Source organism: Artibeus jamaicensis, unplaced genomic scaffold (genome assembly GCF_021234435.1).
Source record: "Artibeus jamaicensis isolate MK-2021 breed Jamaican fruit bat unplaced genomic scaffold, CSHL_Jam_final contig_402, whole genome shotgun sequence".
In the NCBI taxonomy this organism is placed as follows: Eukaryota; Metazoa; Chordata; class Mammalia; order Chiroptera; family Phyllostomidae; genus Artibeus; species Artibeus jamaicensis.
The window spans coordinates 15,255,584-15,399,762 of NW_026521818.1; the positions used below are offsets into that span (position 1 = coordinate 15,255,584).

General features: G+C 42.7%; 1 protein-coding gene across 2 annotated transcripts; it reads left to right on the plus strand.

Moving 5' to 3' along the window:
- Positions 1-10,729: 10,729 nt before the first annotated feature.
- On the plus strand, positions 10,730-115,487 carry PRDM6 (PR/SET domain 6). 2 transcript variants are annotated; one of them, XM_037165540.2, is made up of 8 exons: positions 10,730-10,990; positions 11,469-12,066; positions 20,990-21,297; positions 82,733-82,860; positions 86,346-86,470; positions 97,743-98,085; positions 106,851-107,027; positions 113,802-115,487. In XM_037165540.2, exons 2-8 carry the CDS (start codon positions 11,484-11,486, stop codon positions 113,914-113,916), a joined length of 1,779 nt encoding a protein of 592 aa, XP_037021435.2. In that variant the 5' UTR covers positions 10,730-10,990; positions 11,469-11,483; the 3' UTR covers positions 113,917-115,487. The 2 variants fall into 2 exon arrangements, with proteins under 2 accessions (XP_037021435.2, XP_053521246.1); XM_053665271.1 differs by lacking the exon at positions 10,730-10,990 and having other exon boundaries at positions 11,262-12,066.
- Positions 115,488-144,179: the final 28,692 nt, after the last annotated feature.

The window sequence follows — 144,179 nt, forward strand, 5'->3', positions numbered from 1 at the left end:
GGACGACTCATCGCATTTGCTTTCTACCTCTTAGGGACCACTGTCTTTCACTGCCTGGTGTTCAGTGGTTTGACAACCATTTTCTTATATGTTTTGTTCACTTCCTCAGCTGTTTTGAACAGAAGGGTAAATCCAGTCTCTGTTATTCCTTCTTGGCTGAAAATGGAAGTCCAAAAAAAATTTTAAGAAAAAAGATAGGTGGCAGAGTTTGTTCATTTCCTCAGGTTATAGGAAGATTTCTTACTGAAGCACTGAATATTGATCATACAGAATTGATTAACATTTTATATTGAAATTAAGACTCCATGAAGAGTAAAAATGTAGTCAGAGAAGGAGAGAAGATAGCTGCATTGCATATAATTAACTAGAGGAGATTTTTTAAGAAACCCACAGATAAAGTTCTAAAAAACAGACAACCCAAGATAAAATCCTGCCAAAGTCATTGACACCACACAGAAGAGAAACTCTAAATAGCCAATGTGTGTATGAAGTGCTGCTCAACTTACTAGTATTCATGGAAATGCAGATGACTGTAAAGTCAAAATTTGCCACCAGATAGAAAAAAATGTAAAAACTAATAACTTCAAGTGTCAACAAACTAAGGTATAGCAAGAACTCTTCCATTGCTTGTAGGGAGTATGAATTGGTGTAACTATTTTGGAAAGCAGTTTGGCACTTTCTGGTGAAGTTAAGACATGCACACCTCATGGTCCAGCAGCCGCACTCCAAGGTCTGTACCATACACGACGTGTACATGAGTCTGTACCACACAGAACCTCACGTGTGCATGTACCAGGATACAGGTTTAGGAATGCTCACAGCAGAATTTCTCATAACAGCCACATAATGAGAGCAATTCAAATGTCCATCAGCAGTGAAGTAGATGCATTTTGCTGTATTCTTACAAAATAGGTAACATTAAAAATGAATGAGTTCAGTCACACATAACAGTGTGGGTAAACTTTAAAGATATAATTTTGAAAAATAAGTCAAGATTCTAAATAAAAAAGCATTCAGTGTGATTCTATTTATAAAGTTCAAAAACAGATGGAATTAAGTATGTTATTTAGAGATACACTCTTAAGTAGTAAGACTATAAAGAAAAACCCTAAATATTACCCTTATAAGGTTACACATATCAAAGTGCATAATACATGAAAATGGCACGTGCCATGACATGGCACATAGTCTGTGCTCAGTAAACTTTATCTCAAAGTACTCATCTGTGTTCCGAAATTCAGTCCCTTCCTGGCAAACAGCATGCACTTGGGTTGGGGGTGAGGGCTTGTTAATCTAACCAGTTAACTCCAAGATGAGTGTCCTGATGATCGAGACCATGACCTGCTGCTTAGCCTACTTGTTATGGACTCTAAATGGTGTATATTTCTCTGAGGCATTTCTTTTTTGTGTGAATTATATATGTTCTCCATCATAATTATTGATTTCATATCCAGCTTCTTCTTGCAGTCAAGGAGAAACTATATTCAGCCAAAGCAAGGAAATGTGCACTTAAGAGGTCGGCCCCAGCATCAGAATAAATATCTTGAAAGTGACTGCAATCAACTTGCAAAAGAAAGAAAGGAGGAATATGATCGGGGGAACTTGGAGACTGCACCTTGTCTGTCTTGACGACACAGTCTATGTATAGACAGTGTTGTGGTTCATAAACATTGAGAGGTAAAAATGTAATCAAGCTTGGTTTTCAGCTTGAGTTAAATAAAGAAATTGGTGGCATAATCTTGGAAGTACCAACCCTTCTTGGAGCCAACTGTCACCACCCAATGGAAGTAGGAGGGGAAATCAAGGAGACAAGGAATTGGAACAATGAACCATCTGCGTCTATATGCTGTGTGTTCATTGCTGAGCCATATGTGTTAACTGAAATTACCTCCAGGATACCAAAATATAAAAGACATAAATCTTACACAATTTTTAAAGTCAGCATATATAATGATATGTCATACAAAGAATGCTTGCTATGAATACTTTCCAGGGCTGAACACATTGAATGTTCGTAACAACACTAGGGACTTATAGATGAAGTCTGCAGAGTGCAGAAATGTTAAGTACCTTCCCTGAGGTCACGCAGCTACTAATTTAAGTGTTGGAATTACGTCTGAATCTAAATACTCTGATTTACAGTTATGTCCACTCACTAACTATACCATCTAAGTATACTGCCAATGTTGACAGTATACAACTTCCTAAGGCATAGAAACGATGAGCTTAGTGCCTAGTTAGCAAAAATAAATAATAAAAAAATAGGGACCCTCCAGTTGGGGCACCTAATTCATAAAACCCTTCTGTAAATCACATGCTGAATTATATAGATGACTTAGAGGTTTGTGTTTTGGTTAAGGCTGAATTAGGCTGTGAGCAAAGGGTTTCTTTGTCTTGGTCAGCAAGTCCAGGGGTAGACAATCCAGGCTCAGTGATTCCACATGGGACTGGGCTACTTCTACACTTGGCTCTTTCCTCTTTAGCCCGTAGCTTTCTTCCTCAGCATCGCCAAATGATTTCTGTACCTCCACTTACTGTGTTTGTGTCCCAGGAGGAAGAGTTGGGAAGAGGCCACGGACAAAAGTCTTAAGTCTAAAGGGCCATGACAGCTGACATTCTCTCTTTAAAAACCTTTCTTAGAACTTTCATCCAAGAGCTTACTTACATTTTCATTGGCTACTTTAATTCATTCCTAGCAACTGAGTAAGGAAATATCATAGTTGCAGATGGGAGCTGGGTCAGTTAACTCTTGGTGTTGCCACAGGATGATTTGCTCTCAAAGCCAAAATTGTTAAGGCTCTGCTCCTAGGAGATGCTTATGGTAGCTTCAGGAAGGAAGTCCAAGTACAGCTTGCTGCTCCTTATCCAAGAAGTGGACAGAAATTTGCTTTGACCAGCCTGGGGCTTGTCAGTGGCGATATTCCCCACAAAAAGGGACCTTTGGCTGCTGGCAGGCAAACTCTTTGTAGGGAGGAGACATCTGCTACTCACTTGTCAGCATCCATTCCCACTTTTCTGGGAATAGCAACCTAGTTTTCTTTGGGAAAATGAGTCCTGCCCAACCTCACTCTGTGTGGTTTGGTGAGAGCTGACATCCAGGCCTGCTCTGTCAATACCCTCCATTTCTTTGGTTGCAGTAATGAGTTCGGGGCCAGGTGGGTGACAAAGTAGCCTGTTAAGACTCAGTCCAGAACTTCTGCTGGAGCAATTGTGAAATACGTAATATTTTCCCTGGGATTACTGTCTAGAAAAATAGTTAAATTGGCATTTCTGTGGCAACCACCTGCTAGATGCTGACTGAGATTAAAGGCAGAACAGGAAGGCAGAATTAAGAGATAAGGAGAAAGGTTGAGACTTTTATGAAGTTGTCTGAACCTCTGAATCCATCTATATCTGAGACCCCATAACCTGTTTTTTTTAATATGTAAGCCATTAAATCCATTTTTTAAAAAAGGTGTTACCAGTTTTTTAAATTTTTATCACCTACAGTTGAAAGAATCCTCAGTAATATAGCCAGACTGCATCATCCTGAGTCATCTTCTTTTAAAATAAATATTTTATTTATTTTTAGAGAGAGAGGAAGGGAGAGAGAAAGATCAAGTGTGGTTGCCTCTTGCGTGCCCTCCTCCACTGGGGACCTGGCCTACCACCCAGTCTTGTGCCCTGACCAGGAATTGGACCAGCAACCCTTTGGTTCACAGGCTGGTGCTCAATCCACTGAACCACATCAGCCAGGGCCATCCTAAGTCTTCTTAATACTCTTCTCAGACGTGAGGGACAAGTCCCAGTGGTTCTCTATCTTCACACACACACCTAGTTGCACAGATTCACACCAACTTGATCTTCTCTCTTTGTCAGAGAGAAGGGGCTCCTACCACCACTTCACCGCTCTGTGACTACAAATGAGAAGACAAATAGTGCCTGTGGTCATATCATAAGTAAAATGACATCTACAAAAATGAAGTGAAACATTGCTAAACATGCACATACTTCTCATCCACTTTTAGCAAAAATATCATCTTGAATGTTTGCACTCACCTTGCAAAGCATTTTGGAGGACTAGCCTTATAAAGCAACCCATGGAACCGTAACAGAAAGTGATCAATAGAAAGTCTTGAAGGCACCCTCGCCGATGTGGCTCAGTGGGTTGGAGCATCACCCATTCACCAAGAGATGCAGGTTGGATCCCAGTCGGGGCATGTGTGGGAGACGACAATTGATATTTCTCTCTCACATCAATGTTTCTCTCTTTCTCCCTTCCTATCTCTCTAAAACTAATTTAAAATTTTTTTGTGAATTAAAAAAGTATCCTGAAGGTGACAGAATAGTAGCGATGGACTTAAAGAAGTTTTACTGGAATGTTTGGCCTTCTCCACTGGCTCCAAGATGAACATTTATTTTGAGGAAACAACTGTGAGAAATGCTTCTTACCGAAAACATTTGATGATGGAGCAAACACTTGATTTTGAAATTTGTACTTAAACTATTAGGTTGCTGCCCAAGTAAAATACATGTCCACCCGAACATATGCTTCAACTGAAAAAACGCTTGCCAGTGTAGACATACAAGAAGAAAATGATGGAAACACAGTCAAGCTTAATATCTTATAACGCCAACCTTTGCAAAGTGTTAATTTTCCAAGCAATGTTCCAGTGTCACTTGTCAGTTACAGTCATCCTCTGACCCCCTAACTCAGAGGAGGGTGAGGCCAGGCACCAATCCAGCTAGGACAGTGCAGGATGAGGGGTCCCACGGGCGTGTGGAAGAGCCCCTGTCGGAACATATGGGTCTTGCTTCCTCAGGCAGACCTTGGGGGGAAGAGCCCCTTCATTTAGGGGGCTAACTGGAGGCCGTCCTGGCTCCTAGGGCAGGAGCTGCTGCCAGGCAGGCAGGGAACCCACCATGCACTGGGAAACACCAACCCTCAGAAGGCAAACCAAGCAGAGCATATGTTCCTGATTTCAAACAGATGCAGTGCAATATGCTTGCCTCATCCTGACTATAACTTAAGGCCCACAGGCTCCAGCTAATTTGGGCAACAATCTGGTAACCAAAAGAAGCCTGTTAGAACCAGTTAACATTTGCTAGAAGAGCTTCAAAGGAGATCATCCTACAGATCCTTACCAATAATCTGCCGCACACAGTAGGTGCACCTTAGATGTTACATATAACTGTTCACTTGTAGGTAACTTCAACTGGGCTTACCTGTTCTTACATATTCTGGGGGAAATGGAAGAGTAAGTTCCTGGGGGAAGAATAAATGGGCAGGAGACAGCGAAGGGAGCACATGTTTCTGAAGGGACAGTTTTCCTTGTCTGATTATTTCTCTCTCGCTTTACTTGTGAAGACTTAAAGGGGGGAAAAAGCAGCTGTTTTTCACTCAATAGCTATGCATTAAATCTTTATGGGACCAAACTGCCTTGATATATGATAAACTCATAAGGCTTTTGCAAATAATAATAGTTGATTTCCCTAGAAACGGAAACCATATATCTAGAGGCTTTCTTGGGAGAATGACTGACCCTGGGGATCGGTAATGCACTGCAGAGCCTTTCACCTCGAGGTCAGTAGGTCAAATCCAAATCAGGCCTGGGGTGGCTGAGAGGCATTGTTTGCCTGGCAGCTGTTGTGTGACCAGGGAGAAAGGAACTGGAGGGTTCGGCTGCATTTCAAGTAAAATGAACAGGTGCTGTCTGCAGTGATCCTGGTGGAGGATAAAAGGGAGTGGTCAGAAAAAAGGCTGAGCTTGGTCTCTCAGCCCCAGAGGCTGTCTTTGACCTCGCCAAGTGAGGAGCTTGCCTTCCCAACCCTGCTGCAAAGGGAGAAAAGCTAAAGAGACCACGTGTGCAAACTGCCAAGACTTCAGAAGGAAGGCACGGCTTATGTTGCATCCTGGGAGCAAAGAACAGTGTGCTAAGCTTCCTAGTGCCTTCCGCCTCATGCTTCCTATCTCCGCACAGTTTCTTTACCGCTGTGGCTGGCACTGTGGTTTTCTGTCACTAACGGGGAATGAGTGAAGATGCAAAAGGGTCAGAGGGAAGAGGGCAGTGATTAATGGTGTGAGTTTTCCTGTTTTCAGTTTCTCAGCACGTTTTACCTCAGAGTCACGGCATCCCAAAGGTTGGGTATAATGTGGGTGGTAGAGAGGGAGGTTGGAGTTTAGTAGCTGCTTCGTTAAAAGCTTAAGATAGGAAACAACATTAGTCCCATCCTTTCATTAACTGCTGAAGACACGTGAGGCCCAGTGTGGGGTAGGTCACTGTGTAAGGCTTTAAGTCACCAGCAATAAAGGTGACTTCAGATGATATAAACAGTGAACACATGTATTTTACAGGGTACTGAGTAGTGGGGTTTTTTTTATAGCGTCTCCTGGGAATCAGATGGGAAGAGGTAGGAGCAAAGGGGGCCAAGTTTGGCCTGGTGCTGAGCTGGTGAGGCAGAATCCTTACTCAGGGCCTTTGGGGATCTTTAGGAGAGGCCCCTTCTACTGTGTTCACCCCAGGGCCACAGACTAAGGCAGAGCATGCCTCTATCTAGGCACAAAAATAGAATTCTCTTTCTTTAAGTCTCTGTGTAAGTGCCCCCTTATATGAGAAGCCCTCCTTGAGGGCAATATTTGTAATAGCAACACCCTCCTCCTACAGTACTCTTTCTCTCTAACCTTTCTCTCTATTGCTCTCCATAGCACTTAGCACCCTCCGACAATTACTTGTTTATTATTGTTTACTTTTTGTTTCCATCCCTCTTCTAGTGTGCACTTCATGAGAATGTGTACTTTTCAGTTTTATTTTGTTTTGACACTCCCATCATCCTTTTCTGAGGGAATAGTGCCCACCAGACTCTGCCCGTGCCCTCGGGAATGGAGCTTCCTTTAGTCCCCAGGTCTGGCAAGTTTCAAAGCCCCTCCTTTGGGAATTGGGAGGGAGGGTGGTTAGTCTCTTTCCAGGGATTTCCCCCTCTGCCTGCATTCCAAGGTCCTCAGTTAGGTGGCCCCTCCCAGACCCTTAGGCCTGCAGGGCCAGAGCTTCCTGAATACATTTGAATGAGGAGAGGCAGAAATAGGGAAAAGGATGATCAGAGGCCAGGGTCCCTGTGCAGTTTGGATGCTACATTTTCAACCAGGTTTTTTCAACCAGGCTTTGATAGTGGGCTAGAGGGACCTGCTCACTAATCTGGATAAGCAGAGAGTCCTCCTAGCTGCATCCAGACTCTCTCTTCATTTTCTTTTTATTCCTTCCCTCCTTTCACCTGTAGTCCTCCCCCCACCCCCACTTCCAATCCATTTCCCAGGAAAATAAATCTCTGGGAGGAGGCTGGGAAGGTGGATCTCAGAGAACCCTTTTGAATAAATGTCTATATTAATGAATTATTAACTCAGCCACCCATGACCTTAAACCTAGAAGCAGAGTGCTGAGGGCAAGAGGAGAGCTGTTGAATTCTTTATTGGAGTCCTGTCAAAGGCAATGGACCATTCGTTCCCCTCCCCCATCAGGAAAAAATAATTAATACGAAAGGCAAACGGGAAAATTGTACGTCAAACGAAATCAGTTAGAGGGGCTCCTGGACGGGATTATCTTCTTGCTTTCCTGCCCCTTCCTGTCACTCCCCCCCTGCTCTGGCTTCCCACTCGCTTCTTCCCTCCTAGCTAAGGGTACAATAGGCTTCCTAAGGATAATTTTCGGGGGGAAGAATTGCTCTAGAAAGAGATGAATTTGGGCAGTTAATTTATCGATCTTGAAGACGCTTCCCACTTGTTTTATTTTAGAGGTCATTAATCAATGAAGAAAAACACCATCGTGTTCCCCCGTTTGCATTTAATACACCCACGCTCCTTATTTATTTCTCTGGAACAAATTCTCAGCAAATATTCACCCATCGATTGGGGAGCAATGGATTTTTATAAAGGTCTGATCGCTTCCTAAGTGGCCGAAGTGATTTGTTTCCAAGGTCTCCTCCTAAGGAATGAAGAGGAGGAGAGCAGGTTTAAGGGGTGCATATTCTGATGGTCCCTGGGCTCTTTCTATAAACCTGAGAGGTGCCAGGCAGCTGGCGGAGGTGACCAAGCGGGCCCAGGATCAGCTGGCAGATCGCAGGCGTGCTGGGTCAGAGAACACCAAGCCGACGTCTGTTCCAGCCGAGCCCTGCACTGGGAGGACACAGGCAGAGCAGGGGCCCCGCCCCTAGCCGTGGACCGACTGGTGAGATGCTGGGGCCCCTGCTACCCTACCTCTGAGACCTTATCCGTGCGCTTCTGGACTCCCAGCCCTTAGGAATGCCCCACAGAACTTCGGGCCACCTTCTACACGCGAGTTCCCTAAGGCTTTCGGTCCCTAGGGTCTGGTCGTCTGAGACCCGCTTATCACAGGGACTGCTGGGGAGTCCTCGAATCTGAGGGTCCGGGACTCCACCACGCGCTCGCATATTGGGGGAAGGGAGGCTCCGCTGCAGGGTCTGTTTCTCTCCCTGGCCCAGGCAGCAGGGGCAGCCCACCCTCCTCCCCAGGTGGCCCCACACCCCTCTGGCGTCTGTCCAGGCGGTGAGGGTAGAGGTTCGGCTAGGGCGAGCAGGAAAACACACTCGGCACCTCACTGTCTCCATCACTCATTGGTGGTGTGGCTTCAGGTAAACTGCCCTTTCTGAGCTCCAGGGTCCCAGCTGCAGTATTGGTGTTAATAATAATAACGCCTTCCCCGCACGGTTGCTGGGCAGACTCAGTGTACTTGAAGCGCCTACCCGCGCCGGGCGTGTGGAAAGCGCTCACAGGCCGGTCTGCGAATCTTATTAAGAAAGACCCCAGGGTTTCCCAGGGTGTGTGTATGAGAGGAGGGCGAGGGCAAAGGGGCGTGAAGCTGTGGAAGCAGTTGCTGACACTAGTGTGTCCAACTCCTGAGATTTTCAAGTGTTTGGGGGATGGCTAGTCTTGGGGACCGAGCGCGTGTAAGCAGCCGGCGTGGTCAGAAAGAAGAAAGCGGGGAGGTGCTGCGGCGCCCGGGCTCGCATCCCCCGGCGCGGAGCGTCTTTCCCAGAGAACAGGAGTGTGTCTTCGTTTCTCAGCGTTGAACTGGAGGTGAGAGAGACTTGCCCCTTCCCTCCCCGCCCCGCAGCCACCGCCAGGCAGTTCTGCGAACGGGGCAGGTTCACTGCAACGGGCCGGAACTTCACTCTCTCCTTCCAACGAAGTTGCTCAAAGCCCGCAGAGCCTGCCTGGCCTGCCTCTGTGTTCACAGAGCCGTGGATTTTCCCTCGTGGCGTCTGCCTTAAACTCCGGTGCTATCAATCCAGCAGGGGATGACTGATGATGACCTTGTCACAACGATGCCAGTCAAAACATTTTCGCTCCAACGCTGTTCCAAACAGCACCGGGGCATTTTGCATGAGACCAGGAGACACAAAGTCGAAACAGCGTGTTTTCCAGGCTCAGAAGAAATGAATGGTGGGAAGACAAAAAGGAACAAGCAGAAACCAGGAACGTGTGGCTAATAATGCTCCGAAAAGCGGGCACTAAGTTAGTTGGTTTGTTTGGGAAGAGACAAATGCCATTTCTTCTCTTTGAAATGCGGAGAGAACTCCAGCGAGGGGAAGGCGTGCCTGAGAGGCTCCGTTGCACACACTAGGTCCGGGCCTCCACCCCCCACCCAGTACCACCATTGCCTGGAAGAGCTGGGGGGGGGGGGCGCCTAATTCGTGGAAGTGAGACAGAGCAGGGAAGGGCGGGCGTGACCCAAGGCGCTGTAGTGGGCCCGGTGGCCGGTGGGGCGGCACTCCCACCTTCTCCTTGGATGCTAGATTCTGGGGCAAAAGACCTACCCAGGACCCCACCCAACCCCCTACCCGGGGCAGCCAAAGGCAGACAAGCCCCGCCCGTGTCCGAGAACAGCTGTACTGTTAGATGGTACACTAGATACTTGCCTTGGATGCCGACAAGAAGCAGCCAGCACCCCAGGAAGACAACTGGAGAGTGAGTGGGCTAAGTGCTGGGCGGCGTGAGACTTCCCCGCAGCCGCCTTCCAGCCCAGGGCCCAGCTCCAGCCCTGCCGGGACCTGCCGCCCTTTACAGACGCTTGGTCTCCGGTCTCGCAGCTCTCAAAGCCTGCCTCTTCTGCGGAAGACTGAGAAGACGGAGTTTAATTCCCGGGGCGACCCCCTCCGCCCCCAACTCCCCCCTCCTGCCCACCTCCCCCCACTCCCGGATTTGGGCTAGAAGTTGCGTGGCGAGGTACTGGACTCTGGCACCCTGCGGTAGTCCTGGGGGTCAGGTAACAAAATTGAGCCGGGCAAAAGCTCAAACCCGGCCTCGGACTTAGTCCCCTTGCAGTCCGCACACGCCCGACCGGTTCGATCGCCTGGGCTTGTGCGGAGATGCGCTCCGGTTTCTGCGTTCCCATTGCTTTCTGGGTCAGGGCAGTGAGACGGTACCTAGAAAAGACTCGTAATGGGCAGAAAGAGACAACAGGCGCGCGGAGACGTCACGCCAAAATAAAAGTAGGGGGTGGGACAGCGGAGGAGGTATTAGTGCGGGAGAGGCGCACCAGCGGTTTGTGGATCCCGCCGAGTTAGAGCTTCTTTCTCCCCTCTCCCCCTCCCCGTGGTTCTTCTGGCCTCCCCCACCCCCTCCCCCATCCTTCTCTCTCTCTCTCTCTCACACACACACACACACACACACACACACACACGCTCTTGTATTTTGCGCTGTCGTAAAACCCACGTGTCCAGCCAGGAGGCTGCCAGAGAGTGGAGCCGAGGAGCCGGGACTCCGGGGCGCAGCAACCGACCGCCACTCTGTCCCGCGCAGGGCTCCGCCGGGTGCTCCCGCCGCACTGGTTTCCCCGCCCTCCGCAGCCTCCGTAGCCCTTCCCGGATCACTCGGTCTCCCTCCCGCGCGGCCGGAGGCATGTAGCGCACCCGGGGTGCCCACGCTCCCTCACGCTCCCTCACGCTCCCGGAGACACGCGCGCGCACGCACCCGCCGGCGGCGGTTCCCGGTCTTCAGGTAAGGCGAGGCTCCTCTGGGGCCGAGCGTCTGGGGCCCACTGGATAGGAGGCTGCAGGTCCCGGGCTGGGGGCGGGGGGCGAGACTGACCCGCCTCCTAGCGCCGGAGGCCAACGCAACTCCCGCGCTGCGCCACTCCGGCTGGGGTCGGCTCCGGGCGCTGGTTCGGGGCTGGGGCTGCGACGTGTGGCCGAGTTCTGCGGGGAAGTGCCTGTGCCCCGGCCTCAACGGTGCAGGGTGGGGAGCTGGGCGCCCCGGGCTGCGAGGCCACGCGTACACAGCTTCTACCGCGGCCTCAGAGTAAACTTTGAGCCCCAGAGGAGTTGAAGGAAGGAGCCGCTGACCCGGGCTGCCGCTGGCGAAGCCAAAGTCTGTGGCTCCCGCTCCGGGGCTTCGGCGGCCGCCCTGCTCGCCCCCCCTCTTGCGCCAGGCCCGGGCCCGGCTCACGCGCACCCTCCTCTCTGCCCTCTGCCCCCAGCGCGAGGCGTCGGACATGCTGAAGCCCGGAGACCCCGGCGGCTCGGCCTTCCTCAAAGTGGACCCAGCCTATCTCCAGCACTGGCAACAACTCTTCCCGCACGGCAGTGGCGGCCCGCTCAAAGGCGGCGGTGCCGCGGGTGCCCTGGGCGCGCCACAGCCTCTCCAACCGCCGCCGCCGCTGCCGCCGCCGCCGCCCCCTGAGCGCTCGGAGCCGCCGCCGCCGGACAGCCTGCGCCCTCGGCCCGCCTCGCTCTCCTCCGCCTCCTCCACCCCGGCTTCCTCCTCCACCTCGGCCTCCTCCGCCTCCTCCTGTGCCGCCGCTGCCGCCGCTCTGGCGGGTCTTTCGGCCTTGCCCGTGGCACAGCTCCCGGTGTTCGCGCCTCTGGCCGCCGCCGTCGCCGCGGAGCCGCTGCCCCCCAAGGACCTGTGCCTCGGCGGCGCCGCCGGCTCGGGGCCCTCCAAGTGCGGCGGCGGTGCGGACGGCCGCGGTGCCCTGCGCTTCCGCTGCAGCGCGGAGGAGCTGGATTATTACCTGTACGGCCAGCAGCGCATGGAGATCATCCCCCTCAACCAGCACACCAGCGACCCCAACAACCGTACGTAGCCGCAGCCCGCGCGCTCTCTCCTGCGGCGCTGGCGCCCGTCTGGGAGGCGGGTGGGAGGAGAGGGACCCCGGGGGGCGGACTGGCGCAGGCAGTGGGCCCCGCGCTGCCCAGAACACCGTGGCGAAAGTTTCCTGGCGTTTAGAGAAGAAAGGAGAGCGGATGGGGGGATCCGGTGGCACTTCGGGGGTACCTCTCAGCCTCCCCTCACCTTCTGGTTCGCAGCCCCAAGTGTGTAGGACTTGAACCGCCCGTGGGCCCGGCCTTTCACAGTCCGCCCTTCCACGGGACAGCGCCCCGGGAAGGTCCGCTAGTTAGCCGCGCGATGGGGAGTCCGGAGAACCGGCCGGCCTGGCCATAGTGGGGACGAGATAGGGGCTCAGAATTCATGAGGAGCGTGGATTCCAGGGCTGTGTCTTCTCTCTACCTTCTGGAGTTAACTGCGTCAGTTCGTTTTCGGGCCGCGGGGTTGTCTAGGGGAAGGGCCGGGAGCTGCTGGCTAGCCCGGCCCCGCGGGAGGAAGAGTTTTGGTGGTTGACACAGGGTCAGTTTCTCTCTGCAGGCAGGCGTTATTCTTAGGTCTACCATTTATTTAGAAGAGGAAGGAAAAAAAGCCAGCTGCTTAGTGAGAAATTTTTCATGTTCGGGATAGGGTCGTTCTCTGCGGACCCCACATTCTCCTTGCACCCTCGACTCTGCAGGCATTCCCATCTCGTAGCCATGCTTGAGGGCTTAGTTATTCGTAAAATCTGGGCGACAGCAATTTAGTTTAAGAAGTCGAATTCTCCTTGTCCCCCAAGTAAATCGCAGATGGCTAATTAAACATCGGGTCTCATGCAGCTTTGGGTCCTATATGCATAGTTTCACGTGCTCAATCACAAGGTTTTGAAGTAAGACTCTCGATGAAGACCAATAATGTGTACGCTTCATATCTGATTCTTTTTTGGTAATTTCAAAAGTTATGATGTGTTTACACTTAATGTGTTGGGCCAAGCGCTGACTGTACTTCCAGAGAGCAGAGACCTCTGGAAGAACGTGAAGTCAGGTCGGAGGAGCCTGGGCGGGAGCCATGTGGAACCTGAAAGATCACTCCTCATTTTCTTCCTCTCCTTCCTCTATCTAGTGTCCGTGTGAGGATCATAGACATTTATTATTTTATTTTGAGTAAGTCCCCTCTTGCAGAATGTCTATCACTCTGTGGACTTTTTAATTCGTTGTAAAAGCAAAATACCTCCAGGTTAGAGTTATGTGAAGGACCCCAAAACCGTTACTTTGATGAAAAAACACGGGGTATGAGCCTAGTGCTTACGTTGTATTAATCTTTTCATAATGATGGGGAATAATTGTTCTAATGAAGATGACTACGACTAACAAAAAGAGCGGTTTACTTTTTTCCCTTTCTAGAATCTGAAAGTAAAGTACTGGTTTAAAATGAGGGTTTCCACTCACATTTGCTCTACCGTTGAGAAGTCACTTGTATTCCGGAGTTTCAGAAAAGTTTAAAAAATTGTCTTCATGGATTAAAAAAATACTTATCTCCTGCTGAATTTCTTGAATGTGTTGCTTTCAAAGCAGTTCATTAAAACGTGGAATAAAAATACAAGTGTTTTGAGACAAGGCATTTCTTACAGTTAAGTGTAGGTATAGTCACTGTGGGCTGAGAGTACTTTATCAAGCTTGCAGTTTCTCTTCTGCATGAAATCCACTCGGGGAAAAGACACCAGCAGCGCACCCCAAACTCCTGGCTGGGTGTTGAGCTTCCCATGCTGTTTACAGTGCAGTCTTGAGATGCGATATATTCTCATCAGAGAAAAACCTAGACTAATGAGAAAAAGAATCGGGATAGATTTCTAATTAATATATAGCTCTTTGAACCAGTTTGTCGCCTAGGTAACTTTTTCCCCTCTGGCTAGAGGAAATGAAGTATAATTTATTTAAATTATTTCCATAATGTTAGTCTTTTGGTGTATCTTTTTGAGTCCAATCGATTGCTTCAATATGCAAAGTGCAGGAGAAAAGACATGGGGGGGTGGGGAAGGAAGTCAGATTGTCCCATTAGAGTTACACTTTACTTGCTCCCTAATTAAAGGGCAATTGGGAAAGAGAATAGAAAGCAGGGGTAGTTCTGTGTGATGCTGAGAGACCCGGTCTCCCATTCTTTCAGGAACTTCTCTGAGCAAGCACAGGCATGCATTTTAAACTCTGGGGTGTGTTTTACAAACATTAAGTGAGGAGTGATTGAGTTTAATCCAACCAGGGGCTCAGAAGAAATCAGAAACGCAAAGGATGAGAAATTATTTCCCTAGGCAGAGCTCTTCCCCTTCCCATGTTGTATTGGGGCTTGGGGGGGTGTGGTGAGAGACAGGCAGAAGGGGAGCATCTATTAATTTCTGACATGTAGATTTTCCTGTTTTTTTCCTTTTAGTCTTTTGCTGTCTTCTAAAAGAACTCTGTGAAGAGACCACTTAGCATTGTTTCATTTTGTTACTTTGTATTGAGTCATTTTCTCTCTTTGCTACAAGGCAAAGCATGGGGCCTCCTCACTTCTCTATTCCCTAACAAGAGTAACTTTTTGCCTGGAAGCAGCAAACCCAGTAACACTTGTGAATCAGTAACAGTATCCTCACCTTGAAACTTCATCGGCAGCCATGGGAAATGCCATAGCGAAAGGCCTTTTAGCCTTCTTTCCCACAAAAAGATTTAAAAGCACTAGAAACCATACAAGCTAGCTGAGCGAGCTGTTTCCGTTATAGTATTTGTTATCTAACTCCATGGATTCAATTCATTCTGTGATTAAAGTACAATTTCCACTGAAGCTCTAAATGTTTAGCTGCCTCTTCTTTCATCTTTTTAAAATCGGGTGGGGCAGTGTGTAATATAATTGGGGGATGGGGTTCTTTCTTTCTCTTCTTGTATTACTGCCCTCATTGCTGCTGGGTTGCCTGAAGTGACTGATTCCTCGGGGTCTGTGGCAGTGGCCCCTTCTGGGTTTTGGTGTGTTGTCTGTGACCCTGTCACTACTTTTGGAAGGTAGTAAGTGGGGGCCATCTGCATGCCTCATGTTTGCGATTGTACCCAAAGGACTGAGCCAATTAGCTTTTCATACCTTTTGCTGAAGTTCTTCCTCTCCTGTACCTGGCAGGCAAATGAGAGCTAAACCCTCACCCAGACTCTCTGCTGAGTGTCCGGACATCCTGCCACTTTCCCAGCTGAAGGTGTCTCTGTCCTCCCAGATTAGGGGAGCCCTGCACACAGCAGTAGGGACAGCAAGGGTCCCAGGGCTTTCCCACTGGTGGCACCACCCTTTCCAAGAGTTTGAGGAGAGTGGCCAGGGGAGAGAGAACAATCTGGGTCCAACACCGTTTTTGAAGAAGATAAAGGAGAGTGAGTGTTTTCTGACATTCTCTGCTCTCCTCCCACACAACTGGAGAACAAAGGTCCTGTCTGGTAGCGTCCTGAGCCCAGGCACCCGCCAGCAGGCTTTCCTGCCGTGGAGGCACACCGGCTGCACGCCCAGTGTCAGGGCTCGCAGTGGCCAGCCAGTGACTTGGGCTTCAGGTCTGGTCCCCGGTGGGAGGGAGGCTGGGCGTCAGTGTGTGGGCTTTTCTGTTGTTTTATTTTTCTTTTCTCTTTCCTCTCTTTGTGTGTGCAGGCCCAGCCCCATCCCATAACACGCATGATTTAGTTATGTTACATCATTCGTTATCTAGCGCCCTGAAACTGAACATAGAGCCATATATTAGATGGAGGTTAGAAGAGGTGGCGACTGTTTATTTAAGGTGATAAAATGGTCCATCAGCAGTAATCTCCATCGATATGTGCCACCAGGGGATGAAGGATGAGGGGACAAGCCACAATTAATTGCCCTATAGTTTTGTAGGAGCGAGTGGAGCCAGCCCAGACCCGCTTCGATCTCTCGCGCGCCTCCTATTCATCATCTGCGCATTGTATTGTATATGGCGGCTTCGCCGGGGCAGGGCCGGCAAGGTTTATCTCCAGGATAGTCTCTCTCCCGCACACGCGGGCACTCCCCTTTAAGTTATTAACACAGTCATCGAGAGGCAAATAAAATCCACATTTCCTTCTTTTCTCCTTCTTTTCCTTTCCCCTGTTGTCTCTCTTGGCCCCGGGGCCCAGCCAACAGCCACAGCAGCCACGAAGAGCAAGGACAACCCACGCTTCCGAGACTGACCAGGAGCGTTAAACTCGCCGAGAAAAAGCCCTCTAGACTGGTTTGCGCCAGCTGGGCCTCCCCTGGGTCCCGACCACAATCGGCTCCCTTTCGCGGTGACTCGGCTAACTCATCCAAGTCTGGATCTGCTTCTAGACCCTATCCGAGGAGCCTAGAAGACCCCTGCCGGGCGGAAGGAGAAGGCCTGGTGGGTGGTGGGCATAGTGGGAGTCTTCGGATTTCTGTGGCAGGGGCCTCGTCTGGCCTTGCAAGAAAACCCTATGCTGGCAGGAAGTGGCTGAGGCCTTCAGAATGCAGAGTAGGTTGGGGACCTCCAGCCGGCAGCCTGCCTGGTTGGTCACTGACTCGCCACCCCAAACAGCCAGTTGCACGGGGAGGGCGAGGGGAGAGTGCTGGCTGAAGCTAGAGAGGGAGGAGGGGGCGGGGGCGAGGGCGTGGGGGCGTGAACCCTGGTGCCAGAGGTTCCCAGCTACCCAGCTCTGCCCGCGCTCTGCCCGCGCTCTGCCCCAACGGCCAGCCCCCTTCCCAGAAACAGCCCGTATTTCTGTTGCCCACGCCCAGAGCACAAGAGGCGCTGCCAGTAGGCGGCACTGCTGGGGCAGCATCACTGGGCAGCGATCGATAGGCCTTAGCCTTGTCGGCTCGGCCTGCGAGACTGAGGGCTGCGACCTCAGGGGTGGCTGGGGGGGATTTATAGCCCCGCAATTACCTCTGCCTAGGAAGGGAGGGAGTCTTTTTCGGCTGCTCCTTGGTTCTCTTTCCAAAGGACAGTGAGGGCTGTGGGTGGCTGGGAGAGTCACTGGGGAACCAAGGCCTGGCGTGCTGGAGCCTGCGGCTTTCCGTGCGCCCTAGCTCCGCCTGCGCTCACACGTATCTGTTGGTCTCTTCAGACACCAAAAACACCCTGAAACATGTTATATTTCATCTTTCTTAGACGGACAAATGAAAATACCAGGAAGAGAAAAAAAACCCACCCCATGGCCTGTTTTGCCCCCTTTATCTTAAAATAGATCTATTTTCAATCACAAAATTATTACATGCACTTGTACAAACATTCAAACAATAAAGAGGCTGTGACAAGAAGAGTGAAGGTCTGCTCTTCACTCTGCGTGGCCTGGCCTGCCAAAGTCTGTAGGCGACTGAGTCTGTGAGACAGTGAGTCCTCCTTCCCTTCCTCGGGGGGCCCATGAACAGCAGCACCGACAGATTTGTTCAAGACAGAAGAGGGACCAAATTTCTTACATTTGAAATGCTAAAATGGCATTTCCAAGTATCTTGCTTGGATAATATACTATTTCTCACAGACATAGAAAACCCTTTTTGAATAATAATTATGAACTTGTATAAAAACTTACCCTGATTTTAAGGGGAAGTAGGAACATTTATTTGCCTCTCTCTATGAGTACAAATAGACTTGTATTATGTATTGCTGGCATGGAATGTGGTGTGTAATATGTATTATATATGTGTGTGTGTAGTTTGGGCATCTAGCCCACCTCTCCCTCAAACCTTTTCATGTAGGTGTTTTTGACTTGCTGTCTGGAAAACACTCAGCTAGAATGTTTGTCTGCTTGTGGCACCTTTGTCAACCCCAAGTAATCACTTACTTGTTTTAAATATCCTCAAGCTTCTCTGGGACTCCAAGACATATGTCAGAAGCCAAATGGTTTCAGTGGCAGAGCTTTGTGTGTGAAAAACAGAAATGTTAGGACACACCATGTATTTTGATGTAATTGGCAGACTTTTCCGACAGAATATTTTGATATAGCACAGAGTGGTTTATAAATTAGGAAGACTCGTGTGGGGTGAACTAATGCATGTAGGCTTCTAAATATTGGGAGAGCTTCAACTTTTCACTCTGCAAAATGCTAAGTTTTTTTTTTTTTCAACACCTCATGGAGACAAACGAAACTTAAGTTGAAGAGAACTTTAGAGAACTTCTTAGAGAAAGGCCTAACCAGAGTGTTATCATTAATAACAAATACCCAAACATGCTTCCTGGCCATGGGGGTGGTGGCTGAGGTTGGTACTTTTGTTCCTTACTTTGTTACTGATATTGCGGGGGTGACTTCCATGGTATGGAGATGCTGAACTTTGGCAGAATCTCTGGCATTGTGTGGTTAGGGGAGTGAATACTAAACTGCTTTTGCTTCTCACCCTTTGTTTCATTGAGCCAACCAGAAAGGCACAGTCAGTTAATCAAAAACTTGGGGTGATTTATTTTTAGGGGCATATGGCCTTTGATTGTTGTCATTTGTTCTAAGCCGTTTTTTGCTAAGGTGCTGAAAGGCACTGTAATTCAAAATTATGGATGTTATCTAATTATTTCCCAATTTATTCCTTTACTTTAACCCCCAATCAAGAGTGTGGGAAGGAACAAGAGAAGTCTTTGCGATTCAGCAATGCGGCAGCAATTGTTGTGGCCTCCACATAGTGACTTCAGTATCTGAAGTGAAATATTTCAATTCTGTTGACTGAGTTACGATGGATATAAAATTCTCCCAGCTCTTACAAGTCTTCCAGGATCTCTAGATTTGGAGGCTTTGAAGTCAGGCAGACCTGACTGCAAGTCTTTCACTACTAGTTTCTGGTGTGTGGTTCATGGTCAAGTTAACATTGTTCATGAAGCCTCAGTCACCTCATCTGCAAAATGGGCATCATGACCCTTAGGTGATACGGTGATTGGGTCAAGGTAGATGCCTGGCATATAGTTGGCACTTGCTAATTATGAGTTTTTGTCTTTCCTTCCTTTACCCCCTGATATGGAAGTTTTTTCCCCAGTCAGCAGCTTGAGAGGCTGTGTGAAGCAGATGTGTTCTGGAAGGCTTGACAGGTGGAAATGGATGAAAATACCTTCTACCTATGTCCTAAGGTCAAAAGCAGAATCTGGCACAGCTTTTACATTAGTCTGTGTTTCTGGAAGAGGGCTCTTTGTGTGATGGAGGCCCAGAAACACAGACACTTCACTACCTGCAGAAACAGATTGCTGCTTTTCACTTGAGAGGCCTGGGGACACCTCCAAGAAGCTGCAGCCAGAAGGTCCCCTGATTCCCCGAGCTCTCTCGGGAGGAGTGGAGGAGTAGAGGAGTAGCTGGCCCCGGAGAGGCGCTGCTGACCTGAGCCCCTTCCTGAGACGGGATGCTCAAAGAGGCAACTCCAGCTCCCTGGGAAGCAAATGGCAAAGTGAGGGTTTGCTCATCATGCTGGGTTTTGATTCGGTGTCCCTTCGTTGAAGATTCTTCAATGACTCACTTTGTCACAAGTTCCTTGGGCATTTTGTCTGTTTCAGCACGAAGAGGGTACACCCTGTGAGGTCCACGTGGTCTGGCTTGACCAGGGCCGGGCCCAGGAAGGCAACCCCCACCCAGCACTGGAGCCGCGTACCCGCTCCTGCCCAGCTCTGGCCATCTCCCCCGGCTGGGACTTGCTCACAAGCAGACCCAGTGCCACAGAGCTCCGTGGCTCCGGGGCGCCACTGCTCCCCGGGAGGCTGGGCCAGAGAGGCCAGGCTGCGCTGGCGGGCGCCGAGCCTGTCTACCCCAGGCAGGTTTGCCGGGCCGGGGCGCAGACGCGGCGGCTCCGCCAGGCCCATTAATAACCCGGAGGGCGCTGCGATCCGACAGCGCGGTCGCCCAGGCTCTGCTTCCCGCGGCCGCTTGGCCTCTTACCTCGGGTTCGACTCGAGGGACCGTCGGTGACTACAGCCGGCCGGCCGGCAGGGCGGGGGTCCCTTCGAGCTCTGGATGCTCTGGGGAACATTGGAGAGAGGCAGCTCCACAGCCCTCTCTTTGTAACGCAGGGTGATAGCATTTAGCTTGGAGAATCAACGGCCTGGGCGGGAGCTGGGGCCCTCTCCATTGCACCATTATTCTGATCGTTAAAGAACCATTACCCCATTGTTAAATTTGCTCTTCATTTCTTTTTGTCTTCTGGGAAGAGCTGACAGGAAACCACAGGCACCCCCAAACCGCCAGAACAGCCCCCCTTTCCCCATCAATCCCCACCTGGCTGACCTGCCTAGAGCAGGCACTGTTAGGACCCTCGAGTGACTCCCGGGCGCCCTGGGTGGCGTGTCCGGGGCTCGGCTCTGCCTTGCGGTTGGGGCGCTCAGGCGCGTGGGTCAGAGGAGTGTGAATGACGCCCCCCAACAGACAGATCGCCCACCGCCCCTGGTAATTTTTGAAGTAACTCCTATAATTATAAAAAGAGGCAACCCAAATATATCCAGGCTACCAATGTAGAGTCTCTCCAAAATATTCGATTGACAAGAGTCGGGCTTTGTTGTCGGGCTTTCTTCGTGGTACAAGGACAAACACCCTTTGAAACGCCCGCTAGAGAGAGAACCCGGGGAACAGGGGTGGAGATCGGAGGGAACTAGAGGCAGAGGGAAGGGGGAGAGAGCGAGAAACTGGGAAAGGGAAGCCTCAGGCCGTCGGTTCGGCGGAGTCTACAGCGCCACTTCTTCCCAGCCCGGTGGGCTTTGGGGTTCCCGGTCCCGACCTTATTATACCGGGCGGATTTGGGTGCGGCGATTTCCAGGGCGGTGTGGTTCGGGTTCACCTCTCCCCCTACTCCCAGGAGCCTCAGCGCCCTCACGGCATCACCTCCTTCGCAGGTGCTTACCCGGGGCGGGGACGCTGCCGTCTTGGGGGTTTACCCGAGGATGGGCCACCGGAGTTGCGGAGTTAACCTTTTCGTCCCCTCCCTCCCGCGTGTCTCTGGCAGGTTGCGATATGTGTGCGGACAACCGCCACGGAGAGTGCCCAATGCACGGGCCGCTGCACTCGCTGCGCCGGCTGGTGAGCACTGGCAGCGCCGCGGCCGCCGCGCCCCCGCCGGAGCTGCCGGAGTGGCTGCGAGACCTGCCACGGGAGGTGTGCCTGTGCACGAGCACCGTGCCCGGCCTGGCCTACGGCATCTGCGCAGCGCAGAGGATCCAGCAGGGCACCTGGATTGGGCCCTTCCAGGGCGTCCTCCTGCCCCCAGAGAAGGTGCAGGCCGGAGCCGTGAGAAACACGCAGCATCTCTGGGAGGTAAGTCGCCCGCCGCCCAGCACCTTGCACCAGAGGCAGAGCTTTGGCCGGCAAAGAGCCTGGCCCTTGGAGGGTGGCTGCCTCGGGGACAGCCTCCAGCGTTTCCTAGAGAGTAGTAGTGGGGGAATAGGTTTCTCTGGTCATGCAAACACCGGTGTTCGCACCACCTGCATCAAAGCGGTGCAGAGCCCCACCTCACACTACAGCAGCCCAGCCAGGAAGATGGGGCCTGCAGGTTTCTGAAAGTGGAATCACCTCACCTTAGGGAAGGTGATTCCAGCTGGGATGGATTTGATCTTTTATCGCCGGAATCTTGAGAAAAAGAGAAACCAGCTGAGGAGATGGAACAGAAGAGCTGGGGCTTTGGGGGTGTGAGCCAGGTGAGCTTTGGGTCCCATTCTAAGCTCTTCCAATATGTTTTTGTGCCCTGGGCAAGAAGGAACATCAGCATGAATAGGAGGAAAAAAAAGGGAGTCGGCTCATTTCGTCAGATGAAAACAATTTTGTAAACTCTCAATCTGAGTCACTGCAACATGTTTCATTCATAACTTTCAAAGTTCCCGAAGTAAGCTAATTACAGTGTTGTGACCATAAATCATAAATTCTGGTTCTTCTCTGTTGTACTTTGTAGTACAGCAGGGCAATCTTCAAGAAGATAGAAAACCAAAAGGGAGAAACTTTGAGCATTTTGGTGTAACCCAATTGATGAAAATGCTTCAATAACACAATCTTAGCTGACATTATTATTTAAAAATAAAGAACCTCTTTGAAAAATTTTAACCTGAGCTTTCTCCCAAAGCTTCATGGTTAATCGGTGAGATCTACTCGGGAAAAGACAGACCTTTAGCTTGTAGGTAATTCCTCCACTAATTAGGCACCTCCCACCTGTGGAGTTCTTTATGCAATACCAGGTGCTGGAGGTCTTACCTTTAAGGGCAATATGTAAATCTGACCAAGGCCAGGTAACAGAGTGGAGTGGGAATAGCCAGACAAGAAAGTTTCTGAAATGCCAGCAGCCAAGTTGGCATGGACCTTAGGGCTCCATTAATGGGTTGTCTCTACCGAAGCTTGCCCCTCGTACTTGGCTCGGTGGCCTGTCAAGACGATCATTTTCAGTGTGAGCTGCCTTATATTCACTAACTAAAACTCATGGGACTCAATAATCCACTCAGATTTTTGCTGAGCACTCATTCTGCCCAGCACCATGTTAGGCCCCGGAGGTACCGTGTTGTGAAAAGCAAACCAGGTCTCCAGAACCCTTACACAGGTATTGACAGTGGGGGTATTGAGGCCTGCCTCTGCAAAGCCTCCTTTGATGGGGAGGAGCTAAGTGTATGAGCTCACAGCTAAGCAGCCCAAGGTGACTTGTGGGCTACTTACCCTATAGGGTGTGTATGGGCTACGTGTCCTTGAGTTACCTCTGGTGCCCTGTGCCCGGCTCTCAGATTCCATTTCCCTCCAAAACTGTTGTTGGAAAATTATACATTTTTTTAGTCTTCCTAGATAGGATCCTTAAGGAGGAAAATAAAAGTTAGGCATACTTATTTTATCAAATAGTCCTTTTCCTTTTTTTTAACAGAATTTTTTATAGGAAAAGAGGGCAGGAGGAAATGGCTTGGTACACAGAGGCAGGTTACAAGTTAGAGGAATAGGGAAAAAAGAGACACGTGGGAAGTAATCAAAGCATCTGGTTTTGAAACATTTCCCAGTTGGTTTTTGTTTCTGACTAATTAGTTGTAACCTCCAATGCGGTTTAAAGTTTATAAAACACTTCTAGGCACTTTTCGTGTTACGTCGGTGTTATTAGGAACTCTAACACCATACAGTTAAAGATACGCCAACGCTTTTCTGAGGAAATATTAAAGCAGTTGTTCAGCGGGACAGATTTGCTCTATCTGAAACTGTTAAAACTGAAGACTATCGCCCTTTGATGACTTGGAGTTAGAGTGCCAGAGGATAAAGCCATAAACATGAAGAAAATCCTATACTTTACCTTTGTTGTTTTTTCTTTTTTCTAAATGGCTTTGGATAACTGGGATGTTGTCAGGAGCCCACTATACATATAGAATATGACTGATATGTATTAACACTAAAAACATTGATTCTTTATTTTATATCTTTACTTATACTTGATGAAGTTTACATCCCGTTGTAGCAAAGGGACTGGGGAATTTAATCAGTGTTTGTTAATGTTGCTGATACTTGACTAGACATAAAGTGAATTTTACCTGTTACTTGCATGTCTGAGTTGAGTGTGTTGGGGGTGATGGTGCATGGAATTGGCTCTGTGCTATAAAAAGTAAGTTGCTGGGAGTCTGCTTGAATGATCTACAGGTCCCTTCCCCTAACTGAAGGCAGTCTGTTTGTTTTTTATCACCTGTAAGAACAGTTAGAATGACATACGTTTAGGAGATTGAAAGGATGTTAAAGTGCAGCCATGAATGTATTAGTCTCCTGAGAGATCATATAAAATGTAGCTGACTGGGGCCAGGTAACTTAAAGTTGTTGTCCATTCATAAGGTAGAATGCTTGCTTTAATAGGTTTCAGTTTTTACTAGGGTACTTCTTTTTAAGATATGAAATATGAGTTTACTTTTAAACTTTATGATCATTTTTATGAAATGTGACTATTTGCATTAAGTTATACTTATAATGGAAGATTCTAAATGTTGAATTGTTCCTTAAGTTTTATTCTTTTCTTTCAAACTTAAATTCAATTGAGAAAAAAATTTTAATTCATTTTATTATTTATATTAGAATCGGTAATTGGAATACACTGTAGGTCTATACAAAACTTTTGGCAATAATTATTTAATGACTCATGTAAAAATTATCCCCTTTAAAAACACACTCTTTTAGATATCTTCCAGAATATCAGATTGACATAAAGCAGATCTTTTAAAAAAAATTAAAAGCAGTTGAATCATGAGTATTTTATTTTAAAAGTCAACTGGAATCGTTTTTCTTCCTCACATTTTTTTTTCAACTCACTCGCTGATGAAGAAATGTCTTTATATTTAGAGTTCAATACGCAAGTCCTGATGGATCTTACCAGGGTTACTTATCTTTATTTCAGTACAATAAATGGATTGCTAATCTTTTCCTGTCACTGTTTCCAAGTAGATGATGGATTTTTGTTTCAGTTTACAGTTCATTGTTTTTAGTATGGTTGTACTTTATTATACACATGAAGGCTTATTACAGAAAAAATCAGATTCACCTTAGTTACTCCTTTTGTTTAATAATTAAAAGCTCTGTTTTCTTTGTAGAAAAATGACTTTTTAATATTAAACATACATTAGCTATGAAGAGCTTGTTTGGTTGGTTTATAAGTGTGTTGTCATGTTTTAGTAATATTTTCTTTGTGTATAATCCTGATTCTTAAAAATACAGCAATTTAAAGAAAATTAAGTATTTCTTTAATATGTTTTGACTCTTTTGAGTGCTTATGAGAAGTTCTAGGAGTTTGGGTTTTTTGGGTTTGTTTTTTAGCAATCAGGAAAGGTAATTTTTTTTTTGTCATTTAAGGAGGTTAATAAGCTAAAAGTGAAATTATTAGTCTCTTTTCAGCCAAATTATTTTAGAATCAGAATTTTAATGTGTTCTACAACAAATAATGAATTCAGATAGTTTAAAGCAAAAACAATTACAGGGTGGATTAAATAATCACTTGCCTTGCTCACATACATTTATTCCAACAAGACTTGGATGCATGTTGTATTTCTAGCCTTTTGGATGTAATGGGAAAAATCTTCCTGAATGTTTTGCAAAGAAAACATAGTCTTTCTCAGCAATTAGGTCTTATTGATGAGAGTGAGATAATATTATCCTAATGTGTTTTCTAATAAAGAAGTGAAAAGGCACATTTGATTCCAACATTTATGAAAACATTATCTCAATTATTAATGTGCTCTTTTCCCTTGAGATAAATTAATCTAGTTGCACATGGTTTCCCCTTTCTGCTTAACATCAGAACTTAATATGACTGGACCTGAGGAATGTACACAGTGGATACTTAAAATTCTACTGGAATACAACACGGAAGTTTAAAAGAAAGTTACATTTTCAGATAGGCTAGAATTACTCAGGCCTTTCAACTCAAAGTCTGATTTGACAAGAAATTTTAGCAACAATGACAAAATAAATCGTACTTATTTTCACCCTAAAAAATCGTTCCGCTAATTGGAATCATGTAATGAGTGACTTGTTAGAATTACTGTCAAGGTACCAGGAAGGGAGTCAATGTTGCAGAACGCGTCCTTCTCTTTCCTCGAGTGAGTCTGAGTGTCTCATTGTCCCGTGTGCTGTGTGGAAACTTTTGTTGTTTTTTCAAGGGGAATAACATAATATGGTTCTTTCTGTGGTTTGATTTTGTGCCATAATATTGTAGATTTCATAAGAGTTTTGCTTTTAAGCAAATAGTCTATTTTTCATCATTACCGTTTAACTCAGGTCAAAAGACATTAATAAAAGCCAGTATTAAAAATATATTACATGTTGCTGCATGTTTATATTTCAAAACATCATAGGTAATTGGTACTAGAAAGAAATGAATTGATTTTATATTTTAAATGTATTTTATATGTCTCTATAAATGACCCAATTCCATTTCTGGTACTGTACTCATTTGTATATACTTACATGTGGAAAAAACATTTAGAATTAATTATTTTAGATTAAAGGAATTTTTAAAGTAAATGAAAATCATTTAAAAATTGTTCCAGTGATAGTACTGCAATTACATACTTTATATTTTGTTTTATAGACTCTGACTCATTTTGGCTTGGCTCATCAAAACACCAGGGGACAGAATTATGTGGCTGTCATAGTTACATTGAAGTAAAAATTGTGTTTCTTAGTAATTTATCATTTAATATACTAGACTGCTTGTCAGCTTGGTTTTGAATATGTCATTTCCATGAAATCCAAATAATTTCTCCAAAAAAGTAAACCATAGTAATGTTACTATTATGTTTTAAGTTATGCGGGGTAACAGCTGGTGTATCTCTTTGGTTTTGCCTCATTTGACTTGAAGATATCTTTTATAGTAGTGCCCATTTGATAGAGTGTGAGCATTTTGTAGTTTTACATAAACTGTAAAACCATCTGCTACCCCTTGGAACTGTTTCCAGCATTGTGTTAAAAATAAAAACTTACTACTTAAAATTGGCTTTGGAAAAGTCCATGTAAAGTTCTGGTCCGTTTGAGTTATGCATCCTTCTGGACAATGCCATCTCGATTTTCTAAGTCCAGAAATGACTGTGCTTCAAAAGAATTATAATAGCCATTTGGAAATTCTCCTGATAGTGAGGTTTAATCCAGATCTGCACGTGATGCCACAGTGCTTTAGCTGCAAATACTTTATAAAGAGTGATGTGTTCTGTATCTGCAGGACTATTTTTCTCATTAGTCAGTTCAGTTTATCTATTGTTTACAGATTTCTTCTATTATTGATAGCATTTGTCCATGTAAAGAAAACAATTCAAAGCATTCCTTGGCCCATAACTGTGTATTTTCTTACATTGTATAATTTTTTTCCTTTTTTTTTCACACTGACCTAAAAGTGTGGAATAGAGGAATTCAAATCAGAATCTCAGAGATTCCTGGACAGATAAAATTTCCCCCGCCACCCCCAATTACTGGATGGCAGCAGGCAAGCTGATGAAAATGTGATTATGCTAACAGTGGGCCTGAGAAACCTGCAGGGGGACCTTTATATTTTCAGTGTGTCAATTAAGGCAGTTTTAATTATTTGAGTCAATTTATTGCATTATCCAGAAATCACTTATAGCTGTAGCATAGTATCCTGGGTTTTAAAAATTGAATATGAAAATGGCCTGTTATATAGCTGGGGAATGGTGCCCATGATATCAAAATTCTCTTTTCTGAAAGGATGGATGGGATACGTTGATAGTGTGGGAAAACTGTTTTGCCGTTGTAAAGAATGCCGTGCCCAGTGCTGCTTTGATACTGCCTTGCTCTTTTTCTTTCTTTCTTTTTGAGAAGCGTATATACTCCAAGACTTCATGAGTTTAGACATTCCTTGTGTATTTACATAAGAAATACAGACTCTGGTATAACTACTTAGCATAAAAGCCAGAGAAGCCTGAGCAGAGTATACTTTTCCTTGTAAGCATTTGCCACCTCACTCAGATAAGTTACAGAATTCCATTATCCAAATTGTTACACATGTGTGACAGAGGTTGACCTTTCGTCATGTCAATCCTTTTTGTGTAGGCCCCAGGCTCCAGCCTAATGGCTGAAACCCTGATTTACTCACTGTAATAAGGGCAGGAGGTCGAGCAATTGTCAGGCTGCCTGTTCGTACTCTTCTTGGAGCCTGGTTGAAGGCTGTTAACACAAAGCTTTTCAAAGTGAATTTACAACCAGCACCACTGACAGAGGCCAATCAGTGCACCATAAATGTCAGGTTAGTGAGATTGAGCAGTAAGTAAAGTACTGACAGCACACTATTGGCTGAAATCAATTGGCCAAGGTTTAACTGAGAAGAGCAATCTACGTGTGGCAGGCTTAGGGAAAGAGCTAAGTGTGCAGCCTCGGTTTCCACGTACAGTCTGTAGATTTACCCGTTAGTAGGGTTGGAGTGTCACCCATTTGCTTCAGTGCATCCAGAATCATCCGTGTTGATACTCTTCATGATCTGGAAGTTGAGGGTGGCCAAGCCTGCTGACTTTGAGGCTTGGTGGTAAAGAACAGCCCGGGGTTAGACAGAAGGAAAAAAGAGAAAAACTATGACAATATGGGGCTGTTGGAGCTGGGGACACATCCAGTGCATTACAGTTCAGTGAAAGATAACCTGTTCAAATTCCGAAACTAAAGCAGGGGTTTACAGGAAAGCACAGACACAAACGAGCCTGTTCTTTTACCCTTCATAAGGTTTAGCCGTGTGAAAATTTCAGGGAAGTCACTAATGAGTGATTATGGGCCAAGGGTCTGAATATCCATGAGACGTGGTTTCCCCACCAGACGGAATGTTTTTATCATTTTGGGTAATGACAGCCTGGACAACAATTCGTTTGGCTCTGAAGGCATCAGCATTAAAATGGAAGGATCCATTAAGATGCTGTATGGAAGGATTTATAAATTAGGCAATTTCCTTGATTATTGCAATCATTTACAAAATTGATTGTTCCAGTGTGGTATAGACAGATTTCAGCAACGATCATTGACAACAAGCACATTCTCTGCTATCTATAGCTGCTGGTCACTAAACCAAGTCACTGTTCCTCACCCCCCTGCTGTTCTTGGCCTCAAGGTCAGGCAGACTTTCAAAGAAGCTTATAATTATAATGTTTCATTTGTCTTCAGAGGAGACCCACCCAGGCTGTTCTAAACATTGTAGCCCTGTTTTCATATTTGAATCTTGATTTTGGAGGAGGGTCTTGATGATCCTGATATGCTTCAGATCAGTCGCACAGATTTTGAGACGGTGCCAACTTAAAAGGAAATAATTTTTGCAAATTGCAGCTGTAAATATTTGTTTGATTGAAGATTTAAAAGTCAATAATGTGTTTTATTTGTTGGTCCTTAGAGTTCTAATTATCCAATAGATATATCTTAGAGCTGCTGGATTTTAGGTCAATTAATTCTGGAAGGCATAATGAAGACATTGTTACAAATGTGAAACGCGCAAAAGGCTGCAGGTTTTCCTATACAAGAACACACACCACAAGTTCACTCGGTGCTTAATCATTAACCACAGACCACAAAGTTACCTTAACCCCCGGAATATCAGAGATGGGCGTGCCCAAATATGTGTGCAGAGTTCTAGCCAATGAAAGCTAGCCATGCGGCCTGTGCTTAGTACCAAATAACTGACTTGAGGCTTTTACTTTTAATCATCATTTTGTTTTTAATCATGGTTTTCTGTTTTTAGATCTCTAACACATACTGGGGCTTAGAAATAAAAATGCTTTAGAAAATTGCTGAACCCTTTTGGGAAAGCCAAAAATTTTTAGTTTGTCCTAATTTATATGTATATATATAATTTGATCTCAAAGTAGTTTTATGGCTAAAAGGGGGAAATGTTATTTCAGGAAGTCCTGTGTCTCAGGGGCACCTTGCGTTTTTATTTGACTATGGTTGCTTATTATAGTTGCTCAGAAGTTCATTTTCATTTTTAATTGGTAGTAAAATTCACTGCTCAAAAATTCGGTGAAAAGGCATTATTTTTCATGTCTTGATATTATCCCCTCATTTTTATTAAGATTTTTTTTTTTTTGTGGTGTTTCTGGTTTCTGTTAAGACTTAAAAGCCACGTGACTAGATTTGCCTTGGGTGAACTGTGAATGAGGCACTCAGTATTGTGGATGTTTTTGCCGGTGCCCTTGTACATTTATTTAATAAACCAAAATCTACTTCATGCAATTGTGAAATAATGATATGGGATTAAGCCCATGTTATTAAAATGAACAGTGCTTTTCCCTCTCTGTGATCATTTTAAATTAAAGCCGCCTCAGATAATGAAGTGTTTTCTATAGAAACATTCAGTGTAATCTAATTCTTAAGTGCTTTTTAATTGAAATCAAATGAAATGTAATCAAGTCATGTTTTCAATGTCTTGTAAAGCACCAAGACCTAAATGTTGTTAGCACATTTGGGAATATTAGTGTTTATCACAAAAGTAACACTATTAAATTCTCAGATATTCATGCAAACTCCAAAATGGTAGATAACCCATAAATTCTAGGGTAGAGTACAGTTTCTACAACCAGTTGTGTTTGTCCCAAACTAATATTAAACTTCATTTGCAACATAAAAAAAATGCACAAGTAGTTCTTGGGGGAGAGAACCCTGGAACATTTTGGGCTACTGAGAACAGCACTTAATTTCAATTTATTACAATCAATTGCAATTTAAATTTTGACCTGCATACTCTGTGAAGTGGGAAATCTAATTATTCAGCTTTAAAGTGCTGAAAAATAAACTTTTCTATTTAAAATAATTAATTACCATCGTAAGAAACTCAAACTGTATAAAAGTGTAAACCAGTGGTACCACTGTTGATGATTTTTATAATGGCCTTTAAAGAGATGACTAAGTAACATAATACACATTTATTTCATTGAGTCACAGTTTGGTAAAAGATATGTGCACTGTCTTCATAATATTGCAAAACATTTTAAAAGCAGCAACCAAAGGGATTGTTTTCATGGGATCTCCTGCAAAAGTTTAAATTTGGCTCACCCATGAAGAGATTTCAATTTTGTGTCTAGTGCCACCCTCCCCTCTGTATTTTTTCCTGGTGGGAGATTTCATTAGCAGTCTACAGATCCTACTGAAATTGTAGAAACACTTCTACTGATATTTTTGTATGTTTTATAGCACATATCTTTAATAAGACCAGTGTCTTTCTGGGGGCTATAGGGAGATTTTAATGATCCTCAGGGAGGAAGGAGAAAATTTCTGTTTTCCTTTTTTTGCACATGAAGGTGTTAGCAAAAGAGGATCAAATCTTTTAAGAGTGCTTTTCTAATAGGAAGACTCTTAATTTATCTAGCTATATGTGAGACTTCAGTGAAACTTCTTAATTTCTTTGTACCTCTATATTTCTCTGTGTGTAAGAGAGAGCCATATTGGATGATTATGCAAATTACAGGGACAATATTTAAGACTTTTGTGTAACAAAAGAGACTTTCTCTTTTTCAGTTGGGATTTAGTAGTAATTTTTAAGTTTTTAGTGGACTGTGTACATAGTTTATGAAGAACCTCATTATTTGTCTGCTAAAAAAAGGATTATACACAGTATGTCTATCTAAACCGTGACACCCAGTTTGGATTTAATTACCACAAAATGAGGCTTAAATATTATCTAAATGCATATTTATTTAGCACTGCTTATAAGCAAGAAGAAATTATGTATTAAAGGGCACCACACAACATGGGTGTAAAAAAAAATCATCGGATGACTTTAAGTTCTGAAACTGTGTTTCTAACGGAGGTCAACAAAGGCAAGTACACACATTAGGCGCATAGACAACATTCCCTAGATGTACATGATCCCAGCAAGTGAAGTCACTCTTAATCCTCCCAACAGAGAACTGACTTTCAAAATGAAAATGTAAGGGGAATGACTTAATAACATCAAGACAAATCACGAGGACACCCTAAACCTGAAGGCCCTTCAACCACGGACCTCAAATCAGGAGCAATTCGTTATATAGGTTTGACACTGGATATTGAATTGTGACTAGAGAAACATCTCCATCCCTAACATACTGTGGCTTGTTATTATTAAATGACAAGAAGCCAACGCAATGGCACGTTTGCCACTGTCTGTAAGAAAGGTGTGTGCGGTGTGCGCCCACCAGCAAGCGCAGGGATAACAGTGCAGCGCACAGATTCTGCGTTTGTGCCAGTGCCGGCCCCGTGCGAAGCAAGAATTCCAAGTGACAGTCTGCACTTAGAAAATGTTAGGTGGAAAAATAAATGTAAATACCAACCCATGTCATAAAGAAGGGGAATTTAGAATAAAATTAATATTTTTCCTAGTGTATATTTATTTAATTTTATAAGCATTTCTATTATGGTATCTGGAGTTTTTACTTAGATGGTAATCTAAGCAGGGCTGATATTCAAAATGCTTGACAGACAATTCAGCTTATACCCTGCCCCGTAAACCTGGATGCCTGCAGCTGTATCTGCACTCCACAGGTAACATGGCAGGTCTGAATCTAGGGTGGCTAGTTGAGCTTTAGCAAAGCTGTTAAACGAATAAACAGTAGGAATAATGGGTATAATAATAATAATAATAATTTATAATTGGTATAAAGCTTCAGTTTCTCAAGATGAAAGCGTTATGGAGATTGGTTGCATGACAGTGTCAATATACTTAACACTGCTAAATGATACACATAAAATGATTCAAATGGTAAAGTTTATGTGTATTTTATCACAATTTCAAAAAATGATTTTTTAGTAATTTTTTTCTCTCTAGCTCAGTAATTTTTTTTTAAATTTATTTTTAGAGGGAGAGACAGAAGGAAAGAAACATCTGATGTGTGAAATACACATTGATTGGTTGCCTCTCATACCCCCAGCTATGGGCCAAGCCTGCAATCCAGGCATGTGCCCTGACTGAGAATTGAACCAGTGACCTTTTGGTTCAAAGGCTGGCGCTTAATCCACTGAACCACACCAGCCAGGGCAAGTTTAGTCATTCTTAAACTCTAATATATAGGCACAGAAGAGTCAGTAAAGAGCCCTTAAAAGATTCCAATTCAGTAGAATTGCGTAGGGGCTTACAAATTGGTTTTATTAGAAAATGTCTCTTGTTCCCAGATGTACACTTTAAGAAGCAAATCCCAGGTTCTACCTTTTTCCTACCTTACTCCCATGGTTCTCAGCTTCCCTTCCCACCTCTTCCTTGTCTTGGCTACTTTGAGCTCATCTGGCCTCTCTTGTACTTTAGTCTCATACCTGGTCTAGTCTTGTCCATGTGTTAGTCACAACCCTGCTTTTATTCCTGCTACACCTTGGCTAATCTCTGGACATTTCCAATTTCTTCCCGTATGACCTCTCATCCCCCAACCCTCACAGGTAGGTAGGTAAATAGTTAGGTAGATACATACATACATACATACATACATGGAAGTATTAAAGAACTACTAACAGACAGCAAAGTTGACTCCTGTGACTTTCATCTTTTCTGTTTTTCAGAAGTTTACCTGGCCAGGTGTCAGGAAGCAGCCAAAAGGCAGACAGCTTTATCCTGAATGTAAACTACATTGTATAATTAGCCCCTCCCTAATCAAGGTGTGCTTCAGGAGGAGGCGGCCAACCGCAAAGCATTTGGCAGTGCTCACAGGGCCCGAGTTCCAGCTCTCACTGCGTGTATGTTATGTGAGCGTGAGCAGACACCTTAACTCCCTCAGCTCCTGCCGGCGCTGCATCGACTGCAGAGCCCTCCCCTTTCAGCCCCTTCTCTGCAGTCCTACATCATACAGAAAGGCCATCTATGCTCCTTGTATGATGACATTTGTGATCTGCAGTCTGTAAATCTTCCACGTGCCAACTTTACCTGCCAGTTTGCGGATCTTTTCTGTCTTCCCCTTGGCTTCCCATTTCTGCCTCTGACGGAGGTAGTCTGTGAGTGTGCTGCACCTGCTTCTGATCTTACCTTCTCACACTCAGCTCCCCTGTTCTTGCTGTTTCAGTGGCTCCCTGGGAGGGATGGCTCTCAGGCTCTGTTTCCCGCACCGATCTCTCTTAAACCCTGTATCCTCAGTTGTCTGTGGACATCTGCATTCTGATTTCCCGGCGGTGTTTCAAGTCGAGTTCCTGACCACTCCCACGGCACATCTCCTCCAATAGGCTCTTTATCCTTAACTTACGGCGCTCTCATAGTCCTTTTTGGCCAATGAGCCCAACATTTTGGACTTACTGTAACAGCTTTTAAATATACTTATATCCTGGCAACTAACGGAGTGTCTAGTACACAAAAGGCATTTACTAAACGTTGTCAGTCTGATAGCAATAATGAGAGCTGGCACAATTAAGCTGAGACAATGTGCCAGGCACTCTGCTAAGAGCTTCCTAGGGGTTATCTTACTTTATCTTCAGAGTAACCGTAGGAGGTAAAGACTACTGTGATTTTTCAGGTGAAAAAAACTTTTTTTTTAACTTTTTATAAATTTATTTATTTTTATTGATTATGCCATTACATTTGCTCTATTCCCCCCTCCCTTCCCCTCCACCCTGCATACCCCTCCCCCACCATTTCCCCCTTTAGTTCATGAACATGTGTCTCAAATTCTTTAGATTCTGTATTTCCCCTACTATTCTTACCCTCCCCCCTATGTATTTTCTATCTACTGTCTATGCTACTTATTTTCTGTACCTTCTCCCCCCTTCCCCTCCTCCCACTCCCCTGTTGCTAACCCTCCATGAGATCTTCATTTCTATGGTTCTGCTCCTGATCTAGCTATCCTCTTAGTTTGCTTTTGTTTTAGGTGTGGTTCTTAATAACTGTGAGTTTGCTGTCCTTTCACTGTTCATCTTTTTTATCTTCTTTTTCTTAGGTAAGTCCCTTTAACATTTCATATAATAAGGGCTTGGTGATGATGAACTCCTTGAATTTGGTCTTATCTGAGAAGCACTTTATCTGTCCTTCCATTCTAAATGAAAGTTTTGCTGGGTAGAGCAATCTTGGTTGTAGATCTTTGGTTTTCATGACTTGGAATACCTCTTTCCAGCCCCTTCTTGCCTGTAAGGTCTCTTTTGAGAAATCAGCTGACAGTCTGATGGGAACTCCTTTGTAGGTGACTGTCCCCTTAGCTCTTGCTGCTTCTAGGATTCTCTCCTTCATTTTAATCTTGGCTAATGTAATGATGATGTGCCTTGGTGTGTTCCTTCTTGAGTCCAACTTCTTTGGGACTCTCTGAGCTTCCTGGATTTCTCGGAAGTCTATTTCCTTTGCCATCTTGGGGAAATTCTCCTTTATTATTTGTTCAAATAATTTTTCAACTGGTGGTTGTGCCTTTCCCCCTTCTGGTACCCCTATAATTTGGATGTTGGAACGTTTAAAGATGTCCTGGAGCTTCCTAAGCTTCTCCTCATTTTTCTGAATTCTTATTTCTTCATTCCTTTCTGTTTGATCATTTTTTCCTTCCTTCTGGTTCTCTCCCTTGATTTGAGTCCCAATTTTCTTTCCATTACTATTGGTATCTTTTGTATCCCCATTCATTTCAATTAATTTAGCTTCCATATGTTTCTCTAATTTGTGACTAAAGTCAACCAGTTCTGTAAGGATCCTTATAACCAGTGTTTTGAACTGTGCATCTGAAAGACTGGCTATTTCTTCATCACTTAGGTCTATCGGTTCTGGGGCTCTGAGTTGTCCTAGAGCCATTTTTGGTCTATTCGTGCTGTTAAGTGAGCGGAGCGAAGCCTTAGTTGTTTACCAGGACGGGGCGACCCAGGTCGCTGGTTTGTGACGCTGTGTGTGGGGGCGGGGTCAGAGAGGGAGCAATGGCGTTCCTCTCCGCTAGCCCAGCGCACTCACCGCGCCTCGGGCTTGTTTATCCGATCCTAATTTTGCGAGCCTGCTGCACCGCGCGGTTTTCCCTTCTCACTGGTTTCTCCGCACATAAATGCGCGCGACCGACCGACCCACCGCGCCTCTTCCCTGTGCGCTCCGGCAGCCAGCTCGCTGGCGATCAGCGCCCTCGGTTGCCTGCGCGCACCGCCCCGGGAATTTTTTCTTGCTAACCTGCTCCGCTGCTGGCCTCGCTCCTCGTACCGGTCCAGCCGAGTATCTAGTTGTCCTTTGGACTCCGTATTGTCGATTTTCCGTGTGGCTTGGTTGTGACTGCTGTTAAAAATAGTTGTTCTTAGATTTGGTTGTGCACAGAGGCGAGGTGGATCCTCCATCTACGTCTCCATCTTGGCGGAAGTCCGAAAAAAACTTTTAAAATGGCGACAGAGAGAAGTTAACTAACTCACCCAAGGTTGTATGTAGTGAAGGTAGGATGTCCATGGAGTTGCTACGGGCTGCAGAGTCCGTTCTCTTAATGAGGCTGTGGCTCTGCTGCCTGCCCCCTCCCACTACTAGACCTGAGCTCCCATTAAATTAGGGCCCCCAGTCTCTGCCACAGACTTCCCCATGCAGCTGGCCTGGCCTCTGGACCTGCGTGTGAGCTGTCCTTCCTGGTGGACACTGCTTCAGTTCCTCAGACACAGCCCAGGTGGAGCTTTACAAACACCTGTAGCTCAGGCCCTTGGCATAGTTCATCTGCCGTATGTCCTAGAACTGTAGGCTCCATATTCATTACCCCAGAGAATTGAAGCTCTGCAGCATCCACACACACACATTTATTGAGAAACGGTGGTCACAGAGATGGCCAAGAGAGCTCTGCTCTCAAAGACCGTAGAGTGGTAGGAACACGAGTAACTTCACTTGGAAACTGCAAAAAAATTGCCTTTTCTGGTGCACAGGAGAAAATGGTGACTTTTTGCTGGGAAGATCGGGGAAGGAGGAGGAATGTAACCTGGGGACATAAATGGTTAACGCCCCAGGAGTCAGGGATTGGGAGGAAAGGTGCTCCTGGGGGAAGATCAGCCCCCCATCAGTGGAGCTGGCAGCCCTCCCAAGCTGAGCTTTATGCCTGTGTCCTCCACTCCAAGGGAACCGCTTCCTGCTCTGTACTGATGTCTTGCTAGTTCCCACTGTGATTTAGCCTGAGCTGTTTCTTTGCCCAGAAGGCAACCTGTATCTTTCAGTTTTTTAGAGTCACATCTCCCAGTAATTCACTTTGGGCTAACCCCAGGTTTCCACTACCCTTTCCACATTTCCTTCGGCCATTCCCCCGACAGTTGTGAAAGTTGTGTTTTATCACCTGATCGCGCAGCCTCGGTTAGTTTGGTAAGCTCATACTCGGGACACACTTAGACTAAAAATGACTTGGTACTTCTTTATAATTCAATTTGAAGTGGGTATTTTTATACCCACCTGTATTTTTATTTGTTAAATTTGGCCGTTTTATTAAGGCAACAATTGAGAGACCCGATGAAAAAAGAAATGGACCTTGTGACCATGATGGAGGCCAGAAGTGACTTTAGAGCCATGTGGTGGGAGATAAGGTCACAGGTAGCTGGAGTCAGATGAACTAGACTGTGGGAGAGACTTTGCCTTTGTTCTGAGTGAAATAGATCTTAAGCCAGGAGTAGCATTCACGGATCTTTCTGGGTGTTGTGTGGGGAACAGTTTGTGGTGGGCAAGGGCAGATGCTCTTAGGAGGAACTCAAAGGACAGGAGACGGCTGGAGAAATAAATTAGGAGTTGTGAGCCTACAGCTATCATTTAAACCAATAGGACCATTGGAGGTCAGCTGGGGAGTGTGGGTAGGCAGAGCTTTGACTAGAGGGGGGCTAATATGTCTTCATTTCCACAAATCTCTGTGGATTGGATCTGTAGGGCGAATGTAAATTGAGAACCATATGCAGGTAGGAACAGAAGTAGGTTTACAGTTGTTCGTATGGGAAATAATACAGTAATTAGTAAATAGTAATGCAAGGATGAACTCTGAGGGTCACGTGCTCACAGCTATAAACCTACTTTTGCCTCACCCTGTAGTTAGAAAGGCTTTGGGTGGCTCCTGTCATTTCCCTCTTCTGCTAGTAGTGAGAACACTCCTCACTTTTTCCTGTATGGTTGACAGTGAGGCAGTGATATAGTGACTTCAGAATGGTGCCACCACTCCTCAGTGTGTGGGAATCTGTTAGTCATGAGGTCATTATGTTTCAGTTGAGGTCTGTCCTGGAATCCTTCCCAAAGAGAGCGATGCTTCACCTGACTCACCTAAACCATCTTCAGAAAATCTTATTTATCTCTTCTACTCAGAGTGGGGTATTCCTCATATTCTCTTGCATTTCTTATAGTGCTTATTAGGAAGTCTTAATATTTTTATGATTACAAAGACTTAACATATTTATGAAGGGAAATTTGGAACATACAGAAAAATATTTCAAAAAGAGTAAGTTGAGCTATAATTATTGTAATTTGGTGTCATTCTTACTGCAGTTAGCATTTTGTCTTAATATATAGATGAAAATATGCTGCTTACCCCATAAAGTTATAAGTACTTCCCCCATGTTGAAAATTCTTTGAGTATATAGCCAATAAAATGATTAGCTATGTACTATAAAAACATATGGACTATATACTCTTAATATGGTTGAATTCAGTTTTTAAAAAATATTTTATTTATTTATATTTAGAGTGAGGGGAAGGTGAGGGAAAGAGAGGGAGAGAAACATCAATGTGTGGTTGCGTCTCGAGTGCCGCCTACTGAGGACTTGGCCCCCAACCCAGGCATGTGCCCTGACTGGGAATCGAACCAGTGATCCTTTGGCTTATAGGTCGGCACTCAATCCACTGAGCGGCACCAGCCAGGGCTGAATTCAGGTTTTTCAACATTTGTGTCAATTCTCCCTTTCTCATTCTCTTCTTTGAAAATATTATTAATCCTCTGACATCCTAAGTGTATTGGCTCATGCTCACCAAAATACCTGCAGGAAAAAACACACACAGAGAAACTCCCTTTATACTAACAACAGTAATATTAAAAACAACAGCAAACATTTGTCCACGACTTTGTAATTTGTAAGAGATTTCACAACCGGCTCACCAATTTCCTAGCTGTGGCCTCTCCAACGCAGGGAGCGCGCTGTCTGCCCGGTGTGAGTGAGACGGGAAAGCTGGGTCCAGGAGCCTGCGCGCTCCGCTCCTCCTCGGAAGGCCCGGAGCTGGCTCTTCTGACCCGTGTGCTGCAGGGGAGCCTTGCATCTGCACAAATGCTGGCCTGGAACTAAACGCCTCCACACAGGGATGAAATCCCTCACAAATGTAGTGACAACACTGAACATAAGGCCTTAATTTTTCTTCCAATTGCTAGCATTTAAAGTTAATTCAGGTTGAATTATAAGTCACCTCCATGTGCATGACTCATGCACTCATTATTATGAGCTTTGTTTTTCTAAAATGTACGAAACAGAGCAGTTGGTTTGCAAACTGTGCATAGCCAGGGTAATATCGAACTAGGTTCCAAGTGAGAAAGTCGTTTCAAATCTTTGCACATCTTGTATTCCAGGTCCGGAGTTTCTGTAAGAAAACAAGAAATATCTTTTAAAAGCACATTTGGACCACTGTCCACAGTGGCTGTTGGAAAGGATAAATATGCAAATCAAACTTAATTATTTAGCTAAGTGAAAAACAATTTTTTTCTATTCCAGCACATTTTGCTTTAGGCCAGCTGAAACCCTTTTCCAAGTGTAGACTTTTGTGGATCTAGAGGGGCTGGTGGATTAGGCCTTGCAGGTTGGGATGAAGTGAGGAAATGATTTCAAAAGCAAATCACTTTCACACTTTATAAAGGACTGGAGAGAAAAACATTAAGGAAGTGTCCAGAAAACAAGCATATAAATAGATATTTGCTGAAATATTTGGATAATTTTGAGAATAAATGCAGGCTAACATTTTTGAACAGTGAAATCAGCTTTTCATAATAACTCTGTCTCCCAGCCAGTAATTTCCTTGTTCTTCCTAATTTATTTCACTTCTGTGGAGCTGGCAAATTCCTATGTCCCGTACCTCAAACAAACTGGCTTCCCAGCTACCACATTCTGTTGTGATACTCTTGTTTTGTCTCTGGCTTTTATGCGTAAGCTGGTTATCACCATCCCTCCAGGGAGCTCAGGATGCCCGAAAGGGCTTTGGGCTTTCTGATGACTTTCCCCCTGGGGCTCCAGATGCCCAACATCGCAACAGTTCATTTAATTTTGGACCCAGGTCCAGAGTATCTCTAAAGTTATGCAACACTTAACAGACCTAGGGCTCCTAGTATGGAGGGTGGGGACTGGAAGAGAGCAATAAACATACCCAGGCAATCTCCACTAGGGTGCTCTGGCTACAGTGGGCACAGCCACGGTTGGCCACTACCCTAGAAGGCAGTGGGTCATTCAAGGTATCTGGTTTTGGGCTTTTTAAAATTTTCCTGGCCAAGGGAGAGGCACGGCAGTGATGTCTACTTCTGAAAACTCTCTTTGGTGGCCTGGCACAAGGGAAGTTCTCATGCTTTTGACTTTTTATGGCAGCAGGTTTGTGTCTGGAAGGTTAAAATGGACATTTTAGGGCCACATTGGAAAGGAGCAGATAAGTAGTAGGAAATAAGGTGAGTTTCCTTTTGGTGTCACATCACCTTTGCTTTTGGCTAGAATCAGCAATGGATTTTTCTCAATCACCCTGTTGATATAAAATCTTGAATGACAGAGTTTATTTAAATCTTGCTAAAGTTGCCAGAGCAGAGTTTCATTCAAAGCAACTGTGGAGCTGGTCACATAGAGATGAATGTAAAGTCCCAGCAGCATTGCTTCTCATACATGGTGACTACTGAACAGAGAACTGGACCAGAGATTGTGGAAATGTGTGTGGAATTAACAGAGGCATCCCAGTTCTGGAGGTGTTTGCAGTGTGACCGAGAGAGCCGTTCATCCACTCGTATAGTGGAGATGTGACGAATTTCTCTTCTGTGTCAGGTACTATACTAAGTTGTTGGAGGGTAGCGCTGAGCTAGAAAGACAGTTTGTGCCTGCAAGAAGCGTACAGTCTACGGGGAAGACATCAACTCTCTGAGAAAGATATTGAAATGGCACAAATAAGGCCATTTCAAGGGCCTCGTGAGTATGATAGAGCCCCTGATGGCGAACATCCGGAGGGATAAACTGGAGTGTGAATGAAGGAGCAGTGGGGAGGGGAGTCATCAGAAGCCTTGCAAGGTGGGTTTGCACTCAAGTTTTTCAGGGACGAGAGTGTGTGGAATAGTAACCAAGAGGAGAGCTGGCATTTAAGTTGGGAAGAATAGCAATGCAACAGTCCAGAGGAGGAGTCAAGCAAGTCATCTGTTTAAAAGGTTGGCTTGTTTATGGGTCTCTCTCAGTGGGGTGATATGAAGAAATGAGACTGAAGAACAAGAAAGCACACCAGTGAGTTTCTGGAAAACTGATGAGAAAGCTGAGAGTTGAGATGTCAAGATTCTGGAAACAACAACATAATCTTTAGAAGGGTGACTTGAGGAGGGCCGGCAGCAGATGAAGAGGACATGCATTTGATTCAACAGGTAGTGTTCAGCTGGTATAACCATAGGTAATGGAAGTTTGACCAACATCTGAGATCTTCCCTTCATTCAGGCTGATGAAGATTATGATAAAGCCAGAGACATCCCTGCTCCCCAGAGAATGCCAGTGACTAAGAGCATCTCACACATGAGATGTCAGTCAGGGTGCACAGCACTTTTAGGACACTTTAATGTGGTAATGTCTTACCGAGACACAGAGACTTACCGAGACTCTGTGGTACCGAGTAACATCTAATTAGATGGACAAAGGAGTTGAGAGGGGACGTGTAGGAGCAGAACGATGCTCAAAAGGGGAATGCTCTTCAGGTCGATAACACTTCTCTGCGTTAGGAACTTTTTGTTTCTTTGCTGATGGTGATTGTGGTGGGGTCACACACAGTTATATGATCTTCTGTTGGAACAAAGAGGAGTATCTTACTTTGTGACAGATGGGTCAGGTTCTAATTGTCTTTGTGCTTATATAGTCCTTCAGCAAACAGCACTGAGCTGTGCCAATACAGAGGGAAAAAGCAGAACACTAGAAAACCCAGCTGAGTTGAAAGCACAGAGTTGAAAGATGAGTGTCAGGGAGGGGTGTTCATATGATACTTCCACAAAACTTTGGATAGTATACTGAGTGGCTGTTATGCAGTGGGTAGCATTAACTGTTATTATTTCCCCCACATCAAGAAATAGGAGAGAGAAAATAACCTAAAACCTAAACTAACCTCCAAATGAATAAGAACATGAAGGAATGCAGGTTTTTAAGTGGGTCTACATCAGTGTAGGAGAAGCAACAGGAGAGAGTTAAAAAAATGAAGGAATGCGAACAAAAGGCATGACAAAGGCTGGGAGTTGAGAAGACCTGGGCAAGAGGATGATCACATACGAGCAGGTGAAGAAAGAACTGCAAGGGGGAGAGCAGCTGGAGCAGCTGGCGCTCTGGTGCATGCTACAGGTGGGGTGTACAGTCCTGCCACCTTCAGGGCCACCAGGCTGCCTCCTCAGCTGTAACATCTCCCCTCTTGCTGCAGTGACCACAGGCTTCAGCAGTGATGCCGAGCCCTGCCCCCTCTTGGAATTAAAGGAATGCATCTGTTTGTGAGCCGAAGATTAGAGTTTGGGGCTAGGGGACTACCAGGAAAGCTGGAGTCCCTGGGTGGCCTCCTGAGACATGCTTCAGACCCTGAACTGCTACTTATAAACTTCTTTCTGTGATAATCTATAATTTTCTGTTTTTAGAACTACATTGTCAGCGGTGTCAGACTCTTCCCAGATGATTCTTCCATTTAAGACTAGCAGTAATATCTCTTGTTTGGAAATCAAACAACAGGAAGGAATTCAAGGAAGCAAGCTAAGTAAAGACATTTAAATTAAAATACATCTATGGTTACACTAACCAAGTTAAGTCAGCTCAGTTTTACTTCAGTACTTTATACAAGATTAAAAACTATATTTTTATATATATTTCAAAATTTAATTTGAAAATTTCAACTTGAGTTAATTATTTTTAAAGGTCTTTCCTCACCACTTCCTCTATTTACCAATATATGTTAGATATCTCGTAAAGAGTTATTGGTTAGTTTTGAATATCTTTCACTTTATAAAGGGGTTTATATACTTACAGTTCATCTTGCTCCAAAAAAAGATTTAAAGTAGCTCTTAGGAAGTCTCAGAAATGGATAAATATTTTGAGAAGAAGAGAATGGAAAATTCTAAATAGAAACCAATAAACATTATTTAAAAATATTCTACATACCGTTTTGATGAAGAATGTGTCATGTCCGAATAGAGTTGCCCGTACACGGTTACCTGACGCTCTGTGGTGTGTTTGTAGAATGGATGTGGTGTGACCATGAAGCGATGTTTTGCTGCAGAACCTGGAGGCCATGTAGGGGTCAGAGTCGGGCAGGCCAGTCTCGGACTGTGGGGAGTAGCTGACTGCTTGTTTGGTGCGGAGTTCCTTTATTAAATTGTTACTTTTTTCTTAGTGAACAAGTAGTTGGTGTTTATTATGAAAATTTCAGGAAGTACAGAAAAAAATTTTCATAGCCCATTACCTGGAGACAAAGTCTAAAATTTTAAAAGCATTTTTCTAAAAAACTATATATAGATATATATATGTATATATCTACACAAACACACCATATTTTGTCATGTGTAAAGTGCCCCTGTGTATAATGAGCACCTACATTTTTGACCCAAACTTTCAGGAAAATAAAATTTTCAAATCCAGTTATTTATTTATTTATTTATTTTTAGAAACAAAACCAATTATTATATTCCAGGGTAATTTTTTGGATACAGATATTATTATTGCTTTCTAGAGTTACAATTCTAACACATAGCATGAATAAAAGAATTTAAAACATTTATATACATACAGAATTAGTACGACCCATGTATAATGCATGCCCTTATTTTTCCCTCAAAAATTTGGGCAAAAAGTGCACATTATACATGGCAAAATATGGTGTATATATATATATATGTGTGTGTGTGTGTGCGCGTGTGTACATTACGCTGAAGTTTTTTTCTTAAAAGTACAGTATTACCTAAACATCTAGTGTCATTAATATCTTTGTAATCATTCTGTGCCATATAGTGTCCACCGAAGGAATGAGTCAGATTTTGCTTGACTGTTTTTCTTATTGTTAGACATTTAGCCTTTATATTGGTTATAGTTCTTCATTATTTTAGGGAATGTATTTATACATGGTATTTGATCTTTTGGAGTCATAATTTAGACTCTGTATATTGGGAATTATTTCTTTCCTATAGGGTTATGGTAATAATGGATACATTAATATATGATAAATAATAGGTGCTTATTGAATGTGTCCCTTTCCCCATTTAACCTTTGGGCTTAACAGGGCTGTTTTAAGGATCTATCAGTTGATGTTTACAGATGGTAATGCACTGATGTTTGAAAATGAAAACTCTAAAAATGCAAAATTCCTTACTTTGTACAAGAGAGAGGCTCTGAAAAGTTGTTTTTCAGGTCCAGTTTTATAAACTGAATATATTTAAACCACTAGGGCAGGAGTTTCCAAACCACTGGGATACTTTTTCTCCCTAACTTTTTCTAGAATTTAAAATATAAGCAGCAGAATAAAATAAACAGAGAGAAGTAATATAATAAATCCTCTTGTAGCCAGTATACAGTTTAAATAATTTTCTCTTCATTTTTGTTTTCTCTGTTCTTTACTGCCTTTTTTGCTTTGTTTTTGTTTTATTTTGTATTTTTTGTTGGGCTATTTTGAAGTAATTTCCTGATATGATAACATTTTATCTGCAAATACTTATGATTAAAAGATAGAGATTAAAAATAGCACATAAGCAAAATACCATTATCATACCCAGTAGTATTAGTAATGGTAATATCATCTAATTTCCGTATCTCCTAGACTTCCCCCTCCAAATGTTTTTACAATTGATTTGTTTGAATAGCAATTAAGAAAAAGATCTTTACATTGCATTTTTTGAAATATCTCTTAGGTCTTTTTTAATCTATAACAGTTGAGTAGTTGGGGAGGGTGTTACATATTTTTTCCAATGAGAAATCTTGAGCCTCCCCGTGATTTGAATTTAATAAAAGCTCTGTTGCTGATTCTGATGAACAAATAGTTTTGGGAACCCCTTTGCCAAGGAGCATACTTAAGACACGTTTTGAATGAATAGTTAGTAGAGAAGTGTTTGAAGTGTAAATAATCACCCCCTAGTTTTCTAGCTGATTTGTTTTATAAATGTGAACCCTTTTTTAAATTGAACTTCCTCAAAATGGGACTCACTTTTCGTATGGATGATGATTTAGATGATATCAGGCTTTTTTCTATAATTACTTCCCCCACCCCAGTGATTATTTCTTATTATGGGTAATCTCACTGCTTCCTGTTGAGAATTCTATATTAAAAGTTCTCTGTTTGCATCATATCTGTAGTTATCTTTCCTTGGCAAAAAAAATTTTTGAAACCGAGAATATATAGGGAAGCAGGAAGAAATCACCTGTAATCTCTCTGCTGATGGGTATTCACTGTTATTATTTCATTGTATTAAATTCTGGTCTCTTTATATGATAGTAAACTTTTTTTATTTTAAAAAGATGCTTTTTTGTATTTTTTTCTTTTTACCATGTAGTCCCTTTATACTCTTCCCGGCAGCAATCATCACACTGTTGTCCATGTCCAAGTGCTTTTTTGTTTCTGCTCAATCTCTCCATTCCCTCTCTCACTCTCTCTGCCACCCAACCTTAGGTGTCATCTGTTCTCCATCTGTGAGTCTGTCTCTATTTTGCTTGTTAGTTCAGTTTGTTCATTAGATTCCACACGTGAGTGAGATCACCTGGTATTTGTCTTTCTCTGACTGGCTTATTATTTCACTTAGCATAATGTTGTCCATGTCCATCCATATTGTTGTAAAGGGTAAAATTTTCTTCTTTTTGACGGCTGAGTAGTATTCCTTTGTGGAAATGTCCCATAGTTGTTTTATCCATTCATCTATTGATGGACACTTGAACAGCTTCTAAATCTTGGCAATTGTAAATAATGCTGCAATGAGCATAGGTGTGCTTATGTTCTTTCAAATTAGTGTTTTGACTTTTTAAAACACAAAGTCTAAAATCCTACCATGAACATTTTTGTAACTTTCTAACATAATATATAATAATTTTTTAATGGCTAAGTATTCGTTACTATAAGTTTAGTGGCTGCCTAGCATTTTAGCATATGGGTAAGGTCTAAATTTGGTATTTGTCTTGTTTAAATGGTTCCCTGGTATGGGTAGTACTCTATTAGAATCCCTGTAGTTTTTTGCATATCTATGATAGTTTTCCTGGTTTAATTTTTATATTTCTTAGTTAAAATGTTTACCCTGCTTTTATTTTGCCTAATTTGCCTTCAGAGCATTTTATTATTTTACATTCCTCTGAGTGGATAAGTTTCCCTGATCCCTTGTCTACAGTGTGGTCTTTTCTATTATAAACCATGTATGTGTCTCTCCTTTTTTTCATTTAGTGGTTTTTAACATAGGACTTTTGTTATGCTTTCTGAGGCACATCCCACCTCATGATTTGCGATTTGGCCCTTTTGACTCTTTGAGTTTCAGGAAAACATGCTTTGGAGGTGTGGGAAGCTACTGGTGGTCAGTTCAGAAGCTCTCAGCCCCAATTACAGGGATAAAGGATGATTGGAATCATGTAGCTGGCTATTGAATATTTTTTCCCATCAAGTTTTGAGCATTTTAGATATTACATTTTTTGGCAGAGAAAATGAAATGTTCAGGTTCTATAGGTGGGTGCAGTTCACGGGTAAGCAAAATGAATACAAAATGAATAAACATTGCCAGTTATCTTTAAGATCCTTGGAGCCCAAGTTTGCAGAAAGAATATCTTATAATTGGGTGTATTATTTCATTTTATTGCCCTGCATTCTCTTCCCATATTTATATCGATGCTATAGTAGGTGTATGTACACTTTCTCCTCCCATGCAAACTCTGATGCCACTCCAATAATTTACATTTGAAGCTTTAGGCCCACTTGATACGTACAGGCTCCGAGATGTGCCTGACATCTTCTCTGGCTTTCCTGGCTGCCTGTAGTCTGGTCTCCTGTCTCAGATAGGCTGTCATCACAGGGTAACTGGAAAAGGGAAAACATGGAGAAGAGAAGGAGAGACAGCTGCAGTTTGGGTGGGGAAAGGGAGAGCTGGGATACTTGAATATTTTGAAAAACTGGAGAAATGGAGTGGATTATAGCCATGAGGCAAAACTCACCAGAGTGGAATGAGCAAGGTCAGGAGAGACAGGATCCCTGGCAAATTTCAACCTGGCCCTGGGTGGGCCAGCCCTGGAGACTGACCTCCAGGCTGGGCGGCTGCTCCTGTGCTAAAGGCCAGTTGGGTTGTGCGTCTCTTGTTTTGTGCCACAAGTATCGTGCACAAACGCACTAGAATTCTTTTCGTTCGTGACTGTTTATGTAGCACACCAGGAAGAGCCGATCTGGTTATTTCAGTGTATTTCATTTCCATTTCAGTCTGAATTATCCTGGCCAGCAGGATAATTCAGACTGAAATGGAAATGATTTTATCTTAAATTGTCCACATTAGCCACTCACATTGTTAGAACGAATGTTGCCAAATTTCAGTTTACTTTGGTGCTGTTTAGACACACTTCATATGGTGCTTTGTTTTAAAAGACCTCCAAGTATTTTTATGGAAGTATTTACAGGAAGTTTGCTTCTCCAGGGCTAAGGCAAAAATATTATTACTTGGTTGGTCAATGGATTTATCCAAATCTGCGTTTGAAGACAATAGCCCAAGTTAGAGGTGGCAGTAAATGCAATGGTTTGGGTCTTTCACAGATTAAATGTCTAATTCAGAAACTGCTGTTCTTGGCGATCACACTGCCTTGAGTTAGGCGGGGCAGGCACCAGGGATTAAAATGGCTCTACTCAGGAGGAGAGCGGACTGGTTTGACAGCAGTGAAAACCAAGGCATTGCTGGATCCGGAAAATTTATGGTTAAGACCAGGGAAGTCTGGACGGTGAGACAACTCTGCCATTTATTACTTTCCTGGCCTGTGCAACGTGTTTTACTTGTGAAGACTGATCCATGACCTCTGAAAGGATATGTCTTCCAGCTCTGTATTTTTTCTTCATATAAAATAAAGATGTTCTACTTACAGTTTTCTAAAGAGAAAAGTAAAATAGAGAGGAAAAAAATCTATGCCTTTGCATCCAGATCTGGGAAAAAAATTATTTTTTCTGTATTCATATGTTGTGTATCTCAAGGGTTCGATGCCAGAACCTCATCGTTACAAATATTTCCCTGGAGACGCAGTGCGGGAAACATAAAACATTTTTTTTTAAATCTTGCATTGCATTTTCCTGAAGACTCTCCCAGTATCCTGCTCAGCCCTTATAGTTACACACACACACACACACACACACACACACACACACACACACATGGGGACTCTTCATCTTCAGCTGTGGGTGTCTTTTGCACTGCTGACCCAGCTGGGCTTGTAGTATATTTTAGGTCTTGGTGACTCACAGTCTATTTGTTTTAGTGCCTCATTTAAATTGTGGCATCATAAATCACTCCATTTTTAATCATTTGAGTAGCAAACACCCCAAAGCATTAAAGTTAAACAATGTTAATGGGGATTTATTTTGGATGCCATTGTTTTAATATGACAAATGGCTATGCATCAAGCTCATAGCACAGTTTATTTATGCAGACATAATTAGGGCTTTGAAATGAAATACACAGTGAGCCATTTGCCAGAAACTCAAAGCCTACTTGACATGGTCCCTCCTCCAATCCTACTCCATCTATGTGCTTAATAGATTTAAAGCAAATTAGAAGGTACACGAATACTCTTGGTTGGAGGAAATTGTAATTTGGCTTAGGAAATAAGTTACCTGATATTCAGAATGAAACATTTCCTCCTCCATTTCTTTGGCCTTTTTTAGGAGGAAAGACTTAAAAGTTAGGGAAAAAAAAACCTTTTTGGTTTCAGACATTTGAAAAAGAGGCAGATTCTCAAAATGGTTTTATTGAAGGGAGAGGGGGCAGCATGCTGTGAGGACATTGAGACCCAAGGTGCAGGGACCAGAGAGAAACTGTGTGTCCTTCCTCAGAGACCTTGAAGAACAGCATTCATGTGCTCCTTTCCAGGACTGTAGCGTTCTTGTCCGTCTCCCTCTCCCTCTCCCTCCACGTTTTATCCTGTTGTTCTTATGTGTGTGTGTGGCGGGGGAGGTGGGGGCGGTAGGAACAGGAGATGTAGTAGTTCATTTACAGCTGATCAGATATTAATTGAAGGTTGTAACTACTTACATTTCAATAGTTAGGAAGTAGGGACTCAGTTGGCCCGGCAGACAAGTTCTGGGAATGAGGAACCAACCTGGAAGGAATTCTTACAAATTCGTTTCAGCTTTTTACTCTTCTTCTTGCATAACTAGGCCCAGTCTTCTTCATTAATTTGAGAGAGCGTAGGGTAGTGCCAGTAAAGGCAGAAAGAGGCACTAGTATTCTTTGAGTTAGGCCACATTTGCGGCAATCACTGTATCTCTAGCTTGACATAAAATGTCAAAGGAGGTTGATGACTGTGTGAAAGTCTAAAAGCAGGGAGTTGCTGACCCTTATTGATCATGATTTTTCTGGTGAAGTTTTATAGGTGGTATCTGTAATTATGATGGGTTGAGAACCCTGGCAGTGGTCCAGTGGGCCTGTACAGTCTGGAAGAGCATTTTTCTCTGGGCTCAGCTCATTAGTTATGGAAATGTCCTCATGTCAGCCACCACCACACCTGGGTTTTGACACACTCTCAGAAGGCAGCCCGGTTCTTTTAAGATCTCACCAGCTCTTGAATTTGATGTTAACCAAATTTTGTCTGTGTAAGCAAGATGTACTTTTGGGACAACAGATGATACATATTCCTGAATTTTTCTTAGAATGTAGGAAAGAAGATTAATTTTAAGGAGACTGTTTCTAGCCAATAACACAAATTTCTAAAGGTTTTGTACCTATGCCTATCTTTGTTGCCAAGAAAGAAATCTTTTAGCTACTAACCCATCCTAGCCTCCCAAGCATTATTATATTTGATCATAATCATTAATAAGCGTTTTGTATTTTATAATGTGACACAAAGTGGTTTCTTCTGTTGGTGTAGGGAAAGTTGACGAATGGTTATTGTTTTTGGTGTTTTGGTACAAATGATTTTGTGACTTTAACTGAAAACTCAGACTTTGAAAATTTACACAAAGACCTCACCCCCCTTTCAAAGCTTACTTTCCTTTACTCTTCACTGGAAACACTGGAAAAGTCTTACAGGTGAGGTGGAAGGAAAAAATTAAGAGGTTGAGAAAAACTTCTCATGTCTAATTTTTAGAACTGGAAGTTTGAGAGTAAAAGATCTTGTCTGCAGCATCATTGAGAGAGTAAATGGAGAAGTGACTACTTATTTGGGGTCAAAAAAAGGAAAACCTGTTTGGTTGTGAGACTTAATACTTTTCAAGGTTTGTTTAACTTTTAAATCTATGCCTGGAAAGATCGATGTCTGAAAAGGAAGCAAAGGATTTTGATCCTAAAACAGAACTTTTAAATGAATGATATTCTAAGAGTTTCCTCTTAGATAATATTTCTTTCAGATAATATGTTACTAGGAAGCAGCTGAGGATCACATCGAATCCAGGACCCAGTGTGTAGATTATCATTCACAAACAGCGCCTTCAGACCCCAGTGCAGTAAGAATCTGCCAAGGTGATCACTGCAGCCCCTGCACAGGTGTCTGGAAAACACCTTGTATTGCAAACAAGGACAGTGTTTGAAGACATTAGATAACGGTTGTTGTGTGGACTTCCCAAGCCTCTGCCTTTCTTCTAGTGCTATGCTAACCATGCGCCGTTATGTGAAAGGAGCTGTGTGGGATAATGTAATGAACATGACCTTAGCAGTCGGTTGTTGCTTCAGGTCCTCGCTGCACTTCGTGAGACTTTGTGCGAGTCACTTTTAACTCTTCTTACCTTCAGTTTTCTCCTTTGTAAAGTGAGGAATACCAACCTTACCTAACTTTGGTGAGAATTAAAGAAAACCGAGTTATATAAATTTCATAGCATGTTGATTGTCACATAATAGGTTGTTTGTAAATGTATCCTTCCCTTTTTGCAGAAAAATTATTAGAGCATGAAGGTCTGCTTCACTCAATATCTAAGCCAGAGAGAATTAGAAAATCCAGTATTTCAAACCTAAGCAATTCTAGTTTATAAAAATTGCATCTGAACTGGTTTGCAGCCCTCCCTCCCTGTCTCATTCCCTCCCCCCCCTTTGCTCCTCTCTTCTCTATTTCTTTCTCACTAATACTTAGCCCTGAAATACATCTTGAAGAGTCAGGAAACCATCAAGCATGGGGAGTCACTAATTTCTTTTTTTTTTTTTTAATTTATTTATTTTTTTGAATTGATTATGCTGTTACAGTTGTTCTATTCCCCCCTTCATTCCCCTCCACCCTGCCCCCCCAACCCCACCATTACCCCCCTTTAGTTTATGTCCATGTGTCTCAAGTCCTTTAGGTTCTATATTTCCCATACTATTCTTGCCCTCCCCCATCTATTTTCTATCTACTGTCTATGCTACTTGTTTTCTGTACCTTCTCCCCCCATCTCCTCCTCCCACTCCCCTGTTGCTAACCCTCCTTGAGATCTTCATTTCTGTTTCCACTCCTGATCTAGTTGTCCTTTTAGTTTGCTTTCGTTTTAGGTGTGGTTGTTAATAACTGTGAGTTTGTTGTCCTTTCACTGTTCATGTTTCTTTAACTTCTTTTTCTTCGATAAGTCCCTTTAACATTTCATATAATAAGGGCTTGGTGATGATGAACTCCTTGAATTTGGTCTTATCTGAGAAGCACCTTATCTGTCCTTCCGTTCTAAATGAAAGTTTTGCTGGGTAGAGCAATCTTGGTTGTAGGTCTTTAGATTTCATGACTTGGAATATTTCTTTCCAGCCCCTTCTTGCCTGTAAAGTCTCTTTTGAGAAATCTGCTGACAGCCTGATGGGGACTCCTTTGTAGGTGATTGTCCCCTTAGCTCTTGCTGCTTCCAGAATTCTCTCCTTCATTTTAATTTTGGCTAATGTAATTATGATATGCCTTGGTGTGTTTCTTCTTGAGTCCAACTTTTTTGGTACTCTCTGGGCTTCTTGGATTTCTTGGAAGTCTATTTCCTTTGCCAGATTGGGGAAATTTTCTTTTATATTTGTTCAAATAGTTTTTCCACTGGTGGTTGAGTCTTTCCCCCTTCTGGTACCCCTATAATTCGGATATTGGAGCGTTTAAAGATGTCCTGGAGGTTCCTAAGACTCTCCTCATTTCTTTGAATTCTTGCTCCTTGACTCTTTTCTGTTTGGCCATTATTTGGTTTCTTCTGGTCCACTCCATTGATTTGAGTCCCAGTTTCCTTTTCATCTCTATGGGTTTCCTGTGGAATTCCATTCATTTCCCTTAATTTATCCTTCATATGTTTCTCTAATTTGTGGCTATAATCCACCAGATCTATGAGGAAGCTGATGACCAGTGTTTTAAACTGTGCGTCTGAGAGTTTTGCTATTTCTTCATCACTTAGATTTATCTCTGGGGCTTTGAGTTCTCCCTGCAACATTTTTGGTCTGTTCTGGCCCTTTAAGTGGGAGAAGCGGCGCCTTGGATTCCCAGGTCGCTGGGTTGTGACGCTGTATGTGGGGGCGTGGTCAGAGCGGGGAAATGGCGGCGCCCTTGTCGCCGCGGCCGCCGTCTATCTCCACAACCGCTCACTCCCTCACTCGCGCGCAATTAGGCAACCGCAGTCAACACGCTGCACCGCCTCCCCACTGTCTCCTCTGCAGTCGCTCACCCGGTGGGTTGCTCGGTCGCTCACTAGGTCCAATCCTGGGTTTGGAGCCTGTGCAACTGGATTCGTGCGTCTCGATTCCGCGCCCGGATCCGACCGAGCCCTCCTTTGTAACTCCTCACCCGACGCCGGTTTCACCCCTTACCAGTCGGGCTGAAGAATTTGTTGTTAGCGGACTTCCGAAAAGTTCAGTTTTCCGTGTTCTGGTTGTGTTTTCTGATGCTAATATTTAGTTGTCCCTAAACTTGGTTGTGTGAGGAGGCACGGCACATCCACCTAAACCTCCATCTTGGCGGAAGTCGGGAGTCACTAATTTCTTAATACAAGTGGCAGTGTGCAATTGTTGTTGGATTAGCATCAGGCACAGAGGGTCTCTTTTTGCAATGGTTTTACTTAAATTCTCATTTATTTAAGGATTTTTTGAAACTAAAAAGTCCATGTGTTCCATTAAAGTGTTTATAGCATTAAGAGATTAAAAATTGCATTTGAGCCAAATGATAGTCAATAGCAGTTACTAATTCTTTCAAGAGATCGCCTGGGAAGTTTTGCAGCTGTAAAGTTGCACTTGTATTTTTCTGTTCTTAAAACATAGAGCATTTCCTGCTACTATACTCTATTCATGTGTTAAAAAACTATCGTTATCAACATTAACATCATTTAGCACATGCCAGGCATTGTTCTGTACACTTTGCACACATTGTCCATCTTAATCCTTGAGTCATCCATTTGAGGGTAGTTAATTAGTTCCATTTTATACATCAAAAACTGAGGCCCTGAGAGGCTAAATCTGTTATACACCATCATGCATTATAGTCATAAATTTTAGTATCTGTCTTTCTCAGTAGATCGAATAAAAGCAACTTGAGATCAAAGGTCATGTCTGTCTCAAATGCATATATCTCAAGTTTTGATAAAAATTTGCTTGAGGAACAAGGATAGGAGCTATTTATCGATATTGAGTGCTTGTTATTGCCTGGTGCAGTGCCGGGTGTTTTGCACCTGGAATGACTCAGGTTTGCATCTCAGCCTTGTTCCCTGATTGAAGTGTGTCCTTGAGTGTGTTGCTTAGCCTCTCTGTGTCTCAGATGCCTCAAAGGCAAAATGGGCATAATCATACTGTATTTTTTGATGATTAAATGAGTTAATACACATAAAACACTTAGGGCAGTGCCTGGCGCAGAGCAAGCAGTTTATCAATGTTCACTATCATTATTTCTAACCTGAGCATGTCTTATTCCAGAGTGCATGCTCTTTTTATAGCCCATATCTTTGTTTTTTAAAATATATTTGCATGTTTATAAATAAAATTGCATATTTAATATGTACATAATAATTTGATGTACATGTATGTAGTGAAATGATCACTATAGTCAAACTAACTTACACTTCTCCTCACAGTCACCGTTGTTTTGTGTGAGATGAGCAGACCTGAAATCTGCTCTCTCCGTGTGTGCCCCGTGTTTGGTATGGTATTGGTTTCATGGCCATGATCTGTGCACATTAGCTTTCTTGATGTCTTACTTTACAGTGTTCACATGGAGAGATCCCAATTTCCTTCATTTATTACTCCAGCTAACTTCCTATACTGTGGTCTTTTCAACACTAAAATTCCCATTTCTTAACACACAGGGTACGTGAATACGAAGAAACACCTCTGGCCTTTCAGAGTTGGAGTGATTGGTGGCTCAGCCACAAAAAGCTAAACAGGTTCCTCTGTCCACGTAACAATGAGTTATGTGGGGTTTTGTTTGTTTGTTTCTTCCTCCTAACTTATATCAAAGAGAAGTTTCCAAATCTTGGATGTTCTGTAAGTACCTTCTAATGGGTTTCCTTGTTTAGTTTTCCACAAGAGTAGGTATATCATCCCCATATCTCTGGTTGAGCACTCTCAAAGTGTGTTGACATTTCAGGAAGCTTTGAATGTTTCTAAATGCATCAGAGTTTTTGGCTGAGTGGTTGGCCCAGACTAAGAGAAATGTGCCTACTCAAGATAGTTTCCATGGATGACTTCTAATGGTAGAATTGTAGTTGTACACACATATATGCCTGCATAGGTCAATATCTCTTACAGACCCTTGCCATTTTCTTATTAGCTTAGAAGTTTTAATTATTTAAAGTTTTGCTTCCTTGATTAGCTTTTTGTTATTTTTCTATTTTGTTAAGGTACAGATTTATATCTTTTACAGTGGAAGTTTGATAAACTCCCACATGTCAGCTTTAACAAATATTGTCTAGAAGACCATATGTGATGAACAGACATTTGTTCATCTAATTCTCCTAGTCCATGAAGTGTATAAGGTTCCTATAGTTATTGCCTTAATAAAGGGCCTTGTAAGAAGAGAGGTCACATTAATATTGATGATACATTTTATGTTTTGAAAGAAGATACAAAGTCAGTGACCTCTAGTGTGTGATGACTGTGAACATGGAATGAAAAATAAAATGACTTGATTGCAGAAATAGTGTTTATCTCTCTTTTCCATTTAAAACAAAGTATTCTTATTATCATAGGTTATGAATTTTGCCAAACTAAGGAGAAAGCAGTAAGCATCTTATGTAAATTTTTCCTGTGAAATACACCATTGGTACTTTAATAGGTATTGCATTGAATCTGTAAATTGCTTTGGGTAGTGTGGACATTTTGATGATGTTAATTCTTCCAATCCATGAACACAGTATATGCTTCCATTTGTTTGTGTCTTCTTTGATTTCTTTCTTCAGTGTTGTGTAATTTTTTGCATACAGGTCTTTTACCTCCTTGGTTAGATTTATTCCCAGATATTTTATTTTTCTTTTTGCTGTATCAAATGGGATTTTTTTCTTGATTTCTGCTTCTGCTATTTTATTGTCGGTATACAAAAACACCTTTGATTTCTGGATATTGGCTTTGTATCCCATTGTTTTGCCAAATTCATTTATTAGGTCAAGCAGTTTTTGGGTGGAGTCTATAGGATTTTCCATGTACACTATCATACACAATGGAAATCTGTACAGCAGAAAGAGAGAGAAGAAGCTCCTACCCTTTGTAACAGCATGGATAGAACTGGAAAGCATTATGCTGAGTGAAATAAGCCAGGCAGTGAAAGACAAATACCATATAATCTCACCTTTAACAGGAACCTAAACAACAAAACAAACAAACAAACAAAATATTTCAGAGACACTGAAGTAGAGAACAGGCTGACAGGGACCAGGGGAGAGGGGAGGGGATTTTAGGGGAAAAGGGGAAGGAGGGTTTACAGGAACAAGTATAAAGGACACATGGACAAAAACTAAGGGGGGTGGAATGGGGAGGGAGGTGGGGAGCACTGTGGGGGGGCTGAGACAGGAGTAAAAGACAGAAAACTGTGCTTGAACAATAATTAAATCTTTTTTCCTGTACAAATGTGTATTTCTTTTCTGAGAGAAATAACCACCTTTGATAGTATGAGTAGTTTTTCCTTTTGAAATGGAATCAGAGTCAAAGCTTTGGTCATAGAAAAGGGCAAAAAAAATTGTTCTTGGAGTTTATTACATTTTCTTGGGGGGAAAAAAAAACAAAAGGACAAAACAACCAAAATATCCTTTTTCATTAAAAGTCAGAATTAGCATTGCAGATTCAATCCAGAATTTCCGAGCTGTCACTTAGGGTGGACCTTTTGATAAATTGGATCTTGATATTTACAAAATCTATTAAAATACAACCAATAGTGTGTTTGTTTGTATGTTGACAAGATGATATACACCCTGAAGGTCAGGGGTGATGTGAACTGTTTATGGTATTCTTGTCAAAGTAGTTTAAAAAAAAAGGGAGAGGGAGGCTGTTTGCAGAGTTTTGATGGAATAATGGCTTCCCCACAAGTGTGACAGCAAATGCAAGGATCGTCTTGAAAAAGTTCAGTTCATTTGAAACAAAAATCTGTGATGTTTATCCATCAAAAAAATGTTTCTCTTCCTTCTATAGCATGTTAAAAAAATTGGCAGCTCTTATGGAAAAACAAATAGGGAAACTAAGCAGAAAAGCATTGATTAAATTTCTTGGGTGGTTTATCAAATGCCACAATGAACTTTTCATTTTGTCTTGTCATTTATTAATTACCCTCTTTTAATGAAACCAGTTAAAGATCGCTTTACGAACTTTTGGGTTACTTTTCTATAAATAGTTCCAACAACTCAAAGTCACTCTGTCACTATTACCAGATATCTTTTTTCAAATTGTTAGCCGAGATATAGTTCTCTCTCCTTTTAAAAACTCAAATGTATCTTTAAAATGTGAGGTTTACATAATATTTTTCCTAGCCTGATTTTACCACTGTGTTTTGATTCCTTTTTCTCTTAACGATCTTACTGGCTTTAAATATTGGAGACTTTTGCTCTACAAGAATGTGGCTGCACATTTTTCAGTCAAGATCTTTATTTTAGTATCTCAAATTAACATCTAGAAGAAATGGAATAAAACTCTTCATGTTAATTTGAAGATAATAGATTAAGCTTACTTGAATCAAGAGGGTTGGTATGGTCAGTTAACAAGATATGAATTGGTATAAATAGATGGATTGAGATGTTGTATTCCCACAATCTGTTTAGAAAGCTTTTTAATTTCTCTATAGTCTAAATTACAGTACCACACACAGGAACCTAATTTATGGGCATTTTGAATTTAGTTTTGAAAGGCACTGAACTTTTTCACATATTTGTCATAAAATAGATCAAATGAAATTAAGCCAGAATAACTGTAAGAAGCTATAAAAATATTAACTTCATATCTCCACCAATCATTTCTAGTACAGGATTGCTTGCTAAATGTTGTGTGGTTTAGCTCTCGAAAATTAATTATTTGAGTACATTTCAGTTACTGGTTTATCTCCATTTACTACTCAGCATGCGGAATGTGCGACAGAACATTATGTAAGATAGAGTTTTAAAAAGATAATCACATGCAGGAACGTTTAACCTTCAGTGATTGACACATTCAACTTCACAGGCAATAAGAATGACCAGATCTTATCCAAATAAATTAGCAAAGGGGGCAAAAAAAATCTTTAAGAAAAAAAATCCAAATCCCTGTTCTCCTTAAGTAGTTAAAAGCTTTTACTGAAAACAAATTTCTGTGTTTTTTTCTTCATCTAAAGAATCATGGTCTCCCAGAGTTAGCTGGTGTTGGATAATTCACATAGGCTGGGGACGACAATTAGGTAGATATATATGAAAGTATTTTGAGAACCATAAAGTCCTACTCAAGTGCAAAGCGTCATCATATGAACATGGATGAAGCTACATTTGCCTGTATGCATGTAAAACGTTTTTCTTATCCCGTGAAGGCTTAGAAATCATTAACTGAGATAAAAATGTTAGTGTTAGATTAAAGTGGAATGTCTTTATAGGGCTGTGAAACTCATCATCTTGAAAAAGCTAAGGCTGTTTCCCCAAACAAAAACAAAACAAAACAAAACAAAACAAAACAGAGGCATCCCTGGCTGCAAGAGAGAACGCAGGAGTTTCTCCCTTGAAGAGACTCCACTGTGTGTGCATGTCCAAGGGTTGCAGTTCAGCCTTGTATTAAAGATCTGTGGACTCAGTAATACTTCAGGGTGTGCCCACTACTGGTTGCTATAGATGGGATGTTGGTAATGCAACATGACCCCAAACCACCTTTAACTCCCGAGTCCAGAGCCCCAGAAACTATTTCTAAGCCACTAAACTATTACTAATGCTGATTAATCACCCTTGACTGCTTTGAAATAAAACAAATGATTTAAGAATTAAAGTTTCTGTGTCCCATTATCAAACTCATTAAGTCATCTCAAACTGCTGAATTTTGGATGAATTTTTAAATTCCTAAGACTCTATTCATGAACATTTACACCCCCCAACACATACATATTTATCCATGTTACACAAATATTAAAATAACTAGACCAATCTATTTGGACAGCGGAGCTCAACATAATTATTTTAGAGTTTCATTCTGTTTGTTTTGTTAACTGTCATACTGCCTTGGGATTTTTTAAAAAAATTTTTTATTACTTTTCACTCTTCCTAAGTAAAGGAAATTAAAGTATTAAAATTATATTTCAGATGATCTAAGATCTTGCAACAAAAACGAAACTTTCTTGTTCGGCCAACGCTCACTGTGCTGCCAGACATGCAAGGGTTTTGCAGAGGTCTCTGGGCAGTGAGATTGACCAGGTTTCTTGCAAGAGTTGCAGGGAAGACTTCAGTTATAAAGCTGTATTTCCAGTCCCATCCCACTTGGAATTCAGACTTTTATCTCCTTTTGTAAATAGTTCCATTTACAAATTTTAAGACTATGATCACAAGACTGCAACTTTGAATGTATTTTTTGGTATGTCATATGGTGTAACGTGAACTACGTAGGCCTGAAGGGAACCACAGCACTTCTACTTTATTTCTGCTCTGTTTTAATGTGTTTATAGAGTTCGTGTTGGCCTAGAAGGGCAGTGAGATACACCATGTTATCCACCCAATGCAGCGCACTGTTTACAAAGTAGATACCTGGGAGGCCAAAGGGTTTTTGTTGTTATTTTCTGTTCTTTTGTAGAAAGAATGAAAGTGTTCATTAAAAAAAAAAAAAGAACTAATTAGAAACTATTTAAGTAGCTAGTAAATATAGCATATTAGAAATATATATATATATTTTACTATATTTGACTATTTGGGGACATTTGGGCCACAATTTTTTTTCTTAATTTTAATTTTGTGTGTGTGGGGGAAGAGGCTGGGAATATAATGTATTTTGATCTTTTTCAGTTACTTGTGGTGCTATTAGAAAGTTTAATATTGCTCATCCTTATGCAAAATTTAAGTAAAATACTGTACATGCAGTGTATTTCTTTGCTCACTGTCCTTATCATTTTCCAGCCATCGTTCTTTTTGATAATATTTTTCAGCGTTCTCTCCCCTCCATCCCCACTGCTCACCCCACATGCTCAGAGTTCTGCCAGCCAAGTGTGCGTGGAATCCTTAGTGGCGGAGAGGCACCCCAGACCCATAGTATGTTGTTGTGACAAATGCCCACAGGCTGCTTCCGGGCTCCTGGGGCCCCAGTTCCCAGCTGCCTCACTTTCTAACCTCGTGCATGCTACTATTCCTCAAGCATGTGAAATAGCTGAAGGGAGGCTTGCAGGGATTAAGGAATAGAACATACAGTGCAGCCTTGGACCCGCTCCTGGCACAAGGTAATCACTAGATGCTCCCTTGCTGTCATTGCCCCTTGTGCTCCGTCCCAGTCACTTGCACACTGGTGTGCATAGTAGGATGAGGACAGAGGAGGACTAAATCAGGAGGCCACCAACCTGAGGTCTGCATCTGGTTCTGCTGCAGTTTACTGCGTAAGGTGACTGGGCAAATCACCCTAGGAATCCTGGGATCATCAAATTTTTGAACTTGGAAGAGACTTTTCACATTACCCTGGCATTTTCACATTATACTTGTTTTTGGAGGCACGGAGGGAAGAGGTAGCAAATGTCCTCTTACTGACCCTTGTTAACCACCGTGTCCCCTCCTCCTGCTTTTTAAACTGTACTAGGTCATTTTTTAAATGGACAAAAATTCTAATTAAATTTGCAGTTCTTTGACAAATAAGAGAAAGGAGAAGTTTTTATCCCTGAAACTAGGGATCGAGCCTGGCCCAAATCAGTTTTGAAGGATAACATGGAATCTCCTGGTAGATTCTAAAAGCTACCTCTTTTTTTAGGTGGTCTCTGAACTGATCTCCTCACAGGGACCCTGGCATTTTACTTATAGATGAGCAAAGCAGCAGATCCGCAGAATTTGAAATTACTCGTATTTAGTACATCAAGTCCACAATTTTATAAATATTATTGCATACCGTGAGGGTAACATGAAAAATTGATTTAGAATCATTTAAAGAAGAATATTCAATGTGTAATGGTATAGATAGTATAAAGATAAAGCAAAAATCATTTATGCCAAAGCTGCGGTGAGGGAAATCCTGCCTACTCCGGGTTCGCTCTGTCCCTTTCAAATACTGACAGAGGCCAGAACTCTATGACAGCCTGCATGGTTTCCTCTAAAGGTTTTTTTTGCATTCATGATTATATGTTCAAAGGTAAAAAACTTTGTAGATCTGAGTTTTCCCTAGTCTAATAACTAAAAAATCAGAGCACAGATGAGTATTGGGTAAGCATCTGACATGCTGTTCTGGAATCGTAAGAGCAGAAAGAAGCAGTAGTTGTTGGCAGTCGCACCGAGCCCAGGGAAGTGTGAAGCGCACTTAGAAGGAAAAGGCAGATATGAAAACCAGAATGTCAGGAACGGGTCTGATAGCGGGCGCGTTATCTTATCACATGCATATGGACATTTACTCATTGCCTTTCAGCCCAGACTGTTAAGCGCCTATATCATCTCTTCTCTTTATCTGTGTGTACACACAGGTAAAGCCTACTTCACACAGTAGCTGTATTTTTGAAGCGTTATAAATCCTTTGAATGTGTTTTATTCAAGTCATACCTCAGGGCTCTGGGGAAGTTGCATGCTTTAAGGAAAACTGTGGCAAAGCTTTTTGTCAAGCAGAACCACTGCTTTAGTTCTTGTAAATTTGGATTTTTGTATCTCATGTTTTCTTAAAGTAGGGCGGACCTAACCCAAATGTTCGAGATTCGGGCATATGAGACTAGTGTTCAGCTTTGTTTAGGTTGTTTGTGCTGTTGATGGTTTGTTTTTGGAGGCACGGAGGGAAGAGGTAGCAAATGTCCTCTTACTGACCCTTGTTAACCACCGTGTCCCCTCCTCCTGCTTTTTAAACTGTACTAGGTCATTTTTTTAATGGACAAAAATTCTAATTAAATTTGCAGTTCTTTGACAAATAAGAGAAAGGAGAAATTTTTATCCCTGAAACTAGGGATCGAGCCTGGCCCAAATCAGTTTTGAAGGATAACATGGAATCTCCTGGTAGATTCTAAAAGCTACCTCTTTTTTTAGGTGGTCTCTGAACTGATCTCCACACAGGGACAATCCAGAAGGAGTACAGCTCATCATCTACAGATGCTACTTAGTGAAAGCTAGGTCTTACCATGGTGTTTTTAAATTAGCATCCCTTTCCCCCACTGTAACTTTGTTTTTTGTGTGGGAAGATTGAGAGAGAGGGGGAGGTGGACAATGTAGGCTGTAGGGTCTTTGCTATTCTTGGAAGGTCTTCGGAGAATCGATTCTTTATTGGTGCATGCTGCACCGTCTTTGGCAATACAGGCCTCACTCAGTGTGTGCCCACTGTGCAGACCCTGGGGACGTAAGTCCATAAAGTCATCGCATCTCCTGTTTTGATTGTACTGACTGATCCAACCAGTCCTTAAAACGTGGGGGTTTCCAGGCTTTAAGTTATTATAGGCACAGAGTTGAATTCAGCGAAGATAGAGATTCTAGAGCCAACATAAGCTGAACTAAATAGGAGAAAGAGGAGCACGAGGGTTGAGGTGGGCGATGGGGGAGGATGACTTGGAAGGAGTAGGAATCAGAGGCAGAAAGGATGCTGCAGGAAAGGTCTTCATTTGCTGTAAATTACTCAAAACTGGGTTATAAAACAAAGGAAGTAAAACTGTGAGAAGCGCCTCTGATGCCTCACAGAAATATTTACTTTCTATTGTTACCCTTGTAACAATCACCAGAATTAATGCTAAAAAAGAATTGACTTCATTTTTGCAATGTGTTTGTGAAAGGGTGCTGACATAATTGTAGCTCTTACTGCAACTGCAGTTCAGCCCTGCGTTTAATTAAAAAAAAAATTGAACTATATAATTGGTAGTCATAGCTGATACCAAACGATTAAAACTATTCTAAGCATTATTGCAAGCTCAAAACATAATCATATTATAATTCCTGTGGCTTATAAAAAAAGTCAATTTATAAGATAGAGTGCCATCTTTAACCTAAAGTTATCTATGGCCAATCGGCTTGCCTGTATTCTGTTTTACAAAACATTTGGTCTCAATTGTAGTTTTCTTTCTTTAAAAAAAAAGTTCAGAAAAAGTTCAAAATGACATGATGAAATATATATTTGTTTGGAAAAACGATCTGGTTATTAACCTGGCAGCTATCTTAACATTTTATGGTTATGTGATATAGTTTTTATATTAATACCATCTTTGAAATATATTTACATGATGTAACATCTTCTATGGTTACATTACATCCTTGAAAGCAAAAATGTACGAACTAGCCAAGATTCATGCAGGGTCTAAGCAAGACAAAATTATTCAATTTAAATAAAAAGATATTTGTTGGGTTTTAATTATGTCATTTAGAATTTGCTGTGTATTTAACTTATGGCAAAAAATTGCAAAGATGGTCTATAGAAAATAAACTCTTTCTTACCTAATAATAAATGGCATGTCTTCATAAGGCTACATAATTTTGTTCTGTAATGAAAGCAAAGGCCTGAGAAATGGGTTTTGTGAACGAGATGAAACCTTCATGTTCAGTCCTCCCGTTAGTGGCAGAGAAATGGCCTGTGTTTACTCTTGCTGGGACTTGGGTCCAAAATGGTTTACTGATCAAGAGAAGGCAAGTTGTTGTTTCTTAAATAGATTATAGTTATAGGTATTATTGTTTCTGAAGTTGTTTATGGCCTGATCTTTCTTTCACCAGACATGCCCCCTTTTCAATTGAACCTCAAATTCTAAGTTAAATATTTTTGCAAAAATACAGTCAGTTATCTTTTTTAGGATTACTTCTGCCAGTTATTACTAGGGTGATTACAGAAACTAAATGTTTCCATTGAGATAGAGAAGAGTATAAATTCTGTGAGGCATCTCATGATCTTATTTTCTTGGTTTTATAATCCAGTTTTGAATAACTATATCCCAAGCTCAGAATTATTTTGTAAAAATATATACTGATATATTTTATCAAATTCTGATTGTTTTGAGGATATAGGACTAATATTTTTCCCTTCAAACTATTATTTTAACTTACAGTGAAATCCAGTGTGCTAAAATGAAATAAAACTGAGATGATTTGGAACTTTATTTGCAGGTTTGAATGTGCCTCAATTAATCTTTTAAACATTATAGAATACCTTGGTATTTATATATTTTTAATTCAAAACAATCATATCCAGGTTTTTAAAAATTATAATTTGGCACTTTTAGTATTTAAGATAATGGGATCACTGAACTACAGAAAAAACATTTTATTTTCCAGGAATTCTCTTTTGTAGCTGGGTCTCAGTCACTCTTCTCCACCCTTAATATCCCTTATTTATGTAAATCCTTGCACACCCTCTGGGGTTATTATTCTCTTTTTACACATAAGAAAACAAACCAGAGATATTAAGTAATGTGCTTCAAGTCATAGAGCTGAGATTCCTGCTCTGTCCAATTCCGCTTAACACACAACATCCAAGGATTGAAAATTCTTTGTCATTTTCTTCTGTACTTAGTTTTTCAGAAATATTTAAGTAGAAAGAAATTTGTCTTGGAAAGGAAAACCCACATCCACCAGTAAAAAGCAACAATAACGGTGTTGTTTATTGAACACTTACTATGTGTCAGACACTTATGTGGATTATCTCATTTCATCCTCACAAAAACGCTTTGAAGTTGCATTAACATCTTTCTGATCTTACAAATGAGATAAGTGTTTTGCCTGCGATGACACAGATCCTAATTGCTGAATCCAAAATTAAGACCCGTGCTGTCTGATTCTGCTCCATGACTGTATCTCCATTTCACTGAAATCTAAGTGTATACATTACACATTTGTATAATTGAGTTCACTTTCAATTACGTGAAATTTAAAAAAAATAACTGCTTAAGAGTTTATTCTTGACTTAGTTTTACTCTACAGCATGGAAGGTATAAATTATGATTAAATTTGCACAGGTCTAATGAAAAGTATGTGATTTATGTTATTCTGCCCTCCTGTTGGGCATTGGAATATTTTTATTTATTGCCCAAAATGGTTGTGTTAGGATTTTTATCTTTCTGGGTTTCAGCAGCTACCTACTTATCTTTAAGACACATTTATATAGTCATTAATTCATAGGATCATAAAAGTTGGGCTGGAGGATCTCAAAGATCATCTTCCTTAATGTCCATACTTTACACTGTAGGACATGCAGAGTCAGGCGAAGTGAATTACCTACATCTCAAAGTTAGTACTGCCCAAGTCAGAATTAGATCTCAGCATTCCTAATTTGTAGTTCACCTACTAATGAATAAATGAGGAAACATAAAGGCATAAGCCAGAGAAAGATAAACAGTGCTTTAGAATATAAAACACTCATATCTTACAAAGGAGGTAGTTCTATTGGATGGGCCGATTTAATGTGATTATTTACTTTCTTTTTAGTATGGAAAAAAATGGTGCCATGAAAGGGTTTGAGCAAAGCTGAGAGAGGATGCTTTTGAGTATTAGTAACCATTGCCTCACTAAATCCAGAATAGGCAGTGGTTAATGTCCCCAAGGCTGAAACACTGAGGTGCATGATGTCACCTGACCCACTCGCATGATTTCTAACCTGAAAATATCTGTCTTATGAAATAAACCAACCAAAGGACTCTATTCCAGTTTACTTTTCTAGTGGTCCTGGAAGTGTGGTCAGAGATTTAGGCAAAGCCAATACATCAAAACAATTGCAGTCAAATACAAAATGAAAATATGGTAAAAGGAACATAAGAATCTCAGTGTCTAGCTACAGAGAGGAAGAAATAAAAATGAGATCAAGTAACTCAGAGACCAAATAAACCTATCAATCTTTAAAGAGCATCTCCTCCAAACTATATAGAACACCCCAAGAATTCGAATTCATCCATAAATATTCTTATCTCCTTTTCTTCATTCAGTGCTGTCCTATCTGAATGTGTGGGATTTTGCAGTAGAGAGACAGAGAGAGAGAGAGAGTGTGTGTGTGTGTGTGTGTGTGTGTGTGTGTTTGTAGATACCCCTTTCAGCATTTACTAAAATTTAAAATTTGTGGACAATTGTACCAGAAGATAACTTAGATGTACCTGCATTATTTTCTTGAGATTTCAGGAAATCTTGAGATTTCTTGTAGCCTGTCTGAAACCTTTCTATGGACCCCAGTGTAAGATATCTTTCTGTGCTTCTCTTTGAACTCATAGTGTTTCCTGTGGAAAGGAGTGAATCCTAATAAGGAATTAGGAAGCATACAGGTTATGACAATGTGGTAATTAGGTGGTTGCTTTTCTTTGGTGCTGACAGTCATGCCTCTGCTCACTAGAGGATTTGCAAACCCTCTGCCCCAGACGTTCAGGTTTACAGGATCTCTTGGTTGGATTTCCGGGGAATCAAGCCTTGTGGACTTGCCTGCCTATCTGGGAACACAGAGTGGTCTCTGCGAGGAAGCGCCGCGTTCCAGTGCCTGTGCACACTGGCCCCGCTGTGTGAAATGAGCTTAATCATCAAGCCCAGACTAGGGCTGCTTAGAGGCCTGGGCCACTTCCATTTTCTGTGGCCCTTGATATATGGGGGGAAAAGGCTAAAACAGGGTTACAAAAAATAGGGGTGTACTTAAATATTTACCTTTAACAACTTAATGCTTTTAATACCAGAAACATATAATTATGCTATTCATAAGTTAATTATAGGATTTATAAAAATGTTAATTTATGGCTTACTACAGGCAGTGTGGTTCAGTCAAAGGACCCAAGTTCAAGAATGTGCAAAGAAAGGCTTCCTTTTAATCCTGTCAGTCCATCTGTGTGATTGTATTATAACCTCATTTAAAAGTGACTCCAAAGGTCTAAACCTGAGGCTCTTTATGAAAGGACCCGCTGACACCCCCTGGGGAGGATCCCCCCAAACTCCTCTGCCAGAGAAGCTGGGGTCGCCCTGTCACCAGAACCCGTCACCTTTTCCTCTGAGCTCCACCCGGCTGAGGAAGCATGTGCTCTTGCCCTAGAGCTGCAGGAACACAGCCAGAAGCCTCCCCCTGGATCTCTACAGGGACCAAAATGGGCCATCTGTGCAATAGGAAGAGTTCCAGGAATGGTCATTTGTCCCTGGATGACTTCAGCACTTGCTATAGTACTTTGAATTTTATTCGGAATGGTGTACCCCCATTCAAGCCTCACTTGAAGGTAAAGCTCAAAATGCAAACATTCTTTCCAGGAGTAGTAGTTTGACTGGGTTTACAGCCAGGGGTAACTCTCAGCTCCAGGATCCTGATGCAAGGGAGCATTGGACCCAGCAGAGAGGGACTGGAGCATGGTAGAGAGTAGAGAAGGAGTCACCTACAGGGAAGATTCTGTGAGGGCTAGCAACAGTAACCCTCACAGGGGACACTCTGAGGGGTTGGGTGGGAGGAGCTACCAACTGTGGCAGAGAGGCAGGTATGTGCCAGTCTCTTAGTAGTCTCTGGCCTCACCGTTGACTGAAGTCTCCATCCAACTGGTTTGCAGCAGCTTCAACTCTGCAAAGAACTGTGGGGCATTTTTAAAAGAACTGAAATGTTCTCATAAAAAAGGATAAATATGTGAAGGTGAGGGATGTACTAATTAATAGTGGAGGTATGGTCCTTTCACAATGTATATGCATACCAAATCACTACAGTGTATACTTCAAACATCTTGTCATTTCATTTGTCAATTATACCTCAATAAAGCTGGAAAAAAAACCCCTAAAGAACTAAGGGGGGGGGGGAGATGAAGAATAATAAAAGAAGCGTTCATTTTAGCCAGTGAAGCAAAGCACACTTTTCCAGCACTAGATTTTATGGCTCAGTGGATTGAGCACTGGCCTGTGAACCAAAGGGTCAGTGGTTCAATTCTTAGTCAGGGCACATACCTGAGTTGTGACCCAGGTCCTCTACTGGGGTGTGTGAGAGGCAACCACACATTGATGTTTCTCTCCTTCTCTTTTTTCCTCCCTCCCCCTTTCTCTAAAAATAAAATCTTAAACACACACACACACACATTTTCAGGTAACATTGCATCACTTAAAATTCTCCCGGTTGGATTTTCACCTCTGCCTTAGCTGTGTTGGCCTGTCTAGAGGACAGAGAGACATGGTCCAGCCCTTAGTGCTTGGGTGCCTAGAAGTTACCATGTCCTTTAATCTGTATCCTTGTGGATATCCATCCTTGTATCTACCTATGCATCCATCCTTCCATCCATCCAGCCAACCAACCCACAGACATTTATTGAACCATGTACCACAGTAAGCTAAGCTATGTTAATTACTAGGGACATTATGGCAAACAAGACAGATTTTGTCTTTACCCTCATTGAGGTTACAGATTGGCAGATTTTAGTCAAGCATTTTGTTTAATGCTGCCTCACAGTCCAAAATTTGTTTCAATAACTAGCTTTGACTCTTTCCATTCTGATGTTCTTTTTGCAAAATAATAAAGGATGACCCTTGCCACACTTAGTGAACCCATTCTAGACATCAAATATCCAAAGTTTAGATGGGAAAAATCTACAGATTGTGGTACCAGAATAAATGTCTTCTGATTTGTTTATGTGTGTATCTCTCCTATTGAACTGTGAACTATTCGAGGGTAGGGACTGGGTCCTAACGTTTTAATGCCCAGCATTAAGCCTAGTGGCTGACATTTAGCTGCTTACTAAACGTTTGTGGAGAGAATGCTGTCTGGCAGGTCAGAAGTCTGCCTTCAAGGTTCACGGCTACTGCCATCATCTTCTAACCTGTTATTTTCTGGGCCTTGATGGGGAGGAGACCTACAGCACACCAGTGTGCTTGTTTAGTCCTCTGCACAGTGGTACGCCCTTCCTTCAAGGAAATGATTCAGAAAAGCCCAAATCCATCCTTCTCCCATATTACTTGTTTCAGGACAGACTTGGAATCTCATTAGGTTTTTCCTGTAAGCAGTTATCTTGGGAGGAGAGTGACTTCAGGGGGCTCTCCCTCGGGGCCCTGCCTGGTCGGACAGCTGTGACCCTCACACTCTCACTTTTCAGAGCGCTGGACCCGAGGGTCAGTGGGGTCTCTACTGTTGTCCTGTGATCCAGGGCAGGACGGTGCCAATTGGAAAATGCATGCATGCTCAGTACTGTCTCGACTTGACGTAAGGAATGTCTCCTAAATTATTTAAGATCCAAAAATATGTTTTGTACCCTGGACAGATGGTCACTTCCCTCTAGTAAAGTGTGCCTGACAATCACACTTTATTGGTGCGGTTAGGAAAAGAATGTTGTAGACTTAGGAAAACATAATAATTTAAAGAGTGACACATTTCAGCGAAAAAATAAAGCTGTAGACTGCTCTGAAAAGAAAGTAAAACCATAGGAAACCATGACTTCATTGGGACAAATATTTTGTGTCTTCAGAAAGTTCTTTAAAAGGTGGGTGAGTTCTAGGGCATGGTGTGTGTGTGTCTGCACACACATAGAAGTAGCCTCTGCCGGATTTTAAGGGACATTCCCTATGACTGCCTTGTAAGTAGCTAATATGATTGTTGTTTAATAGATTAGTTCATGCCTAGGCTTTGCTTCAAGCTGCTTAGAAATTGTATTCTTCACTAGCTGCCGTGTTGAAGTACAAAATCTGTAATAGTTTTCACCAAAGTCGGTGTACTGTTACACCCAGTAGAATTTATAAAACAGACATTTCCAGTACAGTAAGGGTTAAGTAGTACTCCATAAGCTAGATTGTGTGAACCATATGGAGAATGCAAGTGTGTGCCCCAGTGTCTGCCGTAACTTGAAGGTGTCGTTTTATAGTTCTCTAGTGACGATCTGTATGGTAAACTATTATTAATGATGTGCAGATTCCATCAGCTCATACTGGTAATAGTTCTAGAATTTTTTAAGCAAGATAATGGTCATCTTCTCTGTCTGGTAGAAAACGAAGGTTTTGTTTTTCCAAAAGGAGAAGCATGTTAACTCAGATTTCCCTACGGTTTATTTTCCAAAATTGATACTTTCTCACGTATAGTATGCTTTTAGAACTGTTTATCTTAATACAACCCCCCTTTCCTGATGTGAGGAAGGATGGTGAGTAGCTGTGCATGTGTGCTACTCAGTCTGAGATTATTCTCCAGGCAGGATGCTCTGGTACCATGTGCTGAGATCGGGTTCTGCCGATCCCTTTGGCCCTCAGCAGAAGTGAAAACGAGGGAGAGGCGTGAGAAGGGCCAGGAGTGGGAGGCTCGCGAGGAGCTGTGGGGTTTTGCTCATTCATCTCAGTGTAGGGAGAAAAAGGTGGTAATAATGTGAGCTGCCCTTTGTTTATCATACTCCCAGGTCGTGGCGGCAATCTTTATCAGCCCCCAATGACACTTAATAAATATGAGGAGACACAGGCTTTTTTGATTACTTAGATCTAAACGTTTATACAAGCTTTCAGGAGAGTTTTTCTTCATTTACGCAGATTTCTCTCCATATGAAACAAGTTTTCACAGACGCCAAATTCATTTCATTTGTAAATATATTTAATAGAAGTCAGGACCTCTTGTTGCTTACTTTAATTAAAAACTAGATTTTTGGAAAACTGAATGGAAGCAATTTTTAAATGGGCGAATGATGTCCAAGAATTTTGCAGTTTACGAAAGACATTCATGAAGATACTAAAAAAAGAAAGAAAAGAAATGAGAAAAAGAAATGGCCACATGAAAATATTTATGAGGCTGCTCTTAGCGATCGGGATGGCAGTATTTTCCTTTCTAGTGTTGACGTTCCACGGAGCCTGGCGACGGCCGTGCAGTGTGGGTGTTACTGCTGCCTCGGAGGAGAGGGAGGCGGGGAGGTTTGCGGCAGAGCCTGTGGATGGCACCGGGCCAGTGCCCTGAAAAATGGCAAACATGTCACAGCTAACAGCTGGACGCAGAAATATTTCTCTTTAATTTGGACGGATAAAATTTTTTTCACAGCAGGGCACTCTCGGAGGAGTACAACATCAAAGAGGGCGGGTCTCACCAGTCAGACATCCACCGGCTCCAGGATGGAGCAAAATGAATGAACTGTCAGGACTTTTCCAGCATCTATGCTTCTGCCAAGTGAAAAGTTAAAGGTTCAGTGGCTTGTTCAGATCACAGGCAAAATCCTGATAATGGAGGCCTAATTCCCCAAAGTCCTCCTCTGATCAACAGACAGGGGATGTCTGAAGAGGACTCCAGATTGATGGATGGCAGGCTTCGTACTGACGGCCGTTGGCGTCCTCGGAGATAAGTGTGACTGACTCACCAAATGCTCAGCGGCTCTCAGGAGCTCCCGGATCTCTGTGCTGGATTCCTGAGTCACCCAGGCTCTTCCGCGGGCCTGACTCACAACAGCAGCCACTGAGCCGCAGCGTGACCAAAATACCCATTTCCATGTCTTCACATGGCCGGCTCTCTGACAGAGGCTTCGCAAACCCCACCATGGGTGTTTTACAGTTTATTGACACTTTTCAACGGTTTTTCTGATTACCATATTTCAGTCTTGACTTATATGTTAGTATTATCTGCAAGCTCAACATAAACCTCTAATGATTTTCTAATATTTCTGAGACTTGATGAATGTGAATTGACAAAGTACAGTATATAGCTTTATATCAGCATTACTGAAAATACAGCAACGGTGTATATAACCATTACTCATTTATTTTATGGGGCGTTTATTACTTGGCCTTTGAAGCCTCGTCTCAGAATCTTGCCATTCCAAACATTTCAAAATATTGCAAACCAAAGCAAGAGGAAAGAGTTTTCTTAAGAAAAATAGCAACAAAAAATACTTAATTCTAATGAAGGAAAGAGGAAGAAATGATTGAAATGAAGGAAAAACCCCTATAGTATTATATACTTGAGAAAAAAAGTTGAAAAACTGAACACAAACAAATATGGCCACAGTAGCTAATATTTGCTTTAATGAAGAAGCTTTCACTATAAAATATGCATCTTCCTCCACAAATATATGCCTTACCCGTGTTTTGATGTCCCTGGTCATTATGGCACATTGCCAGTGGAGGGAGAGTGGTTTAATGCAGTGTCCAGGAGTTGTCTTTATCCATTACGTGGTTGCTTTGTGTAAATTTTAGGTAGTTCTCACTGCATTGACATTTATTCTGAAAATAGGGGTTTGTTTTATAAATGACACTATTAATCATTGTGAACATTTTCATGGCTCTCATTTGGAGAATTTCAGACGCTTTTAAAGAAAAAGCTGTACTATTTCTCCCTGATAGGACAAATGGGATGTGAAGCAAAAAGCAATAACAGGACAGCCTGGGATTCAGGAGGGTTTCATCCTTGTCACACTCACCAACTGCCTTACTGTGGGCAAGTCATTTAACCTCATCAGCCCAAAGTTTTTCGCTTATAAAACGGAGTCACGTTCCAGCCTACCTTCGAGGTCAGTTATAAGGCTCAAATAAGCTTGTGAAAGGAATATATAAACTAAAATCCTCGCAGACATGTAGGACCTACTCTTCTTTCGTTGTGTTAAGGTGGAGACAAATGGTTTCACTCATTTTTAAAACATCGTGTTGGGGGTCTGTCTTCTGAAGCCTTGATTTAGCGTGACTGGAAAGTTTGAAGACGTTCAGAGACCACAGTGGTGTCCTTTCTGTTTTCCTCTCTGGCTTGGGCAGCAGTGCCCGGAAACCCTGGCAGACAGGGATCTCTGTTGGCCTGAAGCTCCAGGTTGCCGTCCACAAATGTCCCCTGCTTCTCACCCATGCACGTTGGATGACACGGAGAGGGTACCTGCCTGCAGCACGTCCATCGTTCGTGTGGGAATGAGGCACTGTACGCTGGGGCCTCCTCTGGCGGGAAATGTTGGTGGCCGCAGAGGTCAGGCATTCCTACAGGATAGGTGACGTTCAGGGAGAGGTCTGTTGGGGTCCTCGAGCCATAATTAATGAAAACGCTTGTAATAATTACCTGTTAGTTATTACAGGCGTTACAGATATGCTCCAGGAATGCTTTTAAAGGTGTGGTGGGTGTCTTCATCTTTTTGATGACATTTTTATAACATTGTATTAAATTGAAGACATTAAATTTAGGAAACAGAGAATATAGGGTGGGAGAAATGCTTCTTTATTATTTTCTAGATAGTATTCACATTCCTCTAGCATTTTAAATATTTTGTTTTATTATTTTTTTTGATAGACCCATCTGGGAAATAAAAACATAAACTGGAGTGACTGGTTTACTTTTACACTTCCCTTATGTCATCCCAATTTTTTTCTCTTCTCCCTTTTCTTCTCCCTCTCCTTCTCTTAACAGAAGTTGATTTCCTGGTATGTACAAAACCTTGTATAAGGTAGCTATGGGTACATTTAAAAAATATTTGAGAGGACTTCCGCCAAGATGGAGGTATAGCTGGATGTGCCGTACCTTCTCACACAACCAAGTTTAGGGACAACTAAATATTAGCATCAGAAAACACAACCAGAACATGGAAAACTGAACTTTTTGGAAGTCCGCTAACAACAAATTCTTCAGCCCGCAAATTCTTCAGCGAAACCGGCGTCTGGTGAGGAGTTGCAAAGAAGGGCTCGGTTGGACCCGGGCGCGGAATCCAGACACGCGAATCCGGATGCGCAGGTTCCAGACGCAGGATTGGACCTGGTGAGCAACCGAGCAACCCACCGGGTGAGCGACTGCGGAGGAGACAGTGGGGAGGCGGTGCAGCGTGTTGACTACGGTTGCCTGATTGCGAGCGAGCGAGGGAGTGGGCGGTTGGACCGGCCGCAGCAGCGATAGAGGGCGCCGCCATTTCCCCGCTCTGACCACGCCCCCACATCCAGCGTCACAACCCAGCGACCTGGGAGTCCAAGGCGCCGTTTCTCACATTTAAAGGGCCAGAACAGACCAAAAATGTCGCAGGAAGACCTCAAAGCCCCAGAGATAAATCTAAGCGACGAAGAAATAGCAAAACTCTCAGACGCACAGTTTAAAACACTGGTCATCAGGTTCCTAACAGATCTGGTTGATTATAGCCACAAATTAGAGAAACATATGAAGGCTAAATTAAGGGAAATGAATGGAATTCCACAGGAAACCCATAGAGATGAAAAGGAAACTGGGACTCAAATCAATGGAGTGGACCAGAAGAAAGCAAATAATGGCCAAACAGAAAAGAGTCAAGGAGCAAGAATTCAAAGAAATGAGGAGAGTCTTAGGAACCTCCAGGACATCTTTAAACGCTCCAATATCCGAATTATAGGGGTACCAGAAGGGGGAAAGACACAACCACCAGTGGAAAAAACTATTTGAACAAATAATAAAAGAAAATTTCCCCAATCTGGCAAAGGAAATAGACTTCCAAGAAATCCAAGAAGCCCAGAGAGTACCAAAAAAGTTGGACTCAAGAAGAAACACACCAAGGCATATCATAATTACATTAGCCAAAATTAAAATGAAGGAGAGAATCCTAGAAGCAGCAAGAGCTAAGGGGACAATCACCTACAAAGGAGTCCCCATCAGACTGTCGGCAGATTTCTCTAAAAGAGACCTTACAGGCAAGAAGGGCTGGAAAGAAATATTCCAAGTCATGAAATCTAAAGACCTACAACCAAGATTGCTCTATCCAGCAAAACTTTCATTTAGAATGGAAGGACAGATAATGGTGCTTCTCAGATAAGACCAAATTCAAGGAGTTCATCACCACCAAGCCCTTATTATATGAAATGTTAAAGGGACTTATCTAAGGAAAAGAAGTTAAAGAAACATGAAACAGTGAAAGAACAAGCTCACAGTTATTAACAACCACACCTAAAACGAAAGCAAACTAAAAGAACAGCTAGATCAGGAGTGGAAATATAGAAATGAAGATCTCAAGGAGGGTTAGCAACAGGGGAGAGGGAGGAGGAGATGGGGGGAGAAGGTACAGAAAATAAGTAGCATAGACAGTAGATAGAAAATAGATGGGGGGGCAAGAATAGCATGGGAAATATAGAACCTAAAGGACTTGAGACACATGGACATAAACTAAAGGGGGGTAATGGTGGGGATGGGGGGGCAGGGTGGAGGGGAATGAAGGGGGGAATAGAACAACTGTAACAGCATAATCAATTTAAAAAATAAATAAAATAATAAAATAAAATAAAATAAAATAAAAAATATTTGAAAAGCATGACTGCCTTCATTGAACTCATGGTCTGCTAACTTTAGCAATGATGAGTTTGCATACGCTGCATATATTATCTCCTGGTCAGTGTCCCTGAGCACAGTAGTAGATTATGCCTGGGCTGGCACTTTCCGTATAATTATAGTGTTGGCCTAAAGGACAGCTGATGGTCTTTGGACTCTTACTGTGTGCCCAGTGCCCATCTGGGTCCTTTACGTACACCATAGCTCATTTGATTTTTCCTATCGGTCTTTAAACACAGGACCCGTCATTAGCACCATTTTTTTAAGAGACAGTCTCAGCTTCCTGAAGAAGTTACAAAACTGCTCAAAGTCATACTGCCACCCGAGGTGGAGCCACAGTTATAACCGACAGGTGTTGGAGCTGATACCCACATAGATGCTCTTAACTTCTGCACTCGGTCCTCTCCATTCATTTCCATTGTGTGTTTTCATGGTGATACTTGAGAAAGTCTCCGCTAACAACCACACTATTAAAAGTAAAATCTTTTTATTTAGCAACAGAGATATTCTGGTTTTAACTTTTCATAGTCGAAACAATGCTGTAGCCTGTAGCTACCCACAGTCTACAAAAATTGCGCCTCCACCTCCTGGCACAGAGGACTCTCACAGTAAAACGTTTCTATCCATCTTGGCAGACAGTGTGTTCTTTCAGTAGAGTTTCTCAAATTACTAATACACTTGGTTATTGAAACCCCAATTTTTTGTATTTTACACTGGGTAGAGATAAGCGGGAGGAGACCTAAGAAACCATCTTTGTAGCTGTTCATCCCCGAGTCCTCCATGTGCTGTGAAAAAAACTGAAACAGTGCTGGGATCTGAGGTCTAAACCAGAAACTCCCAAAGACCTCTCTCTCCTCGCCGTGTCACAGTGGTAATTATTTAATACATTTCAATCATCCTATGAAATTCACCCTTGCGTGCCATAGTATTGAAAGAAGTTAGGTCCAAGGAAGGTGTCATATTTTCCTTAATAAGCTCTGGCTGTTTGGGCTTAGAATGAAGTTTTAATTGCATTTAGTGGGGCTCCTTCACAAGCTCTGAATAAAATTTCAGATCTCTTAAGAAGCTAAAGAATTATTGTGAAAATTCAGTTCAATTTACTTCAGCATTTTTTGAGCTCCTCTTACAGGCTGGGCCCTGTGTTAGATGTTTGGGCATAAAATGTGCTCCCTCATGTCAGCTGCTCAGTTGTTAAGATCATTGACTCTCTTCTGGGTATTTGCAGGATTAAATGAGACCAGGGAGACCTCAGCACACTTCTAATAGCAAGACAGAAGGATCGGGGGAGGGGGAGGGCAGTGTGAGGATTCCTGGAGACAAGGCTTCCTTCTGCCACTGGCTGGTAGTCATTTTGCTTTGTCTAAGTCACCAACTTTTGGAGGCCTCATTTCCTTAGGTACAAACCAGTCAGTCTGGAACAGACGATGCCTGAGGTCCCTTCCAAAGCTGATTTTCCTAGGCTCTCAATTCCTAGGCCTGGGTAGTCAGTGTTCTAACAGAAGAACTGGTGACTGACCTCCTCATTGGGGTCTCCCTTCTGCAGGCATTGCGCTGCCTGTGGTTTTTCGAACAGGGTCCCTCAGTTCACTGCTGGCCCCCAGTGACATCCCAGGAGCTGCCCAGGAGAACAAGGTGAGGCTTGTTGAGCTGGTGGGGTGTTCCCGATGGACTTTTTATCCATTTTTATAGTGGACCATGGAACTTTCTTTTCATCTGGTGGTTATAGTGGACCAGGGCAAGTTTTTATAGTATCTGTCTGTTACATCGAAGACTTCTTTGAGTTAAAGGGGATTCCTTGCTTTAAAAGATCATCGAAAGCCTCTGCTGTTAAAAATGAAAGACACAAATGCTTTTCTCTGCTCTCCCACACCCTGGAAAACTACAGCACAGCAGCTGGGCTCTCAGTCAGATGATGCTTCTGGGCAGCACAGGGGGGATCGATGTTTGCAGTGTTTCCAGGCTATCCATTCACACGGGTTTCCTTGAAAGTGGCCCCCACTGTAATAGCCTGATGTTCAGGAATAGCAGTAATTCCTTTATAGCTGGGATTACACACCTAGATGCTTAAAGAGGCCAGGCAGGTAGGTAAATTAGTAAAGAAGCCTATAAGACAATAGGGAGTGGTAGCAACTATGGGGTTGGCCATAAAGTTGATTTCGTTTATTCCATAAGATGGCTCTAAAAGCGCTTAGTTGTCTTTACCTTTATTCAAAACATTTTTTGTTAGACTGATTTGTGGCAGCTGGCATATCAGCATGCAGTTAAAAAAACTTATCAAAATTGGTGAATTTTTGTGCAGCCATTTTAATATTGAAGATGGAAGAAAATACACATTTGCAGCATATTATACTTTTATCATTTTAAAAAAGGTAAAAATGCCACTGAAACACACACAAAAAAGGTTCGTGCAGTTTATACAGAAGGTGCTGTGACTGATCAAACATGTCAAAAGTGGTTTGTGAAGTTTCATGCTGGAGATTTCTCACTGGATGATGCTTCATGGTCAGGCAGACCAGCTGAAGTTGCTAGAGATCAAATCGAGACATTAATTGAGAGGTAGCCAACATACCTCAAATATCCAGATTAATAAAGTTATTGGTGACAATGAACAATGTGTCTTCTATTTTATGGGAAAAACCACACCAGCTTTTTGGCCGACCCAGTAGAAAAGCACATGGCCAATCTAGAGGGGGCCGCCTTCTATTTCTGCTTCTGAAGCTATTTCAGCTTCAGTGGATGAGTGCTAGAGAACGGGGACCTATATTTTGATTTTTTTAAAGAAAAATGAGACAATAAGTAAAATTTTCAAAGCACTGTGGAGGAAAAACAATGTTGGTGATTTGCCTGAATTCAGCCTGAGAACCACTAGTCTTCAAACCTGACTTTAGAGAAACAGACTGCTCTGGACCACCAATGTGGTTTTCTTGCATTTTGGTTAAAATGGGCCCAAGTCAGTCTCTGGCTAACATTGTTTCTCCGATTATTATTATTGTTAATGTAAGTTGGCAGCATTCATAAATGACAACGCCGTGGGCAAGCCACTCCTGGCCAGGGTTTATAATGTATGATGCTGGTGCATCTTGACTCACGCTGTTCTCATTCAAAGTAGATTCTTATTCTAGGAAAATGAGATGATGAGAGTAAGTGGTGCCTCCTAATACCCAGGATTGCAGTAAAACCCGCCTTTGCACGGTGGCTTCTGTTATTGCCGTACATGGATTACAATGAAGCAGAATTTGTGATCATTGTTTCAGTCACATATGTTGCATTCCCAGTAAGTGTTATTGGATTGAAAACTGAAAAAAAATCCCTTGAAAAGGTAAAAAGAAGCTCTTACCCTTACTTATGTCTCTGCTCCCATTGTTATAAGATAGAAGAGAAAGTACAGATCTAAAACAGTGGTTTTGAAATAGCAACAGCAACAATCACAAACGAAATCAGTGGTCGATAATGCAGTGATACATGTCAGAACTATTTTCCCTAGGAGGACAACACAGGTGTAGTTTTTAACCTTGGGTGAAATGCTCAGCTTCATTAGTTTAATCATGCATGCGAAAACTAAACTACAAAGAAAGAATGGCTAGGTTTTCTTTTTATTTATTTATTTATTTTGGATTTTGGGGAAAAAATCAGAGAAGCACCACGTATTGTGTGCTATATAAATGGCAGTGTACAGGCTACCAAAAGAGTAAGTGTTAACACTGTGCCATATTTGCTTCAGAATTTTTTTAGGAAAAAAATCAAGCATTCCAGATAAAGTGTTAATCTCCCCTTTTAATTAATTAATTGATTGATTGATTTTTGGAGCGAGGAGGAGGGAGGAAGGAAGAAGGAAAGAAATATCCATAGGTTGCCTCTCATAGGTGCCCCACCTGGGGACTGAACTCGCAACCCTGCATGTTCTCTGACCTGGAATCAAACCAGCAACCTTTCACTTTATGGAGCAATACCCACCCAACTGAACCACACTAGTTAAAGCCCTCTCTCTTTTTAAAAAATTTTAATTTATTGATTTTAGAGAGAGAGAGGAAAGGGGGGAAGAGAAAGAGAGACACTGATTTGTTGTCTCACTAGTTTATGCATTCATTGGTTGATTCTTGTATGTGCCCTGACCAGGGATTGAACCCACAAGCTTGATGTATCAGGACAATGCTTTAACCAGCTCTAATCAACTGAGCTACCCAGCCAGAGTTGCTCCCTTTGTCTTCTTCCATTCTCTTCTTTCCCAAGACCAGTACTATGAGGAAGTTACCAGGAATCCTTCCACTGTGCCCTTTCAGGCTTTTACGATGTATATAGATAGATAGATGGCTATGTGTATATCACAATGTACACTATTATAAGATAGACCATTAAGAGTGTTATTTTATAGATTTTGAAATGTTAACAAATGGTATCCTACACATCAATCTGCAATCTAATTTTCTCAGTCAACATATATGTTTGATATTTATATGAACTGGATCTTAATACAAACAGAACCAGTTCAGTAATTTTAAGTGCTTTATATTATTTTATTGAATAAACAAACTATGGTTTATTTATTCATCTAATGATGCTAATTATTATGAACAATTCTACAAGGAATGCCCTTGAACTTATTTCCTTAGGCACATGTATCAGAGTTTCATTGGAATAACAGTTCTAGATATGAAATTGTCGAGTTACAGGATATGCATTGTCAGCTTTATTTCATATTGCCTGAGTGTTCTCCAGCAGGACTGTGCTATTTTGTATCGCCTTTCTGCAGTGATGGAACTAGCTTTCTAAAACAAACATGCCAAATATACTGTCTATAGTTTTGAGGGTTTTCCATCGCAGAACTTAACCCTTTTCCCACCGCGTGACCTATGTGTTTCTTTACCGGCAGAGGGTCAATTCTCTGGCCTCCTTAGAAACGACAGAGTAAATATCCAAACTTAGGTTGTTTCATGTTCATTTAGGACAAAACCCCACACTTTTCAGGAAAACTGTACTGTTATCAAGTTCTTTCAGAATGAATCTTTCCCTAACCTAAATTTGACTCTCTTGTCTTTATTCTTACTATTTGACTAAATAAAATTTCTCACCTTTTCAATGTTTTCATAGGTCCTGAGGAGACTGTCTAGTCACTTTGTACATGATTTTCAATATTTGTCTGCTTATTTTAAATCTTTCAAGTGGTAAAGAAAACAAAATAACGTTTTCTCTTGGCGTTAATTTGTCTCCTTAAATTCCCTAAATTTTTTTAGTCCTCTTAGAATTTAACTTAAAATTTCCCTTTTGCGTCACACAAATACAGATGTTAAAGCAACCTCCAGGAACAACTTCCCGAACTTGAAATTGTTGCTGCTACCCTAGACTGAAACCTGTTGAAACATGTCCACATGTAGTTCCCTCTTTCCTGGGAGGCAGAACATCAGCCCCGAACATCTACAGTCGGTGGATGCAGACAGGCCCAGTGTCCTTGTATGGCTTAGTCACGTGCAAAGTCTGACCCCCTGGCTTTTTTTAAACCGAGCTCTTAAATGGAGACAAAGTTGAGCTAGTGACGGACAGTCATGACAGGGCCCAAACTACCCAGAGCCTTTTTGACAAGTCATCCTTACTTTCTATTTAGCACTCACATTTGGGTGTTTTCCCAGTTTTATCCTTTTTTAATACTAGTGGAATGAACAGAAATAGGAATCAGTGCCTTCTGGTCCATCACTTCTCTTTTAAGAAACACTGAGTTTAAATGTTAGCTCTTAACAGAAAGGGTCCAGAATTATCTTGCGTCGAATGCAAAGGCACTCACGCCTGGCCTCCCTGTGCAACCGAAAGGAGGTGCTGACCATCTGAGCACGATGAGCTCCCTACATGCTGTGAATATATGTTGTTATGATTTGGCATTTCACGACATATATGAAGCTTCCTATTTTGGGCAGAGTTGGGTGATGTGGAGGTAATCAGATTGTGTTTGAAAGATCACTCTGGCTACATTTACAGAGTTGGTTGGAGGAGGCCTGGGGAAGCTGTAGGAGACCATTGTAATACTTCTGGTGAGAAAGGAGGCTGATTTGGGCCAGGACGGTAACTGGAGAAGGGACAGAAGGACGCACGTGCAAAGTTTGGGAGGCAAATTCACCTGGATTTGGTGATAGCTGGGCTCTGGGGGCTGAGGGAAAGAAGAGGATCCGTCATGGTAGAATGAGTTTCCTCAGTTCTGATCTGGTGCACAGTTATGGGCATGGGGTTTTCATCACAGCTTCACATGAACTAGTGTAATATCAGTATTAACTGAAGCCAGGGAGGCTCAGCATCATGCCGTGTTCTACACTGTGTGATGTTTGGAAAAATCCTGACAGTCATTCCAGGATTCCTGCACGCTTAGTTTAAGAAAATTATTGCTGAAATAAGAGTGTAGGAGGAAACACTTCTTATACTCGACTGATTTGCAAGACTGACTGGCTAGTGTCTGGCATTCAAATGAGCTAACACAGAAGGTAGCACCCACTCCATATAAATGTTAGCGTTTTCCTGGCTGTTGGTGACATTGGCTAGAAGCACAAAGGAAAATTGAACTTCTCAAAATGCTTCATAACGATTTTCACCAGCAGTCCTCATGGAAGGTGTGTTTGTACACGGGGAGAGGACAGGGCGGAGGGCTGGGCCGTCAACATTTTTGGCTCCATTATTGCCAAACATTGGCATTTAAGGAACGAGTGGCCTCGTTCACTGCTCCATGGGCTGTCGATGGCAGGCTCAGAGTTGAGACCTTCAGTCTTCGGGCCGGCTTCTTAAAACAAAAGCAAAAACAACAATAAAGTAACTGCAGTGTAATCTGATCTAAATACGAAGTGTGTCATTAGATTGCTCATGTAGTAGATGTACCAATCGCATGAAATGTTTTCATTGTCTGCCATCATCCCCAAACTGGGAATTTAAAGAAGTCGTTAATCTGAAATAGAATGTAATATAGGAATGTGTTCATTCTTCTCAGGCTACATTGATTATCTGCTGTGAAAACTGGCGTGCTATAGTCATAACTTCCCAAACAGTTGTATTTATTAGATTGATGTCTATCTTTTATTTGTGGGGGTTAGTGGAAAGGTTTGGGGTGGAGACCAATGAGTTCAAGAAAAGCAAAAAAAAAAAAAAAATCAGCTGTTTTAAATGGTGATAAAAGAAGAAAAAGAGATTGTCAGCACCGCACCTTTGGCCCTCTGTATAGAAATACTGAGCTAAATGAATATGAATGACCACGCTAATTTTAGGTTCCCAATGTAACCAGTGAGACTGTAAGATTTATACTCTGTGACTATTTATAAAGAAGTGGAAAAGCTGACTGGCAAGAGAAAGACATGATTTCTCAGGATGCTCTCAGGAACACCTCAGCAGCTGTCAGGTCCCCCTGCTGATTTTATTTGCAAAGGTCCAATGTCATGATGGTCCTTCTGAGAACTGTACCACTGGCTTCTTGGATGCCCCTTGGATGGGGAATGACCTTCTAGAATTGCTGTACATGTTTGACCCCTGACCTCCCACTCCTCCACAGACCACACCCCCCGGGGGCCCAGCGCTGACCTGGCCTGTGGAAGCAGGAGCTGATTGCCTCTGCCATCGGCACCGCCTCCACTTGTACCCGGCTGGCTAGCTGTTTTCCGGGACACTTTGTCCCATGCTTGTTGCCTGGTTTGAAGCAGATTTCACTTCCTTGAATGCCATCTTGAAAGAAAATCTGTTTGAGATGACCCAAGGCAATAGTCAATAGACCAACCTCAGTGAAGACATTTAAATACATAGAAAAGTTTTTTTTCTTTTGCTTTTTGAGGGTCTGTCTTTTTTGATGACTCCTCTCCTAATAGTTTCAGGTCCGGACAGCTGAAGTCCTACACCTTTTGCGAGGTGAGAGTCCATTTATTTCATCCAAATCACAGTCTCTTTTACCGGTTCTCTGCAGCTCCCTAACTCTCCGACTGCCTTCTGCCAGGTGTCATCCAGCTCGTGGAGCAGACAGTTACGGCCTCCGAGTGCCTTCAGACAGTTACGTGTTTGAGCCTGGGGGCCTTTAATGTGGATGTCCAGCCATGTCAGTGTGGCCTCTCCTTTCAGCTTGCTTTGTTTATCCAGCAGCTCATTACTTAAGAGTAGCCTGTCAAAGTAGATGAAATATTCTTTGGGAAACATGGTCACTCACATCCTTGAGATACCACAAATATGTTTAATACAGGGAAGATTGGCTTGATAAGAAAAGTGTGATTGACTTGTGTCACCAAAAAATATTTTCCTGTTGTCCTGGTTGAGTTTCCACAAGCATCAATAAGCGCTAGAAAACCTAAGGGCAATAAATTCTTGCAGCCGATACATAAAGACACCAAGGGAAGCAGGGAAAATGATTGCTGATGATTCATTCTAACTACTTGACCTTCTGACCTCTTCTCTAGATATATGACCAAGATGGGACACTACAGCACTTTATTGATGGTGGGGAACCTAGTAAGTCAAGCTGGATGAGGTATATCCGATGTGCAAGGCACTGCGGAGAACAGAATCTAACAGTAGTTCAGTACAGGTAAAGTATATCTCAATTTACCACTTACGGAGCTGAGGCCCTTGGGCCTGCATATGCCAATTCAGGCTTGCTGCTAGTGTTGAAACAGTTCTGCAGGGGTTTTTGCAGGAGCCCTGCAAGGACTGGCAGAAATTGTTTTGCTAGGTTTCTGAAATCTCCTTAGTTCTTGCGACCATAATTTCATGAGAATTCAGGAATAAAGACCATAGTAGAAGGCCTCTTTCCCTCAGTGCGCTTGGTATAGTTATTTCCACATCCTCACCTGAACGAGCCCAGCAAGCCCACTGGCTTGGGCCAAATGCCCCTGCAGAAGTGTTCACACCCACAGATTCAGCCCAGGCCATCTTCAGGCCTTCTCCCAGGAGGAACAGCTCCTTTGCACAAAGACCTGGGAAACCAAGGACTCTCAGCCTTCCCAAGGCTACTCTTCCAAAACCATTATGCTCGGCAGCAAGATCTGAGCCAGAGTAACCTCTCATGATCCCTAGAAAGGTGCCAATGCACTGGGCTTTCGTCCTTGGATGATTCAGAATGTTTCAGGAGACAAGGTGGTTCCAGAGCATGGGGAAGCCTCCGGTTTCCTGAGAGGTTGGAGCAAAGCCCAAAGACAAGGTGGAGCCACCCCCATTTCTCAGACTCCAATAGGGAGGCCTCCTGGGGACTCAGAAGCAGATGCTCAGCCACATCTGCTCAGTGCACCTGTTGGTCAAGCTTTTCCATTTGGTGCTAAAGAAGGCTGGAGTGGAGACAAGAGGGCCGAAACAGATCACATAGGAAAAAAAGCCCTACTACTAAGCCTTCTTTTCTCAAAAATCCCTCGAAAACATGTGCCATATAAATATATGACCTCAGTTATAAACAGCCATGCTCCCTTTAGAATCAGAAGCAACTGTTTAGCTTTATTAGGCACCATTGACACATCAAAGCAGGAGGCCCTGTGCTCGGCAACTTGGAGTCCTGCCTGTGGCTATTTATTTTCCTTTCCTCTTTTTTTTTTTAATGAAGCCTTACAAAAAAAAAAAAAGAGAGAGAGAGAGAGAAAGAGCTTTATTCCCCTTATAGGTTAAAGGCTGCACAAATCTGGCTTGCTCTCTGAAGGTCTCCAGCTCAAAAGGCACTTATTTGGGCAGCATGTGGCTTCACTGCCTTGGTTTCCGACGCAGTGACATTTCATGAAATAATGGTTCCAACGAACGCGTGTGCGGCGGTGTTTGGTTACACTGCTGTGTACAGGCCTTTACTCACCTTTATTGCAGCCGCGTGTCTGCCAATAAGTTCTTTATGGAACTCGGAGCTAGAGGATTAGTAAAGACTGTGCTTGTCCATTCAGCTGAGACAGTTGGGCTGGTTCTGGAACGAGCGCCCAGGGAGCTCCTGAGGCCAAGTCTGAATCCGGGCAGACGAGAAACCCCAGAGAGGAAGGTGGGCATGAGGACGTCCTTACCTATCTGTCAATACGAAGTGAGTTTTACAGCTCTCCTTTCATGATGGCGCTTAAACTTCAAGTTCCCTCTGCCAATCTGTTTTCGATTAGTTCAGATCTTTATAAAACGAACTACAAAAACACAATTTAAAAAACTGGCATCCATCACCAGCGACTACGTCCAAGAGTAAGAAAATAGAAAAGTTGGACCCTGAAGAGCCAGCCTAATTTTTATTGTACATGAATGTCCTCTTCACAAAAAGTCAGCTGGTTTAGATTCATTCTGTTATGATTTGTAATATCTAAATGGAATTTTCTTCAAAGCGCCCTTGATTGATTGACCCTTAGCTGAACGTTTTGTTTTTATTTTGAGGCTGACAATAATGTTTGTTGGCATGTGTTCTGCTTCAACTGTGTTGGGACGCCATGAAGCTATCTTTATGAGTCATCCAACCACAATACTAAATACATGTCAGCAAAGGAAATATTATCTGAAAAGGGAAAAATCCCTTTGATGTGCTTCAACATGCAGAGATTTCTGCGAGTTTTGGAAGCTCTGCCCGCTTGTAAGGAACGGTGTACGCTTACACTTTTTTTTTCCCCCTTTCTGCCGACTCCGTGCCTCAGAAGACCACCCATTGCTTGAAAACAGTTCTGCTCTTTCAGCGGCAAAGTGTGTCATTTGGTTTTAGCACATTCATTTGCCGGGCGCTGTGTTTATATTAAGGGAAGCCAAACCGAGAGATGAAATGTTACAAGGGTGAAGTACAAAGTAGACTCAATTTTTCTCAAGTTAGGAGATGCCAGTGATTTATAGCTTGACTCCAATTTTGATTTTTTTTTTTTTTTTACGTAGCAGTGGAAAGAATTAATAAAATGCACAGCTCTCAGGGATGAAGAGGGAGGAAGGGTAGTGAGGTCCGGACGACTGGCTGGAGTTTTTGTCAGATATTCATAGAATGTTGGGAAAAAACATTCTGCTTAGCTAGCAGTGCCCTCGTGAGACAGAATGGCAGCAAGTAAGGAAAATAACAAGATAAATGAAATTTTTGCAGCTGCAAGTAAAATATTGAGAATCTGCACTTTTTTATTGATCTTTATGATCCTATTGCCAAGAGCCACTTTGTGGTGACAGAATCTGTTGACAAGTGCATATCTCACTGCCATGAAAAATGTGGTGAGGGATTCGCCTCCTTGTCTGCAGTGTACGAGGAACAAATTGCCTTGCTACAGCCAGTTCCTCCCAGAAAGGCGGAATGTAAGGCCCACCAACCCTAAACACTTTTATCTTGAACTTGAGGCTAATATTTGCAGCAATGCTTCATTGAGAAAACCAGTCGAGGTCTCATTTTTTTTTTAATCTGTAGATTTTTCTTTACGGTATCAAAGCTGTTATTAAAGAAGGCTTATTTCTTGGTACGTTCACTCTACCACTGCAGAGTGTAATCTTTTAACCAGAGTCAAGTGCTCCTCTCGTATTTATCGAATTGCCACCCGTTTCACATGAGGGGTTTTCCCTTGTCCTGTACCAAACTTTAGAAGGAAGACAATGGGGAAGATTTTTATTTTTATTTTTATTTTTCTCAATACTTATATCACAGAGCTCTTTAATTTCATTACAAATTTGAGAACTCCCAACGCCAAGTTGCAAGAAGGTACATAATGCTTTTCCTTCAAAGAAGAAATCAATAGTATTAATTTATATACAAGGATGAGGCATCAATGTCTGCATTTTGCCAAGAGGGAGAGTGTTCTCATCGGTGTGAGGTGGGATTTTTTTTTTAATGGACTCTTCCTTTCTGCTGTCTCCTGGGCCAAACACCTGTCTCTGCAGCTGAGACACACTAGGAAGGGACACCGTGGAAATAAACTGTGAACTCTTTATCCTGCTGGGTCACAGGCTCTAACTGGTTTCTGGGAACGATAAGGTGGGCGTCGATTTTGTTACAAACAGGAACTGTTTAGGCAGAGCTGGGCAGAACTTTGGGGGGCAATAAAAATGTGGATGGGGGCACGTGAGTCCTACATATTACTAAGCTGGGTTTTCTTTTGTTTTGAATAGGTCGAATATATTCTACCGAGCCTGTATAGATATTCCCAGGGGCACCGAGCTCCTGGTGTGGTACAATGACAGCTATACGTCTTTCTTTGGGATCCCCTTACAATGCATTGCCCAGGATGAAAACTGTAAGAATTTATTTTAGCTCTGCATTTACATCTCAAAAGCCCTATTGTAAAGCTAACTTTTTTAAGCGTGTTGTTTGAAACTCCTGAAATGCGTTCACTCTGCCATCTAACACAAATGTGCTCCAGTCTGTCCCCTCATTTTCTTTTCCCTGTATGTCCTTCACTCTTTCACAGGGCATCTTGACTTGTACAGGACAATCCTTCCTCGCCTGTTTACAGTGCCAAAACCCCTATCAGAGTTTCAAATAACCGCCAGCAGCAATGTTAAGGCAGCTGGTGTTTACCGAGTGCCTGTTGCGTGTCTGGTTCCACACTTGCCATCTTACAAGGATGCCAGGGCAGCGTAAGATACAACTTCTGCTCTAAAGGGCTGTGCAGTTGCACTGCAGTCATAGCACAAGCAGAAGTGAGAGGGTGAGAAAACAGTGCCCTTTCATGGGGAGCGACCCCTCCAGTCCACAGGCCGTGCTTCCTCCCAAGTAGTCACTGTCACGAGAAACCGTAGTAAAAATGGTAGACATGTCACTGAGGAACTTGTGTCTCTCTAAACTTCTTAGCCTAAATGAACCCTGTAATTTTAATCTATCTCTCATATCACAGCAGCCGGTGTCTTCTAAAAAATAATCTAACATCTAGGCAAATGCAAACTTGCAGCAATTTTTACTTAAACTTTATACTTTTGTTCTATCAGTTCTTTGGAGAGTATTTGTAGGTGATTTTCCGTATTTGGAAGAGAATTAGGTAATTCTGATGTGCTTCAGTGAGAGACACTGGTTTCAATGGTGCTGGTTTTTTCTTGTCACAAAGTTGACTAATCTGTGAACTGATCATTTGGGATTATGTGACAGAAAAGGAAGCCGAGGGAACAGATCTATTTAAGGAACCTTATTTTGAAAAAAAAAAAGTTTTACGTTATTTTATCCTTCACTACTTAACTTTCTCACACACACAAACTCCAATAAAAATGTTCATATTCCTACTGAACAAAATGCTGATGATCAGGTATTTATTTTCACATTGCTTTTATTTTCTTTGTGAAAAATAGAATCCTCAAAAGACGTATTACTATCAACTTTCCTTTTCTACTTTAACCCAAAACCAATCTCAAGTCAAAACACAAATCTCTGGACATACTGCACATTCCTCTGACTTCCCAAGTTTCCATCGGAAAGTTTCTTTCCTGCGGCGATACTCCTGTTTGAGGGAGTGTCTGTTGGAGAAGGAGAAACGCTCGGTGTTGGACATGAGTGTGCAGCTGGTGATGGAGGCGGATGTGGACATGGAGGCCCGTGTGCTCTCTCTTCCCGGAATGGCTCCATGCCCTAGCTTCTCTAAAACTAGCTCTAGGCCCACAGACGAAAAGCATTGCACTATCAGCCCCTCCCCCCACCCACCCAATCTACTGACATGGGCCTGTCTGCCCATAGAACCTCGACATAAGCTCACTTTCTGAAATACAGAGCTCAATCCAAAAGGATGCTGGAGGTCTTTCACTAAAAGCTGCTACAAACTCTGAAGATGTTATTATGGTGTGTGTGCTGAGGATTATCAGGGAATAAACATGGTAAAACCTAGGGTTCTAAAGTACATAGCACATAGTCCAACAAGCCATTCATTCACTCATTTATTTATTCATTGCTTAGATATACATTGAACACCTACTACATGCCAGTGTTTTTGTTAGGTGCTACAAATACAGCTGAGAACAAACTAGACAAGAATTTTGGCTTCATGGTGCTTACCGTCCTGTGGAGGGAGACAGGTTATCAACAAATACATGAGTAAATAAATAGTTTGTCAGGTGGTGGTAAGTGTGGGAGAGATAATGAAACAGAGAAGAGATGAGGCATGCCAGGAGTGGGGAATCACAGTTTTAGAGAGTGATCAGGGTAGTGGCTGCTAGATATGTGACCTTTGGGATAAGACGTAAAGAGATGAAAGTTGTTTGGGAGAAGAATGTCCAGTCAGGCTGCACAGAAGTTCAAAGACCCCAAGAAAGGAATGTTCGTGACTCTGCAAAGGCATCACAGAGGCTGGCACAGGTGTGTGGGAGTGGGTGAGATGGGAAGATGTCAACTTAAATATTGGGGCGGGGAGACTGCTGTCAGGACCCTGTATTTTACTCTGTGAGGGCTGGGTGCAAGGGGGCTAGTGCTGAGTTTTGAGCAGAAGAGTGATGTGATTTGGCTAAAGTGGTGGCAGGAAGGCTCTGGCTCCTGAGCAGAGACACTTAGGGGTGAAGGTGGAGCAGGGAATTCAAGTAGAGGCTCTTGCAGGAATCCAGAAGAGAGATGATGATAGTTTGGACCAGTGTAGATGTGCTAGAGGTGGTGAGAAGTGGTTGGATTCTGGATATATTTTCTAAGCAAAGTCCACAGCACTCACTGACACACTGGATGCTGAGTTACAGGGAAAGGAGTCAAAGATATCGCCACAGCTTTGGTCTGAGCAACTGGAAGGATGGAATGGCCGTTCACTGAGTTATGAGTCAGAAAGGGAAACTGCCATGAAATGACAACTCAGGGAAGGCAGCTGTCACCGTCGATATGGACGTTTGGGGTGGAAGTCCCACATCTAAAACATTCTGCTTCATGGAACTGTTACAGGGGGACAGGGATGTAGGGGTTGGGCTGGGGGATTCCTGTGTGCTGTTCACAGCCACCTGAAAATAGATGTCTAAGGATGTACTGTCTGGCCTTCAAATTCAGGGCCAGAATGCCATCAGAAGGTGCACTTTCTGGATACACCGTATGCTTTGCTTTTCAGTCCTGCTCCTAGAGTCCAACCCACATGAAGTGTAGCTGATTAGAGTATTGAATGAACTCTACCAGGGTATATGTTATATCATTTAGCGCCTGAAATCCTTGGAAGAAAATTCACAAAGCCACAGCATCTCGAAGTATTGTGGATTCAATAGGTAAACTAAGCAGCTCTTTGGGGTTGAGTTCATAGTGCTAACTGAGGGTGGAGGGAAGTTTAAAAGAATTAAGTTACGGACTAAAATGCTCAACAGTGACAATCCGCCTTCTCTCTAAGGGTATTATAGGAATTTTATTTCAGTTCCTGTCTCAAAGTCATAAATCTGTCATGTGACTGGCCACCCAAGAAAGCAGCAGAAAGCTGCATCAGATAGTGTGGGGGAGATAGATATATGACTTTGACTCTAACTCGAAGATGGATTCTCATTCCATGTGATTCGCTGAGAGACCTGGGGATGCTTCTAATGAGGATCCCTGATTTTGTACTGAGAAAATACTCTGTGATTTAACAGCACAAATGTGTGAAAGGGCACGGACAGATAATTTAACAGAAAACCTTCCACAGGCCTGAGTAATTTAAATCATCTCCACTGGATTAGCAATTCTAAGACATTTTTTATCCTCCTGAGCTAGCCACAAAATAAATTAGGAACCTTAAAAAAATGCTTCTTGAGATCAAAGATTTACTGGACAAAATGCCTCCACAGAGCCTCCTTAAGGTTCAGTGCACACAGTAAACAATTAATAAATGCTCACTGCATAAATATTGAGAATCTTATGGCCATTAAATATTGGGGGATTTCAGCCAGATTTTTTTTGTTATTGATGAAATTGATACTTGGCCAAAGACATTAAAGGAAAACATGATTTTACTCAGAGAATATTTTACTTAGTGAATGATTTTACTTATTAAACACTTTCACTTATAAAAATATCATTTTCTCCCCATGGTTCTTTCAACATCAAAAGTACGTATTTCCTATTGAGTGTGTGCAGTGGGTTCACTGCAGTGACCACCCCCCTCTGGCAGTGGCCGTGGAGCCTCCGGGCACACGCCCTGCCCGCCCTGCCCGGACCAGCCATTGGAAGCTGCCTGGCCTCAAAGAGAAGGCAGCGTTTCACACAGGCATTTGGGTTCTGGAACCAATTCCTGAATGCCTATTTTCTTTTAAAAGGCCATCATTTTGAATGTAATAGAGCTCCAAAGAGGGAGCCACTCCATCCACTGGGGGCCTTTCGGAAGAGCCAGAAGGTTCCCCTTGTCAACAGATTGTATCCCCAAGAAGGAGCAGGCTCCCCAAAGCTACAGTGGGGGATGAGCTCCTGCAGAGTGTAAAGACTATGGTGTATTCATATTCATTTCGAAGGAAATGTTTTTTAAAAACCTGGGAGTCTTCCTGCTGCGTGTTCTGCCTTGGCCTGTGAAGCTGAGGTGGCAGAATATGAAACTTGAGGGCCGCACAGGAGTTGCTGCGTGCGAGTGACCTCTGCCTCCGGGAGGCCTGGCTTGTTCTTTTGATTTTAAAGAGCAGAAAGGAAAAAGGGGCACCTCTGTGTAGTGCTCTCCACCCTCGTTATCCATTCATTAATGAAAAACTCAGCGAGGGGTGAAGAAGGCCCTACTTAAGCCTTATATCCATGAACGTCGAGATTACATACATGTTCCAACAAGAACATCTGCCTGCAGGGCTCTGCGGGAAGCATTGCGATGGGGCACAGACACACAGGCCCTGTCCTCGAGGAACTCGGCCTAGGAGAAGGCACGGAAGCCCACAACTACAATGCAGCACACCGCACCGTGCCAGGTGCAATGGCCGTAGCAGTAGTGAAGCCTGAGCTGGGGCTAGGCTGTGAGGCTGAGGGTCAGCGCAGTGGCAGCAGGCAGGGTTCCAGGCCCCTGTATACAGGGGGATGCTGGGAGTGGACTCCTCACATGAATCCAGGAATTGGAGTTACATTTTTGTCTGGGAATGAGGACTAGGAAAATGCTAACCTCAAATAGGAACTGTCTTGCTTGAGCCATTGGGTGAAAACAGAATATTACACTCTATAAAGCAGCTCTCTCTATGGAATGGTGTGGGCTTGGTTTTGTTCTACCTACCAGGTATGGAAACTCTGGGCCAAGGAACTAATATAGAAATTGGTGCAGCAGTGGAGAAACCTGTAAGATCCTAAAAGAAGCAAAGGAGAACTCACCCACTGAGGCATCTCTGGATCTGTGTGGGACTCCAGCAGAAGATCACGCGCTGATAATGCATTCACAGAAAGGACAAAGGCACAGGCACACTGCAGATTTGACCTCTGGGTGCTGCATTGTGCTGCCCAGGTCTCAACCTTGGCACAGGGCTGAGGCCCTCACTCCCCAAGTTCCTGGTAGTGTAGGGGTTGACAGCTCTTAGGTGAGTTTGTTTCCAGAAATTACCTTTAGTTTAAGAGCCTCTTTAACTTACTTATGCTCTCTTCCTTCCCTTGGAGCCTATGTCTACTGATGGTCAGTGTAGTTGGTGTTGCGGACTGGTTCCCTTGTCCCAAAGCAGGGCAACTCTGAAGGGCCTTCTCAGCCCCAGACCTGTCAATCTCCTTTCTCAACTGATCCTTTTGCCTCACTCCCCAGCAGGCGTTGATTCAGGAGGGCCCCAGCAAACCCTCCTACACACAAAACTCCTAATGTCCATTTCAGAGTCGGCTTCCCAAGGAACCTGACTTAAAAGGGGCACTCTCTGGATTATAGTTCCAGTCCAGGCCTCTCCACTGAGCCCCAGACTCCTATCTGTCTGTCTGCACATCTTCCCTTGCATGTCTCACAGCCGTGGCAAACATGTAAAACTGAAACCATTCTGCACACTCCCACCACCAGCCTCTCCCCCAGTTCAGTAACTCTCACCAAATGGTTTCTAGAAACCGTGACACCTTGCTCTTCGTCACCCTTCTATCCAATCAGTGATCAAGTCCTACTGGGTGTATATTCTTAAATGCATTTTTTTCCCACTTTGGCTGCTACAAGCCTTGTCAGCATCGCCATGAGCTTCGGCCTGGACCACTGCAGTAGCCTCCTGAATGGCACATTTTTTTCTCCTTTAGTATCACAGCAGCCAAGTGAAATTTCATTGATTTGCTAACTTTGTTGTTTCAGCTTAATCACTCGTTTTGTTAATAGGTAGTTTGGTTCCATAGGTCAAAGCCCGGAAAGGACTATGGACTTACATAATTTTCCTTTCAAGAGGTAATCATCTTACAGATTCTTAGATGTCCTTCAGAAATTTTTTTTTTGCCCATTTAAGCACCAAGCATATTCCCCCGTCCTTTCTCTGGCTCTCACTCGGTCTCCTCCCCACTTTATACAAATAGCAGCGCACTACATGCATTGTTTTGCACCTTGCTTTTTCATTTAACAATACATAGAGTGATGCTACATTGAAAACATAAATCTGACTCTCCTCACACCCCAACGTAAATTCTTTTTCTGGCTTGCGATTACTCTCATAATAAATTTCCGGTTCTTTAATGTGATAGCCTTTGGGCCACATACAGTCTTCAGAAATATTTTGCAAGGCTCACATAATGTTTGACAACGTTGGAACCACATATCATTCAGCTGGCCGTGCCCTGTTCGGGTTGCTGCAGACCCCAGCATCCTCCGTTTCACGGGCTTGTCTCCGTCCCTTATTTCTGTTGCCTGCCCAGCTCCCACAGGCAATGGCGGCGGCGCTGCCTTCTTTTCCAGCCCCAGCCGCAGCCCCTCTCCCCTTCTTTCTCTGACCACAGAAACTCTCTCAGTTTCTTCAGAGCTCTGAGTGCCTGAAGAACAACACAAAGACTCTGCGGCATAGCTGCCAGTGTTTCCTCTCCTTGCATTGCCTTTTCCTCTTTTCACACCCCTGTCTGCCCTGGGTACCTTTCAGGACTCACAGTCAAGGCCACTGCCTGAGGGAAGCCATCCCTCACGCCCACGTTTAGCCATCATGGATACGTGTTTCCCTGGCACCCCTTCTCTCTCGTGGCACATTTAGCACTTGTATCAACTGTTGGGTTGTCAATCTAAAATTCAGATATTTTCTATATGTTACACCTTCTGAGCCTGGAAGATATCTTACAATGAATGGTGACTTACATTTAGTGATACGACTTGCCATTAATGGAATTTTAGAGTTGCTAAAACCGAGTAAATACTGATTTGTAAAAACTGTTGTTTATTGCCGTCTCTCTCATGGAGTCGAAGTGGTGCAAGGACAGGGGCTGTGGCTCCCTCGCTCCCTCCGTAGCTGCAGCACCGCACACAGCGGCAGGCGTGTAAGGGGCGCTCAGACGCTGCTTGTGGGTGGAATGAGTGGACCGGGGAGTAACGCAGAACTTCATTTTATAGATCCTGAGTTTGCCCTTCCGAGTGTTACTTTTCCAGGATTTAATGAGTTTATGTTCATCCTTACTATATCTTCTAGGGCTTTAAGAGTTTGCCCTCTTCCCTTAATCTTTGTTTTGTAGACTGAAGAGATTTTACTAGCCCAGTATGTCTTCAGGTAGAAACTACTTCATCTTTTTGATCATTTCGGTTCGTCGTCTCTGGGCCTTTGAGTTACCTGGACTGTCTTGATCTGGGATGAGATAGCGTTTTCTGAATTCATCTCCTATTTTCTTTCTGATAATTCCCTGCATTTTGTTAATGCTTTTGATCATTGTCATAAATCAGGCTGGTATTTAGAAAGAATAATCGTTTGCATTCTTTAGGTCCTGCTTTAAAAAATTATACTTTATAGACCTCTGGAGTTCCGTGGAAGTGTACTGGGGCTCTGCAGGACAGTTTAGAGAGCAAAACAATTACTTATTCCTCTCCGTACTTTTTCTTCTCTGTAAATTGTATGCTCATTCTATTCAGTAGGATTGAATTTATTCACAACTACAGTAAAGGATCATGCCAGAGTAGAATACAGAGTGCAGGCATTGCTACCAGTATCATAAAAAAAATTACATTAGTATTGGGGTGTCCCAGAGAAGAAGTAATGAGACAGAAAATAATTTCATTCCCACCATTCCAACTCTTACTGCCTAAATACTGCTGTTACTACCACTAACTCAGATCCCATATATCTTAGATTGTTATAAGAACTGGCCTCAGTTTTTCTTTATTACCATTTTGACATTGATCATTAAATCCAGCAAAAATTCATTGGCCCACAGATTCTTTAATATAAAGGGTTTGTGGCCATAACAGTTTTTGAAAATTAACTTATTAGGTCACTTTCCAGGAGCATAAGCGAGATGCCAGAACTTATAATCTACACTTAGAGTATTATTTCCCCCAGAAGCATCCTAACCCTCTTCCCCACAGTGGAGCTTCAGGCCGGATTTCCTGCTCTCATGCATGTTGATGACATCTTCATTCCACAGTCTCCCCCCCCCCCCCCCCCCCCCCCCCGTGCCTGCCTTCCTGCTAGTGCGGCATTTCCCCGTCTGCACGAGCTTAGTGTTGCCCGAAAACTCGCGATTTGTGGGTTTCCCTGCGCTTTGTCTGTTCCGGATTAGTTATGAATGGGCTAAACAAGATGAGTTCCACCCTGATCTCTGACAATCCTATCTTCTTTTTTTTTTATTAAAAAGTGCCAAAATATATTAAGACATTTTCCTTATCTTTCAATGAGTAAACAGTCTGTGTGCAACCAAAGATTTTTTTAAAAGTGTATAATGCGTGGACAAATTTCTTCTTCATTCTATACTTTTCTCCAGAAATTGAAATTATACATAAATATTTATATATAACAATGCATACGTACATGTACATAAACCTGTATATATGTATGTGTATAAGTATATATGTATTTATATGTCTGTAGTATATATGTTCATGTGAGATATATATGTTCATGTGAGATGTACTAGCTGTAAAATGTCCTTTTTCTGTTTGAAATACACCCGGTGAGCTGAGACAATATATGAGTGTGGTCAGAAAAGATTCTCTGGGAGTCAAAAAGCTAAAGCTTCTAGCTCAGCAGTGTGTGCCCTTAACTGAATGTGTGACCCTTTGCAAGTAACTGAATCTTCTTAGGCTTAAGCTGTTTTTGTTTATAATAATAAGAGAGAGTAGGATTATGTCACTGATACTCAACCCCAATTATACATTAGAAGCGCTTGGGGAACTTTAAAGAAATGAAGATGTCTAGAATCTACCAAGTGATTAAATTTTTTTAGTCCTCATCTGAGAACATATTCATTCATTTCAGAGAGAAAGAGGAAGAGGGAGGGAGAAAGAGTAAGAAACATCGATGTGAGAGAAATATTCATTGGTTGCCTCCCCTTCACACCCTGACTGTGGATTGAACCCACAACTCGGGTATGTGCCCTGACCTGGGATTGAACTGCGACTTTTGGTGCATGGGATGAAGCGCCAACCAAATGAGCCACCTGATCAGGGCCTGATTTAATTTCTAAAAAATCTCCCTTATGAGTTTCAGGTGCAGTCAGGGTCAAGCACTACCAACAGGAAAACTCTAGGCTCTTTTTAGGCCTCTGAGTCTCTTGATTTATTTTTCTTCTCAGGATGGGGTGGAACATGCCAACAGAGTATTCTAGACTGAGCTGTTTCTTTTGTTGGGCTTGTCTGGTTCCATAGGATTGACAGGATGCTCTGAGTTGAAGAGTCCTTAGTGGCAGCATATCGCCCCCTGTATGTCCCCACACTTGGTATCTCCTTGTCCACTCAGGACAGAGCCTCCTTGCAGGCATGGACCTCTACCATTCTCTCTTCTAGTTGACTGTGTTGAGTTTCCATGCTGCATAGGAACCTCAGCTGCTGTCCATGGCTAAAAGGATAAGAGCCTGCAGTTCATGTGTTTCCTTCCATGTGGCCTTGAACTAATGGCCAACAGCCATGGGTTACTTCCCACCCATCACAAATCTCTTTGCCAATCAATGTTTTTAAATTTTTTGGTCTCTAATTTTCTTCTCTTGACCACCCTAAGGTCTTTAATCTTTTCGATGCCTGAAATAACCAATAAACACATTTATCGGCACAGTAGGTACTATAAAAATAAGAATAATAGTTTTAAACATATTAGGTTCTAATCACTTCTGAACCTGTGGGTTGATCAGTGAATACACGATATGTGTTATTAACATAATAACAATGTAAAAAAAGAAAAACAAATTTCAAGTATATTGGGTTTCCCTCCCTGTCTTCTGGTTTTCCCTCCCTCCTCCTGCCACCACACCAGTTTATGCTCGTCTCCATTCTCATCTCTTTTCCTTTATAACAGTGAGATTTGGCTCTTGTGAATGGTAGGCCCTGTGAAGAATGTTTTCATCATCTCGTTTGAACCTCATAAGAGGGAGTCTAGGGAGCCAGGGCTCACAAAGCTCAACATTTACTGAGTTGTAATCGTGACATCTACTAAATGTGACCTAGCATTGGCTCACTCAGCCTTTGGGTGACTGTTTTACATTTTACCAAGGACTAAAAGTAGATGTCAGCCTTCTATACTTGCCCATAACTATGGGCACAGTATAGCTGTTTACACAGCTTGTAAACAGTGGAGTTATTTACACAGCTTGTAAACAGTGGAGTTAAAATCTAGGCCACTGCAACCAAAACACCACCCAGCTGTTACTTTTAGAATCGTTACTACCCCTGTCTTCATTTTACAGATGGGGAAAGTAAGGCACAGAGAGACTAACTAACTTGGTCATCTGGTTAATAAAAGGCAAAGTCAGGATTTGAACCTAGGTCTTTCTGATTGCAAAGCCCAAGTTCTGAGCACCTTAGCTCCTTGCCTACCATTCTGACTTTATCCATGGCACCCTGTCTAAATCATGCCTCACTCAAGCCTTCCCTGAACATTCATTTTTTTTCTTGCTATTTCTGCTCAGAAATAGTCTGCATCCTTTTGCTAGGCCCGAAGTCTTTTGTTTATTTATTCCTTTGGACTTTAAAGGTCCTTCAAGGTCTTGCCCTCCCCACCCCCTGCCTTATTCCCACAGTGTTGAGAACCCACGGCCCTGCTCGGCTGGCCCGTCTCTCTCACTCTCGCCACAGTGCCAGAGTTCTGTCTCCAGATGTCTTCTTTAGTTTCCTTCATCTTTTCAGCCGGTTTTTCTTGAATACCTGTCCTGTGTTGGCAAGGGCTGGTGGAAGGCCTGAATCTACCTTCCCTACACTGCTCAAAGCCACCCTCCCTGGGCAGCCCATGTTCTCTTCCTCTCTCTTGCTGTGCCTCCCATTTGAACTCCTTCCAAACCCAGGGTGCAGGGTGCAGCCTCCTTACGGAGTCCTGATGTCTCAGGTCATAAGCAAACTCCGTGAGGGCCAAGGCCACATATGAACAATCCCGAGCATATAGTAGTTGTAAGTTGTAATAACAGTGCTTCCCCCTCAAGTCAAATTGTCTGCTATTAGGTTAATTCTGAGTCCAGGAAAACAAAGTTTCAAAATGTTGATTTATAAGAAAGAATTTTAATGTGCATGTTATTGTGTTTATTTTAAGGGCCAATAAAACTGATCTTCTGAAACTCTGTTGTTCTCCCAGTAAATGTCCCCTCCACGGTAATGGAAGCCATGTGTAGACAGGACGCCCTGCAGCCCTTCAGCAAGAGCAGCAAACTCTCCCCAGCCACTCAGCAGCGCTCCGTCGTTTTCCCACAGACTCCGTGCAGCAGGAACTTCTCTCTCTTGGATAAATCTGGGCCCCTGGAATCGGGATACAACCAGATCAGCGTGAAAAACCAGCGAGTCCTTGCAAGCCCCACGTCCACAAGCCAGCTGCACTCGGAGTTCAGTGACTGGCATCTTTGGAAATGCGGGCAGTGCTTTAAGACTTTCACGCAGAGGATCCTGTTACAGATGCACGTGTGCACACAGAACCCCGACAGGTAACCCCGCCTCTTCCTGCTCGTGGTGTGTTTGCTTAGTGAGATCCGCTGCTTGCCTTCCCGACAGGTTCCACCACCTCCAGCCACCCGCTGCAGCGCACCCGGTGATCAGAGGTGTCTGCATTCTGGAAGGTCAGAGGCATGCCTTTATTGTTTAGAAGGGCTGCACGAACAGTGGTTATCCAGACGGCTCTGCTCTTGCTTTCCTAACAGTTCCTTTCTTCCCAAGCCTAACGGGGAGCAAAGTAGAAGGAGCAGTTGTGAATATCATAGATGGGAAAACGAGGTCAGGATAATTAGAACCCTCTCTGTCTTCCGAAGATAATATAGCTGGCTGCTCTGCTGCTGTCACAGTCATTTCAGGGTTCACCTCCGGTGTGCCGCGCTATGAACTTAATTAAGTACTAAGAGGTAATGAATTGGAATTTTTTGCTTAGTACTATTTTTCTTCAGAGCATGCAAACCCATAAATCCTGCAAAGCTGTCAAAAGGAAATACCTCCTCTGCCAGTGATGTGGAGGAAAACAGATGCCACTTATTCAATAAACTAATATCCACACAGAAGAAAAATGTTGACTAGATACCTCAGAGTCAAAGTTGGTTTGAAAGTTTGTCAATAAAGAATTTTATGGCCGTGAACTGAGAGGATGAAATTCAGCTGAACAAGTGAATTAAAATTTCAGGTACTCTGACGAGTGGCATAGTAGATATAATGGAACTATTATTTATGAATCAAAACTGGTTTATTGGACAGTCTTGATGGCTGGGAGCGCCAAAGACAAAAATCAAATTAATTCAGAAAGAAAGGGTTGTGTTTTATCTCTTCTTCACAGTGTATGAAAATTTGATTAAACCCCAAATATCTAAGAATAGAATTGAAAAATGCACTTTGAATATAAAAGCAGGAAATACTTTGGGGAAGCAGGAAAAGAGAGTAGGAAGCAAGACCTGAATTTTTTCTTAATTTGGCCACTGGATTTAGCTTAAGCCACTTGGTTCTCCTTGCCTTTATAATGTCCCCCCACCCCCCAGCTCTGCAGGCTATGATGGTATTCTAGGAAGCCCAGCAGGGAGAGTCAGGGTGTGGTAGACAGGGTGTGGATGAATGTTGCCTAAAATGATAATAACCCATTTTAGGGTCCATGTGCACACTTACCCGTGTACATGTTTGTATTTGTGCCATGGAGGAGCATTGCTGTAACTAATGAATGTGTGAACATTTGCTTTAGAACTGTTAAGGCAGCTGTGTCTTTACAATCTTTTACTTTCAATAGGAGAGCCCCTGCCCCCCCCACCCCCGGTGGAAATTAGTACTGCTGGCCTTAGAGGGGGCACGGACGTTCTGAAGATATCTTCTTCACACAGAAAGGATTTTTTTCCCTGAAAGTTTGCCTTCCTTGCAAAGGAAGTATATATATATATACTATATATATATATATATATATATATATATATAGCCACAAGATATATTTATCCAAAGTTTGCAAAGCATTTTAGTAGTTTAGTAGTAACAAGATGCACTAAATCATGTTATTTTAAACTTACTTTTTAAATTGAGTGAGTTCAAATGGATAGATTTGTTATTTGCACAGATTTGTTGTCAGAATAACTGAACAGGCAAGGTACAATGAAATGATAGTTGGAAGTTTCTGGATTTCAAAGCTTAGCTTTTAGTCTGTTATAATTCCACGCTGAACGTCACATGAAGCCATGGAAATACATCGTGACAAAGAGGAAGATACCAAAACAGACTGATTGGACTGACCTCAGTCATACTTAGAAAACCATATGTGTATTACAATAGTGTCCTAACTTGTAACAGATCTATATAGACTGTCAGGGAAGTATGTGACAAATTAGGAAACTTCTGTGCACAAGATACACTTGCATGAGGTTCTGTTACATCCATGCTTGTTCCAAGCTAGTGTAGAGTTCTTGGCAAGAATCCAAGTGGCATGAGACTCCTGTCCCGTGCTAGACGCCAATGCGCTTCTCAGATGTCCAAGTCCGAGGAGGTGTGGCCAGACCTTCCCTTTCTGGGTGAGCCGAGTCCCGGGTGCTGGACTTCTGCATAGACAGTCAGAGAGGGATCCAGCTACTGAAGTGCGGGTTCCTGCTCCTCCCTTTCTGTGCTTTCTGGGGGACATGGGAGGTGGTCACCGTCACCATAAATAAGTTAAAATTTAGACTTCAAAAAAATTAGTCCCTTCATAGGCAAAGTGAAAAAGTACAATGTTTCTTAGTAATGATGAGGAGATACTTGAATTACTCCATTACTTCGGAGAATATTATTGGAGACAAAAGGAAACTAGGAGATGCCCAGTCACGCTGACCCACTAGTTTCATTCTAGAGACATGCTTTGCTTTTAGCAGATAGGACTGGAATAATTCCTCTCAGTTCCAGAAGCTAGAATGTTCTCTGTGCACCAGCAAGTTTGGAAGTAAAAGATTCTCTCCATAGTTCTTAACTACGTGGGTGCTAAATAAGAGAAAAATACAAAACTAAAATGGAACATCACATTTATGCACGATGGTTGCAAAATCTGGAGCCTTTTCTCGTCCATGCAAAGAATGGCAACTGCTGAACATACGTATTTTCTTTAGTGAGGAAGCATAAATCACGTGGCTGTCCGTCTCCAGCAGTTTGTGCCTGTTCAGGCCTATACAGTGAAAAAGCTTAGCGCTCACAGTCAGAAACCATTGCCCTTTGATTTTGAAAAACTCAAACACTTTTATTTTGATAGGAAAATCTTGCTAGAACCAGAGGCAAGAAAGGGAGACACAGAAGACAAAGTCGGAAGGTAAACAGGTTAGAGTTTCAAACAGATCCAAATTTGAAACAGCCCCCTGAATCTTGGGTCCAAAAGATTTTTCACTCAACAGACTAGAATATTTGGCCATGAAACCTAAGACATTTGAACCTTCATGAAAGAGACTGTGTGTGTCTACATTTGTGAGCTTTTTCATGTGAGGGACCATCACAAAATCTACGTCTTGATATAAAGAAAAGAGATCCACGGAAATCCAGGGTTGCCAGCATCACCTTTTCTTATTAAAAAAACCCATCGCATTATTTACAGTGAACACAGAAAAACGGTTCCATGCAACCTAGTAAGGTAGGAGTTAATGTGAAAGGTAAAAATACACCACAAGGGTACAAAGAGCCACAGAATTGCTATTTCTTGATTCTGTTCTGTTAATATTAAACAAACCCCCAAATCTCTTCTTCCTTTTCCCCAGTCAACTGACTTTTTTCCCCCTAAGTAAATTCAGAGGGAAGAAGCTGTTGGAATCTAGTTCAACCACGATTTTATTTAGGGACTTCATAAACATTTGGGGTTTTACATAAGCTTATGACCTAACTAACTAACCTGGGGCAGTTTGACTCACTATTGCTTGAACCAGGAGTTAGAAATCCCTTTTGTCTTCTGTTTTTCTGCTGCAGAAACTCTCAACAGTCCCATTGGTGGGGGGAGAAGGGGGGGCTCCAGAAAAAAGGTAAACAAAGCCTTCGATCACAGTGGATTATTTACTAAGGAACTCATTCTCTTTTATTTTTTGCACAAGTTGTCTTTATAATGCTTATTAGCTTCATCGTGCATCCTGTTCCTTTTGTTTTCTCTGTTTTGGTTGGTTGTGCCATGCGGGGAAAGTTTGCCTTTAGCCTGCTGGGTGCACCTCACTCAGCTGCTCTCATGTGTGTTTTGAGTATCATTGTTTGTATATGGGTGCATTGGTACCAGAGGGGAAGATAATTCTGGAAGGTGCTGTTTGGTGGGAGGAGCCAGGAGATAATCCATCACCATAATAGTTTCTTTGGAATGTGTCAGTGCTCCTGCGTTCCAGTGCCCCCCGCCCCCAAGTGTGAAGGTTATCTTCTTCCTAGCATTCCATGTTTTCCATGTCCTTTGGCTCTGCACTTCTGCCACATTTGTGAAATCTTTTTCTCCTTACATAGAACTAAGGTCATTCCTCACTCCACACAGCCAACAGTGACCTAAGGAGAGAATGTGGCCCCAACTCACCAACTTTTATCCTGGAGGCTTTCATGCCATGAGAAGAATTAGAGACATATTAGTAATATTTTAAACCAAACCCCACTTAATTTTGTTAAATGTTTCATTCTTACCCTCTGTGTACACCAAACCAAATACAGACTCAGAGTAAATTAATTGCATATTTTACTGGACTAATCTTTGGCAGAGGAGCTGCCAGTTACGGAAATTGCCAGGAGATGTACAAAATCGTCTCACTGCTTTCTGCTTAAAACCTTACAGCATGGATGTGTGCTAACTCAATTGACCCAGACTGTGTCTTTCACCCAAGTTTTAGTTATTTCATTATTGACTATGGAGCAGCTTGTAATTTTCCATGAAGTCTGATATTTATGTGGGAAGTAAGCCACATGAGGCTGTTTAAATTAAAATTAATCAAAATTAAATAAAATAAGGACTTTAGTTTCTCAGTAGCCCTAGCCACATTTCAAGTGCAAGTGGCTGCCATATTGGACAACGTAGATATAGAACATTTACACCATTGGACAACACTGCTAGGCATCTCAAGTAGTAAAAGAGCCTTGAGCTCCTTCTGATTGTGAGCTGCTATCCCTGTGTGAGGAACACTCACTGGATTTGTTTTGAGAATAACAAAGTGCTGTCTGTGTATGGTGGCTTGGGGAGAATCAAAGTGCATTAGGAAGGAGATTCCCATTTAGTTGTTTACTGACGTGAGGTCCTGGAAGGAGGGAAGTTGAACGCAGCTCTCTTAGTGGGTCAGTGAGTCCACCCCTGCTTCTTCTGCTATGGCTGGGCAACGGGAGACAGAACTTTGGAGGTGAACTCAATGGTATCTAAAAGTTTGATACATCATCGTACCTTTTGGCTAGAGCTTTGAAAAGTTAGTGGGAATGTTAGTCATCAGAATAAGAAGGGAGTAATGACAGTTAGTCCTGTGTCCCCAACAACGCCCAGCAGTAAACTGGGAGGTGAGGTGTCAGGGTGTGCTGACTGAACACGCATGCAGGGTCTTACCTCCCGTGGCCAGTGGTCCCAAAAGAAGTTGTGATGTTTGAGATTCCACAGTAGTGATGATGTTTTCTAGGCCTTGCTCTCAGGTTTGAGGATTTCATTCTGTTTTGAATGTATTCTCATGTCCTTAGATGAAACTCTAGGATGTAATCAATGTTAAAATTACTTAAAAAAAAGATTTTATTTACTTATTTTTAGAGAAAGGGAAGGAGAAAGAGAGGGAAAGAAACATCAATTCGTTGCCTCTTGTACATGCCCTGACTGGGGATCAAACCCACAACCTAGGCATGTGCCCTGACCTGGGATTGAACCAGAGACCTTCTGTTTGCAGGACAATGCCCAACCCACTGAGCCACACTGGTCAGGGCTAAAATGGCTTTTTGATCATTTGCTTCTAGTCATTTATTTTATTTTATTTATTTATCTTTAGAAGGGAAGGGAAGGAGAGAAATATCAATGTATGGTTGCTTCTGGTGCCTCCCCTGCTGGGAACTGGCCTGCAACCCAGGCATGTGCCCTGATGGGGAATAGAACTGCGATCTTTTTTTTTTTTTTTTTTTGCTTCACAGGCCAGTGCTCAATCCACTGAGCTACACCAGCCAGGGCTACTTCTATTCATTTTTGAAGAAATATTGACAATCCAGGAAAAGAAGGAATCTTGTCTACTCACTGTATAACTTCTGTGGTTTTTTAGGGCTAATTTCTATAAATTTCTAGGCTGAGAAACACAATCTGTTTTTATAGTGGCAAGTGGAAGACACATTTTAGTTCTAAATTCTGCATAAAGACAGCTCTACAAAGCTGAATGTAACCTTATGGTCTAAAATCTTATTCTTCAAGGTATCTAAGAAGAAAGAGCAATCACTTTGGTTTTTGAAATCACCTATGATAAGATTTGGTCCTACATTTTGGTAATAGGTTTTCTTGCTGCTCTGATTCACAACTGTGTACCTGATGAGTTTAAATCTTTCACACACACACAACCGTAGAAAGCCCTTCTATGTACAGGGGACTGGCTAGCACACGTGAGGGAAGGCAGAAATCATATATTATATTATTGGTGCTCTTACTTGTAAGGCTGTGTCTTGGACAGATCTCAGGCAGCACACATTTGAAAGCAGGAAGAGACCATGACAGGATGCCACAGAGCATTTAGTTCAGGCCAACCCCCTTCCAGAGAGATGAGAGGTGAAAAAGTAGACTCGGCGAAGTTGAGTGACTTGTCCAAGTCCCTCGGCTGAGTGGGATCAGAGGCTGAAGAAGGACTCACCTCTCGTGTTTTTCCTGTCCCAGACCTTTTCATTCATTCAAGCTAAATTCTGCAATGTTTCCAAGCTGTGCCGTAGGTCACTGGATGCAAACCCCTCTCAGGCTGGTGCTGGGTAAGGGTGATGTATTAGAATCCTATTTGCCTTTCACTGGTATTACTTTGATATAAGAATTCAACCTGAGCTTCTCTGTGGTCATTGCTGCTCTTCTGTGTGTAAATCTTTGCGACTGTTAGCATAAAAAAGGATGGATGGACTTCTGACTATGGGAAATAAATCACTCCAGCTTTTGACAGCAGAGTTAGAAAAAAAAAGAAAAGATTAATTGGTTTTATTTAGTGGCTTATTGTTTATTGTGATAGGTATTAAAAATAGATAACCAGAGGCTAATAAATGTTAATGGTCCCTTCACTATTAGAAAAATCTATTGTCAGTGGATATAGCATGTATTAATGTATTATTTTATTTATAATCTTCCCATAACATTAAAAAAATTCACACCTAAGAGAGTGATTTCTTGAGAAACTCTTTGAGGTTAATAGTTACAACAAAGAACAGATTTGGCAGGAGGACATTTTCATCTATATATAATTTTAATGACTTTCAAAGTGTTATTTTATAATTATAATAAAATACATGTGCAATTTGTCAAGATTGATAAACTCCTTATCAAGGACTCTTATATATTTCTTTGAAACCTGTTTGAGAACAGTTAAATAGATTTGTAAATGTAAGTAATTAAAATTGTATAGTATTGAGTTATTGATCAATCCTGGACTATTAATCAAGCTAAAAAATTCTACAATCAGTGCTCAGTGTGCTGAAGTCTGGTAAAATAGTAGTATTTGTGTTCAGTGAGGCAAGTGGCCACAATTAAGCACCTCACTTGACAAATGAGAGGGTCTACTTTGTTTTGCACTTAATTGAATTGTTGTACATGCTCGGTCACCATTGTCTCCTGGCCCTACAGTTTGGTTTCTGGTCATTGGAGCTTATGTATTTGTTAAAGTGTGAACAATTAAAATCTGCCTTCACTGCTGGCTTTCTAAATGCAGCCAGAAACATGTGGGCCACAAACCAGGGCTTTGTGAGTGCTGTTGATATCCCTCATGACAGATTCTCAATTTTCCTAACAAAAATTTTGATAAACAAATTAGAGCCCTGTCAAAGAATGATATGAAATTGTTTCAAATAGGGAGAACACCCCAGGTTCAGTATCACTCAGCAGATTCTGCATAAGTAAACTGAAGAACTTCTGTGGAGGAGGCAGAGTTTTCGTCTATTTTATGAAAACCAAAAATTGATTTAATTCTCCTGAGATGAGAAGAATGTTCTCTGATAATCCAGCTAATTATCAGGTGTTTGTCACAACTTCCTTCCATTTGTTTCTGCGTCACAGTCACCCTTCGGCAAGCACAGTGGCATCCCCTCATTTCTGTACTGCTCTAAGTCACCGCTTCCTGCCAGATTAAACGGGGGAGCTGAAAAGAACAAGGCCCAGTTTATCCAATGGATAAATATTAGTTGGTGGGGGGAGTAAATAGAAGTCAGGATTTATTTGAAAAAGAAATCTATCTGGTGCATACCTCTGCTCATCTGTGTGATATCAGACAACTGCAAGTTGAGGCCGTGCCGTGGACAGATCCCAAGAGAGTTTAGCATTTACTGAAACACACATGCAGCATGCGCTGCATGCAAACATGCCCCCCCTGCACGTTTACCTGGCGCCTAGAAGAAGATCCAAGTGCACAGGGGTGTCTAATCTTTTGGCGTCTCTGGGCCACACTGGAAGAAGAGGGGTTGTCTTGGGCCACACGTTAAACACACAGACACTAACAAAAACAAAAATCTCGTAATGTTTTAAGTAAATGTACGATTGATTGTGTGCTGGGCCACATTCATAGCCATCCTGGGCCTCATGCAGCCTGTGGACTGTGGGTTGGACACCCCTGCCCTTGGCATCAAGAGCTTATTTCCTGTGAGGAAAGTTTATCCTCAGTTTTCTGAAAGGACATAGATAATAAGGACTGTGTTGCCTGCCCCAGAGGACTTTTGTAAAGATTACACTAGATAAGTGATTTTAAGCCCCTTTGAAAAGTTAAAAGTGCTATGGAATTATGAGAGTCAAGTATCTGTTGACTTGTAACATCCCAGTTAGTTAAGTCTGTACTCTTCATGCTCCACCAAATACATTAATATTTGCCTGGTGGAAGCGATAGAAACAAGAAAGCAGGGGCTCTTAAAATGGTAAAGTTAATACCAAAAAAAAATAATTGTTTGGAAATTAATGTTTCAGCAGTTCTGTGAATTTTGTTCCTATGGCAACAAGTAAGGTAAGGGGAACCCAGTGGCCAAAGTACTATGCAAAACAGAAAATGTCAACAAAAAGTGGTGACTTTTGCCTTGCGATGCTGATGTCCACTGACTAACATAGCAAATAATGACCGGGCAGTCTCTTTATTTGTTTCAGACCCTACCAATGTGGTCACTGCTCCCAGTCCTTTTCCCAGCCTTCAGAACTGAGGAACCACGTGGTCACTCACTCCAGTGACCGGCCTTTCAAGTGCGGCTACTGTGGCCGTGCCTTTGCTGGGGCCACCACTCTCAACAACCACATCCGAACCCACACTGGAGAAAAGCCCTTCAAGTAAGTAGTGGCTAACCTTTCACCTCATTTTCCTTCTAGCTTTTTCCGTGAGCCCACAGACGGGGCAGATCGGTGCTACCCAGCTTAGCTAGGCAGGTTGACGTCCAGGCTGTAAAGGACCTGCTTGTTCAGTGGCTGGCATTTGGAAAATGAGGTCAGGAAACCTATACAGTGATTCTTGCTCAAGCTCTTCAACCTTGGACAGGAGACAGTCTTTCTGGGTCTGTTTACTCATCAGTAAAATAAAGAAGTAGGAGTAAGTCATTTAAGATTCTTTCTAGTTCCTAAGGATCTATGTTTCTAGAATTGGAGCTGGGAGCTCGGTCTCAGAGTACCATCTATGGTTATCAGCAAGCCTAATGACCATCAGCAGGATGGCACAGCTCAGGACATCTCTTGAGGAACTCAAACTCTGGAGGATTCTGGTGAACTGTTTTTCTCCTCTTTCCTGTGTATTAAAGAGGTTTGAATCAATTATAGCAGCCAACTTGCAACTTTTCCATACGCATTTTGGATCTCAGAATTACCATGTTGGTGAAAAAATAAAACCAAAACAAACACAGGGCTTATCTGAGTCGCTGAAGATTCGGGGAATGTGGAAAGAGGTGGAACTGAATTCCTAAGGCTTTGGGTGAGCAAGAAAGAATGTTTCTAGATACAGCACAATCATGAAAAGTTTGGACATCTGAATAGTGCAGGATGGTCTATTCACTCACTCACTCACTTGTTTATGTATGTGTCCATTCATTCAGCAAATATTTACTGAGCACTTTCTTTTGTACTAGGCCCCCCAGTCTTTGAAGGCCTCATAGTTTATGGGGAAGCCCAACTGATAAACAAGTATTACCACGTTGGGTTTAAGGTGAAAAAGTGAAACACAGTACGACATGCATGTGCAGTGTCTCAGATTATCACAGAAGTGGAGTAATCAGTGCCGTCTGGGGGAGATGATGTCTGTGGGGGTTTTTTTCTAATTTTTTTTCAATTACCGTTTACATTCAGTATTATTTTGTTTTAGTTTCAGGTGTACAGCATAGTGGTTAGCTAGTCACATACTTTACAAAGTGTTTCACCTCCGTATTTTCCATGCCCACCTGGCACCATACATAGTTATTGTAATGTTATTGACCGTGTTCCCTATGCTGTACTTTACATCCCCACGACTACTATGTAACTACCATTGTGCACTTCTTAATCCTTTCACCTTTTTACCCAGCTCCCCAGCACCCCCCACCCCACCCTCTGGCAGCCATCAGTTTGTTCTCTTTGTCTATGAGTCTGTTTCTGTTTTGTTTTATTTTGTTTCTGAGGTGTGTTTTGAAGAATAAGTAGGAGTTTTCCAGGCATAGACAGAAGAAGCCATTCTGGTAGCCCAGGTAGCATATGTGAAGTGATGTGTGTGACGGCCGTCTCAAAACTATTTTTATTGTCTGTGAAATGGACTCTTTTCTGTTCAGCCCTCTAACATCTCTCTTTACTCATTTACCATACTGGCTTTCCCTGGTTCAGAAGGAAAATGAAAAGGGCACAGATACATAGACTGTCTGCCCTACCTTCTATAAGACAAGATCAAGCAAGAAAGGAAGTGATTCAGGCAGTAGGAGACGAATGCCCTTGCTCAGTATATGCCAGGTCTTCTCACACTCTCATTACCCATGAGTTTCCCTTGGACCTCTGGGCGTGGCTGTTGCCATGGCGCTCAGGTGGCGGCCAGGCTCAGCCGGGGTCAGCTGAGTCCTGCTAGTCTGGGTCCTGCCACCACTGCTCTGCCAGCAGAGCAGGGAGCTTATGAAAGACTGTCTTCTTCACTCATCTTCCTGTGAATCAGTTACCTGTATTCATTCTTCATAACTGGCTTTCATTGTGATTTAACTTATGATATGAATAATAAAAGTAGTTTTCATTTTCGTCTTGGTACATACATGCAGCTTGTTCACTGCATAAAGACATCTGGATAAAGGGACCAGATGGGTTCTAAAACTGAGCCTGTCCTAATGCCAGCCAACTGTGACCTCTGGGTCTGAGATAGACCTCTGGTTCTGAGATACTGGCCTAAGGGCCAGGTGGGCTAGCACAGCCCCGAGACTTCCCTATTGCAGGTGTCTGTGTCCTGCAAGGTGCACTCTGTCCTTGCCCTTGGGCCTGATTCTCAGGGGGTTCACAGGTTCTGGCCTCCCCACTGCTCTGGTGTGGCAGCTGACAGTGGCACCTTTCCCGGGGGTATGTGAGCAAGAGAGATTCTTAACAGGGATGCAGGACTGACAGTCCTTCTGGCCCTTGTGTTCGAGAGGGCAGCCAGCCAGACGCAGTGCCAGGGGTCCAATTGATTTTCACCTTGTTGCTGTGTAAATAGATTTTAGTAATTAATTGAAGAGGTTTCAGGGTCAAAATGGGAAATAGATTTCTATTAATGTTAAGGTGTTACTTATGTGTAACCTTGTTGACTCCACTCAATTTTTTTCCTTTAACACCCTGTTTTTGTCACGTTTCCAATAGCGTTGCCACTTTAACTTACTTTTAATTCATCAGATTACTATTTTGAAGGGCTTCAGCAATTTTATCTTTCTCCTTTCTAAAAGTATGCTTTTGTGACCAAAGCCTAATTTTGTATGGGGACAAAGTGAGCAAACAGCCGGAGCTGGTTGGGTGAAATGCTATGTGCATATTTTAGTTTCTTCTGGGTCTACTTTTATTAAGGCTGCCCGTGTGCTGTAGGGGACTGTTTTTAACCTATCAAATATGTATTCCTGGGCTAGAACCGAGTGTATGCTTATTTTATAAGTGCAAGATTTTAACATCTTCTAGGAAATGGAAAGCCAAACCTTCAGTGTACACAGGGTGGTCAGGATTGAACTGTCCCAAGGGAGTTTGGGAATCTTCCAACCATAGCTCATGGATTTATTTACAGCCCATGGACATTTGTAAATATTATGAAGATATTCTTTTACAAGATGATAAGACAAACATTCAAAAAAACTTTTGTTGCAGATTAGTCAGTAAAATGGGTTTCACCACAACAGTTAACTTTACTGCTTCAACTAATGGCTATTGGCTTAAACAATGTCGCAAAGAAGGAAAAGAGTCTTGTAAAAGATGTACAACCCTAAACTGTCAGCCTTGGGCCACTTCCAGATAGATGCCCCAAATGGTTCAATCCCCAAATTCTGATGGGCCAAACGAGACTGAGCCTGCCACATCTTCCCAGCCCCTGAAACCTGCGGAGACATGGTTTTTCAAGGCAGATCAAGATTGTTGCCATCCAGAGAAGGTTGGAAAAGATTTGGCACTAAGAGATCAGTTACATGCCGGGCTTCCCCTTCCAGTCTGATGGGCTGAATCCCCACTCTGTAGCTCCATCCCCCAAGTTGTAGGTAGGTCCTGGGTCTGTCAGTAACTGACTTGGCCATAGACTTAGCTTTCCCATGGTCAAGGAGCACATGGGGAAAATGCACATCAAGGATTGTATTTAAGGTCTCAGCTCTCAGCTGTACCTTGAGACTGCAAGTCATGGAACAAAAGCAAGACGTCATTTCATGTAACAGCAATGGCCAAGCACTTTTATTAAGAGAAGGAAGGAAGGAGGGAGGGAGGGAAAGAAGGAAGGAGAAAAAGAAGAAAACTGGCAGTCTAAAACTTATGCTATGCAATGAGAAATCCTTTCTCCTCTATCACTAAACGTAATCTTTCAAGATTTCTAGGGCGGGTGCTCTGCCCAGGAGGACCCACATGCGCTGCTTCATGCCTGGCTCCTGCGTGCGGGCAGAGCAGGACTTGCCACCCCAGAGGCTCTCTGCTTCTGTTAGAGGCAGGGAGAGTACTCATCACTGCGTTGCACCCTAAGACCGTTTGGCTCAGTATAAAACAAAATCACAGTACAAAATCTCAGTACAAAATCACAGCAAATTAAACACGCACGTCAGGAAATATGCATGGGGCACATCCTGTGTGCGAAGCCCTATGCAGCGTAGTTTGATCCAAGTGTTTTTGACGGCTCGTAGAGGCACAGAAAGGAACGGAACTTGACCTTATTTTGCATCTCTGTCAATTTCAGATGGTAATTGTTAAACTCCCTGTCCTATAATCCAGTCAACCATCACAGTAAGTAAAGAATGATCTCAAATCTAAAAGGAAATCAAGTCTAATTAAAACACCCAAACTGGTAGAAAGTTGGGGACTTTCTCTTTGCTGAAATATTTCGCCGACTTTCCACTTCACTGTTCCTGCGATGCTCCCTTCAAGGCTGTGACGTCATCACCATGAAGAGGACCCTGTGTGTGAGAGCATTTCTTTGCTCCCCTCTCATTTCCTGCATCTCTCTCTCCTCCTCATTCTGCTCCCCTGCATGAAGTCCAGGCTTAGAGGTGCCCATGCGCAGTGCTTCCTCTCGGATCATAGTTCAGGGTCAAATGCCAAACCAGCTGACGTCCAGACCCAGCCTGCTAGCATCTAGGTATTTGCATTGAGTCTGTCCTTCTGGTGAGTGTTACTAAGCTATGAAAATAACTTGTGAAGGAAATTTTTCTAAAATTAAAGATGATATACATAAACCTGAGGTCCTTCCTTTATTTAAAAAGTATTTTTGTATCTAGCTCTCCTTACTTCCTCATTGATACAAATTGTATTCTTCTAATTCCCGTACCATAGAGATGTGTCTGGTAGCCTCATTATACATGTGTTTTTACTCGCACTTGGGGGCAGATGGCACTAGAGATGAGTTTTCAGTAATGATCTCATGCCATGGTGAGATCTGACATAGCAATTTCCTAACTATTACAACAAATGTTCCCCTGAGTAAATAGCTGGGAGGTGTTTAGGCAAACACTGGAGAAAAAAATGTAACCCTCTTTTTAATGTCTCTGTCCAATCTGGATGTTTAAATATTGCATATACACAGACACATTGCCTTCAGTGAAGCACAAAACTTCCCACTTTTGAAATCTTTACATTCTAAACCACAGGTTAGAAGTGCAAAAATGTGATCCAGGTAAATTGTCATTCCTCATAATTATTCAAACTGTTCTGCTTTCGTGGAAATTGATTCCAGGGCTTCAAAATAAAGAAAAAAGGAATATAGTAATTTGAAAGTTTGTCAGGCAGTGAAAGGTAGTATATTTTGACACTCTAATCCAGTAACTAATCAGTTTTCGAATAAACAATCAGCAATTCACTAACATGTCATCAGCACCTCAGGAGCTCCGGAGAGGGGATGAGCTGCCCGTGGACGTTAATGAATACACCAAAAATCATTAGCTGATCAATACTTCTGAGTTATTTTCATTGAGCTGATAGGTCTGATACATTAAAGCTGACATTATACATTTGTCAAGATCACAGTGCAGTTTTTAACAGTGGAACAGGCTGCTAAAAATATTCCCTGAAAGACAATCAAAGAAACACAACTTCTTCACCCTGACACGCTTGGCTGGCACAGAGCCCTGAAAAATCCAAGGCTGTATCCACACGCCGGCCCCCAACACTCAGAAATGTGCTCGGATCTCCAGAGTGGGTGGGTGTGTTCTATTTTGATAGTTAATTATTTCTGCGGCGAGGGACTTTGTATAATTTACTGAAAAGGAGACGACTGCTCACTTGATAACAAGACAGCAGACACACTAGGGCAATACGAGCTTTCCATGATGATTTTGCCACATGCCCAATAGTGTGGGGACCCAGGACCAAAGGCTGTGTTATTTAAAAGAGACTCTAGTCTGCAGCTCTCCTGCATATCTTTCCCTCCAAAGGTTTGCAAAGAGGATGTTAGGAGATGGCTGTGGTGGTGACTGTGCCCTAACGGGTGTGTGGCCGGTGCTACCAGCAGCCTCGACTGCAGGGAGGTGAAGGAGAAGCCCTGTGGCCCGCTGGCTGCCGTGTGTGTGTGTGTGTGTGTGTGTGTGTGTGTGTGTGTGTGTGTGTGTGTGTGGTGTGGATTGAGTAGCCATCGAGTTAGTAAACATGTGTTGCCTAGGAGAGAGGTCAGGCCAGTGTTTCTAGATTACAATCTTTTTTTTTTTTTTTAAGTTAAGGAGAGGAGACAGACTTAAAGTGTGAAACCAGTTTTGTCCTCCTCAGACACTGTCCCTTAATTATGGCCCACAAGGACGATTTTCCACTGTACTTTCCGAAAGGGTGTACTTCGTGAACCACACAAACATTGGTTTATTTCAGATTTTTTGACCTCCTACCCAACCACAAACATTGTTTCAATCCTGAGTTTGGTTGGGCTGCGATGCCATAGTGAACCTTTTGCACAAAAGCAACTGCCCACACCCACCCTCCACAGTCACTGCAAACTAATGCATTGCTTCCTCTGGTTTCCGAATTCCGAGATGATCACTCCTTGGCTGCTGTTTTGAGGGGAGCAGGAGTCCTGATTTTAAATTAGCAGCAGGTGAAATTCTATTTGTCATCAATTTCTCTTTCGGGTTACGGAGCAGAAAACTGCAGACAAGCTGCCGCTTTGATGGCTCACTCCTAAAAATCTCTTTTTGTTCTTTATCTATTTGAACTGACAGTGATCAGAGCTGCAGCAGGACAGGGCTCTCTGGAGAAATCACCTTCCCCTTGCCTATTGACAGATCCCTCTGTTCTGCATCAGACGGGCTTTGTCCCATCACAGGCATCCAGTCCTTGGAAGGAGCCACCAATTAAACCACTTGAGCCAGGAAAATCTGAAGCCACTTTGGAGTGTCTGTTCTGATTAGGCAGGATGAGAGGACGCCCATCACCCCGCAGGCCCCTCTCCCTGGTCTCAATTTTCTCTCTTGCCTCCACCAGGTGCGAGAGGTGTGAGAGGAGCTTCACACAGGCCACCCAGCTGAGCCGACATCAGCGGATGCCCAATGAGTGCAAGCCAATAACCGAGAGCCCGGAATCAATCGAAGTGGATTAACTGATTGACTGGTTGGAATTAAACTGCAAGGAAAGTCATGATTAAATGTCACGGACACTTAAGCAAAACCAAAGATTTCCTCTGAGCAACTTTCAATCAGTCCCAGAAAACCAAAAGCAGTAATAAAATAAGTAAGATGTTAAGAGCTATTGATCCTGGCATGGAAGTCAGACCGGGAGAAAGATTATTTATTTATGACTAGGGATTAGACTTATTTCAGTGGACGACTCACCTGGGATGGCCAACAGTTCCAGTACCACCATGTATTTGCTTTGTTTCTGAAAAGCTTTTTTAAAACTCTTATTTAATACCAAAGGGAGAAATCATATGGGTTCTTCTGCCCACAGTTGTGACTACGAATGCACAGGGACTTGTTTCTCATCGCACCTTTTTCGAGTAGCATGATTCAAGGGGACCCATTGCACAGCCCTTCTTCCTGCTGTTCCAGTTCGGCGTGGCCTCGCGCGGGTGGCCCCGTGGGGACGCGGAAGCAGAAGCGAGGGCCTTGGCGCAGCCGGTGCCATCCTCAGCCCCAGGGGCGTTCCGTTTCTGCTTTCCGTGCTCGCTCCTCATGCACTTTTCACGTGGCTCCTTCCATCCAACAGCTTGGTCTTGATGCAGAAGAGCTCGGAAGTGGAAGACGTTGGTTTCAACTTCAAAATTCACGGGAAAACATGGGGGACTTAACTTTGTCCTGTTTCAGAAACATTTACAATGTACAGAGAGAGCTTCATAATACAGTATATTGTTCCGAAGCAGCTAGTCGAGAAAATTTTGTTTTCAATAACATTTTAGCTTTAAAAAAAACAAACCCAAAATAAAAGTTTTTCGGTATGAGGCTAAATATCAGGTATTAGGCTTCAAGTAATTTTGTTTTTGTGTCCATGCAAGTGTTGACTCTGTGAGCAAAAATAGCGCCAGGCCCCAGTGTCAGGCCCCTTGTGAGCAGTTTCATTTTCCTTCCTCATCCAGGTGAAGCCCTGGGAGGCCCTCCTGAGTGCAGGAGCACTTCTGCAGGGACGGGTGAGGGTAACCCAGACGAGGAAACGTGGAGAAGCGGGCCATGGAGAGGGCTGTGGTTAGGACAGGCTGCCCAGGAACAGCTGATTTTATCAATGGGAATTCCCTTTTCGTCTCCTATGGCCTCTGATAATATTCTTCTCTCAGCCCCGAGCCGCTGAAAGAAAGAATTATGTTCACAGTTGTGCTGTCCTTTGGTTGATTGCTAGGGCAGTGAGTTTAACTTCCGCGAGCCTTTTGGTCATTCAGCAGTGATGCTCAGTAAAATCGGGTCACATTACATGAAATGATTCAGCTTCAGGAGGAAACAGCAGCTTCTGCACTCTCGTCCCTTAGGTCACAGCAGCACGTCAGAGACTGAGTCTACCTTGATGGCCAGTGTAGATAAAACTTATCTAGAATGCCTACTTAACAGCAGCAAATCTGTTTTTGTAGATTTTTTTGTTCACCTGGTAACAGAGCATTGCCTTTTCAAGAGCTCCTTATCCTTTAGCCCTCCCACGGCCTTCCCTCCACAAAAGTATGAGACACGCCACTGAACTAACCGTGAGAGGAAGGAGACTGCCTGGTTCAGTTCCGTGGACCACCTGTTGGGTTCTCAGGAGAATATTCCTGCCCACCGTTAATTTTGCTCCCTCATCCCTTAGCATCACTGCCACATTCAAAATGGGTTAAAACAGGGCTTCGCTAATTGTGTTTTATATATATATATATATATATATATATATATATATATATGAATGATTATATATGAATGATTATAGGCCCCAAAGAGGAGCTTGGCTAATTCTGATATCCCATGTCCAATCTCCAATTATTCACCTAGAACTTTCTCCCAATTCTTATTGGCTGCCTGCCATGCAAGTAGGAAGCTATCTAAACTGCTATTTAATGTTGCTGATTGAAAGTATTCTTTCTGGTAGACAGGGATGTGTTCTGATGTTACCGCTCCTTGCTGCAGGTAATGGAGACATTTGCCAACAATGTGTGGCAGTGGGAAGGGTGGAAAGAATATGTAGCCACATCAACCCCAAACTTGCAAGACAGTAACAGATTGGCTACCCAGATGAGCAAGCTGTTCCATTTACTAATAAGGCTGAAACACTTGGTTGTGCTTTTTTTAAATAAAAAGGGACTTACCTGCGTATTTCTAATACATTTTTTTCTGCAAGAAAAACGAGTTCTGTCATTTGCCTCACTTCGTAATTGAATGCAGCACACCCCACTCAGTTTTCACTCGTTTCTCCCCATGCAAGAAAGGGAAGCCTTCGCTCTGCTCTTGATGTCTGGCACGGGAGAGGTTTTCATAACAATAGTCTCTGCCGCTCTCATGGCTTTGCTTGCTGATTCCAAACTTTCACTTGATAGGGCAGTAACCTCTGTACCAAAAAATTCTTTTAGCCTTCTGCTCCATTTGAGTTTCTTTCTCTTCTTTATTAGTGAGAGAAACGTTGGGGCATGCATTATTCACCAAATTTGATTGAAAATGTTTTCTACTTAACAAATAGAAAATTGGGCACATGCACAATTTCACATTGCTGAGGCATTGCCAGATTCTAGCAGCCCGGCCCAGGCCATCTGCCCACAAGACAGGCCTACCCTTGCAAACTGACTGGGACCCTTGAAGCAGGTGTCGAGATCATTTGAGTCCCAAACACTTTACGTGAAGTATGTTCCAGGGAGAGGGTTCTCCGTTATGCACAGATTCCTAAGGAATCATGGTATAAAGAGAATAAAAGCTTGAGCAAAGGAGAGAAAATAGCCAAGATGCTTAAACAGGGAGACTGTCAAGGCTGAATCAGCATTTGGCTTGTGAAGCAATCTCTCTCTGCCCTTCCCCGTCAGTGGAGGCAGATGTCCCCCAGAATAAGACTAACCATCCCAGGACATGTTTGCTGGGCTGGCTGTGAGTTTAAAACAAAGGCCAATGTCACTTAGAAGTCGAAGTGCAGAGGATTGGGGTTGGGGCGGCAGACATCACATTTCTAAACTATCTCAGTAACTTTATGCAAACCTGAAGACTAAATGCACAGGATTTCTTAGGCTTTTCATTTTGATTGTCTGTTGTTGAAACTGACTTTTTCTTCGGAGTACCTGTGCTTTTATAGAGTTACTGTGGGTAATTAAAGCTGTAAAACTGAATCTTGTGTAATTTATATAATTTGATCCAATTAGTAAATATTTACTGAATGTCCATTCAAGTGTAACCTTATGTGGGGGAACTTTTTTTTTAAATCACATAAAAAGATTGTGATACCACTCCTGTTCTCACGGGCCTTACAATTTATTAGATTATAACTTGGAAAAATTTCATTTTAGTCCAGACATGCAAAGATTTAAAAACATGTACCAACTCATCTAGTTTTTTTCAACAGTTGGTTCATTGTTTAATAATTTGCTCAAGAAGCATTTGTTGAACTATTGTTTGTGTACGACCCCACTGTAGGTGTTTGCTATCAAGCGGCATTACTTAGGTGGCTATTGGTGAGAAAATAATATTCTCATCAGTGGCAGGCTAGCAGCATGGGTGTTTTGGTCCTAAGACCATTGTCTCAGTGAAGTTACAGAGATCACTGCATTTGGGAGAAGCAGAGGAATGTAAACTCAGCTGAGGACCAGAAGGGAGCACATTTCAAAACAAATTAAGATGCACAACTTGGTTGTTTGTGGTTGACCCACTGGGCTGTTGGTTCTTAGCAACAATATCAAGATCCCAGAATCAGGGCCAGGACTGCAGAGGTTTTATGACCTTCTTCCAGTGATAAATAAGGTAGCAAACGGGGACAGGGCTGGAGCTGCTCATGGAAGGAACATCACCCTCCAAGGCCACAGGTCTCTGGTACATCATTGCAAAGCTAATTGCTGGTCTCTGGTTATAAGAGTTGTTCATGTAAAAAAAAAATGATATTTAATTGCTTTTCATATTAGAAGTAGCTTTATTACTATATTTGTTGTGCATGCATTTAAAAACTGAAATGCAAATGTCTGTTGAATTGTTTAAAATGGGGACCATGGCACAAGGCAGGGAGGAGCTGGGGATGGTCAGTGGGTCACCCGGAGCTGGCCCAACAGCCTGGCATTTGGGAGCAGATCCATCGTTCTCATAGTAAGACTGCGCGTGTCTGCAGAAACCAGGAATAGCAAACTAAAGACATTGCCAGAAAAGTTAGTTTCTACTCTGTTTTTTTCCTGTGAATTTCATTTCATTTCCCACAGTCTTTACTAATTCCTGACACCAAGCTGGAAAGATACTAAGAGAGAGGCTTCTTTAAGTGATAACAGTAGGTTCCAGAAAAGTCATTCATTTGTTAGGATCCTTTCAAGGTGAAGAGGTTTGGAGACATTTTTACAAAGTGATTGGGTGTTCGGGCACTTACCCACCCGAGAGTCTGAGGTTTTCCCATCACTAGCACTTCTCTGAACGACCACAAACAACAGGTGGAGGCCGGGGGAGAGCTGCATATTTCAGACCTTCACAAAGATTAGATTCTACAAACCTAGTGTTCAGCTGTGGAGTACAACTCAGCCCAGAGAGCCAAAGTGAGAATTTTGCTTTATCTGTGGAAACTTTGCCACAGATGTTGAGCTTGTAATCCACAAATGTGTTTAACATTTAAAATATTTATTTTGTTTTGTCTTTTAAGTAATGAATATCAGCTGTTTCATCAGACCAATATGAAGAATGATTAAAAATGTCAGAAAACAGAGCAAAGACATAAAACTATTGGATTGTCTTTCCCGTATATTGAGAAGCTACTATTGTATTTGGAATTATGAGACTGTTGAGTAGATCTTAAAGGAAAAATAAAGTCTGAGCTTATTCCCGGAGACGTGCTGGGAATGATGATAATGATAGCAACTTACACTGTGCAGTTACTGTCGGCACTGTTTCCACTGTGTCATATGGATCGTTCAACCCTCAGTTGCTCTGTGACAAAGATACTCTCGTTATCTATCCCTTTCTCATGTATACTTAATCTTAGCTGCTGCTTTCCTTTTTCCTTCTCCAAACCCACATGGCGGTAACTTTTTTTAAAGGGAAAATACTTCCTCATTCCAAGATTTTTTTCCTGAGAACAAGAGCTTTTAAAATAAACACAAGTATAATTTACTTATAAAATGTGTTCGTGGAAACAATACCATCACTAAAGCTAAAACACTGTAAAAATATACGTCATTGTAGTTGCTGACCTTGTAACCCCTGAATCTGTGCTGTTGGACTGTAGAGTTTCAAATACCCCCGTGTTTTTATTTTTTTAAATATGCAACTAAAATTTCACATGAAAAGAAAAAGGAAGTGTGTGGCACACATTGGGACACATGGGAGCAGGCAGGAAGGCAGGTGACGGTGGGCAGTGGCCGAGAATGAAGAACTCGTCAGGAACACTACGGACAAATGAAACCCCTCCTGAACAAGGCTGCGTGGAACCTAGTTTTCTTTCTTTGTTCTCACCGAATGTGAAGTGAGTTGTGTCTCAGGCATCCGTGGAGTGATCATGCATTTGTGTCCATTAAGAATATGAGCTTACGTGGTTAGCTTGTTAGTTTAAAGCAGGGAGCTAGCAAGGCCGGAGTCAGGTTTGGTTTGTCAAAGGCACAAATAACGCCATTCCAGGAACCAGCTCCTGGTCTCAGGCACAATCTAGATGAGACTTTATAAGATGTGTTCAAAAAGTCAGTTTATAAAACTTCTTTACAAACAGACTTCATTACAAGGCACTTCTTTACCATGGTATTGAAACCGCAATCTGTGCTCCTTTCTCCCAACCTCAGATGCTGAGAGGCACATCTCTTTATGAAAATGGCGAACACGCCTTCCCCGTCAGTCAAACGTGGTAGGCTCTGGTTGGCATTTCCTGTTTCCTGCCTTGGGAAACATCCCCGCTGCTGCCTGTCTCTCCCAAAGCTTGGCACATCACTCCCCACTGAAAACAATCTCTGTATAAACTTCAACAAATTGGAGATCTTTTTCTACAGCAGAACTCTTTGGAGTTGAAAAAAAAATCCTGTCACAGCAGGTGATCACCACATGTCGGTGAGAGCAGCAGTTTCAGACCAAATGTCCACCGACTCATCGTCCCTCTTGGTCCTCTTTCAAGCATTATCTAATGTGAAACTATAACCTCTGTAGACTGACTTTCTCTGAACAATCTCGTACACATGCTCAAGTTTCTCCCAACTTGGAGACGATGAAATAGCAAAAATAGAGGCATCATTCTTTTCCTGGGAAGGTGTAAGTTCTCTGTGAAAGAGGTTTCCTCCACGTAATGCAAATGCCAAGGCCAAGGTGGTGACTCAGACACTAAGGGAAACTTGGGCTCAGACAAGCAAAATGACTTTGTAAACCTGATGTCACCAAGTCGGTTTATTTTGTTATATTCAGGGGAAGGCATCTAGCTTTGTAATAGTATGCTAATAGACATATGATATTTAGATGCTATCAAGGCATTGTGTAAATTTCCTTCGTAGGCTGATTTTAAATTTACTGTAAATGATCCCCATTGGAATAGAAATATGTCTCCCGCCATCCTCCTACCAGTCAAAATGGTCAGGGTTAGTGCTCAGTTTCCGTTTTTTGAGGTTTGGAAAGTTTAAACAAGTCGGTCAAGAGAATGAGGAGAAGCTCGCTGTGGGTGGAGAGGAGCATTGGCTGTGAGGGCCCCTGATATGATAAGAATGATTATCCTGCAGTTAGAACGGTAAACAATTTGCTTACGTTTTTTAGCTTTATTGAATGCACATCTTTAAAAAAAAACTACAAAGGACCAATGAGATCATGCATGCAGCTGTACTCTTATGATAGAATCTACTGGGATTACATTATGTTTAAATGAAAAACAGGCACACTTTTAGAGATAATTGACCCAGAAATGTAAATATATTTGATTAATAAAACATTCCTGTGCTGACTCGATCTGCTGATGGTTATCTGTCTTTTCAGTCCCATGTTGGTTGCTTTTTCAACTGCTTGATTCTAGTTTGCAGCTTAGGTGGTAGGATGTCAACAAACTCTTCTTGAGAAAGCACGACTTGGAAAACAGAAGGCTTGTAGCACCAGCTCACAGAATAATTGTTAACATTCAGCCCCGTGGTTCATTCAGGTATATTTGCAGCCGCTGTTTTTCCTCACTGGTGTGCTTGCATGTTCATTTGCTCAGCTGACACACGTCTGTTCTCAAGGAAGCTTACATGCACAGGCCAGCCATAGTTTCTGTGGCAGGGTGGACTTGGTATTTGATCTCTGGCCCACGTAACACTTGGGGGAGAGCAGATAGCTCTTGCTCTAAGAGTGGCCTGGGTCTGGGATCCTTCTGAATGTTCAGGGCCATGTGACTCTCAGTCAGAAAGCCAAAGTCAGCTGTTTGGTTGATCTCTTGATCTATAGAAAATAACATTCCACTTACTCTGAGAAAAAAGTATTTGAGCTTCAGGGAACAGCAGGGAGGATACTGAGGCTGGAGTGGGTGACAGAAGGGGAAGTTGTAGGAAGTAAGGTCAGAGAGCCAAAGTGGGCTGGGCTGTTAGAGCCTTGAAGGCCACTGTGAGAACTTGGCTGTTTCCTCTGGGTGAGGTGGGAAAAACTGGCCTGAGCAGAGGTGGGGCTTGCTCTGACCAAAAAGGATCATTCTAGCTGCTTTGTTGAGAATAGAGTGTAGGGGAATGTGGGCTGAAGATGGAAGATGGTTGGGAGAGCATCTCAATACCGGTGGGGGATGATCGTGCCTTCTGCCAGGATGCCAGTGGTGCAGGAGGCAGGAAGTGGTTAAATTCTGGGTGTATTTGGGAGAGTGACAGGTTTCACTGATGAATTAATTGGCTGTGGGATGTCAGACAAAGAGAGGAGTGAAGAGGACTCCAAGGTTTTTTTGGTTTACGCAGCTGGAAGGTGGAATTTTCCGGTTTGGGGGTTTACACTCCATTTTTAGGTTGCTCATCCTTTCCATAAGCATCAGGGTTGGTCCAGTATAATGCACGGGAAAATGACTGCCCAGTGAGCAGCTATCTGACAAGGTTGCTGACTCCTCAGAGTGGCCATGCTCAGCAGCCAGCCCCAGTCTGAAATCAAGAGGTGGAATGGTATCCCACTTCCTCTGTGGCACCACATGGATGCTCAGGAGTGACGTGCAAATGTTTCTTGGGGAAAGATTACATCAAAGTGAGGATCTGCCCTGGCTGGTGTGGCTCAGTGAATTGAGCCCCGGCCTGCAAACCAAAAGGTCACGGGTTCAATTCCCAGTCAGGGCACATGCCTGGGTTGCAGGCCAATATTTCTCTCCCTCTTTCTCCCTCCCTTCCCTTTTCTCTAAAAATAAATCAATAAAATCTTTTTAAAAAGTGACAAACTGCTTTCAAAATTAGTGGAACTCTGCAGCTGTGGGACGCAAGAGTCTCATCCTGCATATTCTTTAAGGAAAGGGTGCTCTGGGAATGCAAACGGCACCATTTTCCTGTGTCACTCGTTTCTTTGGTCAGAATGCAGGCTCGGTTCGGTGCCTCTCGCTGGGGGGAGGGCAGGGCCTGGCAAGGGGGCTGTTCTGGTTTTCAGCCTCATGGTTGGGACAGTTCTAAGTAGCTCTAGTGCAACTACTAATCCTCAGACCACTTGTGTTCATTGTTTATTCACTCATTCATATATTCACGTAGCAAATACTTTCAAAAGTTTATGTGCTAAGATGCTTATATGCAAAAGTGAATGGGACATGGTGGGTAACAGGTGCTTCTCTTCCTGTTTATGACTCAGTATGAGGCCCACAGAGACCTAGAAAGAAGGCCAGGCCAAATCAACAAGTTAGAGAGGTGATTTTTGTTATCATTTAAAAGGGGTAACACAGCCAGGCAGAAATTTTTTCCACCTGTTATTCCAGATTAATCCTTTTCCCCATCCCCAAATTAAGACCAGATGTGTGTGTATAGAATTTATGAACAACATACATGCGCATGTAAGAGAATACTAATTATTTGGAATCCCAGGCACAGCCAAAATCAATTATTTAGTATCGATCGGAGCGAGTAAAACAGAACTTTTAGTCACCGACTCACCATATAATAGAGGGGGAACGCTCATACAGGCCATTCCTTCAATTGTCTCTGCCTCCAGGTAGTCACTACACATGCGTGCTCACAGGCACATACACATTTTATATAAGATCGTCTGTTTTATCTTTGATAAGCTTAATTAAAAAAATTTAAGCTTCTGCTTGTGTTTTCTTCTGAGCCTTTACCATCCTCCTTTCCCTTTGTAGTGGGTTGAACAGTACCCCCCAAAAATGTGTTCACCCAGCACCTGTGAAAGTGACCTTATTTTGGAAAAGGGCCTTTGTGGATATAATTAAGGCTCTCGATTATATCGCAAGCCTTGGATTATCCAGTTAGCTTCCAGATCCAATGATGTGTCTTTATCAGAGACAGAAGAGGGTAAGATGCAGATGGTCATCTGAAGACAGAGGCAGGATTAGAGGGCTGCAGCCACAAGCCAAGGAATGCCTGCAGCCACCAACAACTAAAAGAAGTAGAGACAGATTCTCCCCTGGAGCCTTTGGAGGGAGCATGGCCTTGCTAACGCCTTGACTTCAAAATGCCGGAGCCTCCAGATCTATGAAGTAATACATTTTTATTTTTTTTAAGACATCAAGTTTGCGGTAATTGGTTGCAGCAGTTGTAGGAAACTAACACACCATGTAGGTTGTGACCCAGCATCTTGCAAACAGTGAGTGGACGATAAAATTTACTTTGGGGAAGTTCTCCCCACTGAGATAATTTTACTTACTCTTAGTTTCATTGGTTCATAAGGCTTTGTATGTGGCTTTTGCAATGCAAAATGACTATATTCCTAATAACCGTTCTTGAGTCAGTTACATGCCTGGACTGTACAGAATCTGTATTCTGCTGACTCTCAGGGTTGGCAAGCTCCTTTTCAGACATTTGCTAGCTATTACTTGTTTTTCAAACTTTCATTGTACGCAGACAATATAATGGCAAGGAGCATGTATGCAGCCTGCCAATTTTAGGTATACTTTAAAAGAGTTGTCATAAGTTTTAAATAATAAATAGAACATTAAAGAATTCACCATAATTATTTTCATGTAAACTATAGGAATGCTAATGTCTATAATATTCCCCCAGATTATTCTCCTAAAAGGTAATCTTGTCATTTGGCTCCATGAGGAATAGCTCGAGTCATAGGTCTATTTCCACATCTCATCAGTTTCTTTCCTTTTTCATTATTTTTTTTAAAATTTAGAAACACTTAACTTCCAATTATAAGTTATTGGCAATGGCAGCAGATAGCTGATGGCTTTGTCAGAGTCTTCGGTATTCAGGTTAGACCCAAATCCAGCAAGTGTGAATTTTTTCACTGAAAATTTCTTTTGACATTTTGTCAAAATCTAAACTAAAAAACATATATTGTCTTAAAATTGGAAATTTGAAATTTCAGCTTGAGAGTTAGAGGCTGGTTTCCTAATCCACTCTGATTGCCTGCGGCTATGAAAGGTATTTTTTCCTGTTCTGCTGTAGTATTTGTTTATGGTTTTAAAATTTGTCCAATATTACATCATTGGGTTTTTTTCCTCCAACAAATGACAAAAATATTCAAGGATCAGAAAAGCCCTTGGCAGTTAAACATGTGCCTTCCAGCCCTGTCTTATTAAGAAATTCTGGTTTTAACTTAAAATTCACAATATTTTAGGGGGTATCATAGAATCAGAGTGCATTACGAACAGTTCATAAAAATACAGTCCACCTGTTTCAGGTACATTTAAAATAATGCATTCCTCAGAGAATAAATATTGGGGGAAAACATTTTGAATGATTAAATCGTCTTTTACTTTGCTTCTCTTTGTTTTCATTCTCTCTGCCGTGTAAGCCTGGAGTTTTGGCCACAGGAGGTGGAGTCTGTTTTCTCCACACCTCAAATGTGGGTTGGCATTGAACTTGCTGGTCAACAGAGTGTGTCAAGTGACCGTGCCAGTTCTGAGCTCAGCCTTCCAGAGGTTTTGTGTGTTTCTGCTCGCTCTCTTGTACCTGTTTCATTGCCATGAGAAGGGCCTGGGGAGGGTCAGAGACACTTGGGACTGAGCCAAGTAGCCCCAGTGGCTTTAGCTGACATCCAGCCGATCCCGAGGCGTGTGTGTGAGCCCAGCCGGCTTCCACAGTGCTGCCAAGCTAATCCCCAGATGATTCCCATCCATGACAGTACAGCATTGTTGCCTGCCACAAAGACTTTCGTGATTCTTTGTTACGTGGAATAACTGGGTCGATAGATAGTTCAGTGTAGACCTGAATGCTTCTGATTTCACTGCCTTTTCATACAGCGCACCTAAAAGACATTCAGTGGCCATGGGTCAATTATATGAGTATTTATAATTTTCATTATTTCCTTCAACATTTAACTAAGATTTGGAGGCATAGTTTTGGCCACCACTGTTCTTGGTGAATAACGCTGGGTGCGGATTGACATCTAATAACTGACAGTTACGTTACTCTTGTATTCTTGATGCACATAGTTTAGCTCCCCATCAACACTCAAACAACTTGCCTTTTCTATTTCTATCTTTGCTCATCGAATAATTATTAACCACAATGTCTGTTCTTCTGCAGTATTAGCTTTCAGTGTTAATTGGAACAAAAATCATACACATTTCTCCCGCATATGTGTATGTACATGTATTGCATTGTACACCAGTGGTTTTTGCCAACTGCGGGGTGAAATATCTATTAGCATGCATTTTAATTTATTTACTTCACACCCATTTATATAGCAGGTACCCAGTGCCAGGCGCTGTCCTAAGTGCTTTGGGTTACTGATTTACTTAATCCTCTTAGCAGCTCTGTGGCGGTGCTATTATTGCTGTTTTGCATGTGAGGAAACTGAGGCACAGGGAGGGTTGATGCCATTCCCAATGTTATACTGCTAGCAAGTAGCAAAGCTGGGACATAGATTTAAGCCTCCTGGCTCTAGAGGCCCTGCTATTAATCACTACACCTGGTAGTAATTGGTTTTCCACACTTTCTGTCATCGTTAGCACCTAACCCCCAAAGTGCCATTTGCAAAGGGACCTTCTCTGCTAGCTTGTTCTGCTTTCTTGCCAACCATGATATCAACCAATATACATATCTGGCTTTCCAAGCTCACTGGCAATAGTGTGACTTGTTTTATTGTAGAGAGTGGCACTTTAAATGATGCCTCTGTCCTTTTGGTCTCTCCTATGCCTTAGCACAGTTGGAAATTTCTTAATAGAAATTATTTGTTTGCAGTTGTTCTAGAAAACCTTTGTTGGCTTCCCAGGAAGGTTGTTGTGCTGAGTTTAAAAATAAGGGTAAGGCTTGAGTTGCTTCATAACCCTCCATGATAAAATTTTATAACATAATGTTTCATAACTAGAGGCAAGGGATAAATGGACAGATGGTCTTATATAATCTAATTTTCAGATATCGTATATTCAGATCTGACTCATCCCAGCCCATATAGTACATACTTTATATTGGCAGTTACGTTCCGATGATCATTTACATATGACATTTATCCCACTTTGTATATTTGTATTACTTCTTTTGTACTTCAGTATGTTACACCGGAATGTGTGTGTGTATGTGTGCATGCACGCACACATGTGTCAACTGGGAATAAAATGATGTGTGTTCGAGAGACAGCAGAAGGTCAAAAAGTTCATGGATTCAAGCCAGATTCCCTGGGTTCAAATTTTAAATCCAACACTTAAAAATTGTGTGACCATGAGCTATATACTTAATCTCTCTGTAACTTGGTTTCCTCTTTTCTAGGGTGGGGATAGTAATAAAAATACCTACGTCTTGGGATCAATCTGAAGATTAAATGTATTCACTTGAAGCATTATGGTGAATATTTGCCATCTAACAAGTAAAAATATATGTATAACAAAGATGGACTACAGATTGACTATGAATATTAACGTGCAAATATAAAGAAGAATTGTACTCTGCTAACTGTATGTAATTTTAATTGGGCATATGTAACTTTTAAGAGTATAATGGTTATTGAGAACTGAATTCGACTTTTTAAAAAACCATAATCATCAACCTAACATTGCGAAGTTGTGACATGTATATAAACAGAGTTGTCTCCTCACCGTTTCTGCTGAAATCACCAAATGACCAAGGGACCACCACCGGACTACTGTTTCTCCACAACCAATTACCCCAAAACGTAGTGGCTTAAAATGACCTTTTTACTTTGCTTGCAATTTTGTGGCTGAGGGATGTGGGAAGGGCTCAGCTAGATGGTTCTTGTTTGTCCTCTCCCAAGAAGTTGCAGCCAGCACTTGGATGGGGGCTGGATCATCTGAGGCGTGACTGGGCTGCACATTCAAGGCTCTTGGGGTGGCTGGCAGTGGGTGCTGGCTCTCACCTGTGAGTTCAGCTGGGGCTGTTGATCAGAGTACCTGGACATGGCCTCTCTAGGATGACAGTCTTAGGGGAGTTTGACATATTACGTGGTGGCTGGCTTCCCCCAGACTGAGCATCCTGAAAGGACCAACTTTCTCTTAGAAGTTACATAGCATCACTTCCACCACATTCTGTAAACTGAAGTTCTTACCCACCTGCTCAGATTCAAGGGAGAGGACATGGACCCTTGACTTCTCAGTGGAAGGAATGTCAAAGAATTTGGGGGGCAGCCATGTTTTTAAATTGCTACAGACCACCTGATAGAATTCCAATAACTGCCTAAGATCAGCAGAAACATTCCTCTGCAGTGTGTGTGTCTAGAGCATTCAATCCCAGGTTCGTTTCCTTTTTTTTTTTAAAGGTCTAATGTTTTAACCTTTGAGCAATTGACAGACATGTATCCTGGGCTTTTCAAAATACAAGTAGCCCAGGGCCAGAACAAAGAGAACTTGGAAGTCAGCTAAAACTTTGAAAGAGCGTCAAGAATCCTGTGAAGTTTCTTGACTCATTGATAGTGATGCCCATCTTGCTCAGAGCTTGGAGAGCTCACTGGCCCTGCAACCACGGGGCATTTAAATAGCCGCCTTTATGGACAGCCTCAGCCTCCCTTTAAGGACAGGTGATGTTCAGACACTGATGCTCAGTTCTTAGGCTTGGGGTGTGACCTGCTGTCTCTTGGTCCTATTGCTATTCCAAATGACTTTTGGACCTAATTCTGGAGAAAAATTTCTTCTTCACACTGTGTTCTGTGTTGTGCCCCTTCACACATTCCCGCCCTTCAGTGGGTACCTCCTCTGTGAAGAGTTTCCCTGGCTCTGAGTGTTAAAGTGCCCCTTGGTTGAGTACTCTGTTTTAGGGGCTGCAAGGGACCTGGGTCCCAAATATGAGGGCACCGACCACATAAAACAGGCCAGAAAGCCACTGCTGTAAGAGAGATTATTCTTAGCTGAATCCATATGGAATTAGGCCAAAATCTACAGTTGGGTGAATTCTGTTTTTTATGTTTAGAACTAGTTTGCTTTCTAAAAGTTGACATTGTCCATGGGACAAGTATATTTGGTATCTCCCATTGCTGTTGACCGGGGGCAACTCTGAGGAGTTTCTTTGGGCCAAAAAACAGAAGTCTAGTAGTCCCTCAGGCAAGGCACATAAGTAGGATTCAGTGTGGAGGTTTCTTGAGTTTCACAGTTGAGGTGAGAAGAATCATGAATAGGTTTGGTTTACTTTCTTTTAAAAGACCATTTTCCACAGTTAATAGCATCCCTCCAGCATCCTGGTCTTCCTCCCACATTGTAGCTTGTTCTTGTTTTTTAAAAATTATATTTATTGGAGTGACATTGGTTAATAAGATTATATAGGTTTCAAGTATAACATTTCTGTGATACATGATCTGTATATTGCATTGTGTGCCCACCACCCATAGTAAAGTCATCTTCAATCACCATACATTTGGTTCCCGTTATCCTTTACCCTTGTCCCCCTCTGCTCTGGTAGCCACCAAACTGTTTTTGTGAGTAAAAAGCCATTTCCTACAGTTAAGAACATTCATCCAGCATCCTGGTCTTTCTCCCACTTTGTAGCTTCTTTTCCTTTTAAGGTGCTTTCCTGGACTGAGTCATTTCCATGTGCATGCTGGGTACTAGCCCGACAGGGTACCTTACTCTTCCATAGGCTGTGTCTCTGTGAACACGAGCCAGGCAACCGAGAGGCAAGGCCTGGATCCTGGCCTCCTGCCATCCTGCTGCTTTTGGTGGGAGCAGACTTAAGGAGTTAGAGCTCATTGCAGCTCACTTTTCTGGTACCCAGAGTTCTGAAACTTTCATTCAGCAGCATTTTCTTACAGCTCTTTACCTTTGGACCAAGAATTGAAATTGTTCCAACTCCACAGGCCTGAGCTTTGGATGTGAATTTGAATCTTACTGGCTTTGCAGTCTCCTGGCCAATCATGAAGACTCCTTCATTAAAAACAAAGGAGATAAGAATAGGCTAAAGTTTTCTTGCACATTGACAAGATCTTCAAAGCAGTACTTCAAAAAGTGCTATTGACTCAGACCAGATGGAGTGCATTTCCCTGAAAAAGACAAGAGTATCTAAAGAAGCAGGAAGTGAAACTCTTGCAGACCAGTGTCTTTGGGTTTGCCAAACTCCAGCCTCATTCCAAACACCATCAAGCTGTATCCTGCCTTCCCTCCTCACCTGCCTACTCAAACTCACACTGACATTCAGCCTTTCAGAGGAACCTGACTTAACCCATATGGGCTAACCTCACACTTCAAACCTGGATGGGATCCTCAGACTCTTTTCATTACCAAAATGCCTTCGGTTCAGAGTAAATCTTTACCTTTATTTGTTAAATTGTGGCAACATATACATAATGTAATAGCTACCATTTTAATGAATTTTGAGTGTCCAGTTAAGCGTTGAATAGATTCACATTTTTGTGCAACCATCTCCACCTTCCATCTCTAGAACTCTTTATCATCTCATACTGTAACTCTGTACCCATTACCCCATAATTCCTCACTCCCCTCTCCCTAATCCCCAATCAGCCATGACCATTCTACTTTCTGTCTCCAAGAATTTGAGTAGTCAAATGACTGGAATCATACAGTGTTTTTCCTTTATGACTGGCTTATTTCACTCAGTATAATATCTTCCAATCTCATTCGTGTTGTAGCATGTGTCAGATTTTTTTTCCTATTTAAGGCTGAATAATATTCCGTTGTGTGTACATATTACATTTTCTTCACCCATTCATACACTGATGGACACTTGGGTTGCCTCTGCTTTTTGACTATTGTGAAGAATGCTGATATGAATGTAGGTATACAAACATCTCTTTGAGATACCTAGATGTGGAATTGCCAGATAATACAATTCTATTTTTAATTCGTTGAGGAAAATGACCATGCTATTTTCCATAGTGGCTGCATCCTTTTACACTCACACCAGCAGTACATAGAGGTTATAATTTTTCACGTATTTTCTGAGACATATTATTTTCTGCTTTTTATAAAAAATGGTAGTCATCTGAATGGTGTGAAGTGGGATTTCATTGTGATTCTGATTTGCATTTAAGTCCGTGATGGTCAGTGATGTCAAGCACCTTTGCATGCGCTTATTGGCCATTTGTTGTATCCTCTTTGGAGGGTCTGTTTAAGTCCTTTTCCCATTTTCAAATGAGGTTAGTTTCTTTGTTGTTGAGTTATAAGAGTGTAATATATTTGCAATGTTAATACTTTATCAGATAAATGATTTGCAAATATTTTCTCCCATTCCTTGGGTTGCCTCTTCATTCTGTTGATAGTATCCTTTGATGTACAAACTTTAAAAATTTTAATGAAGTCTAATTTACCTAGTTTTTCCTTTTGTTGCCTGTGCCTTTGGTGTCATATCCAAGAAATCATTGCCAAATCCAATGTCATGAAGCTTTTTCTTGTTTTTTTCTAAGAGTTTTATAGTTTCAGTTCTTATGTTTAGGTCTTTGATCCATTTTGAATTAATGTTTACCTATGGCTATGAGGGTTAAAGTTCAGTCTTTTGCATGTGGATATCCAGTTTTCTGTGCTCCATTTGTTGAAAAATCTGCCTTTTTTCCATTGATGCTCATAGTTCCTTTGCTGAAAATCACTTGATTTTATATGGGAACGTTTATTTCTGTGATCTTAAAGTAATTCTTGACTCATTAAATTGTGTTGATCACCTCAGAATTGCCTCGTGCTCCTTCAGACCAGAGGTAACACACTGAGGCCCCAAGGATGCCTGGAATTCTTGAGTCACCTCACAATCGGTTTAGTTACCCATGAGCAGCTTTGCGTGGCATGGTAGTTCTTCCCGTACAAAAGATTTATACTGTGCTTTCCAAGTGAATGGGTTAACACATCCCTGAAATGCTAGTGGGCTGAGGCAAGAGGGAGGGTAATGAATAGCCCATTAAATATTGGTGAGTGTTAGGAAGTGAGAAACATGCGATGCTTTCACAGTGTGTAAGAGTTGGAGTTCAGAGTCCCTTCCTTGACCAAGTGAAGTCCAGGCTGAAAGCTGACAGACAGTAGGAGTTGCTGTGGAGAAGGATGTATCAGGCAAGGGAATGGAATGCTTTCAAGTCTTATCTGGTCTTCTGAATATGCTTTGACAATACCAAGAACCACAGAGAACTAAAATGATGTTTCCTGTGCGTCTCCTTCCTTAGACCTGAAGTTCCTTGAGGCAAGGAGAAATACTGTGTGGTATTCCCCCTAGTACATCCAAGACGTAGCACCGGAGCGCCTGCCTGCAGTGGGAGTTCAGGACATGTTATTTTATAAGACCAATGAACACTGAGCCTGTACCTTTGGTTTCTGACAGCTTCTAAGCTGAATATCACCTTCCAATGAAACATTTTCCTGTGGAGTTGCTGATTTTGTCTTCATACCTACCTTGTGAGATAGGCATTGTTACCTTGTTTAGAGATAAGAAAACCAAGGTATACAGAAAATAATTCCTCCACAATCATATAGCTAGTGAGTGGAGAAGCTAAAATTCATTTGAACCTAGACCTGATTAGCATCCAAAGTCATGTTCTTATAATTATTTCATGCTGCTTTGTTTCAGATTCAGAATTGTGGGTAGGGAAACCAGCCTTCACTGAGTGCCTAGGTATCACACTCGCCACTTGATATGTGTTATAATAATAGGTAACTTTTACCAAGCGCTCAGTACATACCTGGCTGTTGCAAACACATTGCACGTCTTTTCTCTGTAGTGGTCATTTTATGATGAGCAATACTGAAGCACAAAGAGCCAGGATCTGACTGGGCAGGCCAGCCCGGAGACGGAGCACCCTACAGTATGCTGGGCTGCGGCCCCTGAGTCCTCCAGGACCCTAGGGGGCAGTTATTATTATCTTTTTAAGAGGAGAGAACTTTGTTTTTAAGAGTTGATATTTACCAGTATGTGTTTGCTTTTGGTTTTAAATCATTTGTATTATGTGGAATGATCTCCTCTTTCTCCCTTGTCAGTCCCTCATCTGCCTCCAAGTAATTAGAAAACTCACTTGCTATAGGGCAGAACCTCTTAAGAAATGCTTTCTCTCAAGCAGAGGCTGTGTCATTTAAGCCACCCATCCTTCTCTGACATCTTCCTTGTTTGATGTTCTTTCTGCCTCTGAAGGGTTGATTAAGAACCCAGCAAAGAGAGAAGCTTCAGAGCCTCTAAGCTCAGAAAGGGTCCCTTGACCCCAGGAACCCCAGCGGCTGGGTCAGGCACAGCGACCATGATTTATAGACCAATAAACAGGACCTTGCCAGACCACGCTTCCTTGCTTTCAGTGGAGCAAGCATTGAACTTTCTCAGTGTAAAAGCTACTTTTTATAAAAATGTTTTGTGGGGACTATTGAAAAAGCCTTAGTTAGTATTTGGGGTGAGGGTGGGGGTTCCTGGGACTGCGAATGAGGGATAACATGAAGAAGAAATCAAATAAAAAAACTGAGACTCAAAATCCTCACAGGCACAGACACCATTCTGACTTATGAGCTTGGACCCGTCAAACGCTGTGCTCATTTTGTTCCCTACAAACCACATTTGCAGACAGTGACTGCTGGCTCACGTAAAAAAATCACACACGTAGGAAATGAGATTCTCCTCCCCTCTGCCTCGCCCCCCCCTCAACTTCCCCCCAACACTATCTCCACCCCCAAACAAACTTCTTTGAGTTACATGATGCAATGTGATTTTTTTTTTCTGGGCAGAGAAGCAGCAGTTGTTTCTCTCTCAACTAATTTTGGTTCCAAGACCTCACAAGGCGTGAGTAGAATAACTTCCTGAGTGAAGAAAGTGTCTGCATCTAAAGATACACAAATCCAAGAACCTTAATGGGAGGAGGGTGGAGACTAAAGGGATGGAAAGCAGAAGAAAGCCATTCCCGCTACAGGGAAATTAGAAACCAAGGCCTTTGTTTCTCTTTCTCTTTCTCTCCCTCCCTCTCACTGTTTCTTATATCTTTAAAAACTCTATACACTTCCAATAAGTTCAGCTTTCTTCAGTTTGAGAACATTTCTAAGGCACCCTTTCCTTTTAAAGATTTCAGTCGCTGTGGTAGTTGGGATACGGAAGATTCTTAGGAGATGTTATTCCAATAAATTCTGGCCTGACGTCTCCAATTGTTAAATTATAAATTCTATTAAGGCATATTTTCCTCCCGTCTCAACTCCAGCAAGTTTTTTCCTATGTAAAATACTCAGATTACACACAAGTGAGCCCTAAAGTGGAGACGGCTGGAGGAGGGTAGATAAGGGTTCGGCGTCACATCCAGAAAATTTCTATAGCCATGAACCTTAGGGGCGCTCAATCAGCAGCCTTCCCAGGAAGGTTATACATCATGTCCAGGACTTTACATTAAAATGACTTTTTACTTGAGTCATTTGTTAGTCCATTACCAGTTCTCATATCAGATTGCATTTCATCTTCTATTAAATCAAGGTAATCTGGCCTGTAAAAATAGGCTCCTTCATTTCACTCCCAACTCTGGGCGAGAGTGGAGATTCCCACAGCATTTTGCTTCACGCTCCTCCAGGAAACCCAGAGAACTGCAGCCCTTCACAGAAAGTATTCTCTGTTGATTGAATCTCAGATTCTCCCAAAGACATGGAATGAGCAAATGAAGGCTGAATCGTATGCTAAATACCGACTGTGGAACAGCTATAGTCCCGAATAGATCTGAACTTGAGTGACTCCTGTTGCTAATCCTGTAGTCACTGCAGGCACAAACGCAGGAGACCCAGAACTAATTACAAAGGAGCCGAGAAAACCTGCGTTAAAAAGCCACGTCCTTGCACTTTGGGGCTAACTGGATCTTCCTTATGTGATGACTAGCTCCATTTCAAGCTGTGTGTCCTTTTATGGGGGCGCCGGGGGAGGGCTGGTTAATTACCAAGACTTCCCTGGTAGGAAAACTGAGCCTTCATATAACTCACTCTATTTATTGCTCAAAGGTACTGTTAGGTCTTCGTGCCACCCGTGACAGGAGTGGCTGCAGTGTTGGCGTGAAATCCCGCCCTCCACAGGCCAGGACTACACGTGTCCCATCAATCATGTTTCTAATGCTCTTCCCCGCTACCCTTGTGTTTCCAAATGCTTAATGCACCTATGAGTAAATGATTTCTTTCCACTACTGCTTAAAGTGCCAGAAGGCAAGAGAAACTTAAACAGACCTAAGATCAACATTGTGAGTTTACTTGGCCTTCCAATCTAGCAACACGGCCATAAATTTCTTTGGTTTCGTAGTTGGGAATTTAAAAGGCCTATAGTCTTGGCAAGGTTTATATAACAATGTTTCTTCTGTATGGATTATAAACTTGCAAAACCCCAAGCAGTGGTGGGGTATCGTATTTGGTCAGTGGGTCAACCTGAGAGGCCAGTAGAAAAACTCAATACCGTGTCCAGCCAAGCACTTTTTCCAGGTTTGGCTTGGTGGATGGAAACGGCGTGGTCAGCTCCACCTCTGCCAGGGTCAGGAGCCTGGGTCTTGTGGGCTTCACTGTAGTAGAGGCTGGTCTTCCGTGGCCCTTGCAGAGCCCGGGGCCCTCCGCAATGCTGTGGCTGGCAGCGTCCTGGAGGAATGCTCTGTCAGGACGTTGTTAAGTTCCAGCTCTGGAAGGCTCTCTCAGACAGCCACTCCTCAGAGAGCAGGAATCAGTGCCTGTTTGTGCTGAGGGTGGCCCTGGGAGGCCTGGGGTTCATCAGCCAGTCAAGTGTGCTTGATTCTATCAAAGGAGCCTTTGTGATAAGACAGCACTCCTCCTTCTCTGCCTGACCGCATTTTCCTCTTCGGAATGACCTGCTGTGAAAGTTCCATAGGCACGCCTCTATTCCCAGGTGCCAGGTAGTTGGAATGGGGCATTCTTTAATAAGACTGGTGTGTTTATCCTGCAAGCGACTTAGCTCCAGGATCATTGCAGATGCCCCTCACTAAAGCCAGAGAGCGTTTCCTTAATGAGAACTGGTCTCCTCCCAATGAGGCTCTCCTCTGAAAACCAGTATCATGTTTTCTGCCTCTGAAGGGGTCACTCAGTGGAACAATAAGTCTTAATATTGAACACGACTCCTCATGTGCCCAGAGCTATGTGCTAGAAGCTGAAGGCCAAAAAGCATAAACACTGGCCAGCAATGGATGGGCTCTGCCACCCAGCTCTCACCGCGATGAGTACAAACACGGAAGGCCCTTATCATTCCCTGCTGCAGGGGAGATACAAAACCACGGAACTTTACTCCGACTCAGAGGGACATCTGAGTTTTACTCTGGGCTAGAAAAATTGTGACGATTGCTGTCATAATCTCTAATTCAGCATCCAAAATGCACCGCAAAATAAGTTTCCAGTTAGCAAGGCTGACCAGCAAGGAGGGAAGGCTAGAAAGTTCTTGGACTGAAAAACAGAAGGAGGCTAACTTTTCATTTTACCGAGACTTATCTTATTAGAAGGGAACGCAAACAAAAAGATAGAAAAATGATGCAGAAGTCCAATTGGAAGTCACTGGTCTATAGTATTTGGACAGAATGGGACGGGGCAGAGGAGAAATGACGGACATTGAAGGAATGCATTGTCACACAGGTGTTTCTGGTTTGTTCGCACATAGTTCAAGGCCCAGACAGTGTTCAGTGAAGTGGGAAGGCTTCCACTGAAAATTGATTCAAGGACACTCTCTAAGTCTGCATCATCAACCTCTGAAACTCATGGCCTGCAGTGTTATTTAGGCTGAAGTTTTAAAAAAGTTAATAGGACTGCAGTTCAGATCAGTAATTTTCAAACTGGTTCATGTGTTGGAACTTTTAAAACATGAAATCTGAAACAAAAATTACACTATATAAAACAGATGAAAGTGGAATGTTTCGGTAGAGAGGGACCCATTGGCCTCTGTGCCCCTTGAAACATGTGTGGCTCCGTAGAAAAGAGAGTGAAAATTAGTGTTTTAAATTTATTTTTAGAGAGAGGGGAAGGTGGGAAGAAAGAGAGGGAGGGAAACATCCATATGTAAGAGAAACACATCTATCGGTTTCCTCTCCCATGCGCCTTGACTAGGGATCGAACCTGCAACTCTTCCCTCTATAGGATGGCGCCTAAACAACTGAGCCATGCTGGTCAGGGCTTAAGTAACTATTTCTAAAACTTAATCAGTGTGGATGCATTGGACCAGGTATCCTCAACAAACTTGTTCCCAAGGGGGCATAAATGATGACGATTGTAGTCTCAGTATTTTTGGAAAAAAATTTTTGGAGAAAACTGAGCTTGGTTTTGCCATGAATGATGACTTTAGGAACAAAATTAAGTGCCACCATTTGCCATCATTTTCCACTTGCCTCCCTTCCAATAGGAAAGTTACTCTGTGCAACAACACCCCAACAGAATAAAAAATGTGGACATTCCATTCTCTCAAGTCTCCCCTGGGCTGGGAATACCTGTTGCAGCCACACTGTATTCCAGAGTTTGCTGTTTAGGAGTTAGCAGTCTGAAAGGTATCGGACAAATGGACCTCATCACAATTTTGCATATTTAAAATGTTAACAAGAATTTCTTCAGTGTGCTTGCATAATTATTCTCATCAAAATTTAATTTGGATCCCCAAAGACTGTTAGCAAAAACAAAGACTATCTTTGATATACATTTAAGGCTGTCTTTTGACTTCCTGCATCTGTTGTTCCTTGCCAAGGAGGGTACGTGTATCTAACTTCCTGATTTGGGATGCGATTAAAAGATACCTGTGTCCCATGCCAGGCCTTGGTTGTATGTGTGACGCCTTACCCACCTTACCTTCTGTTCGATTTGTGAAGCCAGCACCTCTGGAAGCCAAGTTCCTGGGGACTTTAAAAGTGCAGCGTTAGCCTTGGAATTGGATTAGCTGTAAATTGAATAAACAGGTTAGCAAAGGGGTACAAATATCATCAAAAGGTCTATAAATCTAGTATGGATATTCACTTCCAATACATTGGGAACCATATACCCCTCCAAAGGTAGATAGCCTCGGATAAGATGACTCTGCCTTAGAGAGTTGCATGGTTCTTTTATACTTAAATTTTGTTCAACTTAGCAAGAATTGACAATGAAGATATATGTAATGAAATTTCATTTAATATGGAAATTTGATTCCAAAGTCACTATTTAAGACAGGAGGTGTATGTAGTCCCATCATCTTTGAAAACCCCTTGTCATGCATATAAAGTATAATAATATGTGTGTCTCAAAGTTTCATTGTGCAGTGAAAACAATACATTGTAAAGGTGACATATGCCAGAAACAATTTTGTAACGTCCCTAAGTTCACAAAACTACAAACTCCAGCTGAGTCTGTGTAGCCTCCTCAGGCAGGCACACCTCTGTGTCGGCCACACCAGTCTCACGGCCAGTCCTGAGTAATCCCGTGTCCACCGACCGCCCCGCCACCCAGAGTGTGTTTAACCATCACCAGTCCTAGTCTTTATGCTCCTATTTCTTTTAAGATTTATTTATTTATTTATCTTTAGAGGGGAAGGGAAGGAGAGAGGGAGAGAAACATCAATGTATGGTTGCCTTTTGTGCATCCCCTGCTGGGACCTGGCTTGCAGGGAACCAGCCTGCAACCCAGGCATGTGCCCTGACTGGGAATCGAACCACCATTGTCTGGTTCGCAGGCCTGCGCTCAATCCACTGAGCTACACCAGCCAGGGCTATGCTCCTATTTCTTTGTGGTATCTTGTTGCTTCTTGTCCTCTAAAATTTATTTTCCCTGAGATGAGAGCATTGACATCCTTTATTTAGATCAGTCATCATTTTTTAAAACTTTTTTCTGATATGAAGGATTAGTTTGGAAAAAGGAGAAAAAACCTCAAAATCAGCCTTGTGAAATAAAAATGAAAACATCTGCACAAAATTACAAGTAGATTAACACCAATTTTGAAGGGTTTTCCCCGGCATTTTGGGAGAAGATGGGGTGGGGAGACACACCTTCCACACTTACTGGATTTAGATGTAATTAAAATCATAATGCTGAAAATAGTCAGATTACCAATTGCTCTCCTAATACACCAGTTAAGAAGAATTATTTGAAATCTCAGGTGAGCTTTTGCTTCTTAAATCTTGAGAACAGATGGTTTGAATGACCAAAGTATATGCCACCCAGTATTCTTGTTGGCTCTTGGAACCAACGCCTCTGTATTTCTGTTGCTAGAAAGAAAAAGAAAGAAAGAGAAAGAGAGAGAGAGAGAGAGAGAGAGAGAGAGAGAGAGAGAGAGAAAGGAAGGAAGGAAGGAAGGAAGGAAAGAAAGAAAGAAAGAAAGAAAGAAAGAAAGAAAGAAAGAGAGAGAAGGAAGGACGGAAGGAAGGAAGGAAGGAAGGAAGGAAGGAAGGAAGGAAGGGAGGAAGGAAATCCAAGAGGAACATTCAAATACTTTTTTTATTTGACCTTCACCATGACTCTGTGCAAGTCACTGTGAAGTAGCATTACTCCCACTTCACAGATGAGAAAGCAAAGTCTCAGAAAACCTGGGCGACTCACCTAAGTTTACATGGCCAGTGAATGGTGGGCCTGGGACTGGAGCCCCAGCCTGCTAGTGACTTCCCCTCACCAGGAAAACCTTTACTTTTTGACCTTAACTAAGTCAGGGTTTACTTTGTCTCTGTTTTTTTGCTCAGTATGGTGTTCATATTTGTGCCAATGATAGGGAAAATATTTGTTTCACACTCATTGGTAGAGGTATGTTAGTCAGGCTATAAATTTATAACAATCTTGGCTTCATTCCTTAGATTTTATTTCTCTCTTTATGTGACAGCCAAAACACAATCTAGTCGATTCTAACATTTGGTCAGTAACTTTTAAGGTCTGACCAGTTGCAAACTTCAGTTCCCAGGCCACTTGTACTTCTGACCAACTGACTACAAATTTGAGGATACCCACTACCCACTTCTCCTATGAGGCTTATGGACTCGGTGGGTGTTGAGAACTACCCTGCCTGGTTTCAGAAGCTGTACTGGCCCCCCAGCTAAGGCTGAGTGAGTGACCTTGGGATCCTAGGCCACTAAGGAGACAAAGCTTATCTCCCTGGCAGGAGTGCCACTTCTGCCCCTTTTACTTCATCCATAACTGGCCCCCAATGCTTGACTGGTTAGCCAATGACAGGTAAGATTCCCCAAGGGGGGAGTGACCTAAGACAGTCACAATTATGGGGAGGCCCCAGGGAAGGACTAGGGGGGCTATAGCAAAAGGGGGTGATGGACCCTCACCTTTGACATAGCCTGAGTCCTCATTCTGTCTACAAGAAGTCTCCTGATCTCTTGGCTGCCTTACTTCCCCCGTGTGACTTAAGCCTGAAACAATGACAGAGGGCGGTGCAGCCCTGTGCTGGAGAGGGCGGGTTCCCCAAGTGATCAGGCCTACAAAAGAATATATAAAATCCTGTGAAAATTGCTTTGTTAAGAATGTTCTCAATTAAATGATAAAGGTCCGAGCAGGAAATGAGTTTGTTTCCCAATGTTTTGTAGCCCTTTATAAAGCTAACAGACTCTGACTCAGAATGAGCCCTCAGAGTTCTTTGTATGTTATCTATTGTTTGATCCTTACTGCCTAACAATGACTAATGAGCTTTACCTCATTAGTTCCTGTGCAAAAGGAACCTAATAAAAGCCCATTGAAGAAAAGGCTCTTGGCCCTTCTCCTTTGAGAGACTGACTACCTTTCCTCCTCAAGCAGGTCATGTCTTGGTAGACTTATTCTCTTCTGTGGTGGCTGCCAGGGCCTGGGGGGGGTGCCCTGCAGGCAGAGCCCTCCCACGGGGGGGGGTGCTTTTTTAGTAACAAGGTGTCTGGGGTGGTTTGAGGGGGGTTTTCTTAGTACACATTTGGGTTGATTTGAGAGAGTCTTCCTTGGCATGGTTTCTGGGATGGGTTTAGGGGATGAAATATTGAGGAGGTGGGAGGTGCTTGGGCCTCTTTTTATATATGTTTTCTGGCTCCTGCTAAGATATGCCATGTATTTTGGGTGTTAGCTTGTCTTCACCCCTTCAAGTTGGCATCTACTACAATGAATAATGCGTTATCAAACTATGGAAACCCTCAGACATATCTTGTCTTTTCTTTTTCTCAACTGATTTGAGAAAGAGAGAGCGACATTAATTTGTTGTTTCACTTATTCATACATTCATTGGTTGGTTCTTTCATGGGCCCTGACTGGGAATCGAACCCAAAACCTTGGCTGATCAGGATGACATTTCAATCCACTGAGCTACCCGGCTGGGGACCAGGAAATAGTCATTACTGAGGTGGCTGCTTGCTCTGGTGTCAAGACTTCCTGAACAGTTTCTTTCCCTTGCCTCTCTCAATCTCACCTCTCCAAATGCTGCATCCCATCAATTTTGCTTTCCAGAGGCATGATGACGTAAAGAATCCTGTGGGGTTGGCCACCTCTCGGTACCTGCAATGGAAAACAGGCCCAATTCTCTAGACCTTATTACTCATCCTCCAGCCTGGCAAAGTATCTAGCCCCACCTTATGGCCACTCACGAATCTCTCAGTTCTCTCCCTCACCAGCTCCAGGAGCACTATTTTAGGTTGGGGTGAGGGGGTGAGGGATAGAACCCTAGAGAGACTCATTCAGTTTGATTGCCATCACTTCTTCTGTCACACTCAAACATAAGCAGCTTTTGAATTGAAACTCACAAGTTGCCCCTTTGTTCACCCGTCTCCTCTAAAATTGCCCCCCAGCGGAGGCCATATGGCTAACGATCCTAGCGGGAGATGCTCGTGGGATCACAGGGCTACAAAATGCAAAGGGGAAAAAAAAACTCACATGGATAATATATCAGATTATTACCCACCACACTAAGAAGTGTATAGAGATTTGATACATGGCTATTAAATAGAAAACATATATGATCACATAACTTTAGTTCCCTTTTCCAAAAGCCAAAGATGAATGGTCCATCAAAAGGTCTATAAAGTTACAGCTGAAACAGTCTCGCAAATCATGTGCCTAAGGTACCATTAAAACATGCATCATTTTAAAGGGCACTGTAAAAAGTGGAACCCTCAGAAGTGATTCCACATTTGGTGAAACCTCAGTATTAGAAATCGAAAAGTGGGTAACTCCAAATGTTCAAGCTTCAATGGTAACGTTTTTGCAATAGCCGTGTTTAGTTGGTAGCTTGTCAACCATTACGGTGGATTTTTAATGTTCTCTTTCCCAACACTTAGAGGCAAAATGTGTAATATATGTATGTATCACCGAATTAAAAAAAAATGCAGAATGTCACCTTTGAAGCATACTGAATGATGTAAAATCGACCAGATAAATGCAGTTTATGGCTATCTTCTAGGAAGTGGTTTCATTGCTAAAGAGTTCCACACAATAGGTTTCCACTTGCAAAATCACATCTGTTTTTACTGAGAGCATCTCTGCAAATGGGCACAGCCACTTCCAGTCAGCTTCTGATGATGATTTGAGGCTCTCTGTGCCTGAGCCGTGAGCCGTGCAGTGTGACCAGCGCACGGCAGAACTTTGTTGCCGTGGTGTCTCGATCTGGAGATCGCTGCCACCTCGGCTGCCAAGGACTGTGCTGTCAGTTCTTGTGGGGTGCAGGAGAAAACCGCCCAGAACTTTTCCTGCAGTTTGGAGCCACATCGTTTGGAAAAAAGAGATAGGTCTTGGGCCAAGCTTCCTTCCATGACTATATGTTTGGAACAGGAAGCCTCTCTGTGGCTGCAGAATTGATTGATTGCTTGATATTTATTGAGGACTCATGGTGGGTTTGGTTCTCAATATATCTGAACACATCAATAGTTTCCTTCTCAACCAGAAACATGATGCTTCAAGATGCTCTTTAATTGTTTCCAAAACAATTCTACCTGGAGTCCTTCCTATATCCTTCCAAGATGGATCTGAACTACAAATTAAGTAAGCGTAATTTTATGAGCAGTTTCTTGTCCTTTACCTATGGGCCCCATGCAGTCCTTCCCAGTACTGAGTCCAGTCTCTGACTGGTGTTAGAATGGCCTTTTGTCATCAGTAAAGTCTGGGAGCCAATCCCTCCCTGACCTCCACGGCAACCGTTGGTATATTTCAGAGCAAAGGTTACCTGGGATTGGAAGGAATCCTGCCATTTCTATCACCCGCAGGACTACAAGCCCCAGGCTTGGCAAATGTAGTGAATGGTCTGTGCTTCCAAAATGACTGCCCAGAAGGCTTGCTCTCCTCTGGGCTAGATGATTTCATTAATTGATGTCTAACTCATAAGTCTGAGTTATTTATTGTAAAACCAAATAGGGACCATATGACTTTGAAGATCTGATCAGATCAGGCTGTGTGGGCCAGATACTGAGCAGATTAAGTCTCCCAGCATTACTCTGTCACAGTCCATTTTTCACTTGCTAAATCAGCTTTATGCAAATATTCCCCTACAGGGGCTCACCTATTCAAGAACTCCTCTGCATCACCTCCAACATCTGCGGATGTTTGGGAGATATGGGCACATAAACCTAAGTGTTCAGCTATGCACCTAGAATTTTAGAGTGGAAGGAAATATTAGCAGTCATCTTGGTTAAGCTCCAATTTAACATATGGTGAAATTAAGGTGAAATGACTTGTCCAAGATCACAGAGCCAAAATGACACTGACAGAAGACAATGGTTATTACTTAAGTTATGCATCAGAGGTGTTAGAAAGAGCCCAGTGCCTTATGTAGCCTCTGGAGAACGTTCTTTTATTGCCAGACATTTGCCACTATTCCCCACCCACCACCACAACTGACCTTATTTGTTATTAAAGCAAAACAAAACAAACCAGCAAGCAAAAAGTAATATATACTTTGGAAAATTCCAACTCTTCTACTCAGAAATAATTACTGTTAACATTTTGATGCATACGTTTTCACTCTTTTTTAAACATATTTTATCGATTATAAAATAGTTGTCCCATTTTCCCTGCTTTATTCCCCTCTGCCCTGTGCACCTCCTCCTTCCTGCATTCCCCTACCTTAGTTCATGTGCTTGGATCATACATATAAGTTCCTTGGCTTCTCCATTTCCTATACTATTCTTACCCTCCCCTGTCTATTGTCTCCCTGTGCCTGTTATGTAGTAAGGGGCAGAGCAACCCATTCTGCTGTGTTGTGATGATGTCAGTGGGTGGGGGTCCAAGAGGGAGCAATGCTGCTTGCTCTGTTCTCTGCCAGCTTTCAGTCACTTCTGGGGCTACCCACCAGCAAATTGGGCCCTTCTGGTGCTGATCCCAAGGCGGGTGGGTTTGTGTACCTTCTAGGACCCTGTGGGTCTCTCCAAGAAACTCTCCTATGAGGCCATGAGTTTCTTCTGACACCACAACCCCCACAGATTTTTAGAGTCAGAGGTTTTAAGGCTTTATTTTTCCATGCTGGGACTCTGGCTTATGCAGTCTGTCTTGCTCCCCAGTTGTTCCTCCCAGTTTATCCGCATGTGAATGTGGGACCACCTAGTCCACCAGCTGCCGCCTTGCCATGAATCCTCTCCACCCTGGCTGCTTGTCTCCGCTCCTCCTACTGGTCTGGATGAATGTTTCTTCTTTAATACTTTGGTTGTCAGACTTCCATGCAGTTCAATTTTCTAACAGTTCTGGTTGTTTTTTTGTTTTTAAATTTGTTGATGTCTGTTCTTCTTTTGGTTGTGTGAAGAGGCACAGTGTGTCTACCTATGCCTCCATCTTGGCCAGAAGTCAGCTCTATGTGTCTCTCACTCTCTTTTTAATAGGCTTAGCAGGTGTATAGCATTTTACAAAACTTTTGATTACATAAAATTAGTGACAGTAATATGACTTCTTGACTTCACTCAACAAAGTTTAAGATTGTGT

Excerpts from the sequence above, each read along its gene's own strand:
- PRDM6 (XM_037165540.2), top strand. The coding sequence starts at position 11,484 with ATGCTGAAGCCCGGAGACCCCGGCGGCTCGGCCTTCCTCAAAGTGGAC. Across the intron at positions 98,086-106,850 it reads TGCACACAGAACCCCGACAG|ACCCTACCAATGTGGTCACT; the intron begins GTAACCCCGCCT and ends TATTTGTTTCAG. Across the intron at positions 107,028-113,801 it reads ACTGGAGAAAAGCCCTTCAA|GTGCGAGAGGTGTGAGAGGA; the intron begins GTAAGTAGTGGC and ends TGCCTCCACCAG.